This window comes from Cetorhinus maximus, chromosome 8 (assembly GCF_964194155.1).
Source record: "Cetorhinus maximus chromosome 8, sCetMax3.hap1.1, whole genome shotgun sequence".
Classification (NCBI taxonomy): Eukaryota; Metazoa; Chordata; class Chondrichthyes; order Lamniformes; family Cetorhinidae; genus Cetorhinus; species Cetorhinus maximus.
The window spans coordinates 48,357,122-48,501,300 of NC_135886.1; the positions used below are offsets into that span (position 1 = coordinate 48,357,122).

At 45.3% G+C, this 144,179-nt stretch overlaps 1 protein-coding gene across 1 annotated transcript; it reads right to left on the bottom strand.

Moving 5' to 3' along the window:
• Window positions 1-10,696: 10,696 nt before the first annotated feature.
• LOC144684087 (uncharacterized) lies at window positions 10,697-108,937 on the bottom strand. The gene is made up of 15 exons (XM_078547801.1): window positions 108,803-108,937; window positions 103,003-103,055; window positions 93,323-93,395; window positions 71,155-71,248; window positions 67,935-68,007; window positions 61,645-61,672; window positions 60,130-60,270; window positions 59,178-59,309; window positions 55,351-55,498; window positions 53,387-53,436; window positions 46,707-46,757; window positions 40,171-40,271; window positions 32,643-32,768; window positions 21,197-21,328; window positions 10,697-12,873 (listed from the first exon to the last, which is right to left on the bottom strand). The coding sequence occupies exons 1-15, from the start codon at window positions 108,935-108,937 to the stop codon at window positions 12,741-12,743; spliced, it is 1,470 nt and encodes a 489-aa protein (XP_078403927.1). The 3' UTR covers window positions 10,697-12,740.
• Window positions 108,938-144,179: the final 35,242 nt, after the last annotated feature.

The window sequence follows — 144,179 nt, forward strand, 5'->3', positions numbered from 1 at the left end:
CTTAATCAAACCTGGTATGATTAAGTACATTTGAGCATGAAGCAATAACATAAGTGTGAAAGGTTCGAGGTTGACTGTGTGGATGTCAGCAACTGTTCCTCAGTCAGTCTGTACAGATCACCAAGAGTGTCTGAGAAGTGCTGTGTTTATACTCTTGCACGTGCAACTTTGAGAGGGGCTCTGAGACATGGCACAGGGCCCCATTGGATTGCAAACCGTACTCCAGCTCCCTTGCTCCCGCCTGAGATTGGCCTGCACCACCCCAATGTCCCCAGCTGAAAATGGGGACTCACCTGTGGTGCCCTGTGTGCTCAAATACCTGTTGACACTCACTGTCTGGCCTCATGCTTGAAGGATGCCCACCTGGGCCAGTTACAGACTGGTGATCATGGAATTGTAATCCAGAGAAGAGCCACTGACTGCAAGAGCTGAGCAAGGACACTATTGGAAGGGGGAAAATACATTGTGTTGCCTGACACTTGGAGTTCAGGTGGGGGTCCCCGAAATTTGCAATTGTCTTCCGACACTTTATGACTCGTTCTATGAAGTTGCCCCCTCCAAGAATTTAACTATTATAAGGATGTACTGATAGAGGTTCAGTGAAAGGGGTTGGGAGTGGGACCATGTATAGCATAAACACCTGACAGGCTGAAGGGTCTAATTCTGTGTTGTAAATATTTTGTAACAAGCAGTGCTGTCCCACCACATTATTCTGTATTTTCTGCTGTTAGTTTATTTGAGGCAGATCAGACACTGACCCCCAGCTGAACCCATGAAGAATCATTGATAAATACCAATAACCACGACCTTCTGTCAAGTGAGTGTTCAGTGACAACTCAAACTGAGGCTTTGACAAAAAGAACACTTCCAGTGGAAGTCTCAGAGTCTGTAATAGTGGAACATCGAGATGTATCAGTGCTAGTTGGGGCAATTCAGGTTTTGCTTTTGTGGGATTGTAATTGTAGTAATTATAGTTTTGATAAATGTAGGACTGTAGCTTTAAGAATAATCCAGTGTTGTAAAATCACATGATCTGTGTAAACCAATCAGTTTGTAGCATGGGGAACCTCCAGGAGAGAGTTCTTCTGTAATCATGGAGTTTGATGTACACGTGTTGCTGCTGCTGTCTTGAACATAAAGTTCAATGTTTCCACCAAGAAAAGTTGCCTGGAAAGTCAACTCTATAACAGTAATAAAATAAAATAAAAACAAACCTCATGATTGTAATGGGCCTGTAATCATGAGGCAGTACAAATACACTTTCCTGTTTAGTGCATTTTCACTCTGCCTCTCTCCTGGAACAGGCTTGGGGTGCTAAATGGTCTAATCCCGTCCTATATTCCTCCCTTTTGTTTACAGGAGTCTAAAAGGACAATTTTCCAATTTCTCACCTGAGCATATTGGAGGTTGAATTTAACTGGGCAGATTTTTATTTCTTTATTACATATTCATTCATTCACGGGATGTGGGTGTCACTGGCTAGGCCAGCATTTATTACTAATTGCCCTTGAGAAGGTGGTGGTGAGCCACCTTCTTGAACCGCTACAGTCCATGTGGTGTAGGTACACCCACAGTGCTGTTAGGGAGGGAGTTCCAGGATTTTGACCCAGCAATAATAAAGGAATGGCGAAATATTTCCAAGTCAGGATGGTGTGTAGCGTGGAGGGGAACTTGCAAATGGTGGCGTTCCCATTCCACAGTTGGTCAAATGCAGCCTTGACGTCAAGGGCAGTCACTCTCAACTCACTTCCAGAGTTCAGCTCTTTTGTCCATGTTTGAACCAAGGCAATAATGAGGTCAGGAGCTGAGTGCCTCTGTCAGAACTCAAAGTGAGTGACTGTGAGGTTATTGTTAAGCAAGTGCTGCTTGATAACACTGTTGATGACCCCTTCCATCACTTTACTGATGATCAAGAGTAAACTGATGGTGTGGTAATTGGCCGGGTTGGATTTGTCCTGATTTTTGTGGACAGGGCATGCCTGGGAAATTTTCCACACAGCTGGGTAGCTGCCAGTGTTGTAGCTGTACTGGAACAGCTTGGCTAGGGGCGCGGCAAGTTCTGGAGTACAAGTCTTCAGCATTATTGCCAGAATATTTGCAGTATCCAGTGCCTTCAGCCATTTCTTGATATCACATGGAGTGAATCGAATTGGCTGAGGACTGGCATCTGTGATGCTGGGGACCTCCGGAGGAGGCCAAGATGGATCATCCACTCGCCACTTTTGGCCGAAGATTGTAGCAAATGCTTCAAATCTTGTCTTTTGCACTGATGTGCTGGGCTCCACCATCATTGAGGATGGGGATATTTGTGGACTCTTGTCCTCCTGTGAGTTGTTTAGTTATCCACAACCTTTCACGGCTGGATGCGGCAGGACTGCAGTGCCTAGATCTAATCCGTTGGTTTTGGGGTCACTTAGCTCGGTCCATCACTTGCTGCTTATGCTGTTTGGCATGCAAGTAATTCTGTGTTGCTTCACCAGGTTGACACTTCATTTTTTGGTATTTCTGGCGCTGCTCCTGGCATGCCCTCCCACTCCTTTGATTGAACAATGTTTGATCCTCAGGCTTGATGATAATGGTAGAGTGGGGGATATGCCGGGCCATGAGGTTACAGATTGTGTTCGAGTACAATTCTGCTGCTGCTGATGGCCCACAGTGCCTCATGGATGCCCAGTCTTGAGTTGCTAAATCTGTTCAAAATCTATCCTATTTAGCATGGTGGTAATGCCATACAACATGATGGAGGGTATCCTCAATGTGAAGCTGGGACTTCGTCTCCACGAGGACTGTGCGGTGGTCACTGCTACTGACACTGTCATGGACAGATGCATCTGCAGCAGGCAGGTTGGTGAGGATGAGGTCAAGGATGTTTTTCCCTCTTGTTGGTTCCCTCACCACCTGCCACACACCCAGTCTAGCAGCTATGTCATTTAGGACTCGGCCAGCTCGGTCAGTAGTGGTGCTACCGAGCCACTCTTGGTGATGGACATTGAAGTCCCCAACCCAGAGTATATTCTGCGCACTTACCATCCTCAGTGCTTCCTCCAAGTGGTGTTCAACATGGAGGAGCACTGATTCATCAGCTGAGGGAGGGCGGTACGTGGTAATCGGCAAGAGCTTTCCTTGCCCATGTTTGACCTGATGCCATAAGACTTCATGGGGTCTGCCATCAATGTTAATGACTCCCAGGGTAACTCCCTCCCAACTGTATATCACTGTGCCGACACCTCTCGGGGTTTGCTCTGTCGATGGGACAGGACACACTTAAGGGTGGTGATGGTGGTGTCTGGAACATTGTCTGTAATGTACAATTCAGTGAGTATGACTCTGTCAGGTTGTTGCTTGACTATTCTGTGGGACAGCTCTCCCAATTTTTGCACAAAGCCCCTGGTTAGTCAGGAGGACTTTGCAGGGTCGACAGGGCTGCGATTGCTGTTGTTGTTTCCAGTGCCTAGGTTGATGCCGGGTGGTCCATCCGGGTTCTATACTTATTGACTTTTTCATGGCAGTTTGACACAACTGAATGGCTTGCTAGGCCATTTCAGAGGGCATTTAAGAGTCAACCACATTGCTGTGGGTCTGGAGTCACATGTGGGCCAGACCAGGTAAGGATAGCAGATTTCCTTCCCTGGTCACTAGATAATCATGGGTACAGGCCTGAATCTCAGGTGGGTGCCTCCAGCAGATGAGGCTCTTGCCCAAAGGAAAATGATCCCCATAGAACAGAATCACATAATGGATGCTTGTGAATCTCCACAATTATACACGTTGGCTGTAACATCTGATACTTTCACAACTCAGCTCCTTTAATTCCAGAACCTGCACCTGGAGTTACCAGGTGGTCTGAGGACAAGGATCAAATTAACTCCTCCACAAACTGCAACGTGGTAACACCATGATATCCGTTCCCGCAAACTCACTCTGAATCACAAACAATTCAGTGCGAATTCAGATTCCTCTCTTAGTTTTCATTGAACTATGGCTGAAGAATGTAAATATTGTGATGACTTTTGACCTGGAAACAGTACCATAAGGAAAACTAGTAAATTCTTGAAAATGTCTGGAATCTGTAATCTTTTCAAGGATGTTTGAAAAGAACTCTTGAGAGTTTGCATCAGTTAGAAAGGGATTAATTAGAATTTTCTTTAATAATATGCTAGTTCATGTGGCCTGGAGATCCTTGACCTGGAAGGAGTACCAACAGGAAGGAAGATAAGATTCAGAAGCCAGGGTAGAGACAAAGAGGAACTGCAGCCGGGTAAGAACAGAGAAGGCACATTTACAAGGAGCTGTGTTTGCAATGCAGTTAGAAAAGGACAGAAAGCAGAAGAGAGCATTAGAGCAGAGATTGTGAATTGGACAATTCTACAGCTCGTTTCAGTTTTGCCAGAGTCGACCAGACCATTTTGTAGTTTAAGGGCCTGGCACTTAAAGGGTTCATGTGGGACTGAGTACAGTACCGTCCACACACTGAGGTAAGAGAACAGGTAAGAGCTGGACCTAGACGTCAGTGTAGTGTTGGACAGAGTCGTGTGTAGAAGCAAGCATGGAGACAGCTCCTAGCTTGGACCTTTCCTGTACCTAAGTATATAGTTTCTAGGAATTAATAACTACTTACTGTTCAACTACCTCAGACTACAAATACCTTAATAAGACCTACCAAATTACACCCAGCACATGGTGGCAGCAAATGAAACAATTCAAAACATCATAAAGATTGAAGAAGAAATTTAAAATCCTGGAAAACTGAAGGAAAAATCAAAGAAACATTCTGACATGAAGAAAAGCTCAAGAAACCAAGCTGCAGAAGGAAATCGCCAGAGAAAAGCATCAAAGAAAGGTGTGGAAGCTGAAGGTAGAAAGTAAATTCCTCAGTGCAGCAGAAGACTCCTTTGAATCCTATGGAAGTCCAGCTTCAATACCCACGGTGTGCAGACTGCAGAACCAGCAGGGGTGAGCTAAAAATTTTAAATTCCTGGACATAGGTTTTTTCCAACCAGAGGCATGGCAGGGCGGCTCAGTCCCGTGTTATGTACCGCCTGCAACATGTGGGAAGTCCTAGACGCTCCCTGCACTCTGACCAACCATGTGTGCAGGAAGTGCCAACAGCTGCAGCTACTTGAGTTCCGGGTTTCGGAGCTTGAGAGGCAGCTGGAGGTACTGATGTGCATCTGCGAAGCTGAGAGTTTCATGGATAGCACGTTTTTAGACGTGGTCACCAAAGTTCAGACAGAGAGGGAATGGATGACCATCAGTCAGAAGAAAGGTGTCAGACAGGTAGTCAGGAAATCCCCAGGGTGCATCTCGCTCAAGAACTGTTTTTCTGTGTTGGAAAATGGTGAGAGTGATGGTTCTTCTGGGGAGTGCAGCCACACTTGTGGCACTGTGAGTGGCTCAGTTACACAGTGGGGGAGGAAAAAGAGGGGAAGAGCAATAGTGATAGGAGACTCGATAGTAAGTGGAACAGACAGGCGTTTCTGCGGCTGTAGACGTGACTCCGGGATGGTATGTTGCCTCCCTGGTGCCAGGGTCAAAGATGTCACTGAACAGCTGCAGGGCATTCTAAAGGGAGAGAACAAACAGACAGGGATCGTGGTACATATTGGTACCAACGACATAGGTAGAAAGAGGGATGAGGTCCTGCAAGCAGAATTTAGGGTGCTAGGAAGCAGATTAAAAAACAGGACCTCAAAGGTAGTAATCTCTGGATTACTTCCGGGGCCACGTGCTACTGAGTATAGAAATAGGAGGTTAGTCCAGATGAATGCGTGGCAGGAGAGATGGTGCAGGAGGGAGGGCTTTAGATTTCAGGGACATTGGGACTGTTTCTGGGGGCAGTGGGACCTGTACAAGGTGGACAGGGTGCACCTGAACTGGAATGGGACCAACATCCTTGTGGGAAGGTTTGCTAGTGCTGTTGGGGAGGGTTTAAACTAACTTGGCAGGGGGATGGGATCCTGAGAGGAGGTTCAGCAGGGGGAGATGCACAGCCAAAATTAGAAGAGAGAGCAAGTGAGTCTGGAAGGCATAGAAATTATAGGCCAGTTAAGGCACAAGGGAGCTTGGCAAGGTTGGATGGTATTTATTTTAATGCAAGGAGTCTGAAGAATAAGGCAGATGAGTTCAGGGCACAAATTAACACATGGAAGTGTGATGTCATTGCTGTCACAGAGGCATGGCTGAGAGAGGGGCAGGATTGGCAGCTCAATATTCCAGGATATATAGGGTCTTCAGGCGAGACAGAGAAGCAGGTAAAAAAAGAGGGGGTATCGCAATATTGATCAAGGAATCAATTACAGCAGTAAGGAGGGATGACATCTTAGAAGGCTCCTCAAATGAAGCCATGTGGGTAGAACTTAAAAACAAAAAAGGAGCAATCACATTGCTGGAAGTGTACTATAGGCCGCCAAACAGTCAGAGAGAAATAGAAGAGCAGATATGTAGGCAAATTTCAGAGAAGTATAAAAATAATAGGGTAGTAAGAGTGGGGGATTTCAACTTCCCCAACATTAACTGGGTTAGGGAATGAAGCCGGGCAAGTGGTAGAGGTATCAATGGGGGACCACTTTGTAGATAGTGATCATAATTCCATTAGATTCACAGTTGTTATGGAAAAGGACAAGGGTGGGCCAGAAATCAGAGTTCTAAATTGGGGGAAGGCCGATTTTAATAAGATATGATTTGGCCAGAATGGACTGGGAGCAGCTACTTTTAGATAAATCTGCGTCAGAGCAGTGGGACTCATTCAAGATGGAAATAGGGAGAGTACAGGGCCAACGTATTCCAGTAAAGATAAAGGGTGGGACCAGCAAATTCAGGGAACCCTGGATGTCGAGGGATATACAGGATTGGATAAAGAGAAAAAGGGAGGCTTATGGCAGATACCAAGGGCTCAAAACAGTGGAAGCCCTAGAGGAGTATAGAATGTGTAGAGGGGAACTTAAAAAGAAAATTAGGAGAGCGAAAAGGGGGCATGAAAAAGCATTGGTGGGTAAAATAAAGGAAAATCCAGTTATTTTACAAGTAGGTTAAGAGTAAGAGGATAACTATAGAAATAGTAGGGCCCATTAAGGACTATAGTGGTAATTTGTGTGTGGAGCTGGGAGATATAGGTAGGGTTCTAAATGAATACTTTGTGTCGGTGTTCACAAGTGAGCGGGAAAACGTGAGTATGGGAAACAGGCAGAAGGACTGTGATATAATTAAAGAAATTAGCATAGAAAGGGAGGAGGTTCTAAGTGGTCTGGCAGGCTTAACAGTAGATAAATCTCCAGGCTCGGATGAAATGTATCCCGGGCTGTGTTGAGTGAGGCAAGGGAGGAGATACCAGAGGCACTGCCAATAATTTTCAATGCCTCTCTGGCCACAGGAGAGGTGCCAGAGGACTGGAGGACAGCCAACGTGGTACCGTTATTCAAGAAGGGAGGAAGGGATAAACCAGGGAACTACAAGCCAGTCAGTCTAACCTCAGTGGTGGGGAAACTATTGGAAGCAATTCTGAGGGACAGAATTAATCTACACTTGGAGAGGCAGGGATTAATCAAGGACAGTCAGCATGGTTTTGTTGAGGGGAGGTAATGTCTGATCAATTTGATTGAATTTTTCGAAGAGGTGACCAGGTGTGTAGATGAGGGCAATGCATTTGACGTAGTCTACTTGGACTTCAGCAAGGCTTTTGATAAGGTCCCGCATAGGACACTAATAATGAAGGTAAGAGCCGATGGGATCCAAGGCAATTTGGCAAATTGGATCCAGAATTGGCTGAGTGGCAGGAAGCAGAGGGTGATGGTCAAGGGGTGTTTTTTTGACTGATACCTGTGTCCACTGTGGTTCCACAAGGATCGGTGTTGGGTCCCTTGCTGTTTGTGGTATATATAAACAATTTAGACTTGAATGTAGGAAGGTTGATCAGTAAGTTCGTGGATGACACGAAAATTGGTGGGGTGGTAAATAGTGAGGAGCATAGCCTTAGATTACAGGAGGATATAGACGGGCTGGTCAGATGGGCTGATCAGTGGCAAATGGAATTTAATCTGGATAAGTGTTAGGTGATGCACTTGGGCAGGACAAATAAGGCACGGGAATACACAATGAATGGTAGGACTCTGGGAAGTACCGAGGATCAGCGGGATCTTGGTGTGCATGTCCACCAGTTCTTTAAGATAGTGGGACAGGTAGTTAAGGTGGTTAAGAAGGCATATGGGATACTTGCCTTTATTAGCCGAGGCATAGAATATAAGAGCAGGGCGGTTATGCTGGAACTGTATAAAATGCTGGTTAGGCCACAGCTAGAGTATTGCATGCAGTTCTGGAATCCGCATTATAGGAAGGATGTGATTGCCCTAGAGAGAGTGCAGAGGAGATTTACCAGGATGCTGCCTGGGCTGGAGAGTTTTAGTTATGAGGAGAGATTGCATAGACTGGGGTTATTTTCCCTAGAGCAGAGGAGATTGAGGGGGGACAAGATTGAGGTGTATAAAATTATGAGGGGCATAGATAGGGTAGACAGGAAGGAGCTTTTCCCCTTGGTGGAGGGATCAATAACCAGGGGACATAGATTTAAGGTAAGGGGCAGGAGGTTTAGAGGGGATGTGAGGAAGAATTTTTTCACCCAGAGGGTGGTGGAAATCTGGAACTCACTGTCTGAAAGGGTGGTAAAGGCAGAAACCCTCTTAACATTTAAAGAGTATTTGGATGTGCACTTGCGATGCCATGACATACAAGGCTATGGGCTTAGTGCTGGAAAATGGGATTAGAATAGTTAGGTACTCGTTTGACTGGCACAGACTCAATGGACCAAAGGGCCTTTTTCTGTGCTGTAGACCTCTATGACTCTATGACCATAGCTATGACATAATAAGCCCTGAAAAATGTTAAATACTGCAGGGTTCAAAAATTGCTGTTTAAATCGCAGTCCGAAAAACCCGATTCCTGAGTTGGCGCCTGAAAGCATGGCAGCCGAGCTCGCTCTGAACAAAGAAAAAAATAATAATTAATTAAAAATTAATCGCAACTGAGTAGGCAGCTTTAAACACCCAATGAAAGCTGGGACTCAACGGTTCTGAGACCAGAGAACATTGCTCTAAAGCGAGAAAAACTCTACAAGTTGATCCAGGCAGCCATTATTGAAAAAAAATTGAAAAACTGAGATTACAAACACCGCAGCTGCGAGACGCCACCAAAACCAGCAAGCACGTAACATTTACAACCCTCTGGCACCATCTCTGTATCTGAGGAGGATTGGAAGACTGTGGTCAGAACATCTATAATTTCTACTCGTAATTCCCCAATATCGTAGGATGTATCCCATTTAGACCAAATGACCTACCCACTTTAAGTATCCAGTGTTCCGAAAACCACCTAGTTTACCATAGCTTTGATCTTGGTAAACGCCAATGCAAAGTACTCATTTGACGCTTCAGTTATGCCTCTACCTCTACCAATATTTCTCCAATATTGTTTCTAATTGACCCACCATTCCTCTGACAACATTTATTAAGGATGGACAATAAATGCTAGCCTAGCCAGTGACGCCCACATCCCGTAAATGAAAAAAAATGAAATAGGACCAGGAGTAGACTATATGGTCCAACAAGCCTTCTCTGCCATTAAATAAAATTATGGCTGATATCAGGCTTCAACTCCACTTTACTGCCCGCTTCTCATATCCCTTGATTCTCTGAGAGACCAAAATTCTGTCTATCTCAGTCTTAAATGTATTAAACGATGAAGCCCCCACAACCCTTCTGTGGTAGTGAATTCCAAAGATTCACAACCCCGTGAGTGAAGAAATTTCTCTTCATCTCAGTGCTAAATGATCAGGTCCTTATCCTAAGACTGCCCCTGTGATTCCCCAGCCAGAGAAACAAACTGTGTCTACTCAGTCAAGCTATCTTCAGAATCTTGAATGTTTCAATGAGATCACCTCTTATTCTTCCAAACTCCAGTGTATATAGACCCAATTTACTCAGCTTCTCATCATAGGACAGCCCTGTCATCCCAGGGAATAATCTAAAGAACCTTCCCTGATCTGCCTCCAATGCAAGTATATCCTTCCTTGAATATGGAGATCAAAACTGCGCACAGTATTCTGGGAGTGATCTCACCAAGGCCCTATATAATTGTAGCAGGACTTCTTTAGTCTTGTACTCCAATCCCTTTGCAATAAAGACTAACATGCCATTTGCCTGCCTAATTGCTTGCTGCAGCTGCATGTTAACTTTCCGTGTTCCTTATACGAGTACATCCAAGTTCCTTTGAACATCAACATTTACAAGTTTCAAGCCTTTAAAAAAATATTTTAGAAGACCTTTGGATTCGCTTTGATGTTAACCATCAATCTATTCTCCTAATGTCCTTTGTCTCTCATTTTTCCTCTTCTCCTCTGAACTTTCTATATTCAGCTTTTATTATCAAACTGACATATCATACGCTCCTTTTTCATGCTTCATTCTATTTTCTAGCTCCTTTGTAATTCATCCAACGAGATCTGGCTTTGCTTCTCCCCACTTAGACTATACCCTCTTCAAAGGGTGCCCATCACTCAATTCTACTTTTGCCTGCTAGTTTTTCACCCCAATTTGCCAGGGTCAGATCCCTCTTGAGAAAGTGCCCTTCTCCAGTAAAGTATTTTTTAAAATTCTAGATAGCTCCTTGTTCTACTTCATAATCAATCTAAATAATATGGAAACCAGAATTATTCATAGTATTCCAAGTGTGGTTTAATCAAAATTTGATACAAGGTTAACACAGCTTCTTTGTTTTTCAATTCTATCCCTTTAGAACTTTGTTTTATAGACTTGTTAACCTGCGTCACTTCTTTTGTAATTTGTGATGTGTACGCCAGGTCCTTATTCTCCTTTATTCTTAGTCTTATTCACCAAGCAGTATGACCTCTTTATTTATCTTACCTGAGTGCAATACTTCACAATTATCTATATTGAAATTAATTTGCCAATTTACATGCCCATGTGTGGGTTTTGATCATCATAGATATGTGTAGGACTTTATCATTTTCAATATATGTATCAGACCATTATCCTGAATGATATATCCATTTCTTACATATTACAAACTTAATTAAGACCTTGGAAAGAGTTCAGGGAGGTCTTCCAGGATGTTACCTGGGATGAGGGCCTTCAGTTATGAAAAGTTAGACCTTCTCCTTGGAACAGAGAAGGTTAGGTGACCTAATAGATATTTCAGATGTTTCAGATTTCCAGCATCCGCAGTATTTTGCTTTTAGCTTTGACCTAATAGATAGATGTTTCCAAGATGATGAGAGGTTTTGATAAGAGTAGATAGAGAAAAAAATATTCCTTCTGGCCTGTGGATCAAAAACTATACATCATAGATTCAGAGATGAGGAGAATTGTGTCCACACAGAAAGTTGTCAGGATCTGGAACATTCTGCTTAAAAACCTCATATTTGTGCCATCACTAAATCCACCTCCTCAACATCGCTCTACTTCTATGCCCCATTTCAGCTCACCTGCTGCTGAAGCCCTCATTCATGCTTTTGTTACTTCCAGTTTCAACTATTCCAATGCACTCCTGGCTGACCTCCCACATTGTACCCTCCGTAAACTTGAGGTCATACAAAAGTCTGTTGCCCGTGTCTTAACTTGCACCAGGTCCCATTTCTCTATCACCCCTGTGTTCGATGACCTACATTGGCTCCCAGTCAAACAACATCTTGATTTTAAAATACCCTTCCTTGTTTTCAAATCTCCATGGCCTTCCCCTCCCTATCTCTGTAATCTCCTCCAGCCCCACAACTCTATGAGATACTCCTCTAATTCTGGCTTCTTTTGCATTCCCAATTTTAATTGCTCGACTGTTCGTGGCATTGCGTTCAGTTGTCAAGGCCCTAAGCTCTAGAATTCCCTCTGCCGCTACACCGTTCTGCCTCTGTACCTCTCTTTCCTCCTTTTAGACAAGTCTAAAACCTACATCTTTGACCACACTTTTGGTCATCTGACCTAACAGTCCCTTATGTGGCTTGATGTCATACTTTGATTGATAATGCTCTTTTGAAGCACCTTGTAAGGTTTTATTACATTAAAGGTGCAATATAAATATAAGTTGTTGTTGTAAAAAGATGATGGAAGCTGATCCCAGAAATAATTTAAAAAGGGATTTAAGCAGACACTTGAGGATGAGAAACTTACAGAATTAGTTACGAGAAACAAAAATGTAGAACTAAGTGGAACTGCTTGGACAGTCTCAGTTCTAATCTCAGTGAAAGCAGATTCACAGAACTGGTACTAACCTGGTCAGTTTAACTCAGTGACCACATTTTGACTGGGTTGGAAATCTGTTACACCAGTGCACTGCAGATGCTCTTCTAAGGAGGTTGGGCTGAAACACATTGCTGGGGCAATGAAGAGGGAGCTTTAACCCTGCTATATCAGAGCTGATTGTGTTTGATGCTATCATTAAATGCCCTAAATTTAACAGTGTTCCATAATCCCAGTATTAACATACCTCCCCTTAACAATCTCAAAATGTTCCCACTCTAAAAGTAAACCAAAACCTGATTTCATTTGGAATTTTAATGTGGGTCTGACTTGAAATTTTCGATGGACCAACATGTTCTTTAGATGTTGTGAATTAGGGAATCTGCAATCAAATTTTTTTGATGGTTTTCAGACAGGACTTCATTGGGAGCTTCTCAGAAGCATCTCTGCGGTAAGGATGATAGCGGACGTGTAGATCTGTTGACATCTTTGCACGGTGTTTCAATGCCAGACACCTAAGGAAAATGGTTGCAGCAGCCATGCAACGATGAGGGTCAATGCGACAGAGGTGAGTATCTTCTGGTAGTTCTGAAGCAAACAAGATATCCCTGATGAAGGAAGAAGCTGCTCCAACCTGAGGAAAGAAAAAGAGTTGCATTTCTATAGAACTATTCACGACGTCAGGATGTTCATACGGACTCGAAACGTTATCTCTGTCTCTCTCTCCACAGATGCTGTCAGACTTGCTGAGTTTTTCCAGCATTTTTTGTTTTTGTTTCAGATTTCCAGCGTCCGCAATATTTTGCCTTTTTTTTGTGATGTTGGTTGAGGGATAAATATTGGCCAGGACACTGGGGAGAACTCCTCTGCTCATCTTTGAAATAGCGTTCTGAGATCTTTTACAGCCATCTAAAAGAGTGAATGAGGATGTGATTAGCATCTCATTCAAAAGATGACACCTTGGGCGGAATTTTACAGCCCCCACCAGCGGGATCCTCCGTTCCTGCCAAAGTCAATGGACTTTTGAACAGCTTGCCACATTTTATGGACCCAGTGCGACAAGGTGATAAAATTCTGCCCCTTAAACAGTACAGCACTCCCTCAGTACTGCAATGGAGTGTTATCCTGGATGATGTGCCCAGATCTGTGCAAAGGGGCTTAAAATCACAATAATCTGACTCAGAGGCAGGAGTGCACTCTGAGTCATGGCTGATGAGAGAAGCAGTTACTAGCCTGACCAAGGGTGTTGGTAGCTGGGAACTCATCAATGGTAATGCCATTGAATGTCAAGGGGAGGTAGTTAGATTCTGTCATATGAATATGAAAAACAGGAGCAGGTGTTGACCATATGGCTCATCAAGCCCGCTCAATATTCAGTGCGATCATGGCTGACCTTAGGCTTCAACTTCACTTTCCCACCTGTTCCCCATACCCCTTGATTCCCTGAGAGATCAAAAATCTGTCTCTCCCAGCCTGAAATATATTCAACAATGGAGCATCCAAAACCCTCTGGAGTAGAGAATTCCAAAGATTCACAATCCTTTGAGTGAAGAAATTTCTTTTCATCTCAGGCTTAAAGGATCAGCCCCTTATCCTGAGACTGTGCCTCCATGCCTGGCATTTGTGTGGCATGAATGTTACTCATTACCTATCAGCCGCAGTCTGAATGTTGTTCAGGTTTTGCTGCATGCAGGCACAGACTCTTTTTATATCTGAGGAGCTCCGAATGGAACTGAGCACTGCAATCATCAGTGAACATAGAATCATAGAGTGGTACAACACAGAAGGCCTTTCAGCCCATCTTGTCAATGCTGGCCCTCAAGGAGCAATTTACCTAGTGCCATTGTACCACCATTTCCCTGTAGTTCTGCACATTTATCCTTTTCAGATAATAATCCGATTCTCTCTTGAATGCCTCAATTGAACCTGCCTCCATCAAACTCTCAGGCAGTGCATGCAAGATCCTAACCACTCACTGCCTGAAAAAGTTTCTCCACACGTCACCATTACTTCTTTTGCCAATTACTTTAAACCTGTGCCCTCTGTTTGCTCTCGATCCTCCCACCAATGGGAACAGTTTCTCCCTACCCTGTCCTGACCCCTCATGATTTTGAATACCTCAATCAAATCTCCTCTCAACCTTCTCTTCTCCAAGGAAAACAGTCCCAACTTCTCCAGTCTATCTACATAACTGAAGTTCCTCATCCCTGGGACCATTCTCATGAATCTTATCAGCACCCTTTCTAATGTCTTCACATCCATCCTAAAATGTCGTCTCCGCCCTTAGGGTGTTCTGCAGCTGTTCAGTGACATCCTTCACTCTAACACCAGGGAGGCAACATACCATGCTGGATTGACGTCAGCCTCCACAGAAATGCCTGTCTGTTCTCTAACTGTCAAATCCCTATCACTGTCTTCCAGTCTTCTTCATGCCCCTCCTCCTACAGTTCAGCCAGCCATGGTGCCATTTTTCCATCACTTTTTTTGAACTCAAGTGCAGCCCGGTCCACTGTCTGCTGCTGACTCTCTCTCCAGGTAAGTCATCCCCACTTCTGACCTTATGATGGAAGGAAGGTCATTGATGAAGCAGCTGAAGATGGTTGGGCCGAGGACTCTACCCTGAGGAACTCCTGCAGCCATATCCTGGGGGTTGAGATAATTGGCCACAGCCATCCAGCCAGTGGAGGGGTTTCCCACCTAATTCTCATCGATTTCAATTTTACCAGGGGTCCTTGATGCCACATTCAGTCAATTGCTGCCTTGATGTCAAGAACAATCACCTTCACCTCATCTCTTCAATTCAGCTCTTTTGAACATGTTTGGACTAGCGCCGAAATGAGGTCAGGAACTGAGTGGTCCTGACGGAACCCAAACTGAGCATCGGTGAGCAGGTTATTGCCATGCACTTGACAGCACTATTGGTGATACCTTCCATCATTTTTCAGACGTTTGAGACTAGATGATGGGGCAGTAATTGGCCAGATTGGAATGTTCTGCTTATTGTAGACAGGACATTCCTGGACCATTTTCCACATTTCTGGGCAGCTGCCAGTGCTGTAGCTGTACTGTAACAGCTTGGTAGGGGCAAGGCTAGTTCTGGAGCGCAAGTATTCAGCATGAGAGCTGGGATGTTGTCCAGCCCCAGAGCATTTGCTGCACAGCGTGTGCTCAGCCATTTCTTGATATCACGTGGAGTGATTTGAAGTGACTGAAGACTGGCATCTGTGATGCTGGGGACTTCAGGAAGAGCTGAGATGAATCATCCATTTAGCACTTCTGGCTGAAAATGGTTGCAAATGCTTCAATCTTGGGCAGAATTTTCCGAGCCCGCTGGCGGCGGGCGTGATAGGGTGGCATGCACGGAAAATATGGCGCAGCCTGCTTCACGAAGGCATGAAGGCAGACCGCAATCATCCGCTCAGCCCACCAACAGCGGGCTGCATTTCCCGCCTTTGGTTGGCAGGGAGCTAATTATAATACATTAGCATATAATTAAAAGGCGACCCCACCGGGCTCTTGCTGCCCCACTGTATTGTCCATCCACTGCCAGTGGGAAAGCATGCCAATGTGTTTCACAACCATGCAAGCGACGTGCACTTGTGGCCTTCACTTTGGAGGAACTGAGGCGAGTGAGCAACAGCGTTCTCCACGGATCGCCCATTGGTTACAGGCCTCATGGGTGCTGGGGGGGCAGGGGCAACTGATGCCTTGCCCTGGAGGCAACTGCTGAGGGGTGGGGGTGTCTGGGGGCAATTGCTGGCCAGCCTTGGAGGTGACTCCTGAGGGTGGGGGTGGGGGGAGTCAAGTGCTGCCCTGGCGCTGCATCCCGCACGCAGGCAATCGAGGTGGGGGCAGGGTAAGCGAGGGAAATGGAAAGGAAAAGGGGCACCTGTATAAACTGAGACAGATCAGGCGCAGCCATTGTTTTGATTGGGGTCTGGCTCCTAGCCTGCCCGCCCATGCAAGCAATGCGGAGGCACCAAAGGGCCACCAAGTACTACATACCTTACCACCCCCCGACACCCCCTCAACCCCCTGTACATACTTCGAGTCCACCACCACTTTATTGGACAGCGGTGCAGCTGGACTGAACACGTTGTACAATCTCCTTGCCAATGCTGGCCATGTAGCAGTCACTGCTGGAGGTGCTCACAACCCCTTGCAATCTCTGCATCCCACTTTGACCAGTGTACCCCATGTTGCAGGCTGACAGGGCAGCCATGCAGCGGACTCATCTCTGGCCATCCGAGGGGTGACCAGCACTCTCCGGGAAGTGTTAAGGGGCGGTCACACAGGGCCAGGAAAGGTGCTAAGTACAGTCATGATAACCACGTCTCTCTCTCTCTCTCTCTCTCTTTCATGCTGCAGAAGGACCACGTCAGGATCATGGATCCTGGTGACCTAGCTGTATGTGCCTGATGGCCTACAGAGACTGTAGAAGATGGAGGACAGAGCGACTGAGGCTCCTGGCTGCGTAAAGGCAGGAGCAGCAACCTCATGAAGGGGCAGCAGGGGCTCCTGCACACGCTGCCCAGGAGTGACAGCGAGCCGAGGCTGCTCAGTGCCTAGTGCCACCCAGGGTCTATAGATGCCGCCTACCATTCCTGCAGATGAGGGCGAACCAGTGTCACCGACGACTGCGCATATCTAGGGACTTGGTAGCTCACATCTGCCATTTACTGTAGGACTTGGCGCCAAGGGGACATGGAGGGCATCCACTGCCAGTGGCTGTGAAAGTGACTGCAGCACTCATTTTCTATGCCAGTGGCTCCTTTCAGGGCTCCACAGGTGACCTCTGTGGGATTTCACAATCCGCCACCCACAAATGCATCCATGAAGTCACGGATGCCATCTTCTCCATGGCACACAACTTTGTGCATTTCACCCAGGACCATGACAGCCAGGATGCAAGGGCCATTGGATTCGCCTTGATCTCGGGATTCCCATAGGTACAGGGTGCGATTGACTGCATTCATGTGGTGCTCAGGTCTCCATCGCTACACTCAGTGGACTTCATCAACTGCAAGGGCTTCCACTCACTGAACGTGCAGCTGGTACGCACATTGTTTCCAGGGAATGCGCACGACGCCTACATCCTGAGTTGCTCACAGATCTCTGTAGTCTTCCAGGGTCAACAGAGGCTGCAGGGTTGGCTCCTTGGGGACGAGGGCTACCCACAGAGGCCGTGACTGATAATACCTGGGCGGCAGCCTCAGACTGCAGCAGAGCGACGCTATAATGAGGCTCATGCTGCAACTCACAACTTGGTGGAGCAGACCATTGGGATGCTGAAGATGTGGTTCCGGTGCCTGGACCAGTCTGGCGGAGCCCAGCAATACAGAGGGTGTCACACATCATTGTTGTCTGTTGCACCCTTTACAACCTGGCGCTCCAACTAGGAGAGGAGCTGGCTGAGGAGGAGATGGAGGAGCTGCACATCTTCTCCGATGAGGAGGATGCCGACGGGGATGAGGGTGAGGGGGTCTTCAATGGTGATGATGACGGGGATCAGGCTCTTTCACAGGTTAGACGAGGCAGGCACACTCGGGAGGCTCTCATAGCTGCCAGATTTGTGGAGGATGATGATATGCAGTGAAGTGTCCCCATAGATCCTCACAGCACAGTTGTGAATGTTTGACTCCAGTCTGGCTTATGGCAGTGCCAATACCCTCTGTGAGAACGCTCCTGTCATGGAGATGCAGCGGAGGCCATAATAGTCACTCAATCACAGGAGGATGATGACAACACGCAGTGAGGACACTCCAATAGTCTTCACACAGCCTCTGAGAATGTCTGACTCCTGTCTGGCTGAGGGCATTTCGCTTGCGCTCCACGATCAGGGCCATCTCAGAGACGCAGCCATGAAACTTTCGACACATCTGATGCTGTGTCCTCAGCCCTTCAGGAGCTGGTGCATAGCATCACTGGTCACAGATGCTGGTGTGTTGGGGGCCAGCCCCACCTTTAAGGTGCTGAGAACACACAGAGACAATGAGAGAACTCTATGACGCGTGCCCACTACATTCTGGCAGCAATAACCAGTACCACCAAGATGCAGACATCAGTAACGTTTCCAGGGAGTGTGAGGCTGGACCATCACTTTGGTCTGAAGGCTGCACAAAGCAAAGGGAAGAGGCCCTGGGCTGAGACACCTGCCTTTATCTTGTGCAGAAAGGTTTCACTTCTGAGTGACAAGAACACTGCTCATCAGAACAAGGAGCCATAGGCAGGGAGACATTCTTAGGAGTTTATTGACAATAGTGTACATTATGTACAAGTGATCAACACCCGTTGCCAAGCTGTGCAACTACTTTTACCCAACTTTCCTAACGCTGCTGCTACATCATGGTGCTCCCCGGACATCAAGCAGAGGTGGAGGCAGCCTGATGACTGTGACGCCCTGTCTGTGATGACATTGGCAGGCGTCCTCTGGAGGGCTGAGACTTGGAGGGCCCCGGCCTGCTTTCAGGGTCCTGCTGTGTGGCAATGACACCCTCCTCGGTCTGTGGAGCTGGAGCTGTTGAAGTCACAGGAAGAGGGGATTCGATGGGCCGGTCACTCCCAGAGTCACCTGGTTGGATGGCCCTGGGGTGTGCACCTGCTGATCCTCCTCTCTATGGGTGCCTGAGGGCCCTTGGCTGACTCTGTGAGTGGAAGGGGTAGCTGGAGAAAGATCAAGCTGCCCAGCACCCCTCTCGCGTACACACTGTTGAAGGCCAACTATGGCATCAGCAATGGAGTTAAGCCCGCGCAGCAGTGCAGGAGTGACGTCCTGGACCAAGGTCTCCATGGCATCCACCATCCTACCAGTGTTGACCTCAGTGCGTTGGCAGGCCGGCGCTATCACCTCAGCCTGAAGACGGACAGACTCCTCCATCGTGCCTTGCAATCTGAGGAGTGCAGCGGCCATCCTTTCCTGATGTTCCCGAGCTTGCCTTTGCAGCTCCAGCAACTGTGACATAACCAAGTCCAGAGGCTCGTCATCTGACTTAGACTCAGCAATGTTCTGGCCTCCAGCAGTCCTCCGAGTGCTGGGGACCTGGGCAGTCCCTGGCTCCGCCTGCTGTGGATCAGAAAGTGTGACATGCTCACCAGATTGTGATCCCGAGGCTACTCTAAAGCTAGGTCTCACCGAGGCATGTGTCCCTGTGCTGGTGGAGGGTGTGGGTGAGCGCTGTGATGGGACTTCAAGGAGGGTGCCTTCAGATTCCTCTTCAGGGGTTCCTTCAGAGCTTGTTTGGAGGCTCTGGCTCATGGACTCTGTCGGCTGTTTGGCAGATGTGTCTGTGAAAGCAAAGGGAGATAATTAGTGCCTGGCAGTGGCCTGTGAAACAGGACACATCACTCACAGCATGGCTGTCTGATGGATGTTGCACTGCTGGATCCTCACTTGGTAGAGCAGTGCCAACCTCACCGTCAGCATAGGACCGGTCCCAGTCACTGCCGGCCAACTGATGGCTTTGTTTTCGAATTCTGTCAGAACTTTGATCTCTGGCATCCCTTCACCTGTCTGCAACCTTTCCCTCCTGTTATGTACCAGTTTGTCCTGCATGGATAGAGATGGGGACAGTGTATCAGGACTCCTGCCGGGCCAGGTGATAAGTATGCCTGGTCTGTGTGGGTGGTGAGTGGTCCCATGGACAAGATGAGGAGAATGACTGTGTGTGTGAAAGAGTGAATGGTGATGTTCCTTAAGCTGGCAGCGGGTGAGGGCCCTGTTGGTGTATGATGGGTTTGTGAGTGTGTGAGTTGGCAGTGATGAAAAGAGTGACTTACCCTGGCGGAACAGAGGAGATCATTCATCCTTTTGCGGCACTGGGTGGCTGCCCTCCTCTGCAGGGTTTTTGCGTTGACCACCGCTGCCATCGCCTCCCAAGCTGGGTTGGTGACATTACAACCCATCTTGTGGCCAGAGCAAATCCCATCCGCCTCCATTGCATCCAGCAGTCACTCGAGGGACACGTTATTGGAGCAGGGGGCTGCCTTTGCTGGCCATATCTCCCAGACAGTGGTGGTGAGCTGGTGGTGATTAGTGTTTTGTTGGCGGGTACCTTTTAAAAATGGCGGCTGGCATGGTGCAACAGCAGGATGATGGCAAGCAGGCGAATGAGAACTCATACGCCATGGAAACAGCATGTTTCCCGGGAATGCATAAATAATGAGGTGGGCTTGGGAAGATATGGCGTGAAAACCAGCCATTTTCCTTGGTGGGTGGGACTCCATTTTACCCGCCTGCTACGGCACTTAGTGCAATTCCAGGCCTAACAATGATATGCAGATGTATTACAATGAGGTTGCCGACATCCGATGGCAGGAAACGTGGCCCACCGTTGACAGGCTGAGCGGACGATCGCAAACTGGTTTCACGGCGTCATGAAACTGATCACGCCATAATGTCCGCTTACGCCACCAAACACTCCCAACACTGGAGGGCATGGAAAATCCTGGCCTTGGGTATTTTAGTACATTAAGGTGCTATGTAAATGCAAGTTTTTGCAGAAACCGAACACCAGGAACCTCTGCTAAATCACGTGGGCCTTTCTGGCACCCAGCCTTAGCAAAGCTGGCAAGTTTACATTGGCATTGCCGCTGGATGTGACGGGATCTGACCATCCTATTCCTGGCGATGCTAGTGTTCCTGTAAGGCCCAGCTGACAAAAAGCAAATAGTCTTCCCGAAAACACAAAATAAGACCCCACAGCAGAAAATTGGAAGAGTGCTTTCACGCAGTAGGAGTTGGAAATAAAAACAGAATGTGCTGGAAACATACAGAAAGACCAGCAGCATCCAAACATTAGATGGGCTAATTTCAATAGAACTTTCTCTTTCAAATGCTGATTCACTTGAAATGCACTTCCTTCATTATCTCTTCTAATTTTGGATTTCCAGTATTCCCAGTTTTCATCTAACCTCTGTCGGGAATTGCGCTTGCTGTTGCCTCAGGCTGTGTTACTCACATCAATGAGCTCTCGCTTGCTGTGTCCGAAGTGTATTCATCTCCGTCCTCAGTCTCATACTCTGTCTCTGTCTCCTCACTGTTCAATGTTTCATTCTCTGTTATAATACCTATTTTTTCTTCCAGGTTTTGCCTATAGGATATAAAATAGAAAGAGGAGAGTGTCAACTGATTCACTCCCAAGCAGCACCAAATATCCCAAACTCTAATGCCTAAAGGCCAACATCCAGGGTCAGAAATGACCTGGACCTGCGGAATTATCTTTGGAGCCACTCACTCTCCAATAGCTTTTGTTGTTCACTCATGGGATGTGGGCATCCCTGGCTAGGCCAGAATTTACTGCCCTTGTTCAGAGGGCATTTTTAAGGGTGAACTACATTGCTGTGGGTCTGGAGTCACATGTAGGCCAGACCAAGTAAGGGCATTAGTGAACTAGATGGGTTTTTACAACAATCAGCAATGGTTTCACAGTCATCAAACTCTTAATTCTAGATTTTCATTGAATTCAAATTTCGCCATCTACCATGCTGGGATTCAAACCGGGGTCCCCAGAGCATTACCCTGAGTCTCTGGAACACTAGTCCAGTGACTATGCCACTGCCTCCCCCAATAGTGGAACAGGTCCGACTGAAGACTAGTCCGAAATAACAAGTCCTTCCAGGGAGGGAAAGTGACATTGAGACACTGGCCCAGAATTTCCTGGAGACTTGTGCATCTGTGGAACTGGATTAATTTTCCTGCATAAGATGGAGGAAATTATGGTGTAAATGAGTTGTGCCATTACTTGGACTATGCCCCGTGTGTGTGTTAATAATGACGGAAAGGCACCAATCACTCATAAGAGATTGTGCAAACACGCTGAAGGTTCATTCATTATATATACACGGATAGAAAGCTTGGGGACAAGAGAGCTGTAGAGCTGTGCGTTTGTGCTCTGCTCCAGGCCAAGTGAAACTGAAGCTTGATCACATGACACGCTTCCCTTAAAGTAATGACATGCTGCTACCCCTTAAAGGCATTTTACAACATGCCCTAATTTCCTGGGTATTTTTACACCTCACTGCCAGGCCTATGAAACATTGATTTTCATATATACACCCACCTCCCTCCCCCAATTTAAGCCAACGGCGATTGTGAATTTCCTGGATTGACAGTAGTTTTCCCGCTGCAACCACTTGGACTGAATAATAATGGGACAGGTCCCTAAGTATCAGCATGATTGACATCTCTATCATGACTGTCAGCTTGGGTGGGCCATGAAATCCTTGGAGCTTCTGGTCTACAGCCTGAAATCATGTGAATGGACCTTTCTGTAGTATAATAAAAAATAGGCTTTGACATTCCATCATTAAAAATAAGTTATCGTTGTGTCCATTCTGAAGTAGAACTCGCGAGGTAGGTGCAACATGAAATTACTTTATCTATGAACCTATTTAAATACAAGTGTTTAAAATAATTGCTAAAAATATAATCACAGGTCTTTCTTGGTGTATTTAGTACCGAGCCAAGGCACATCAAAGACTCTTTGTCATTGTGTGTTTTATGCTTTGTGCATGTGGTGTTGGACATTGGAGTATCTGTACACATCATTGATAAAAGCGAGGGTTTGTTTCAGCTGAAACTTTTTAGGCAATTCAAGTTACGAATGTCATCTTTTAAATAAACGGTGAAGAAAAATCAATAAGTCTCAAACTTAGAGCGCCCCCGAGAACTGAACAAAGCAGCTGAGTGCATGCATAACTAAAACAATCATCGATAAGTGCAGCACCCTGAAAGGATTTAAAATTCCCTATTTCATAGAATCATAGAATTATTGAAACTTACAGCCCAAGAAGAGGCCATTTGGCCCATCGTGCCTGTGCTGGCTCTTTGAAAGAGCAGTCCTGCCTAGTCCAAAACCCCCATTTTTTGTCAGTCCAACTCTATTAAAATTGTTATGGAATCAACTTCCATCACCTTTTCAAGTAGAGCTGTCAGAGTAAAAAAAAATTTCCTCATCTCCCTTTACATATTTTGTGAATGCCTTTAAATGTATGACCTTTGGTTATTGGCTCACTAGCCAGAAAGACCAGCCTTTCTCTAAGTTTTCTATCAAAATTCTCAACATCTTGAAAACCTCAATTAAGTCACGTTCTACCTTCTGTGTTCCAAGGAGAGTGGTCCTAACTTGTCCAGCCATTTTTTGGGTCTTATCCATACCAACCTACCAAATTTGTTCATTGTTACAAATGGGGCTTGGCCATTGGCTGCATCACTTTGCTCCTCATTTGCTACTATGCTCCAAATACTTTAAAGGAAATCTCAGCATCATTTTGCAAAGAGAAGATTGAGGTGTGAATTGTCTTCATTTAATCTTGTTACTCATGAGAACAAAGTTTTTCAGTATCTTGAGATTCTTTTAGAATATTCAAATTCCCCCAATGATTTAGGGAGATTAGTCAGTCAGTACCTCTGGAGTCCCCCAAGGATCTACCCTAAGCTCTTTCCTCATTCCGATCTACATGCTGCCCATTGGCAACATCATCCAAACACACAACATCAGATTCCAGAGGTGCATTGATGGCATCCAGCTCTACCTTACTATTACCTCTCTCAACCCCTCCACTCGTTCTGATTTGTCTTGCTGTTTGACCGGCCAGTATTGGATGAGCAACGTGTTTGGCCAATCAAATACTTGGGAGAACAAATCCATTGTCTTTAGTCCCTGCCACAAACTTGGTTCACTATCCAACTTTATCCATTTTCATGACTATTGTCTAAGGCTAAACCAGACCATCACAACCTTGACAACCTATTTGACACTGAGCTAAATTTCTGATCCAATATTCCGTCTGGACCTAGACTGCTTATATCTCTCTCCTCAGTCATAGAGTCTTAGAGTTATACAGCACAGAAATAGGTCTTTCAGCCCATCGTGTCCATGCCGGCTTTCAAGCACCTATCTATTCTAATCCCATTTTCCAGCACTTGGCCCATAGCCCTGTATGCTATGGAGTTTCAAGTGCTCATCTAAATACTTCTTAAATGTTGTGGAGGTTCCTGCCTCTACCATCCCCTCAGGCAGTGTGTTCCAGATTTCAACAACCCTCTGGGTGAAAAAAAATTTCCTCAAATCCCCTCTAAACCTGCTGCCCCTTACCTTAAATCTATGCCCCCTGGTTACTGACACCTCCACTAAAGGGAAAGGTTTCTTCCTATCTACAATATCTATGCCCCTCATAATTTTGTATACTTCTATCAGGTCCCCCCTCAGCCTCCTCTGCTCTAAGGGAAACAACCCCAGCCTATCCAGTCTCTCTTCAAAGCTGAAACGCTCCAGCCCAGGCAACATCCTGGTGAATCTCCTCTGCACCCTCTCCAGTGCAATCACATCCTTCCTATAGTGTGGCGATCAGAACTGCACACAGTACTCCAGCTGTGGCCTAACTAGCGTTTTATACAGCTCCAACATAACCTCCTGCTCTTATATTCTATGCCTCGGCTAATAAAGGCAAGTATCCCATATAACCTTCTTATCTATTTGTGCTGCTGCCTTCAGGGATCTATGGACATGTACACCAAAGTCCGTCTGATCCTCTGTACTTCCTAGGGCCCTATCATTCATTGTGTATTCCCTTGCCATGTTAGTCCTCCCAAAATGCATCACCTCATTCTCAGGATTAAATTCCATTTGGCACTGCTCTGCCCGTCTTACCAGCCCATCTGTATCATCCTGTAATCCAAGGCTTTCCTCTTCACTATTTACAACACCACCAATTTTCGTGTTATCTGCAAACTTACTGATCATACCTCCTACATTCAGATCTAAATCATTAATGTACACTACAAACTGCAAGGGGCCCAGCACTGATCCCTGCAGTACACCACTCATCACAGGCTTCCAATCGCAATAACAACCTTTGACCATCAACCTCTGCCTCCTGCCACTAAGCCAATTTTGGATCTAATTTGCCAAATTGCCCTGGATCCCATGGGCTCTTACCTTCTTGACCACTCTCCCATGTGCGACCTTGTCAAAAGCCTTACTGAAGTCCATGTAGACTACATCAAGTGCATACCCTCATCTACACAACTAATCACCTCCTTGAAAAATTCAATCAAATTTGTTGGACATGATCTCTCCCTGACAAAGCCATGCTGACTATCCCTTATTAATCCCTGCCTCTCCAAGTGGAGATTAATCCTGTCCCTCAGAATTTTTTCCAATACTTTCCCTACCACTGATGTTAGACTCAATGGCCTGTAATTACCTACTTTATCCCTACTACCCTCCTTGAATAATTATACCACATTCGCTGTCCTCCAGTCCTCCGGCATCTTCACTGTGGCCAGAAAGGATTTGAAAATTAGTGTCATAGCCCCTGCAATCTCCTCCCTTGCCTCACATAGCAGCCTGGGATACATCTCATCTGGGCCTGTGGATTTATCCACTTTTAAACCCGCTAAAGCCGCTAATACCCCCTTCCTTTCAATACTAACTTGTTCAAGTATATCACATTCCCCTCCCTGATTTCTACACCTACATCATCCTTCTTCATAGTGAACACAGGTGAACAGTAATCATTTGAAACCTCAGCTACTTCCTCCGGCTCCACACACAGATTGCTACTTTGGTCCCTAATGGGCCCCACTCTTTCCCTGGTTATCCTCTTGCGCTTAATATATTTATAAAATGCCTTGGGATTTTCCTTTATCTTGCCCATCATTGTTTTTTCATGCCCTCTCTTAATTACTTTTTTAAGTACCCCCTATACTTTCTATACTCCTCAAGGGCTTCCGCTGTTTTCAGCCCTCTGTATCTACCATAAGCCTCCTTTTTTTTTCTTATCCAATCCTCTATATCCCTTGATATCCAGGGTTCCCTGGACTTGTTGGTCCTACCCTTCACCTTTATGGGAGCATGTTGTCCCTGAACTCTCACTATTTCCTTTTTGAATCACTCACTGGTCTGATGTAGACCTTCCTACAAGTGGCTGCTCCCAGTCCACTTTGGCCAGATCCTGTCTTGTCATATTGAAATTGGCCTTCCCCCAATTCAGGACCTTTATTTCCGGTCCATCTTTGTCCTTTTCCGTAGCTACCTTAAATCTTACAGAGTTATGGTCACTATCCCCGAAATGCTCCCCCACTTGCCCAACTTCATTCCCTAAGATTAGCTTCTGTACCCCTCTCCCCTTCTCTTGTAGGACTTTCTATGTGCTGGCTCAAAAAGGTCTCCTGGATGCACTTTAAGAATTCTGCCCCCTCTAAGCCTTTCATACTAAGACTATCCCAGTTAATATTGTGAAAGCTGAAATCCCCTACTATTATTACCCTATTATTTTTACACTTCTCTGAGATTTGCCTACATATCTGCTCCTCTATCTCCCCCTGACCATTGGAGGCCTATAGTACACTCACAGCAAAGTGACTGCCTTCTTTTTGCTTTTAAGTTCTACCCATATGGCCTAATTTGAGGAATCTTCTAAGATATCATCCCTCCTTACTGCAGTAATTGGCTCCTTGATCAATAGTGCAATGCCACCTCCTCTTTTACACCCTCCTCCCCACCCCATCTATACCATGGAATATTGAGCTGCCAGTCCTGGCCTTCCCTCAACCATGTCTCTGTGATAGCAATAATATCATATTCCCATGTGTTAATCAACGCCCTCAATTCATCTGCCTTACTTGTAAGACTCCTTGCATTAAAATAGATGCAATCCAGCCTTGCATTATTCCCTTGTGCCTTAACAGGTCTATATTTGCTCTGCCTTCCAGGCTGGCTTAGTTTCTCTTCTATGTTTGGCTGTGTATCACCCCCTACTGTACCTCCAATCTGTATCCCACCCCCCTGCCAAATTAGTTTAAACTCCCTCCCAGCAGCACTGGCAAACCTCCCCACAAAGATGTTGGTCCTGTTCCGGTTCTGGTGCAATCCGTCCGACTTGTACAGGCCCCACCTTCACCAGAAACAGACCCAGTGATCCAGGAAGCTAAAGCCCTCCCTCCTGCACCATCTCCTCAGCCCCTGTACATCTCTGGTCTTCACCTCAGCCTCAGCCCAAGTGCTGCTAAAACCCTCATCTGTTTTGTTATCTACAGACTCAACTATTCCAATGCCCCCCTGCCCAGCCTCCCACCTTCCACCCTTTGTAAACTTATGCTCATCAAAAACTCTGCTGCCCTTATCCTAACTCGCAACAAGTCCCAATCACCCGTCATTGTCAGCATTGCCCATGTGTTCAATTATCTACATTGCCTCCTAGTCTGGCAATTTTAAAATTCCCATCGTATTTTCAAATCCCTCCATGGCCTTGCTCCTCCCTATCTCTGTAACTTCCTCAAGCATTACAGTCCTCCATGGACTCTGCGTTGCTTCAATTCTATGTCTCCTGAGCACCCCCAATTTCCTTTCCATCATCTTCAGCTGCCTAGGTCCCCAGCTCTCAAATTCCCTCCCTAAACCTCATCCTTCTATCACTCCTCCTTGAAGACACCCCTTAAAAACTTGGTGCCCAGGAATAGAGACCAGGAAGGACACAGGTTCAATAAATCCCTGGTTTAGCCAATTCCCTACTTTGGTAGGTGTGCTACAACTGGCCTCAGTATCTTCTGATCTTCCACTCCTGAGTGTTGTCCAGTAACATGTGCCAAAGTACATGTTAGGCAAGGACAGGATCGGTTTTGCCTCTGATACCCTCTATGGTTCAATAGTCTGCCAAAACTGACTGTCGTGGTACCAGGAGCCAATATAGTCCACATGCAATGGAGCATCTCTGTCCATACTTAACCCGCAATCCTGTTCCAAGCCAAATAGTAACCCGGCTCTTTTCTAAAGACGGTACTTAACCGGCATTATCTGTTAGCCTCAGAACACCTCTTAGGCTAAGAGTCTTAGCAGGAGGGTCTCAGATGCCCTCGCTCCCACCCACCCACCCCTCCACCACCTAGGTTTTAATTCATAAATGTTGGCTTGGGTGGCCAATGCCTTGCTCCCATCATCTGAGGAATACATTATTGTTCCCCATGAGCTCAGGAAGTGTCTGGTTCTACCTTGTTGAGGGGCATTCTGGTTTATCTGATCCAGGTTTCCAGTTCGTTATTTCTTCCAAGCTCCTCTTGTTTCCTGATCTAGGAATTTGAAAACAATACATAAATCCAGAATTTAATGTTGGCAATATTAGCAGATACATTATTGACCACAAAAAGCAGGACAAATCCAAGGCGGCCAATTACTGCCCCATCGGTCCGCTCTCGATCATCAGCAAAATGATGCAAGGTGACAGGGACAGTGCAATGAAACAGCATTTACTAAGCAATAGCCTGCTCACTGACACTCAGTTTGGGTTCCTCCAGGGCCACTCAGCTCCTGACCTCATAACAGCCTTGGTTCAAATATGGACAAAAGAGCTGAACTCGAGAGGTGAGGTGAGAGTGACTGCCCTTGACATCAAGGCTGCATTTGACTGAATGTGGCATCAAGGAGCCCTAGCAAAACTGGAGTCAATGGGAATCAGGGGGAAACTCTCTGCTAGTTGGAGTCTTAATGAGCACAAAGGAAGATGGTTGTGGTTGTTGGAGGTCTGTCATCTCAGCTCCAGCACATCACTGCAGGAGTTCCTCAGGGTAGTGTCCTAGACCCAAACAACTTCAGCTGCTTCATCAATGACCTTCCCTCCATCATAAGGTTAGAAGTGGGGATATTCGCTGATGATTGCACAATGTTCAGCACCATTCGTGACTCCTCAGATACTGAAGCAGTCCATGTCCAAATGCAGCAAGACCTGGACAAGATCCAGGCTTCGGCTGACAAGTGGCAATAACATTTGCACCACGGAAGTGTCAGGCAATAACCATCTCCAAAAAGGGAGAATCCAACCATCGCCCCTTGACATTCAATGGCATTACCATCATTGAATCTCCCACTATCAACATCCTGGGGGTTACCATTAACCAGACACTGAACTGGACTAGCCATTTAAATACTGTGGCTACGAGAGCCAGTCAAAGGCTAGGAATCCTGCGATGAGTAACTCACCTCCTGACTCCCCAAAGCCTATCTACCATCTACAAGGCACAAGTCAGGAATGTGATGGAATACTCTCCACTTGCCTGGATGAGCGCAGCTCCATCAACACTCAAGAAGCTCAACACTATTCAGTACAAAGCAGCCTGGATGATTGGCACCCCATCTACCACCTTAGACATTCACTCCTTGCACCACCAATGCACAGTAGCAGCAGTGTGTACCATCTACAAGATGCACTGCAGCAATTCACCAAGACTTCTTTGACAGCACCTTCCAAACTCACGACTTCTACCACCTAAAAGGACAGGGGCAGCAGATAGATGAGAACATCACCACCTGCAAGTTTCCCTCCAAGTCACTCACCATTGTGACTTGGAAATATATCACCGTTCCTTTGCTGTTGCTGGGTCAAAATCCTGGAACTCCCTCCCTAACAGCACTGTGGGTGTACCTACACCTCATAGACTTCAGCAGTTTAAGAAAGCAGCTCACTACCACCTTCTCAAGGGCAAATAGGGATGGGCAATAAATGCTGGCCCAGCCAGCAATGCTCACATCCCGTGAATGAATAGTAAAAAAAATCGTTAATGCAGCTATTAACACGTAGTAAATATTGAGGAGGTTTTCCATTTTGGGCAGATTTGTAATGTCCTGGCCGATGTTCATCATTCAACAAACACCCCAGGAAACTGGGTAACTGGTTATCTAACTCATTTACTATTTGACAGAATTTGCTGGAACTACACTTCAATTTAAAAAAAAATTAATTGGCTGTGAAACATTTTGGGGTATCCCGAGGGTGTGGAAGGTGCTATAGAAATGCAGATTTTCCTTACACTGATGTGCAGTTGAGGTTTTGGATGCAGATTTAATCCTGGCTTTCAAAAGAGAATTGGATAAGCGTCTGAAGAGAAAAAAAACAGAGAGATACAGGGAAAGGGAAGGGGAGTGGAACTAACTAAAAGTGCTCTTGCAGTGAGCTGACACAGGCTCAGTGGGTCCAATGGCCTCTGTCAGTGCTGTAATCATTTCTATGATTCTATGAGATAAGGACACAGAGAAAGAAAGACAGACTGACTGAGAGAAATGTGAGAGAGTGAGTGAGAGCAAGAGAGAGAGAAAATGAGTGAAAGCATCCAGATATAAGATCTTTATTCACTGTGAGCTTCTATTGGAAATTCTGACACAGGTTGCCCATCATTTCCCATCTTTAATTTTAAGGGACAAAAAATTCTGGTGATTTGCATCTGAATTTCTGATAGGTTCTCCCAGAGGGAGACACAATTGAATAGTGATCTATCCAGTGCGAATGATTGTGAAGAGCAAGAACAAGCACATAAACTGATTTCATGAGTAGGTGACTGATTCTCTATGGAATGGGATGTGTTTATCCCCACTACAGCCCCAAAGCCTGAAACTTGATGGAATCGAGTGCTGATCCCATTCTTTTCCTCAAAATAGTGCCGTGGGATCTGTTACATCCACCTGAGAGGGCAGGTAGGCTCTCGATTTAATGTTACATCCAAAAACTAACACCTCTGACAATGCAGCACTATCAGTACCATACTGGAGTGTCTGCCTAGATTTTTGTGCTCAAGTCTCTGGAGCAGGCCTTAAACCTGCAATCTTCTGACCCAGAGGTAAGAATGCTACCAACGGAGTCACAGCTGGGGCTCTGAGGCACTATGAGGCTCTGTTCATGAGCAGTTGCTCATTTATTTTCTGCAGCCATAAACCTCTGTCCACTGGCATTAGATGATTCAATTCCAGTCACCCTTGGGATATGTTATTCCCTCTATAATCAGTGCGGAATGAGTTGAGCACATTAAATGGTGGACAGACTTAAAATCTAACCTGTACACCACTGCAGCTGCTATGTTAACAAGTTCCAGTATTGTAGATCTGACAACTCTTGATGTCGGGGATCAGGGCAGAGAATGAAATTTTCAGCCAAAACGAACCATTTGGATATCAATTATACTGTCGATTAACGTGTACAGAATGTGAGATCTACAGGAGGATCATGACTGGCTTTGTAATTCCAGGCGATCCAGTCATTGCTTGTTGGGTCACTCGCTGAAGAGCAAGCAGCTCCACTCCCACTCACTATCACAGACGTCCTATTAGTTGTAATGGTCTTTATTGTAAGGGGGAATGGAATATAAAAGTAGGGAGTGCTTGCTACAACTGTACAGGGCATTCTGAGACCACACCTTGAGTACTGTGTACAGTTTTGGTCTCCTTACTTAAGGAAGGATATATTTGCATTGAAAGCAGCTCAGAAAAGGTTCTCTAGGCTGATTCCTGGGATGAAAGGGTTGTCTTATGAGGAAAAGTTGAGCTTATACTCATTGGCATTTAGAAGAATGAGAGGGATCTTATTGAAACAGGGTAGTTGCTAAGAGGATGTTTCCTCTCATGGGACATTCTAGAACTAGGGGGTACAGTTTCAAAATAAGGGGTCTCCCATTCAAATCAGAGATGAGGAGGAATTTCTTTTCTCAAATAGTCATTAATGTTTAGAAATTCCATCCCCACCGAGCAGTGGAGGCTGTGTTATTGAATCTGTTCAACGCCCAATTAGACATGTTTTTGATGTACAAGGCAGTCAAGGGTTATGTAGGGACTGGAAGGAAAGTAGAGTTAAGGCCACAATCAGGTCAGCCATGATCATATTGAATGGTGGAGCAGGCTCGAGGGGCAGAATGGCCTACTCCTGCTCCTAATTCTTATGAACTTAGGAAAGTGTAAAACCCCAATGGTGCAATGAATCTGCACAGCCACGTGGGCTGTCAATGAGTTATTACACACTTGAGATATCAACCACTTTGAAAAAGTGAGGAGTTTTCTCTGGCTAATAGTTACCATCACATGGTAAAGTTCTCTACCCTGATATGGAATCACAGAATGATAGGCCACAGAAGGAGGCCAATTGACTCATTGTGTCTGTGCTGGCTCTTAGGTAGACCTCTCCAATTAATCCCACTTTTCTGCTCTTTCCCCACAGCTTCGTAAATGTTTTTTCCTCCAACTATTTACCTAATACTCTTTCAAATGCTTCCACCATCCTTTGAGGCAGTGCAAACCAAACACTTCCCCAAGTATAATAAATCTCCCAGAGAGGGAGGCATTGTTTAGAAGGGAACGGCTCAGGCCTTGACCAAGCAGAAATGCTCTGTAGCCATTAGAAGGAGATGGGAATCTCATGCAGTGGCAGCACTATGCACATGGCAGCTCAATGCCAAAAAATGTTCAATGACCTTGCAAGCTAGCACGGTACTAATCATGTAGGTCCTTTGCACTGACCTCCCTCATACTGTTAAAGTGTTTAAACTGTAAAAGACAACGGGAGGAAAATGTAAACATTTTTCACCAAAAGCAAAAATGAGAACCAGCCCCATCCACCACCTATATCCCTCACCAGTCACTGCCTTACCCGTATACCAAGATCTCATCATCTTCTTTCTCACTGCTTTCACAAGATAGCATATGGAGGGATAAATCAGATGATGTGCACCGAACAGGGTTCTCAGCTGAGTCCTCTTGAGGATTTTGTAGTCTGCTGCAACACAGACATATAGTCCATAACCAATGCAAAAACAATTGTTTCCTCAACTATTATAAGTTTAGCCTATATGTTCCGCCTCTGGCCTGCCTTTTTGTACTTCACCATCAGTACTTTGAGAAGATTGTATCTAATTGGCCCTGCGGTCGGCCTTGGCTTAATAGCAGTTGGGTTTGGGACAATCAGAATTTAGGGAGCTAGGTAGAAAATTAGAAAGCAGGACCTCAAATGTAGTAATCTCTGGATTACTCCCTGTGCCACGTGCCAGTGAGTACAGAAATAGGAGGATAAGGCAGATTAATGTATGGCTGGAAAGCTGGTGCAAGAGGGAGGGTTTACATTCCTGGGACAATGGGACTGGCTCTGGGGGAGATGGTACCTGTACAAGCCGGATGGGTTGCACGTGAACAGAGCCTGGACTGAGTTCCTTGCGGGCCTTTTTGCTAGTGCTGTTGGGAGGACTTTAAACTAATTCAGCAGGGGTGTGGAAACCAAGAGAAAATATTAGAGAGGAATACCAGGGTGCACAAAATACTGGGAGAGACAGATAGCAGTACTATAGGGAATAGTAAGTTAATAGGTGAAGTCGGGGTGAGGGAGAAAGTAACAAAATCTAAATCAGGGTTACTATGCATGTATGTGAATGCACGGATTATAGTAAATAAAATTGGGGAATTACAGGTGCAGATTGCCAACATGATGTTGTGGCGATAACAGAGAGCTGGCTCAAGGAAGGGCAGAACTTAATAATCCCGGGTACAAGGTGTTCAGAAAAGATTGGAAAGGAAGAAAAGGAGGAGGGGTGGTGGTATTGGTTAAGGACAGCATTGCAGTGCTGGTGAAAGAGGATGTCCCAGAGGGTTCAAGGACAGAATCAATTTGGCTAGAGCTAAGGAACAAAAAGGGTGCAATTACATTGCTCGGTGTAGCCTATAGGCCAACAACTAGTGGAAAGGATGTAGAGGAACAAATCTGCAGGGAAATTACGGAGAGATTCAAGCATTATAGGGTAGTTATAATGGGGGACTTTAATTACCGGAATGTAGACTGGGACAGTGGCAGTGTCAAGGGCGGAGAGGGGAAAAAGTTCCTACACTGTGTTCAGGAAAACTTTCTACAGCAGTATGTGTCCAATCCAACAAGAAAAGATGCACTGTTGGGCCTGGTTCTTGGAAATGAGGTAAGCCAAGTGTCAATGTAGGAACATTTAGAAGACAGTGATCATCGTATTGTACATTTTAGGATGATGATAGAAAAGGGCGATAGACAATCCAGAGTAAGAATAATTAATTGATGAGGGCCGATTTTGATGGGGCAAGAATGGAGCTGGGCCAAATAGACTGGAATGAAGGATTGGCAGGAAAAACTGTAGCTGAACAATGGGCTACCTTCAAAAAAGAATTTGATTTGGCGCAGTTAAGGTATATTCCATCGAAAGGGAAAGGTAGGCCAAACAAATCCAGAGCTCCCTGGATGAAAAAGGAGATTGAAATTAAGATAAAAAAGAAAAAGTGTGGTTATGACAGGTGTTAGGTAGAAAATACAATTGAGAACCAAGAGGAATACAGAAGGTTCAGAGGGGAGGTGAAAAAGCATATTAGAGAAACAAAGAGGGATTATGAGAAAAGACTGACAGCCAACATAAAGGGGAAACCCAAAGTCTTCTATATGCACATAAATAGTAAAAAGATGGTAAAAGGAGGAGTAGGGCTGATTACTCATGGATGAAAGGCTCATGGCTGAGGTATTAAATGAATACTTTGCATCTGTCTTTACCAAGGAGGTAGATACTACCCAGGCCATGTTGACGGACAAGGAAACTCTGTCACTAGAAGGGTTCAAAATTGATAAGGTGAAAGTGTTGAAAAGATGGTCGGTACTTAAGTTGACGAGGCACTGGAACCAGACGAGATGCATCCAAAGTTATTGAAGGAGGTAATAGTAAAAATTGCAGGGGTGCCGGCCATAATTTTTCAGTCTTCCCTAGACTCAGGGGAGATGCCAGAGGACTGGAGAATTGCAAACATTACGCCCTTGTTCAAAAAAGGTTGTAAGGATAAGCCCAGCAATTACAGACCAGTCAGTTTAACTTCAGTACAAAAACAGAATTACCTGGAAAAACTCAGCAGGTCTGGCAGCATCGGCGGAGAAGAAATCAGTTAACGTTTCGAGCCTTCATGGCCCTTCGGCAGAACTCATGAAGGCTCGAAACGTTAACTGATTTCTTCTCCGCCGATGCTGCCAGACCTGCTGAGTTTTTCCAGGTAATTCTGTTTTTGTTTTGGATTTCCAGCATCCGCAGTAGCTTTTAGCTTTTTGTTTTTATCTTTGAGTTTAACTTCAGTGGTGGGCAAGATTCTAGAAACAATTATTTGGGATAGAATTGGTAGTCATTGGAAAAATATGGGTTGATAAGGAAGAGCCAGCATGGATTTCTAAAGGGGGGATCATGTTTAGCTAACTTGCTGGAGTTTTTTGAAGAGGTAACAGAAAAGGTCAATGAGGGTAATGCTGTTGATGTGGTGTACATGGACTTCCAAAAGGCATTTGATACAATAGCACACAACAGGTTTGAGAGAAGTTATTGTTCATGGAATAAAAGGGACAGTAGCAATGTGGATATAAAATTGGCTGAAAAATGGGAAGCAGAGAGTAACGGTCAATGGATATTTTTCGGGTTGGAGGAAGGTTTGTAGTGGGGTTCCCCAGGGCTCGGTGTTGGGACCCTTGCTTTTCCTGATATTTATTAATGATTTAGATCTTGGTGTGCAGTGGACAATTTCAAAGTTTGCAGATGATACGAAGCTTGGGAGTGTTGTAAACTGTGAGGAGGACAGTGTAGAACTTCAAAAGGACATAGACAAGTTGGTGGAGTGGGCAGATGGGTGGCATATAAAGTTCAATGCGGAGAAGTGTGAGGTGAGGTATTTTGGTAGGAAGAACATGGACAGACAATATAAAATAAGGGGTGAAATTTTGAAGGATGTGCAGGAACAGAAACAGAAACAGAGTGTATATGGATCATTGAAGGTGGCAGGACAGTGGAGAGAGCAAGTTAATAAAGCATATAGTATCCTGGGCTTTATTATTGGGACATAGAGTACAAGAGCAAGGAGATAAGGTTAATTTATATTAAGGCACTCGCTAGACCTCAGCTGAAGTATTGTGTACAGTCCTGGGCGCCACACTATAGGACGGATGTGAACACATTGGAGAGAGTGCAGAAGAGGTTTACAAGAATGGTTCCAGGGATGAGAAGCCTCAGTTACAAAGATAGATTGGAGAGATTGGGACTGTTCTCCTTGGAGAGAAGAAAGCTAAGAAGGGATTTGATAGAAGTGTTCAAAATCATGAGGGGGCTGGACAGGGTAGATAGGGAGAAACTGTTCCCGCTCATAAAAGGATCAAGAACAAGAGGCACAGATTTAAAGTGGTTTGCAAAAGAAGCTAATGTGATGTGAGAAAAGACTTTTTCACACAGCGAGTGGTTCGGGTTTGGAATGCGCTGCCTGGAAGTGTGCTGGAGGCAGGCTCAATCGAGGCATTTAAGAGGGCGTTAGATGATTATTTGAATAGACACAAGGTGCAGGGGTACAGGGAAAAGGCAGGGCAATGGCACTAAGTCATAATGCTCATTTGGAGAGCCGGTGCAGTCACAATGGGCAGAATAGCCTCCCTTTGTGCCATTAAAGTTCTGTGATTCTGTGAATCTGTGATCTGAACTTTGTAGAATTATTTCCATCTCCTGGCTCACAAGAACCTTTGTCCTCTCCCTGCTTTCCATTTCTGTAACTCGATGCATAAAAGCAATGGGGCAAAATGAAGAAATTCTTAATGGAATGTCAGTTTTGATAAAGCTAGGAGTTCACACCTGGTAGCAGTAGTGAAGCAGAATCTGCAGCAAACACTGCTATCCCGCAGAACTGAATTACCCTGTTCCATTTTCAACACCAGTCACTGCCAAATTAGTCACTGATCTTTGGGTGCGAATAATAGATGAAGGCAGAGTTGATCCCTGGCTGGTTCTTCCCCAACAAAAGGATACCAATGTTCACAGTGGTGGACTCACTACCACCCCAGCAGGATTCAATTAACTCAGCACAGGCCTGAACTTGGGACCTTACTAGTCAGTAGAGAGCTTGGCAAAGCACTGGGTCATGCACGTACTCACTGAGTGATAAAGACAACAATATAATCTTTGTAAATTATAAAGATTTTCATAAGATCATAGAATGGTTACAGCACAGGAGGCAATATAGCCCCTGTGTCCATGCTGGCTCTCTGAACTCAGCTGGTTCCATCCTCCCACCCTTTCCCCTACAATTCTTTTCTCTTCAGAAAATTATCCAATTCCCTTTTGAAAGCCATAATTGAATCCTTCTCCAACTCAGGCAGTGCTTTCCAGATCCTAATCATTCACTCAGTAAAAATACTTTTCCTCGTGTTGCCCTTGATTCTTTTGATATTCACCTTGAATCATTCATCTTAAATCTGGTTCTTGATCCTTCCAGCAGTGGGAACACTTTCTCCCTTTCTATCCTGACCAGACCTCTCATGATCTCGAACACCTGTATCAAATCTCCTCTTAACCTTCTCTTCTCAAAGGAGAACAGTCCCAATCTCTCCACTTTATCCATGTAACTGAAGTCCCTCATCCCTGGAACCATTCTTGTAAATCTTTTCTGCACCCTATTGCCTTCATATCCTTCCTGAAATATAGTTTCCAGGATTGGATACAATACTCCAGTTGAGGCCAACTCACTGTTTTATACGGGTGCTATAGGTTACATTTATCAAGCCCAGGATCCTGTTTGCCTTCCAAACCACTTTCTCAGCTTAAAGTGCCACCTTCAGTGATTTGAGCACATGTACCCCCAAGTCTCTCTGTTCCTGCGCCTCCCACAATTTTGAATTTTATGCTTATATTGCATTTCCTCATTTTTCCTACCAAAATGTATCACCTCACACTTCTCAGCATAAAATTTCATCTGCCACACATGCATCCATTCCACCAGCCTGTCTCTGCCCTCTTGAATCCCATCACTATCCACTTCACAGTTCACAATACTTCCCATTTTTGTGTCATCTGTGAATTTTGAAATTGTGCCTCGTACGCCCAAATCAAGATCATTAACATAGGTCAAGAAAAGCAGTGGTCCCAATACCGAACCTTGCGAAACCCCACTATATACCTTCCTCCAAACAACCATTCATCACTACACATTGTTTCCCATCACTCAGCCAACTTTGTGTCTAGGCCCTGTTCTTTTAATTCCATTGGTTTTAACTTTGCTGACAAGCTATGTGGCACTTTATCAAATGCCTTTTGGAATGTACACAACGTACATTACATCCACCGCATTACCTTTATCAGCTTTCTCTGTTACCACATCAAAAAACTCAATCAAATTAGTTAAACATGATCTCCCCTTAACAATCGATTGCTGGTTTTGTTCATTAGTCCACATTTGTTTTATTTTCAAGGAATTGTGAGTTTTCAGAGGTTGCATCATGAGTCTGCAAGATCATCGCAAGGGTGATAATATGAAGGGGGCTGTGTGATCCATCTGTTCCCTGGAGAGGCAGGATGCAGGTTTGGGTTCCCAATCTCAGTTTTGTCATCACCAAGCGGAGGCCATCCGGAAGTTCCCTGAAGTAACTCCCTCCCTCAGGAATCACAAACAAGTGACAGGTAAAATAATGAATCTTGCAGCTGGTAATAGTTCCAAGGAGGTACATCCCATCAGAATGGGCCACACTGGATTACCAAAAGGTGAAAGAGAATACAGTGAATGTGTCAGCCAGGCTCTCATATCAGAAACATTAGTTACATGAGCCTACACATCCCAGAATTTCTCCAGCTTGGCTTGGCTTTATTCTTCATAAAGACAATGGAGTCTACTCTTTGATTAGATCATGAAACCATTCAGATTAAAGCAGTCCACATGATCCACAGCCCATCCAAGATCTAACCATCCACTGCCTCCATCGCAGGTGCACCATGAAATGTTTCTATCCACTCATCACGGCTTCTTTGACAGGACCTCCAAAACCTGTGGCCTCCAGCGCCTAGAAAGAAAAAAGTAGCAGGTGCATGGGAACACCGGCACCTCCAAACTTTCCTTCAAGGAACATACAACCTGGACATATCTCACTGTTCCTGACCCATCAGCACTGGATCAAAATCCTGAAACTACCAGCACCTTCACCACACAGACTGCAACACTTTAAGAAGGTGGCTAACCAGCACCTTATCAAGGGCAATTATCCATGGATAATAAATGCTAGGCTTGCCAGTGCAGGCATGAAGATATTACAAATTTTCTTTTTAAAATGTACACTGATGAACTGTTATAGTGTCTGCCAAGGGGTCAGGTAACCTATGCAACTTTAATACAGACAATCAAGCTTCCAGAAAACTCCAAATTGAATTATAATGGGTGGGGGTCTCCCCCTTGAATTTACTCCAAAATACAGACAATGGAGCCCTAAACTCTATGTCTCCAGGTTTGCAATGTAACAAAGGAAAGCTGACTAGGCCAGTTATCCACAGGTTAAGTGCGAAAGATCACCATTTACCTTTGACCATGTGACTGAGACCAGTCCTCTGAAACTGAAAGACCTCTATCTACCTTCTATTGTATATCAATGGCCATTATTCATGTGATTGAAACTGGTTCTTTGATACTGAAACAATTTCATCCCAAAACTCAGAGAGACCCGTGCAGTTTGAAGAATAACACCAACAAGACTACAACTGCAGTGGAAGGCTATGCTGCCTTTACCTTTCAAGAACTGCGAGACTTTAAAAGTCTTTTTAAAAGCTGCACCAACCTGTTTCCAAAAGCTCCAAGTTCACCTGTAAAGAATTGAACCTCCTGATGCAACAACCACAAGTATCTATCTACATGACCTGTTTGAACAGTTTTCACTTGTAAGGCACCTTGCAGTTAATATGGATCTGAATTCAGCCATCTGACCTCGCCTGAACTATAATTCCAGAATGGGAAAAAGCTCCTTTCCTCACCAGACTCTCAAAGACATTAAAACTGTTATCTATTCTGTTGGTTCAATACTTGCAAAGTGCAAAATCTTCTTTCATTGTGTCTTTCTTGAGTGAGTAATGTGTGACTGATGCAGCATTTAGATTTTTCTGGGCAAGTGTGGGAATAAATAACCCACAAAAGACTGCTGCTGGTGACTTTTAAATTGACCAATGGGAGTTTCAGAACACACACATCCACCTTTCAAAAATAAACCACACTGATTATAGACAGAAGTGAAGGGAATTGGAGGTTCCTGCTTATCCACTGTCCATATCACCAGCATTTGACAAATGACATGAAAATAAAAATAGGAACCTAACAATATTCTCATTAAATTCAAGCTGTGCTTTTACCTGTTGAATAGTCGCCCATTCTGCCTGGAGATCATTGAAGAGTTACAATCCATCCTGCGGTCTTCACTGTCAGCTATTTTGGAGTCTGGAATATGAAAAGTCTATTGGAACAGAAACAAGGGAGAAAAGAGAAATCAAAGGAAATGCAATGTGAGATTTAGAGTGGTATTTAAAATGTGCATTTATATAGCACCTTTCATGAACAAAGGACATCCCAAAGTACATTACAGCCAATTATGTATTTTTGAAATGTGGCCACTGTTGTATTGTGTGAAACACAGTAGTTAATTTGTGCACAGCAGGCTCCCTCAAACAGCAATGAGATAAGTAACCAGATAATATGTTTTAATGATGTTGGTTGAGGGATAAATATTGGGCAAAACACTGCTCTTCTGTGAAATAGTGCCACCTGAGAGGGAAGATGGAGCCTTAGCCAACATCTCATCCAAACGACAGCACCTCCAACACTGCCTCAGAACTGTACTGCAGTATCAGCCTAAATTATGTGCTCGGGTATTTGGGACTTGAAGCTACGACCTTTGGACTCAGAGGCATGAGCACTACCACTGAGCCACGGCGGACATCAAATCCGCAGTAAGAAACAATAAAGAAACTTGGCAATAATGTTACATGCTTTCTCACTTAACTTGGCATATATGTTGAAAACATTTTTGTTCGCCTGCTACCAGAATTGGACCAAATGTGAGAGAACTTGGAGATGGTCTGGCACCTCTAAACGATGGTGTTCAAGCAGTACTCTTAATTGAGTACTCCAAATGGAGCAGTGGTTCTCAAAGAGTGGTCCACAGATTGTTGGTGATCCTCAAGGGTCCAAAATGCAAGGCACTAATGCTCAATGCCACAGCAAAGGCCATATACTGGAACAGGCCAGAACCCTCATCCCCACCATTCGCATGATGGCGCACAACCAGACCAGTTTCCACATGTGCGGCACAAGACGTCATAAGCACAAGCAGTAACAATGTTGTTTTAGAAGCAAAGTTTATGTTACTTTTGATTTTGTTTGATAAATATTAGTTTCACAGAAGAAAATTATTGTGATGATTTCATAACAAATGTTAGAAAAGTTTCAAATAAACATTTTAAGTCATTTTAATACATTTGCATCTAACGATGTCTCATGGTATTAACGTTTATCATATGAGAATGTCTATACTTTTATTTCATGCATGAATTAATAATTAACGTCTGATATTTAATATAAAAAAATCCATGTAACTTAATACACTTAGGCTGGAATTTTCCGGCCCTATTGGCGTCAGGCATGAGCGGACAATATGGTGAGAAGGCCAAAAATCAGTTTCACACCATCATGAAACCGGTTTGTGATCATCCACTCCACCCGTCAATGGCAGGCTACGTTTCCAGCCACCGCATGTCTCGAATGCAATTTTAATACATTAGCATCTAATTATAAGCCCTGCTCGCTGGAATCATCCCACATGCTGGATCATCCGGGCACGTCGACGTTTCACAAGGCAGGCATCTGGCAAGTTGAATTTCGAGGGGAACTCAGAGGTGAGTGTACAGTAATGTTGCACAGCACTGGCAAAGGTCGCCTGTTTGACTTCAACAAAGAGGTGCCGTGCATTTAGGCGAGGGCACAGGCATGTTGCTTTTCCCGGATGGCTGACAGTGCGGTGCCGGGGCAAGGGCTATCCTGCAGTTGGGGCGATTTGGGGGTCAAGGCAGCACGGTCTGCTGGTAGTGCACAAGCACATGTGGGGTGGGGGGAGGGAAGTGGCCACACATTAGGGAATTCTTGTATAAAGTGAGCATTCTTCCGCAGCTGAGACAGTTCAGGCACAGCTGCACTGACATGCTTGGAGTCAGTCTTCTAGCTTACATACCTTACCCACTCAAGCAACGCAGAGGCATCAAAATGTCACCAAATGCTCTTGAATTTTGCACCCCTCAGGCACAGACTGCAAACTAATGAGCTTTTTAGGGGGCTGCAGAACAACTGGACAACTGGGCAAGTTGTAAAATCTCCTTGCAAAAGCTGGTCATGGAGCTGTCACTGGTAGTGGTGCTCACTGCCCTTTGCAATGTCTTCATTAAGTTTTGGACCGTCTATCCCATGGTTCAAGCTAACAGTGCAGCCTTGTAGTGTGTGTTAGGAAAATGCCTGCGCCTGAGCTGAGAGCACAGTACACAGTGCATTCGGTGAAGCTGCCACCAATCGGTCAGATGGAGTGGGGCAGAGGTGGGTGGGGTTTTGGGCAGCCATGCAGCGCAACAAACTCCCCGGCACGTGTTAAGGGGCCTTGAGACAGAGCCAGAGCCGCACACATAACCATCCAAGGTCCCGAGGAGACCAATGCTAACCCACACTCTCTTTCATCCTTCAGGAGGGGTACATCAGGAACATGGGGCAGAATTTTGCCGTTGGCGAGCAGAGTGCGGGGCCCGCTCACCGATGCGCAAAATGACATGGGATGGCATCGGGCGGAACCCCCGGCATCATCCCGCCCCATTTAAATTATCAGAAAGGCGTGGGTGCAGCAAAATCAGCTGTGCGCCCACCGACCTGTCAATGGCCAATTGAGGCCATTGACAGGATCATTTATACAATAAAAGGACCTGCCCGTCCAACCTTAAGGTTGGTGGGTAGGCCAGGAGCCCCAGCGGGAAAATAGAAAAAACATGAAACCTCATCCAGCGGCGGGATGAGGTTTCATGCAGGGTTTCAAAAATTTTAATAAAGTTATCATGTAAATTATGAACATGTCCCATCTCACATGACATTGTCACATGAGGGGGTCATGTTCAGGAATTTTTTTTTCTATTTTTAATATTTTTCAATGTGGAAGCGATCTCCCTGAGGCAGCACTTAGCCTCAGGGAGATGTGCGCTTTTTCGTGCGCATGCATGAAAGAGCGCACTCTCGCTTTTGGGGAATCCCACCCGCCCGCACAGGAAGTGCATAGTGCTTCCCGCCGGACGTCACGCTGGGTGGGGCTTAATTGGCCCGCCCACGTAAAATGGCGACGGGGCCCCGTTTCTCTGGCGGGGATCGGCTCTCCGCCCGCCGGAGATTGGGTCGGGCCCGCCCGCCCGACAGGCAGAAAATTCTGCCCATGGAGCCTGGTGACCTATCTGTATGCCTCATGGCTTACAGAGAGAGAAGATGAAGGATAAGAGAACAATGGAAGTGCCTGGAAGAGGGAGGAGCAGCACCCTCAAGAAAAAGGGGCAGCTGGGTACCTATGCATGCCACTGAAGAGCCACAGTAAGCAGTTGCTGGTTGGCACCTAGCTAGATCCAGGATCTACAGATGGAGCTTTCCATTCCTGCAGATGACCAAGAACCAGTGACGCTGAAAACTGCGCATGTCCAGGAAACTGGTTGGTCACATCTGCCTCCTGCTGCAGGATTTGGCGCCACAGGGACATGGAGGGCATCCACTGCCAGTGGCCGTGAAAGTGACAGCGGAGCTGAATTTCCACACCAGTGTCTCCTTTCAGGGCTCCACTGGTCATCCCTGAGGGATCCCGCAAGCCTCCACACACAACTGCATCCAGGAGTTCACTGTCGTCATCTTCATGAAGGCTAGTGGGAGGGGGTGCAGTGGGCGGACTTGTGAAACTTGTAAATGAAGCTGAAAGACACCATTACACATTATTCAGTGATGGCGAATATATTTCCAGATTGTGAAGTGACAAAATGTAACCATGGAACCAACTGTGATCAGAATTTCTTAACTTTGAACGCCTTAGACTTCTAGTTGCAGCCCTGACATTCGCAGCAGGAGTGGAGACAGCCTATGCAATGGTTGACCCTGTTCCCTCTGATGCCTTCAGCGTGGGTCCTCTGAAGAGCCGAGGTCATGAGGGCCCTGGCTTGCTTTGACTGTCCTCCTGTGGGCCAGCTGCTCCCTCTGCAGTGACAGAGGATAAGGTTGAAGCGATCATGGGCAAAGGGGCCTCGGATGGAGCGGACAGCCTCTGAGATTCCTGAGTGGATGACTCAAGGGCATCCAGCTGCCGCTCCTCCTCCCTTTGGGTGCCCGAGTGCTCCGACCTGACTCCTTTAGGGGAAGCAGCACCTGGAGGGACATTGAGGTGCCCAATTTCCCTCTCACTTTGCCACTGCAGGAACTCACCCATGGCTCCCAAGATAGAGTGCAGGTCTGCGCACATCTTCCTGTTCTGCTGGACCATGGGCTCCATTGCATCCGCCATCCTCCCCTCAGAGCACAGGAGCAGCGAAGGTCCGGGGTGATGGTCCAACATGACCGACCCTTACTGTGTTTGTATCTTGGAGAAACCTTAGGGAATCATCAAATGGGGGATTTGGGCTGAAAGAGGCAACGTAAGGGAATTAAGTTGAAAAATGAAAATGGTGCCAAATTGAGAAGAGCAGCAAGTGAGAGATTTACCTCTGGCTGACAGTTCTATCAACTGATTCTAAGACAGTCAAGGTGAACAGCAAAATATGAAGTTGCTGACTGACATTCAGACTATACAACTGACATAGGGGATGCAGTGTGTGACAAAGCCAAACACCTCTATGGAAAACTTTCTCTCTATATAAACTGAAACTTTTCTAACTTGTGCACCAGCCAAATGGCTCTCTGCACTCGATGCTGGAAGGATTGTGCATTTGTTATATGTTTTAGGAGACTCTAGTCAGGCATGGAGGGAACCATGACAATCACTTCTGTATGCCGTTCCGAGACCAAAAACGGACATATACCTGAATCACTGCTTGAGAGAGTTTCTCAGCACTGCTGCTTTGGGTTCCCAAGAATTCATGTTTACTTACATATGTAATAAAGTCATTCTACAGCCTGTGAGAGACAGATATTGATCCATTCATGTTTTCCCATGGGACCAACACGAGTGTAGAGTTATTAACTATATATCAACTGAGCAGATATAAAGAAACACTTACTGAAACTGAAAGCTAGATGAGTTAGGAGGTGTATGCTTACAGTATTTTGCTCTGTAAATAAACGTTAGAGTGAGTAAAGATTAGCTCCAGTCCTATCCTTCACCAGCTGGATTGCTGGATTAGAACATTGGGCTCCTCTCCAATTTCTAGAGGATCAGCCAATTTGCATACAGGTTACTGACATGCTAGATGTCAATGCCTTGGAGAGGGGTCAGAGTAGATTTAATAGAATGGTAAAAGGGGTCAGAGATAGTTATGCGCAGAAACTTGAGAAGCTGAATGCTTTGAACCTTGGAGCAGAGGAGATTTGATAGAGGTGTTCAAAATCATGATTTTGATAGAGTAAATAAGGATAAATAATTTGCAGTGGCAGAATGATCAGTTACCAGAGGACACAGATTTAAGGTGATTGGCAAAAGAAGTAGAGGTGACATGAGGAAACAATTTTAGACAGTGACTTGTAATTTGAAACGCATCGCCTGAAGGGTGGTGGATGCAGATTCAATAAAACATTCTAAAGAGAGCTGGATAAATTCTTGAAGGAAAACAAAATGACAGCTCGGGTTATGGGGAAGAGTAGATGAGTAGGATTAATAGGATAGCTCTACCAAAGGGCTGACACAGAGACAATGGGTCAAATGGTCTCCATCCATGCTGTATCATTCCATAATTCTACAATTCTATCAAATAGATAGTTCCTTCAAAATGTTATTACCAAATGGCCTCCTTCTGTGTTGTATGATTCTATGATTCCATACCAGGGTCAGGAACTTTACCACGTGGCGGTGACTATCAGCAAGAGAAGGCTCCTCACTATTCAGAGTGCTTGCCATCTCAAGTGTACAATGGTTTAGTAACTGAGCCCACATGGCCACTTTGCACCAATAGGATTACACTTTCTTGCAACTAATAGCAACAATTGTGCTAGTCTGTAGTGGGGGTGGGGCAGGGGTGCTTGCTCTTCAGTGGGTGAGCCAACAAGCACATCGCTTGATCCTCTGGAATTGAAAAGCAAGTCATGATCCCCATCTCTCCTGTAGATTCTATATATTGCACATGTATTAATCCCTACTACAATAGGTATCCAACTGGCTGCTTTCAGGGGCAAGTCTCAGTCACTGTCCTATTTCCCTCTTTCAGCAGTGTCCACAATTGAAGCTTGCAGCTGAAATTCCCCATTATTCTCCTCAACCCGAGGACCAGCATCTGAAAGAGCATCCCAATCACCACCCCCAACCACCACCCCCCACCCCACCTCCCCACCCCCTCCCCCCACCCCCACTCCCCCTCCATCCCCCACCCCTTACCACACAGTGTGCCATCTTCCATTTCACTCACAAGCTGTTCATGTGAAATGAGGGACTGGTTGAACTGCTGCGAACGCATTTCACACGTGACCTGCCCGCGAGCAGCGAGACGAAACATTCATCACATCAGCATGGGCTGCAAGTGAACCCAGGAGCCCCGAGATGAAAAACCAATGAATTAGCACACAGCAGTAGCAGGTCCCCAGAGTTTTAAAAATAAACTGTTTCAGGTAAACTATTGAAATAATCTAAAGCAACTTGATTACAGGGAAGTGAAAGGTTCTGATGCAGTTAAAAGGATTGTACACTCACCATGAGCTGTTTTGGAATGACAGCAATGCTCACCCTTCTACGAGCCGTATTCTAATAGATAAGAGTAGATAAGGGTTTATTGTTAACTGTTAGCTTCAGAATGGCTACTTCAGAACTAGCTACTTAACTCAAACACAGGGAACAATTCACTACTACCATGTTCCTTGCTACACGATTCTAAGTGTTGTAAAAGGCAGTATTGTCTTTACATGTTACTATACTATAACATATAAATCCCCAACCACCAAATCAGATCATGAAAGGAAGACCCATAAAGACTGCAGTATATTTGGCTTCCTCAGAACTAGAATACAAAGTTCAGCAACACAGACCTGAACCAACCCTTGAGATATCTTAACTGAGTTACAGTTGGTTAATGCAGATCCTGGATGATACACCTGGACAATGGACAGAAAAAGCCTGAGCCCCAAAATCATTTCCACTGGCACTTATTTATTCATGTTGGCTCATTCTTGGGTGTTTAAACCACAGCACCTCTCAGAGAGAGCAGGAGTTGAACTTATGTCTAGTGTCATGGTCCCAGCATGAGGACAGTGCGACTGGCCCCACCGTGTGGAGACAGTGCGACTGGCCCCACCGTGTGGAGACAGTGCGACTGGCCCCACCGTGTGGAGACAGTGCGACTGGCCCCACCGTGTGGAGACAGTGCGACTGGCCCCACCGTGTGGAGACAGTGCGACTGGCCCCACCGTGTGGAGACAGTGCGACTGGCCCCACCGTGTGGAGACAGTGCGACTGGCCCCACCGTGTGGCGACAGTGCGACTGGCCCCACCGTGTGGAGACAGTGCGACTGGCCCCACCGTGTGGAGACAGTGCGACTGGCCCCACCGTGTGGAGACAGTGCGACTGGCCCCACCGTGTGGAGACAGTGCGACTGGCCCCACCGTGTGGAGACAGTGCGACTGGCCCCACCGTGTGGAGACAGTGCGACTGGCCTCACCGTGTGGAGACAGTGCAACAGGCACCAGTGTGGAGACAGTGCAACAGGCACCAGTGTGGAGACAGTGCAACAGGCACCAGTGTGGAGACAGTGCAACAGGCACCAGTGTGGAGACAGTGCAACAGGCACCAGTGTGGAGACAGTGCAACAAGCCCCAGTATGGAGACAGGGCAACAAGTCCCAGTTTGGGTCCACTGTTCAGTAGTTCAGTACCATTTACAACTCCACAAGCACTGAATCAATCCCTGCCTGCATAAAGCAAGACCTGGAAATCATTCAGGCTTGAGCTGCTAAGTGGCAAGTAACATTTGTGCCACGCAAGTGCTAGGCAACGATTATCTTTAACAAGAGAGATCTCCCCTTGACATTCAACTGCTTTACCATCACTGAATCCCCCACTATCAACATCCTGGGAGTTACGATTGCCCAGAAAACTGAACTGGACTAGCCATATAAATAATGAGTTTATAAGAGCAGGTCAGAGGCTGGGAATTCTGCAGTGAGTAACTCACCTCCTGACTCACCATTCTATCCACAAGGCACAAGTCAGGAGTGTGATGGAATACTCTCCATTTGCCTGGATGAGTGCAGCTCCAGCAACATTCAAGAAATTCAACACCATTCAGGACAAAGCAGCCCACTGGATCAACATCTCATCCACCACCTTAAACATTGACTCCTCCACCACCAACTCACAGTGACAGCAGTGTGTACCATCTACAAAATGCACTGTAGCAGCTCACCAAGGCTCCTTCAACAACACCTAAATTCTCAATTAGGGATGGCCAATAAACGCTGGCTTGCCAGTAATGCCCACATCCCATGAAAATATGAAAAAATGGACTCTGGTATGTGGGCCATGCCACTGGCTCCGGTGTGTGGACACCACAACTGGCTCCAGTGTGGGGTCACCGCCACTGCCTCTGGTGCGGGGACACCATCACTGCCTCCGGTGTGGGGACCATGCCACTGCCTCCAGTGTGGGGACCATGCCACTGGCTCCGGTGTGGGGACCATGCCACTGGCTCTGGTGTGGGGACACCGCCACTGCCTCCAGTGTGTAGACACCGTCACTGGCTCCAGTGTGTGGACCATGCCACTGGCTCCAGTATGGGGACACCGCCACTGGCTCCGGTGTGGGGACACTGCCACTGGCTCCGGTGTGGGGACCCTGGCTATGATGTGGGAACCTTGCCACTGGCTCTAGTGTGGGTACCCTGCCACTGGCTCAGTGTGGGGACACCACCACTGGCTCTGGTCTGGAGAGAACTACAACTGACTGCATTGGGCTTGGGGATAGAAATTCCATTTTCTCAATTGCTATGAGATGATTCCTGTCTGGGCATCAGATGGGACTAGGCTCAGGTTTAGCTGTAAGATTTCTTCAAGCAGCTGAGCAGCCCTTAGACACTCAGTGCCCTGGTTCACATGTGAAGTGGGGTCATTGGGATGAGCACCATCAACATAATAATATGTTAACATAGGAAGGAACAGTCACAGAGAAACTAGAAGAGATAAGCAAATGGACAGTCAGAAATACAGGACCCAGATCTTTACACAGTGTTGTCACCAAATGAAGACTGTTTGAGGGTTGGGGAAATGGATGGGCAGATGGTGCTGAGGAAAGGAGAGGAGACAAAAGGGAAGAGAGTTTTCTGCTATGTTCACGTTGTGCTGTGAGTTCCCATAACGGAGTGAGCTGCAACTTTCACAGGTTAATTACTGGTTAGTTGTTATCCTATTGCTTGAGGCAGCTTTCCTGCATACAATTCAAACACGTCACCGAATACTGCCTTCCAATGGCCCAGGCGAGTGTTAAACTCCATCTGCGCCACTTTAGATGGTTTTGACCTCCAGTGCGCGGGTTGACGTCCAAGTCAGACACCATTCTGAGGTGGACAATCATCGCCGTTCCTTTATCATGGCTGGGTCAAAATCCTGGAACTCTCTGTATAACGGCAATGCGGGAATACCAATACAACATGGACTGCAATGGTTCAAAGGGAAGGCTCACCACCACCTTCTCAAGGGAAACTAGGAATGGCCAATAAATGTCGTCCTTGCCAGTGATGCCCAGATGCCAAGAATTAATTTTCAACAAGCTCCCTTCTGGAGACCAGTTGTTGCTTAGATATGCTCCCTCTATTACCATGGAGATGGCTCAATGAGTCTGGGGTTAACTTGCAGGAAGTGTTAAATCAAAGTGGGCACTAAAGATGCTGACACATAAATGAAAATCTTCCATCTTTCACAGCTCTGACCATAGATGTGGAATTAAATTTCTGCTGCTCTGCAAGCTCAGTGGACACCCTACTGCATCACCATGATACATAACCATTGTCCAGATTAGTCCCACTCTGAGTAAGATGTATAGTTTCATGGATAAGTTATGGACAGTTCTGTGTCATGCAGCCACTGACTTTGAATACCTAATTATGATCAGTGTTAGAGCAGCAAATTATATTTGGAAATATACTTATATATGTACTTAGATTTCCAGAAGGCATTTTATATGGTGCTACATCAAAAGTTAATGTGGAAAATAAAAGCTCATAATGTAGGGGGTAACATATTGGCATGGATAGAGGATTGGCTGGCTAACAGGAAGCTGAGAGTTGGCATAAAAGAGTCTTTTTTTGGTTGGCAGGATATAACGAGTGGTGTGCGCAGGGATCAGTACAGGAGCCTCAACATTTTACATGACTTGGATGAAGGGACCAAAGGAATGGTAGCTAAATTTTGATGACACAAAGATAGGTAGGAAAGTAAGTTGTGAAGAGGACATAAGGAGTCTACAAAGGGACATAGATAGGTTAAGTGAGTGGGCAAAGGTCTGGCAAATGGAGAATGATGTGGGAAAATGTGAAATTGTCCATTTTGGTAAGAACAATAAAAAAAGCATATTATCTAAATGATGAGAGATTGCAGAGCTCTGAAATGCAGAGGGATCTGTGTGTCCTGGTGCATGAATTAAAAAAGGCTAGTATGCAGGTACAGCTAATAGAATGTTATTGTTGATTTCGAGGGGAATTGAATACAAAAGTACAAAAGTAGGGAAGTTATGCTTCAGCTATATAGTGCATTGGTGAGACCACATCTGGAGTACCGTGTAGGTCTCCTTATTTAAGGATGTAAATGCATTAGAAGCAGTTCAGAGAAGGTCTACCAGACTAATACCAGGAATGGGCGGGTTGTCTTATGAGGAAAGGTTGGACAGGTTAGGCTTGTATCCACTGGAGTTTAAAAGAGTAAGAGGCAACTTGATTGAAACCTTTAAAATCCTGAGGGGTCTTGACAGGGTTGGTGTGGAGAGGATGGTTCCTCTTGTGGGAGAACCTAGAACTAGGGGTCACTGTTTAAAAATAAAGGGTTGCCCATTTAAGACAAGGATGAGATTTTTTTTTCCTCTTAGAGAGTAGTGATTCTTTGGAACTCTCTTCCTCAAAAGGCAGTGGAAGCAGAGTCTTTGAATATTTTAAAGGCAGAGCTAGATAGATTCTTGATTAACAAGGGGGTGAAAGGTTATCGGGGGTAGGTGGAAATGTGGAGTAGAGGCCACAATCAGATCAGCCATGATCTTATTGAATGGTGGAGCAGGCTTGAGGGGCCGAATGGCCTACTCCTAATTCGGTTGTTCGTATGTATGTTCCTATACAGTGAAATTACAATGAGTCATGAACTTGGATGACATGAAATACTGGTTATGTAGAATTTGTCAACCAATCCCGCAGGCAGAATAGCAAATCCCATAAATCAATGCCTATGATAAACCGAAATCCCGCACTGGTAACTCTGGACTGACTGAACTTGCCTAAGATTGTCATGTGACCACTCCAACCAATCAGAGCAGAGTTAGGCCACATAGGAGCACAAAGTCATGGAGCACCGGGCAAGCCATCATTTGACATCGAGATCTCCCTGTGAAAGGACCTGCAAAACCTGTGAGCATGGCTAAACCTGTGAGAAAATTAAAAGTGTTGTCGATTGGAAATCGTTCACATATTTCCCTAGCTGATGCCCCAAAGGCCATAGAGATACTCAGGAATATTGCACGACAGCACAAAAACATCAAAAACATGTTTGACTCCATTGACAAAATGGTGGACTGGGTCACGCATGTCCAAAATCAGCACGCTAAGCAGAAAAAGATTAGAGTTCTTCCGGAGCTAACTCCCGACATTTTTCAATGCAAAGCTCTGACCTTATACAAGATCAGACTACTGTAATGTGTGAACAAATTGAATAAAGACTTTTTCACACATTTACTGCTTTACTATGTTTTCATTAGGCACTTGAACCTGTTGTTTTTGGACATAGACCACATTTGTAGGCATATCGGGTTACACGAAGACACATTCATGTGGGAATGGGACCTCCTCGTCTATCATGAAACTCCACTTAACACAAATTTGTGAAGTGGATCCCCTGGGATTGGACTCATTGGGATTTTAGGGGTTGCAGTGGGGACGGGTGCAGGAGGAGGGAAGGTGCAGGTCAGTGAAATTTTTTCACATAGGAAAGGAGAGCCAGGAAACATTGAGGAGGTGAAAAAGCAGCATTCAAGCTTGGGCTGACTAGTGAAAAGTAACATTTGCACCACACAAGTGCCAGGCAATAACCATCTGCAACAAGAGAGAATCCATCATCTTCCCTTGACATTTGATGGCTTTACCATTGTTGAATGCCCCACTGTCAACATATTGGGGGTTGCCATTGATGAGAAATTTTACTGGGCTAGCCATATGAATAGTGTGGCTACAAGAGCAGGTCAGAGGCTAGGAACTCTGTGGTGAGTAACTCACCTCCTGACTCCCCAAAGTCTGCCCACCATCTACAAGGCACAAGTCGGGAGTGTGATGGAATACTCTCCACTTGCCAGGATGAGTGCAGCTCCCACAACGCTCAAGAAGCTCAACACCATCAGGACAAAGCAACTCGCTTGATCGACACTCCATCCACCACCACAAATATCCACTCCCTCTGCCACTGCCACACAGTAGCAGCAGTGTGTACCATCTACTAGATGCACTGCAGCAACTCACCAAGGCTTCTTTAACAGCACCTTCCAAACCTGTAACCTCTACCACCAATTAGGACAATGGCAGCAGACTCCTGGGGACAACACCATCTGCAAGTTCCCTTCCAAGCCAACACCATCCTGACTTGGAACTATATCGCCGTTCCTTCACCATCGCTGGGTCAAAATCCTGGAACTCCCTTCCTAACAGCACTGTGGGTGTACCTACACCACATGGACTGCAGCGGATCAAGGGAACGGCTCACCGCCGCCTTCTCAAGGGAAGTTAGGGATAAGCGGCCTTGTTAGTGCCGCCCATTAAAGAATTTTTTAAAAAGAAACTCCGCTAAAGCTGTTTATCAGTGATGTAAACAGGAAGCACAATGGGCGGGATGATGTAATGATACTGCAGTTAGCAGGTAATGGGGTGAGCTCATACTTTGTAATATTTTAACACATGAAAATCCTGTAAATGTCATTTGAATTAAGTCATCAACCCAGTGGATTAAAGTTTATTAGGATCACACAGCGGTATATTAACCCTAAAGAACCTTATAAAAATTATCAGGAACAAAGAACTCAAAGCTCAAATTTGCCATTATCCATTGCCTAAATCTTCATTATGAAAAAGGTGATCACTTCCCCCTAATCTACCATATTTAAAATATCTTTATGGTAATGAGTCTGCAGTACTGATTTACCTGATGTATAGTTCTCATCATTTGATGCTTCGTCTGAAAGTCGACATCATCTGTAAGAGAGTACGTTACAGCGTTTAGAAACCTCGATTTTTTTCAACGTGGCTGTGTTGCTGGTGAGTGAGGTTGATCCAGAGCGCCGGTGGTATGCAAGAATAGGGCTGGTAGTTTGAGGGATCTAGTAGAGTCATGATATTGAACAAGCCACCTAACTTTTAGAATCCCACTGCAATTAACAGGTGGTCTGGCACCAGCAAAAACTATCGGAGTAAAAGGAAGTTGGTCCATATGAGGAAAGGTGCCTGCTCAGTCTAGCCACCATGTGACTCCAGTTCTGTGCTACATGGTTGGTCTGTAATACCTTCTTTCATGGCTGACTGCATTACTTATTCAAACAGACAATTGCCACAGAAGAAAGCCCATGCAGAAATGTGACCATGCCGGCATCGCCTATATCCTGAGACAATATTTAACCAAAGAGAAAATAATTTTACCCTCCAGCCCCACCTCAGCCCTCAGTCACCCATTCCTTTGAATGATATTGGTACCAGTTCCCCCTTAAACTTTCTTCCCTCTCAGCCCCCAATGCCTTGGGAAGTTGGTTTCACACGTTCCTTCCAGCTGGTCTCCTGCCCACTTCCCCAGTGCTGCTATAAACCTGACCCAGTTTCCTGGGTTGGAGTTCATCAGGTACACGTGGTGAGCTTCCCATGGAATTGCTGCCACCTAGGTGGCCAGTAACCCGTTGCAGAATCCCAACGGTTCTGCATAGGAGCACTGTTGCTGAAGAGGAGGCTGGGCAACTAAATGGGCACAATCACCCTGAAGGTCTGCACAGCCACTGTTTGTAAGTCTTGGCAGGATCTGAAGCCTACAGAGCAAGGAAAGTGAGGGCCGGAAAGGTGGGAGAAGAAGCCACTGCAAGGTACTGTCCCTCTGCTAAGAACATAAGAACATAAGAAATAGGAACAGGAGTAGGCCATTCAGCTCCTTGAACCTGCTCTGCCATTCAGTAAGATCGTGGCTGATCTTGTTGTGTTTGGATTTCCACATTCCCATCTACCCCCGATAACCTTTGATTCCCTTGCCTAACAAGAATCTATCTACCTCTGCCTTAAAAATATTCAGTGACCCCGCCTTCACCACCGTCTGAGGCAGAGGGTTCCAAAGTTGCACAGACCCCTGAGAGAAAAAAATTCTCCTCATCTTTGTCCTAAAAGGGCAACCCCTAATTTCAAAACAGTGCCCTCTAGTCCTGGACTGACCCACAAGAGGAAACATCCTTTCGACGTCCACCTTGTCGAGGCCATTCAGGATGTTATATACTTCAATCAAATCATCCCTCACTCTTCTAAAGTCCAGTGGAAACGAGCCCGGTCTGTCCAGCCTTTCCTCATAAGACAACCCACTCATTCCAGGTAGCAATCTAGTAAACCTTCTCTGAACCACCTCCAATGCATTTACATCCTCCCTTAAATAAGGAGACCAAAATTGTACACAGTATTTGAGATGCAGTCTCACCAATGCCCTGCGCTGAGGGGACCTTAGAGTTGTTACTGTTGCATTCTTGGGTCATAACATAACTTTCCCCTGGATGGTCCTGGGAAGTGGCCGTGCCACAGGTGAGTGCAATGAAAATTAAGTGGAGACCTGTATCACATCACCCCATCGCCATTTGCATGTGGCGGGCATGGAAGGGTCGACCAGCATTTAAAGGGAAACACTGGTGGATTAGTGAGGGACTCTAGGCTGCATCAGTCAAACACTGTCGTTCTCTGACGCTGTCTCATCCGTTATCAGGAGAGGGAGGAATGGGTAAGAATCCAGCTCGATAAACATAGTGGCCCATATACATTCCCTCTTCAAACTTGGAGCCCATATCTTTTGATTTGAGAGCTTGTGGGGATTGTACTTGAATGTCTGGAATTCTGCTGATATCCATCATGTTGGTGAGAGGTGGTCCTTACCTCTCATGTCTCCAAACTGCCTATTCCTTGAGTTCTGCTGAATGATTTTCTTCATTTCCTGAAGCTCCGCATATTCCTTGGCATGCACACTTTTCAGATTCTCCACATGTTCGATCATCACCTGCACACTCCGACTCACTCGTGCTTCCTGCAAGACACATCATGTATGAGCGGGTGATTCCATGATCCTAAGTCTCCAAACGGGAGCCAGGCCACAGGGAGTATGCGGCCGAGACTCAGGGCTATAGTGTTGTAGCCGTATCTCTGATCAATGATCTGTGTAAGGGAAACTTCTCTAGAGGAAGTGTAGGACTGCCCAAGAAATGTATCCAATATCCCTCCTCCTAATTGGAATTCTTGCAATGCATGCTCCAGCAACACTGGTTCAGTATGCACTGAAACACTGAATGTTCAGACCACAGGGAATATCCGGGTATCACGTAATACAGAAAACTTTGGGACCACTCCGAATCAGGCCGGAGCTAGGCTGGGACCCACCCCCACCCCCACCCCCACCCCCTCCACACACCACCCCCCCCCCCCCCCCCCCCCCCCCACAACCTCCACCCCACCCCCCTCCCTACCAACCACGAACTCAGAGCAAGGCCTGGCCCATTTTAACTCCACAGGCGCAGGTGTGCTGAACTGCCTCCCGCCCAAAGTCTGTAGGAATTACACCGGCACTGGTGAGTGGAAGGGGAATTGGAGTAGAAGCCAGGCGCTGCTGGGGAAGCTTGGGAATGCCGTCTCCCAAGGATTGCTGGTACCTATTTAACATTTCAGTCCCCTTATTCCAAGATTTAATCAGTTCAAAGTAAGTTTGTGGGCTTAACATGGCCTCAGCTCTTGAGCTGGGAGGCAATGGGCAACACTAAAAGGGAGCAGATAAAGAACAATTCACAAGATGGCTGTCCTCAGTCATCTCCAAGAACTGGGATCAAGTTAGTGCTGAGAGAACATTTGGGTATTAAAGATTACGGGGTGATCTAATTGAGGTGTTTCAGATAATTTAAGGATTTGAATAGGGTGGATAAAGAGAAACTATTTGCTCTGGTGGGACAGTCCTGAACAAGAGGCTATAACCTTAAAATTAGAGCTAGGCTGTTCGCAGGTGTTGCACAGAGAGGTAATGGAAATCTGGAATTCTCTCCCTCAGAAAACTATTGAGGCTAGGGAAAAGCTGAACATGTTGAAGCTGGGATTGATAGATTTTTTGTTAGGCAAGGGTATTAAGAGATATGGAACCAAGACAGGTAAATAGAGCTAAGGCACAAATCAGCCACTATTTAATTGATTGGTGTAATAGGCTCAAGGTGATGAATTATCTACTTCACTCTATAACTGAGGGGTTACCAAAACCTACCAATGCTGAGAGAACGAAAGAAGGAGAGGACGGTGTTGGGGAGATCCAAGAATACCTGGCGTGGACCTCAGGAGTACTCCTGGGGAGTTGCCCACAGGCAATCCTCCCAGGTGACCTGGGTTAAACTGGGGACTGAAAAACCTGAGCTCTAAAGCAAAATCCCATTCCCCATTTACATCCATGTCTTATGATAGTTGCTTGATGTGGTTGAAGTTTTTAGACCAGAAGACCATAAGACGTAGGAGCAGAAGTAGGCCATTCGGCCCATTGAGTCTGCTCCACCATTCAATGAGATCATGGCTGATCTGATAATCCTCAACTCCACTTTCCTGCCTTTTCCTCATAACCCTTGATTCCCTTACTGATTAAAAATCTGTCTATCTCAGCCTTGAATATACTTAACGACCCAGCCTCTACAGCCCTCTGTGGTAAAGAATTCCACAGATTCACTGACCTCAGAGAGAAGAAATCCCTCCTCATCTCTGTCTTAAATGTGCGCCCCCTTACTCTGAGATTATGCTCTCTGGTCCTAGACTCTCCCACAAGGGGAAACAACCTCTCAGCATCTACCCTGTCAAGTCCCCTAAGAATCTTATATGTTTCAATAAGTCACCTCTTATTCTTCTAAACTCCAATGAATACAGGCCCAGCCTACTCAATCTCTCCTCATAAGAAAATCCCTCCCTACCCAGGATCAACCTAGTGAACCTTCTCTGGACTGCCTCCAATGCCAGTATATCCTTCTAATTAATTGCATTGCCGCAAAGTAAATATCAGTACTCAAACTATGATTCCATCTCCTGGTCTGTTCCTATTCTGCTTCCTGACTACTTTTTGGACCAGGCAAACACAAGCAACCCTGCTCAAACTGGTTCTTATTGTTCAGGACACCTAAAAGTATAAGTTCCTGCCAGCAAAGTTCAAGTACAAACAATCAAAGCTTGCATTACATTCTTATGTACCACTTTCATACGGGCATTGATCCAATTCAAATAAAATAGAATAAACTGGTTAATGCCTGAACATAAACAGCACTCATAGGAATGTAGCACATAGGTATATGAATTTTGCCACTCAGAATCTGCCTTCGTATTGTAAATGTTAATGATGTGCAATTGAGTTCTCTCCAGTGGTCTGGTTATCCCTCAACCAATATCGTTAAAACAGATTTATTGATTATTATCACATTGCTGTGTGTTGGGACATTGCTGTGTGCAAATTGATGCAAGTTCTTTCCGTCTTTCTTTCTCTCTTTCTTTCTCTCTTTCCTACATCTCCCACATTACAGTGTACAATCACAGTACACCAAGTTCTGCTCTGCTCTGCCCAAACTAAGCTTTATTCATGCACAACCCTACCACTAAAACTTCACAGCAACAAAGTAATACAAGATCTTCGGAAGGAACTAGGGAAGGAGTATCAGGCTGGGTGATCAGGAATGGGTCATGGGTGAGAATGTCACACTTGGTTCTCCTCCACAAGTGATACTGGGATTTCTACCTCCAGTTGCTGCTCCAGATCATGCACACCGTGGTACAATCTCCTGATCTCATGAGCTACGGTCACACTATCCAGGGCATTTAAATCTGGAGCAGCAACTCCACATAAGAGTTTTGGACAGGGGTTGTGGAGAAAATTCAAAAATAACACATTGCTCAATAGCAGATGGTTTGTAAGTATGTGGCATTGACAAATCTACAAATGGAAGCCTGGTTCTGGCACTGACAGTAATACTGTACAGGTCACTAATTATAGCCTGACATATAAACTGATGAAGTGCATTCCTGCAAAGGCAACAGAAGTGTTACCAAGCTGTTATTGGGACTCATGAAACTGACAGTGGTACATGCCTACAAAGGGAACCTGGTACTAGCACTGACAGGTCTAGTATTTTGGTCTCTGAGATGGGAGCATTACTGCAGATACAGTGCTGATGCTGTAATACTGCACATAAATTGAATATTGGTGAAAAAAGAGACAAGCTACCGTCTTGCACTCATCAGGACAAACACAAGAATACCAAATTTCAAAGGGAGTAACAATCTATACAGCATCAAAAAAGGGTGATGATTGGTTGGCAAGTCGACTGATTGGTTGAGGCATTGCCATGGAGAATGCACCAGGGAACATTTGCCCCCAAGTTTTTGTTGAATTCAAAGAAGGTGCAATGGCTGGACATGTTCCTTTTGCCTACAGAGTATAAATCCCTGCATATGAATATATGTAGTTTCTAGCAAGCTCAAGTGAGCCACATTGCAAGCCCAACTGATAATCTTAAATTGGTTGTTAGTATAATTTTGGCACACTCGGGATTGTTCAGCAAGTGCTGTCCAATTGCAGAATCACATCTAACATTAGATATAAACTGAGTATATATACAGATCGATGATGAATAATAATACTCATAAAGGTAATTAATTGAAACAGGGTACCCTATTTAGCGAAAACAAATCCACACACACACCTGGTGTACTGCTCCTAGTACCTCAGACTTGTTGGCCACTCGACTGATGGAGTCTTCCAGGATCTGCAGGTTCCACTCCAGCTGTTTTAGAATCTCTAGTCGCTGCCCATCGAAACAAACTGTTTTCAGTTTCTGTACAGAATCAATCACAGCTGTTAGCTTTTGAACATCCACATCTCAATGAATGTGGTCGCAGCAAACCCTCCAACGCCTGGCCCCATTCCCCCAGCATTACTTTGTATCCGCTGCAGTGCTGAATGGTTCAATTACTCTGTGTTTGATTATGTGAGTCTGGTAATGGATCTATGCTCACTGTGTTTGATTGGTTAAGCCTGAGTGTTAACTCAGAGATAAGTAAACAGACACCACAGAAGCCAAGTTAGGAGAATGGTGTAGGCATTTTAAAGTATTGTAAATTCTGCTTCTTGAGTTCTCTGCCTGAAGGCAGGTCTGACCCACAGCGCCACAAACTCCACCATGGTCAGGGCAAGGAGGCAGGTCCCAAATCCACCCCAGCTGGAAAGGATCGAACCGCACACTAATCATATCCACATACATCTAACCAACTGAGCCCACAAGGAGTCCAAGTTGTTTTGGCAACATATACTTTTACATGCATGTTGTAGCCTGGAGCTATGGATAGTGATGAGAGAGGCTCCAATTTTCTTTCCATCACGTGGCTTCTGGCTCTGAGGCAGGGACGCCACCCACTGCACTACAACACCTCCTCATGCATTGCATAAAACTCTGTAAATAAAGTTCCTGCACACTTAGAAACTAGTGTCATCTCTGCATAGACCCAAGATATAAAAAATACAATAACCTCCAGCTCCTGCCTCTATTTCCCCAGTATCTGCAGCATTATTTTAACCCCTGCAGTACCAGGATCCATCCTCCAGTATCTACAGTATTGCTTTCCAATCTCCAGCTCTTGCCTCTATTCCTCCATTACCTGCAGTATTATTTTACATCCCTCCAGCTCCTTCCGGATGTTTTCCTCAGCCGCATCCCGAGCTCGTTCCTCCACGTCAAGCCTTTGCTTCAATGTGTACATGTCAGACTTGAATGCGAGAGACAGGTGTATGAACGCAGACTTGGAGAGAAAAAGAGAGAGAATTCTGCAGTGTCAGAGTAAGGAACCTCAATGTGAATCCTACTGAGGTCACTATAGCATGTATTCAGGTTCAAATTCTTCCTGTCACACAGCTGGTCAGATGGGGCAACAGCTCAAAGCATCAAGCACAACATGTTAATGTGGGGTGGAAGTGGCTGCTCTTCCTTAATGCTTCAACCTGCCCCCCCCCCCCTCCACACACACACACACACACACACATACACTCACAGAGAGTTTCTGATGTTTGATTCAGCATTGTGGAGAAACACTGAATCAAAACCAACCAATGTCCCATGGAAAGAAAGATCTTGCATTTATATAATGCCTTTCATTTCTTTAGGATTTCCAAAAACATTTTACAATCAATACAATAATTTTGAAGTGTAGACACCATTGTAGTGTAGAGAACATGGCAACCAATTGTGCATGACAAGATCCCACAACCAGCAATGTGATAATGGCCAGATAATCTGTTTTAGATGTTGGTGAGGCCAAGTAGAACAGTCCTGCTCTTCTTTGAATAATGCCATGGATCTTACACATCAACCTGACAGGATAGATGAGGCCTCTTTTTAACATCCCTTGCCCAAAGGGGATACATATCTTTTCTTCCCATTTATTTAACACTTTACTGCGCACTCTATGTCTTAACTATTTTACCCTGGTAGTCACAACAGCAACTTGCACTTATATAACATCTTTCACTCAAAATCTCAGGACATCTTAAATAGAAATAAATAGGGTAATGGATAAAGAGCCATAGCATAAAAGTTAAGTAGAGACAGTCATAACAGGTGTGTTTTGAGAAGATAGAGAGACAAATGACGAAGGGGAGTGCCAGAGAGTATGGTTGAGATGGTGGAGAATGTGTCACTAATGTGGGGTGGAGCGAGGTGGAGATGCATAGAGTCAAAGGCCAAATGGTGCACATGGTGATACAAGATTAAAGGGAGAATGGAGAGATCATAGAGGAATTTGAATTTGAGGGCAGTGATTGTGAATAAATGTGTTAGGGAACAGTTACTTGCTAAATGTTCTGACAGTGGGTTAAACTCAATGGCTCGCCTGATGGTTCAGTTAGCAGAGGCACCATCTAACTGAGCCCTTCAAAAGAAATGGTCCCCAGTCTGTGCTAGGCTCCTTAACTCAGTTGCAGAGGCAGTTGGAGCAATTGGCCTCAGCACCTCTAGGCTGGGGCGAGGACAGTGTGGAAACCAGCCAGAGTTCCTGAACGCTATCCATTGACTCCAGCTAGAAGGTATACAGGAAGGTTAGCTGAGGGCAGGATCGAGTGCAGGCGGGTTACCCTTCACAATTGAACCTTGACAGAAAACAAAGGCATGCTGGACTTACCTCAACTTCTTTCTCAGTGTAGAACTCTCTGTAAAATAAAAATATGCATAATTTATTAAATGGACGCAGAAGCCTGTCCCTGTGCAGTTTGAGTTACAGCAAAATGCTACCCAGGCCATGGTGACAGACTAGGAAACTCTGTCACTAGAAGGGTTCAAAATTGATAAGGATGAAATGTTGAATAGACTGTCAGTACTTAAAGTTGGCAAGGCACTGGGACCTGATGTGGTGCATTCAAGGATATTGAAGGAAGTGAGAGTAGAAATTGCAGGGGCATTGGCCACAATCGTTAAGTCTTCCCTAGGCTCAGGATGGTACCAGAAGACTGGAGAATTGCAAACATTATGCTCTTGTTCAAAAAAGGTTGTAAGGATAAGCCCAGCAATTACAGACCAGTCAGTTTAACTTCAGTGGTGGGCAAGATTCTAGAAACAATTATTCAGGATAGAATTAGTAGTCACATGGAAAAATATGGGTTGATAAAGAAGCAGCATGGATTTCTAAAAGGGAAATCATGTTTAACTAACTTGTTGGAGTTTTTTGAAAAGGTAACGGAAAAGGTTGATGAGGGTAATGCTGTTGATGTGGTGTACATGGACTTTCAAAAGGCATTTGATGCAGTGCCACACGACAGACTTGAGAGATAAGTTATTGCTTATGGAATAAAAGGGACAGTAGCAATGTGGATACAAAATTGGTTGAAAAATAGGAAGCAGAGAGTAATGGTCAATGGATATTTTTCAGGCCGGAGGAAGGTTTGTAGTGGAGTTCCCTAGGGGCCGGTATTGGGACCCTTGCTTTTCCTGATATATATTAATGATCTAGATCCTGATGTGCAGTGGACAATTTCAAAGTTTGCAGATGACATGAAGCTTGGGAGTGCTGCAAACTGCGAGGAGGGTGGTGTGGAACTTCAAAAGGACATAGACATTTGGTGGAGTGGGCAGATAGGTGGCAGATTAAGTTCAATGCGGAGAAGTGTGAGGTGATGCATTTTGGTAGGAAGAACATGAAGAGGCAATGTAAAATAAGGAGTACAACTCTTAAGAGGGTGCAGGAGCATGGATCATTGAAGATGACAGGACAGGTGGGGAGAGCAGTTAATAAAGCATACAGTATCTAGGGCTTTATTAATAGTGGCATGGAGTACAAGAGCATAGAGGTTATGTCGAACTTACATAAGACACTAGTTAGATCTCAGGTGGAGTATTGTGTACAGTTCTGGACACCACACTTTAGGAAGGATGTGAACGCATTGGAGAGAGTGCAGTAGAGGTTTACAAGAATGGTTCCAGGGATGAGAAACTTCAGTTATGAAGATAGATTTGAGAATCCGGGACTGTTCTCCTTGGAGAGGAGAAAGCTAAGCGGAGAGTTGATAGAGGTGTTCAAAATCATGAGGGAGCTGGACAGAGTAGATAGGGAGAAAATTTTCCTGCTCGTAAAAGGATCGAGAACCAGAGTGTGCTGGTTTAAAGTGATTTGCAAAAGAAGCAAATGTGATGCGAGAAAAAACTTTTTCACACAGCGAGTGGTTCAAGTCTGGAATGCACTGCCTGGAAGTGTGGCGGAGGCAGGTTCAATCAAGGCATTCAAAAGGGCATTGGATGATTATTTGAATAGAAGCAATGTGCAGGGTTATGGGGAAAAGGCAGGAGAATGCCACTGAGTCATAATGCTCATTCAGAGAGCCAGTGCACACCTGATGGGCCAAAAGGCCTCTTCCTGCACCATAACAATTCTGTGATTCTGTGATTCATCTTCTACCATCCTGGTAATTGCATGATACAAAAATAATAGCAGTTGTTGACTAATTATGGTAATGAGTTGCTATCAATCAGCCTATAACAGACCCAGAGATGAGGTGGGCAAAACCCCAAGATGAAAATCTTTCGGAACCATACTGCTCCATATCCCAAGGGTAATCATACCCTGAGACTGCTGACAAGTCCAAGAAACTCCTGTCTCCCTGGACTGACCTATTCAGTTTATTTCAACTCACATACTGCAACACAGCAAAATTATAATGCAATATTTACTCAAAGATCTGCCACATTTTTATTACTGCAATATTAATGGCAAATGAAGTTCCATGCGGAGAAGTGTGAGGTGATGCATTTTGGTAGGAAGAACATGGAGAAACAATATAAAATAAGGGGTGAAATTTTGAAGGGGTGGAGGAGCAGAATGACCTGAGTGTACATGTACATATATCATTGAAGGTGGCACGGCAGGTGGAGAGGGTAGTTAATAAAGCATATAGTATCCCGGGCTTTATTAATAGGGACATAGAGTACAAGAGCAGGGAGGTCAAGCTGAATTTATACAATATACTCATTAGATCTCAGCTAGAATATTGTGTACAGTTCTAGGCGCCACACTATAGGAAGGATGTGAACACATTGGAGAGAGTGCAGAAGAGGTTTACAAGAATGGTTCCAGGGATGAGAAACTTCAGTTATGAAGACAGATTGGAGAGGTTGGGACTGTTCTCCTCGGAGAGAAGAAAGCTAAGAGGAGATTTGATGGAGATGTTCAAAATCATGAGGGGGCTGGATAGAGTAGATATGGAGAAGCTGTTCCTGCTTGTAAAAGATCAAGAACGAGAGGGCACAGATTTAAAGTGATTTACAAAAGAAGCAAGTGTGACGTAAGAAAAAACTTTTTCACACAATGAGTGGTTCAGTTCTGGAATGCACTACCTGGAAGCGTGGTGGAGGCAGGTTTAATTGAAGCATTCAAGAGGGCATTAGATGATTATTTGAATAGAAAAAATGTGCAGGGGCATGGGGAAATGGCAGGGCAATGGCACTCGGTCATAATGCTCATCTGGAGAGCCGGTGCAGACACAATGGGCCGAATGGCCTCCTTCTATGCCATTAAAATTCTGTGCTTCTGTGAGAATGGATGCAATTGTGGGTGCAACTTCAGGTGCAACTTTTGTGCTGTATTCCAGGAGGAAGAAACTCCAGGTCATTAATTTTTTTTGCATGAAATGTCCTCATGGCCATCTATCCTCTGTGTACCAGCTCCTGTCACATGTGTTCCTGGAAGGCAATGGCTTCATGCTCAAGGTTCAACTTCGTAAAATGGGCCCTGTAGTAACTGATATAATACCAGTAGTGATAACAGCTAGAGAATTGTACTTTATCCCTGGGATTTTGACAATCTGGAGAGGCCTGTGTAGGACAGAGTAGCCATCAAACAAAACACTTCCTAGGAGATGCAGTCCCATTCAAGTCTGTGGTCAACAACCCCACCAGTGAGAGCAAAGCAAGGTCTTCAGCCTGTAATTTCCACCAAGTCCACAATCTTCAGGGTTGAACTGCACACTGATTCCGTGTGCTCCATGGAGGAACAGAAACCAGAGCCCATTGCATTTGATCGATCAGTCCAGTGCACAGCTGGCCTGGAGATATCAGGCTTTCCTTTCTGTTCTTAGGGAAATGTCCCAGATCCAGCGATTGCACAATTGCCTTGGAGCAAAACAATGTGGGTTTGTACTTGAATCATGTATGTTGAGTGGAAAATACTCCCCCACCCCTCACAACATTGAAGATATAGCATAAGTTCATCAATGACTCGGGGATAGGGGTAATTTTAGCTTTGACTGACGCTGGATAACAAGTGATATGGGATCAGCTGCCCATTATACACGTCTCCCGATTTACCTTTCCATCAAAGTCAATGTGGTCCCCAATTTATGCAGAAGGATCTCTGCCAAGATGTCATAGGGAAGCTATGGTGAACGATATTACCAGTAATATTATAGAAAGGAGCAACATCATGTCATAGTACAGTGCTGCTAAATACAGAAATGATAACGCTAGACAAAGCAGCATTATCATGCTGTAATACTAGGAATATGACATAATAAGAAAGATATAACAAAGTAATATCAGTAATACATTTGGCAGAGGTTAAATATTGTGTTGTTCACTCTTCGAGATGAAGATGACCATGTACATCATCTGGGATGTTTGGTAGCGTTCTGGTGAGTACATAGGTGACTGCTAAGGCCGATCTGTGCCTGGGAGGTTCTGTTGCAACTAAGACAGGATACTGCACTCAATTGAGATTTGGACGAGTTGCTGGTTTGGGATTTTCTCTCTGCCTCTGATATGTGTTTGCTTTCAAAGGAGGCAGCAGCCTTTTTTATTTGGTTACGCCAGGTGCAGCAATCCTGTGCAAACTTCTCCCAGAACTTGGAGCCAATATCAAAACTCCTACATGAAGCCTTCAGAGTGTTCTTGTAGTACTTCCTTTAACCACCATGAGAATGCACCCCACTCAAGCTCTCAATAGAAGATTCGCTTTGGTCAGTGAGTGTCAGACATTCTGTCTTTTTGATCAGCCCAATTCAGTTGTGACTGTCTCAATATGGTGTGGATACTTGGCGTGCCAGTTTTGGTGAGCATCTCAGTGTCTGGTATTTTGGTCTGCCATCTGATCTTCAAAAACTTCTGAAGGCAGCTCAAGTGAAAGTGGTTGAGCTTCATGGCTTGACCTTCATACAGAGTTCAAGCCTCACATGTACAGAACAGAGTGGGCAGGACTATTGCTCTATAGATTTTCAGTTTGGTAAACAGACTTACCCCCCCTAAGCTCCCAGACTGATGTTCAAAACCTGCTGAAGGCTACGTTTGCTTTGGCAATTCATGCATGTGTCTCGTCATCAATATAGACAGCTTGAAAGTGTGCTGCTGAGATTCGTGAACTTATCCACTGTTGACTGGTTCTGGCCATGGACTGAAACCTTGAGCTCAAGATAGGCTTTCCAGGAGCTGGCTGGCACATTACTTCAGTGTTCGTCGTGCTGATTGTAAGGCAGAAGTTGTTGCATGCATTGGAGAACAAGTCCACACTACACTGCATATCCAGCTCTGATCTGATAACCAGTGCACAGTCATCAGCAAACAGGAAATTATGAAGAATGGCGCTAGAGACCTTGGTCTTTGCCTGGAGTTGTCTCAGACTGAGCAGCTTCCTGAAACATGTGATACCTGATTGTAATGCCAGGGTCACCATCATGGAAGGCATTAGAGAGCACGGCAGAGGAAAACATGCTGAAGAGGGTTGGGGCTAGCACACAGCTCTGTTTAATTCCATGTTTAACTGGGAATGGGTCAGGAGACTGACCATCCGAGCCACACATGAGCATGCCGTAATGGAACTGTCGAACCATTGTAATGAAGTTCTCAGGGCAGTCGAATTACCCTTTATTAGCCCTCACAGCTGACTGTGTCAAAGGCATTGGTCAGGTCAACAAAGGTGATGGTGAGGTCCATCTTCTGTTCCTGGCATTTCTCCTGTATAACTGTAAACACCATATCAGTGGTTCCTCAATCTTTTCTGAAATCGCACTGACTCTCTGGCAGCAGATCCTGATCGAGATGTTGCACTAAGTGGTTCAGAAGGATTCTGGGGAAGATTTTGCTGGCGATGGAGAGGAGTGAAATTCCTCTATAATTGTTGCATGATTGGCGAGTTCCCTTATGCTTGTATAGGTGGACAATGGACAATCTTTGTATTCCTGTGGATGGTTCCTTCCCCCCCACATAGATTGAAAGAGTTCAGCAAACTTCTTGACCAGGCATTGACCTCCAGCTTTGTCGACCTTACATGGGATAGCATCAGCTCCTGGGGCTTTGCCACTAGACAGGAATTTGATTGCATTTGTTGTTTCAAACAGCGTGGAGGTCATCAAGCGAGCAGTTGATGGCAACCTGTGGTAGCCTGTTGATTGCTCCTTCATTGAGGGATAAAGGCCAATTGAGGACGTGTTTAAAGTGCCGTGCCCATCTTAGTAGAACTTGTGCTTTTTCTGTGAACAGTGTTGACCCGCTGGCACAGAGAATTGTTGTGAACCAGCAGACTGGGGCCCGTAGATAGATTTCAGAGCATCGTAGAATCTCTTCCTATTTTTGTGCTCAGCATGTGACTGAAGTGTGCCTGCTTTCTGATTCAGCCAAGCGCCTTTCATCTCTCTGTGCTCGCATTGGACAGTGCTGCTGATGTTTCAGTAGTCATTTTGCTTGGATAGTGATGACTTGTCATTGAGGTAAGCTTGGTTTGACTAAAACAATGAGGTAATCCAGAAACTACTGGAGGAGAAACATTGCCTCTACATGGCAATATTGTAATACTACACGCAGAGTTAAAAATAAGTAAGAGATCCAATTGAGAGTTTAAGATGTCATTGGGACCTCGTGAGTAATATGAACCTGAGTTATTATTCCAGAATAAGATTATTGTCCTCAGGACCATGCATGGGGGCTATTGTTGCTTACCTTTGAAGGCCCAGCCTTTTCAAAATGGAGACCTCGTCTACAGAGCTGTTCAGTGGTTCCTCAGGAGCGCTATCTATGTGAGAGCGAGCACAGCGTGAGCAAAGCACTCATGATGTTAGAGAGGTGTCCACACTTATAATTTACACTTCAAAATAACATGGCTCACAGCATTAAATGTCAGAGATTTAATAATCATGCAATAATAATAATAATTAATAACAATAAAGCATACACTTAACAGCAGTTCTTATGACAAAACCAAGTGGGAGAGAAATTCATTCGTGTAATTCTGCTTCAAGTGATGCTTGCAGACCTACATCATTTCCCATGGGCAAATATACAGGGTGGTGGGGGCTGCTACATCTTCAGCCAGAAGTGCCGGGTGGATGGTCCATCTCAGCCTCCTCTGGAGGTCCCCAGCATCACAGACGCCAGTCTTCAGCCAATTCAATTCACTCCACATGATACCAAGAAACAGCTGAAGGTACTGGATACTGCAAATGCTATGGGCTCTGACAATATTCCGGCAGTAGTACTGAAGACTTGTGCTCCAGGGCTTACTGTGCCCCTAACCAAGCTGTTCCAGTACAGCTACAATGCTGGCATCTACCCTGCTATGTGGAAAATTGCCCAAGTATGTCCTGTACACAAAAAGCAGGACAAATCCAACCCGGCCAATTACTGCCCCATCAGTCTACTCTCAATCATCAGTAAAGTAATGGAAGGGGTCATCAACAAAGCTATCAAGCGGCACTTGCTTAGCAATAACCTGCTCACTGACACCCAGTTTGGGTTCCGCCAAGGCCACTCAGCTCCTGACCTTATTACAGCTTTGGTTCAAACATAGATAAAAGAGCTGAACTCCGAAGGTGAGGTGAGAGTGACTGCCCTTGACATCAAGGCCACATTTAATCAAATGTGACATCAAGGAGCTCTAGCAAAACTGGAGTCAATGGGAATCAGGGGGAAATTCTCTGCTGGTTGGAGTGATACCTAGCACAAAGGAAGATGGATGTGGTTGTTGGAGGTCAGTTACCTCACCTCCAGGACATCACTTCAGGAGTTCCTCAGGGTAGTGTACTTGGCCCAAACCATCTTCAGCTGCTTCATCAATAATCATCCTTCCATCATAATGTCAGAAGCGGAGATGTTCGCTGATGATTGCGCAATATTCAGCACCATTCGCGACTCATCAAATACTGAAGCAGTCCATGTTCAAATGAAGCAATACCCAGACAATATTCAGGCTTGGGCTGACAAGTGGCAAGTAACATTCATGCCACACAAGTGCCAGGCAATGACTATCTCCAACAAGAGAGAATCGAACCATCGCCCCTTGACATTCAATGGCATTACCATCACTGAATCCCCTACTATCAACATCCTGGGGGTTACCATTGACCTGAAACTGAACTGGACTAGCCATATAAATACTGTGGCTACAAAAGCAGGTCAGAGGCTAGGAATCCTGCGATGAGTAACTCACCGCCTGACTCCCCAAAGCCTGTCCACCATCTACAAGGCACAAGTCAGAAGTGTGATGGAATACTCTCCACTTGCCTGGATGAGTGCAGCTCCCACAACACTCAAGAAGTTTGACACTGTCCAGGACAAAGCAGCCCACTTGATTGGCATCACATCCGCAAACATTCACTCCCTCCACCACCGACACACAGTGGCAGCAGTGTGTACCATCTACAAGATGTACTGCAGAAACTCACCACTGCTCCTTAGGCAGTACCTTCCAAACCCATGGCCACTACCATTTAGAAGGACAAGGGGAGCAGATAGGTGGGAACGCCACCACCTGGAAGTTCCCCTCCAAGCCACTCATCATCCTGACTTGGAAATATATCACCGTTCCTTCACTGTCGCTGGGTCAAAATTCTGGAACTCCCTCCCCGACAGCACTGTGGGTGTACCTACACCACATGGGCTGCAGTGGTTCAAGAAGGCAGCTCTCCACCACCACCTTCTCAAGGGTAACTGGGGACAGGCAATAAATGCTGACCCAGCCAGCGAAGCTCACGTCCCGTGAAGGAATAAAGAAACGCATGCATGGCCTACATGGTGTTTCTCATTGGTATCATTGAAGAAAGCTCCACAGGAAGCGACTTGTGACACTGCCTGCCCTTGAGAATGCGACGAACAGCAACTCGATGCTGCATTATGCAAATGAATTTCTGCCTCCTTTGAATTTTAGCCAGATAATCCAAAAGAACATTTCTGAGGAACTCAGTGTACCCGGCTGGTCACTTTAATCAAATTCCATGATATCTGTTTTTATGCAAAAATGGAAATACCAGCAGGTCTTTTAATATTTAATTCCAACTTCTCCATGAGAAAAACTGCACTTTGCTGCATTACCTAATATTATTTCATATAAAGCACATTTTAATAAATTTCTTCCTTATCAATGACTTTAGTTTTAATGAGATTGTTGTAGATTGGTATAATTCCCCAATTCTCTTAGACAGGTGCTTACCTTCAAAGCCAACTTCCTTATAAATGAACAAAGCGATATTTACTGTCAGTCTATAAACTTTTCTTCAGAGCTCACCAACTAATTAAAGCTCTCTATTTTTAATTAGATTTATTGTCTAAACTGACCATTGCTTTCAGTTCAATCTTGGTTTAACAATTCAGTTATCACTGCCTCTAAGTTGATGTAGAAAGAAAAATCAAAAGCAGCCAAACATTAGAAGATTTCAAAGCCACCTAATTAACCATTACAGTGAACAAACCAAAATCAGGGCATTGGATTATTAGAGAAAAGGGCTGTATTAAGGAAAGGAATTGGAGATTGTAAGAAAGGGTTGAGTGCCACTTAACTGGAAGTGAAAGAGTTGCCCTGTATACTGGGATAGGGTTGGGAATTAATCTTCAAACTTAAGAGAACTGAACATTCAATGCAACAATTTTAAACAGCTAACCAAATCAGGTAAACATCCCCACCATTTTTGCAACAATCTCTAATTTTCCAATCCCTCCTTGTTAGATTGTTAACACTCAGCTTTAGTCCCAGGACATGCTGGCCAAGGCTTTGGGTGGCTGCAGAGCAAAATTGGCACCATCAATGTCTGCCCCTACTGGGCACAAAATGTCACAGAAAGAGGACTGATGGTTACAAAGACAGTCAGCTGGTGTGATACAAATAAATCAAAGGGGAAAGAGCACCCTAAGAACATCATAAGATATCCAAACATTGTAAAACACTTACCTTCTCCACTCTCGTCACTGTACCCCACTTGTTCTTCCACAGATGTTCTGGAATTGCATTGGACATTGTAATTTTCTGGGGTTATATCAGTTTCCTGGAATGGTTAATGAGAGCATGTTACTCCATACATTAATAGATGATGCAGCCTCCAGCAAGACCCCAGGCTAAGTTTTCAACTTGGTGCCCAGATATAAAACTTACATTTCCAATCTACCACCCGTTACAGAAACCATCCAATTTTCATTCTGACTGATCGAGAATGCCCCGTTTTATACCCAGGTGGCAAGTTGAAAATCTCTTCCGTTCCTTCATGTTTTTGTATATTGTGTAGGACTGGCATTTGCAGCCCTCAATCAGGCATGCTCCAACAGCTGTATGCTAACTCGTACAAAAATGACACCAATATAACTACCTCTAGCCTACCTCCTTGCCATCTAAGGCCCTTATGGGGCGACACAGCTCCATACACGCCTAAGCGCCCAAGTTGATATTTAGTGCTTCTCCTTTACTTGGCTGCCAGCAAAGGAAGATAAGAATAAGAGGTAGGTTCTCCCAGTCTCTACACAGCAAAAGAAAGAGAAAGAAAGAACTGGCATTTATATAGCACATTCATGATCTCAAAATATTCCAAAGCAATCTACAGCTAATGAAATATATTTGAAGTGTGGTCACTGTTATAATGTAGAAAACGTGGCAGCCAATTTGCACACAGCAAGCTCCCACAAACAAAAATAAGATCTTCTTTTTGAGTCCTCTTCCTGAAGGCAGGTCAGACATCACAACCTCCACCATGGATATAGTAAGGAGGCAGGTCCCAAATCCACCCCAGCCGGAACAGGGATCAAACCTCGAGCTGTTGGCACCAATCTGATCCATGCCGGCCCTCCAGCCAACTGAGTCAACCAGCCCCGCCCCCACCAAGGAGTCCGAGATGCTGTGGAAACATATACTTTTACATGCATGTTGTAGCCTGGAACTATGGATAGTGATGGTAGAGGCTTCAAATTCTTTCTATCACAAGGCTGACCAAGAATCTCTCCCGATTTTACCAGCTGCCATTGGTGTGTGTTGGAAGGGTTTACAAGTTGAGACTCAACCTGTTTGGCCACATTATGAACACAGCTGCAGTGGCCATCAAGTCCTGGAGTGGAACTTTAACCCAGAGCCTCTGGCTCAGAGGCAGAGGCAGCACCCACTGCACCACGAGACCTCCCGACAACAAGATAGTGATTAGATAATCTATTTTTAGCAATGGTAGTTGAAAGTTAAGCATTGGTCAGGGCACCAGAGTGAACCACGCTGCTGTTCTTCAAGCAGTGCCTTTGGGTCTTTGGTGTCCACCTGAGAAGGCAAACATGGCCTCAGTTTAACAACTCATCTGATATTGCAGCACTGGCATGCCAACTTAGGTTGTATGCTCAAGTCTCTGGCTGAGAGGCATGAGTGCTACTACTAAACCTTGTTGAAGGGTAAGTGTCTGGCCTCTACTTGCCAACTACCCAGATTGACACGATTGAAATCAAAAACTCCCAGTGCAAGGAATCACAGGTGCAGATCAACGCTCTGTGTTGAAGGTTTCTTAAGGGCAGTTCTAAGCAAGATATTAATTGAGGGAGCCTGACAAAAGTAAGTAACACTACTGCTTGAGGATGTGCTATACATTTCTAGTGCTGAACATAGAGGATGCTGCAGGGGTAGGGGGTAATGTAACTGAGGGCTCCTGATGCTGCTCTAAGGTACAAGCACAAAACTCCAGCACTTTGTAGTTTACTTGGACCTTGTCCTATGAGCCTCTTTAATCTTTTAGGGTAAGCCTTCTCAGATCTTTACAGGGGAATTAATGGAGGCACAGGAGGACTTTGGAAAGGGTGAATTAAAAAAGAATTAGGAAAGCAAAGAGGGGGCATGAAAAGTAATTGGCAAGTAACATCAGGAAAATCCAAAGATATTTTATAAATATATAGCTAATATAGAGATAGCTAAGAAAAGAGTAAGGCCAATTAGAAACTAAAAGGATAACGTAATTTATGGAGTTGGAAGACATGTGCATGAAAGAGGGAGCTGATAGAAACATTGTAGTTAAGAAGGAAGGGTGTGAAACATTGGATGGGATAAACACAGTAAGAGGAAATATTAAGGGATTTAGCATCTTTGAAAAGGGATAAACCACCGGGCTCAGATGAAATGCATTCCAGGCTGTTAAAAGAAACAAGGGAAGAAATAGAGAGGCCCTGATCATAACTTTCCAATCCTCTCTAGCTATAGGAATGGTGCTGGAGGACTGCTAATATTATACTGCTGTTTAAAAAGGGAGGAAGCTTGATTGAGTAAATACAGGCCAGTTAGCCTAATTTCAGTGTGTGCAAATTATTGGGAAAAAATTCTGAGGCGCACTATAAATCATCATTTAGAAAGGCACAGATTAATCAAGGACAGGCATGGATTTCTTAAGGGAAGGTCATGTCTGACTAACTTGATTAAATTATTTAAGGAGGTAACGAAGAAGTAATGTGTTTGATGGTGTTACAATTCACTCAGGGAGTCCAAGTTGCTGTGGTAACATGCATTTTTACATTCATGTTGCAGTCCAGAGAAATGAATAGTGATGGTAGAGGCTGTAACATTCTTTCCAACACTTGGCTGGCAAGGAATCTCTCTCACTCTTACCACCTAGCCATAGGCATGAGTTGAAAAGATTTGCAGGTTAACACTCAACCTGCTTGGCTGCATTATGATTGCTTCCTTGGCCATTAAATCCTGAGGTAGGACTTCACAGAATCACAAAATTACAGAATTATTATTGTACAGAAGGAGGCCGTTTGGCCCATCATGTCTGCACCGGCTCACTAATGGGCGTTATGTTATTCTCCTGCCTTTTCCCCGTAACCCTGCACATTGTTTCTAATTAAGTAATCATCTAATGTCCTCTTGAATGCCTTGATTGAACCTGCCCCCACCACACTTCCAGGTAGTGCATTCCAGACCCAAACCACTCACTGTATGAACAAGATTTTTCTCACATCACATTTGTTTCTTATGCAAATTACTTTAAATCTGTGCCCTTTCGTTCTCAATCCTTTTACGAGTGGGAGCAGTTTCTCCCTATCTACTCTATCTAGCATCCTCATGATTTTGAACATTTCTATCAAATTCCTCTTAGCCTTCTCTTCTCCAAGGAGAACAGTCCCAGCCTCTCCAATCTATCCTCATAACTGAAGTTTCTCATCCCTCGAACCATTCTTGTAAACCTCTTCTGCACTCCCTCCAACGTGTTCACATTCTTCCTATAGCATGGCGCCCAGAACTATACACAATATTCCACCTGAGGTCTAATTAGTGTCTGATATAAGTTCAGCATAGCCTCCTTGCTCCTGTGCTCTATGTCCCTATTAATAAAGCTCAGCGTACTGTATGCTTTATTAACTGCTCTCTCCACCTGCCCTGCCACCTTTAATGACTTATGCACATATAAACCCAGGTCCCTCTGCTCCTGCATATCTTTTAGAGTTGTACCCTTTATTTTATATTGTCTCTCCATGTTCTTCCAACTTAAATGGATCACCTCACACTTCTCCATATTGAACTTCATCTGCCACATATCTGCCCACTCCACCAACTTGTCTATGGGAGGAATTGTCCTAGATTTGTACTAAGTGCAGTAACGGGCATGAAAAAAGACATTTGGCTGCCAGCCACAATGGTGGGTTTTCATGCCATATCGTCCCCTTATTGGCCTCATTAATAATGCATTCACGGGAAACATACCAGATCACTGGCAGGTGGGCTCAGATTTACCTGCCACTCCGTGATCTCAGCACTTCCTCGCTCTGGGTGCCATATTTAAAGCACACCAGAGCGCAGCCTACTTCATGTCTACAGACCAGGACTGCTCCAAGCAACAGGTGGCCCCAAAAGCCAGGAAGACAGCAGGCCCCATATTTAGTGATGCCTCTCTGGGACACCTGCTGACGCTGCTGTGATGTCCTCTATCCCCACTCTGGCCACGGAAAGACCACTAGAGTCACCAATCCAGCCTTGGAGGTGGCGGCAGCAGTGGTCGGTGCCACCCAAGCACAGAGGAGATCAGCCGTCTTGTACAGGAAGAGGATGAATGTTCTCATTTGTTCTGTCAGGGTAACTCAACCACCTCATCACTCGCAACTCACACACTCGATCACACAATTGTCACAGCACAGACACATGTCCACAGCAGGAGAACTCAAGTTCAGCCGAGCTCCCCGGCACTTGGTGGACTGCTGGAGAAGAGGCATCTGTGAGGTCCGAGTCAGATGATGCGCTCTGGAATTGGCCTTCCAACTCATCGTGGAGAGTCAGCAGAAGGCAGGAGGAACATCACACAGAGCTGTTGGAAGCCCTCAACAGAGTGGTACGCGAGTCAAAGGCGTGCGTCCGGCTGCTCTCTGATGAAGTGATGCTCACATGTGCGCGTATGGAGGGCTCCATGGGAAGGATGGCGGATGCCATGGAGACCCTGGTCCAGCAGAACATGGAGAGGTGTGCAGACCTGCACTCCATCGCGGTAGCCATGGGTGAATTGCTGCAGTGGCAACATGAGAGGGAAATGGGGCACCTCGACATCACTCCAGGTACTCCTTCCGCTCAAAGAGTCAGGCTGGAAACATAGAAACATAGAAAATAAGAGCAGGAGTAGGCCATTCAGCCCTTCGAGCCTGCTCCGCCATTCATTATGATCATGGCTGATCATCCAACTCAATAGCTTGCTCCTGCTTTCTCCCCATATCTCTTGATCCCCTTCGCCCCAAGGGCCATATATAACTCCTTCTTGAAAACATACAATGTTTTGGCCTCAACTACTTTCTGTGGTAGTGAATTCCACAGGCTCACCACTCTCTGGGTGAAGAGATTTCTCCTCATCTCAGTCCTAAATGGTCTACCGTATCCTCAGACTGTGACCCCTGGTTCTGGACTCCCCCACCATCAGGAACATCCTTCCTGCATCTACCCTGTCTAGTCCAGTTAGAATTTTATAGGTTTCTATGAGATCCCCCCTCATTCTTCTGAACTTCAGCGAATATAATCCTAACGGACTCAGTCTCTCCTCGTATGTCAGTCCCGCCATCCCAGGAATCAGTCTGGTAAACCTTCGCTGCACTCCCTCTATAGCAAGAACATCCTTCCTCAGATAAGGAGACCAAAGCTGCACACAATATTCCAGGTGTGGTCTCACCAAGGACCTGTATAATTGCAGCAAGACATCCCTGCTCCTGTACTCGAATCCTCTCGCTATGAAGGCCAACATACCATTTGCCTTCTTTACTGCCTGCTGCACCTGCATGCTTACCTTCAGCAACTGGTGTACGAGGACACCCAGGTCTCGTTGCACATTCCCCTCTCTCAATTTATAGCCATTCAAATAATAATCTGCCTTCCTGTTTTTGCTACCAAAGTGGATAACCTCACATTTATCCACATTATGCGGCATCTGCCATGCATTTGCCCACTCACTCAGCTTGTCCAAATCACACTGAAGCATCTCTGCATCCTCCTCACAGCTCAACCTCCCACACACCTTTGTGTCATCTGCAAATTTGGAGTTAGTCCATTTAGTTCCCTCATCTAAATCATTAATATATATTGTGAATAACTGGGGTCCCAGCACCGATCCCTGCGGTACCCCACGAGTCACTGCCTGCCATTCAGAAAAAGACTCGTTTATTCCTACTCTTTGTTTCCTGTCAGCCAACCAGTTTTCTTTCCATCTCAGTACACTACCCCCAATCCCATGCGCCTTAATTTTACACGCTAATCTCTTATGTGGGACTTTGTCAAAAGCCTTCTGAAAGTCCAAATAAACCACATCCACTAGCTCCCCCTCATCAACTCTACTAGTTACATTCTCGATAAATTCCAGTAGATTTGTCAAACATGATTTCCCTTTCGTAAATCCATGCTGACTCTGTCCGATTCTGCCACTGTTTTCCAAGTGCTCAGCTATTAAATCTTTTATAATGAACTCTAGAATTTTCCCCACTACCAACGTCAGGTTGACTGGTCTATAATTCCCTGTTTTCTCTCTGCCTCCCTTTTTAAATAGTGGGGTTACATTAGCTACCCTCCAATCTGTAGGAACTGTTCCAGGGTCTATAGAATCTCGGAAGATGACCACCAATGCATCTACTATTTCTAGGGCCACTTCCTTAAGCACTCTGGGATGTAGATCATCAGGCCCTGGGGATTTATCGGCCTTCAATCCCATCAATTTCTCCAACACCATTTCCCTAGTAATACTGATTTCTTTCAGTTCCTCCCTCTCACGAAATCCTGTGTTCCCCAACGTTTCTGGTATGTTATTTGTGTCCTCCTTTGTGAAGACAGAACCAAAGTATGTATTTAGTTGGTCAGCCATTTCTTTGTTCCCATTATAAATTTCCCTGTTTCTGACTGTAAGGGACCTACATTTACCTTCACCAATCTTTTTCTCTTCACATACCTACAGAAACTTTTACAGTCAGTTTTTATGTTTCCCACAAGCTTACTCTTGTACTCTATTTTCCCCTTCTTAATCAATCCCTTGATCCTCCTTTGCTGAATTCTAAACTGCTCCCAATCCTCAGGTCTGTTGTTTTTTCTGGCCAATTTGTATGCCTCTTCCTTGGATCTAATATTATCTCTAATTTCCCTTGTAAGCTATGGTTTGGCCACCTTTCGTACTTTATTTTTGAGCCAGACAGGAATAAACAATTGTTGCAGTTCACCCATGTGTTCTTTAAAAGTTTGACATTGCCTATCCACCGTCATCCCTTTAAGTAACGTTTCCCAATCCATCATAGCCAACTCGTATCTCATACCATTGTAGTTTCCTTTATTAAGATTCAGGACCCTAGTCTCAGAGTCAACTACATCACTCTCCATCTTGATGAAGAGTTCTATCATATAGGGAAAGGAGGGGGAGTGGCAGCTGGACACCCCTGGGTCATCCACTCAGGAATCTCAGAGGCTGTCCTCTCCATCTGAGTCCCCTTTGCCTGTGACCCCCTCAACCTCATCCTCTGTCACCGCAGAGGGAGCAGCTGGCCCACAGGAGGGCAGACAAAACAAGCTGAGGCCCTCAAGGCCTCGGCTTTCCAGAGGACGCGCACCAAAGTCACCAGAGGCAACAAGGCCAACCATTGCACAGGCTGTCTCCACCCCTGCTGTGGATGTCAAGGCAGCACCTAGGAGAAGTGGTAGGCCTAGAAATGTTAAGAAATTCTGACCACAAGTGGTCAGTGCATGGGTGAACACATTTTGTCACTTAATAATCTGAAAATATATTTACTTTCACTGAATAACATGTAATTATGTCTTTCAGCTTCATTGACAGACTTTGTGAGTCCTTGCCCTACAACCCCGCCTCCACTAGCAGTTCAGCTGCACGCAGCAAGATGATTAATTCTGGAGGGAGAAGTGTGTGTCTGGCAGGGCCTTTCAGAGCCTCGTGCGTGCACACTCCCACGCATGAGGAGTCTTCATGCATCACACTCATCTCACTGCCCTGAGCATTTTCAGTGCTGCCTGCTGGGGTTCTCTTTCAGTTGTCAATCTGAGCTGAGCTGCATCTCCACCCACCCACTGATCACACTCCCAAGCAGCAGCTGTGCCCGTCCAACACGAGGCTCCGCTCACTTTCCATTTGAAAACCATGGTCGTGGTCAAGTTTTTGATCAGCTCCCCCATCCTTTCCCAACCCCCGCATCCTTTCCCCCATCGTTGTGGACCTTCCACCTCCCCACTGTCACCTGCTAACCAGAACCCTTGTCTTTCCAGGATGTCCAGGTGAATGTGCATATTCCCTACCTCTCGGAGAACCCCACCCCCATCCATATTGACCTCCCCGACCTCTCCCTTCCCATCCCCAGGATCCATGTCTGCCTCCGGGTCCCCACCAGCCACGCTCGCCTCACCTTCTACCGTTACCGATGCACCCTTACCTTCCCACCCTACTGGGCTCCCTCTGCTGCCTCTCACACTCACCATTCCCTCCTACCATGCCCACTCTGAGTTCACTCCCCAGGAGATAATCATTGACTCCTCAGACCCCTCCGTTGTATGTTCACCTGGACATCCCCCCTCAACCCCCGGTACCTTCATTCCCCCTTCCTAGCCTCACCCCCTGACATCTTCGATCCCCCCTCCCAACCTCACCCTCACCCCGGTACACCTCCCTCTCCCACTCACATCTAGACCTTTCTCTCCCACCCTGGCAATACATCTTCCCCTCCCACTCACAGCTAGACTTTCCTTTCCCCATCCTTGGCCTCCATGGTCAGGACCGTGATGTTCTGAAGCAGACCCAAAGCATCAATGGGGACCTCCTACTTTCCGTGAGTGGAGGAGTCATGTCCATGAGGATCCACCAAGCGTGCGATGCACATGTTTTTCCAGGGTCCAGTAGCTGTAGGGCTCTAGCATCTTCTGCTCCTCAGATGTCCGCGATCTGAGCAAGGCCCTAACGGTAAGTTCTGACTTCTGCACGACTCACTTGTCCCGACGTGTTCTGGGCCGGCATGTTTTCCCGCCGGCGTTACGATAAATTGAGCACTGGGGATGCGATTCTGGTCGGGCCTTACTTTGCATCCCATTCACGGGATGCAAATCGCCGGCCTCCAGCGGAATTCGCGTTCCGCCGTGGTGGACACCATCGATTGATCCCGCTGTGATTTCACACATGGCATGAAACTGATTTCTGCCCCTCACGCTGAATTCTCCCCCCCACCTCCACCCGTTATGACGCCCACTGCCAATAGGACCGGGCAATTCCGCCCTACGCCCTTTTGAAGTTCTACACCGTCCTCCTCACAGTTTACAATGTTTCCAAGTTTTGCATCATCCACATGCTTTGAAATTGTCCCCTGCACACCAAGATCTAGATCATTAATATGTATCAGGAAAAACAGGGGTCCCAAAACTGACCCCTGGAGGAACTCCACTACAAACCTTCTTAAAGCTGGAGCTTCTGGCTCAGAAGTAGGGTGCTACCCACTGCACCACATGACCTCTTAAGTATTTGATGTAGTCAACATCAATTGTTCTCAAACATGTTTGGTTGAAGGGCCCCTTTTCAAATTAGTAATCATGACCCCACTACCCACCTCCTCTATTTTAATGCTACATAATACTCCTAAGGCAAAAGCACTGCATGTAAAGAGTGCTTTAATGATGCCTTGACGAAAATAGATAATTATTAAAAGTGGCAATTTGAGGACAATTTCACTTATGTAGACAGTGATAAGACAGACCAGACAAACCATAGACAAAGGATAAGTGGGACTCTATTAAATTCAAGTGCATGTCAATTACACTGCTTTTAATGTGGTTAAAGACTGCCTGTTAATAGCATACATACCTAATCAGTTCACAGATCATATCCAATCTAAAGTTATTGCCAAAGTAGTATCAACAGCAATCTCACCAATTTAGACGGTTAACAGGCTCATTATTATTCTATTATAGAGTACTCTCTCACTTGAATATGACTTTCTCATGAATATTTCACAGACCTGTGAAAACCCTGCCTTGTTCCGTGGTGTTATTTAATCATTCAAAGAATTTACAGTTTTTTCAAGAGTGGAATGTTTATGTAAGCCAAAGTGATAGCTTTTTCATGATTACAAGAATTAACCCAACAAGAGATTAACATAGGCAGAAAACATTGGAAATAATCAGCAGGTGAGGCAGCACTGTGCTGACACTTGCTCACTGCATGAATCCAAATTGAATGCACCTTTGTATCACAACAATAACTGGCCTCCCAAATCCCCTCCACTCCCATGGAAAGTAAATGCAAGATTCACCGCTGAAAATCATGGCAGACGAGGCACCCATCACTACAAAAAAGGCCAAATATTTGGGATCTTCAGCAGTGCAGGACTAACACAAACTCCCTTAATTTGCACAAAGTGGATTGCTTGCTCTTTTGCTCTTCCTTCCCTTTTCTCCCCTTGTGTTTTTTGCTCAACCACAAGAGAGATTATTTCATGGACAGCCTGGGAAGTCTTCCTGACCACCAGGGATCCGCAGACCCCATTTTGAGAACCACTGGTTTAGATGGATTTTAGTACGGCTTTTAATATGGTAGACTGGTCTGAAAATGAAGAGCCCATGGTGCAAGTACAAGTGGCAAGTTGGATCCAAAATGGACTCAATGACAGGAAGCAAAGGGTAATGGCCGACAGGTGTTTTTGTGACTGGGTGGCTATTTTCAGTGGGGCTCTGCAGTGCTCAGTACTGGGTCTCTTACTTTTTGTGATAACTATCAATGATTTAGACTTAAATGTAAGGGGCGTGATTAAGAAGTTTGCAGATGACACAATAACTGATCATATGGTTGATAGTGAGCAAGAAAGCTGTAGACTGCAGGACGACATGAATGGACAGGTCAGGCAGGCAGGTGAGTGACAAATGGAATTCATTTTGGAACAGTGTGAGGTAAGGCATTTGGGGAAAGCTAACAAGGCAAGGGAATGCACAATAAATAATAGGAAACTGAGAAGTGTAGAGGGTCAGAAGGACCTTGGAGTATATGTCCACAGATCCCTGAAGGTAGCAGGAGAGGTAGAAAGGATGGTTAAGAAGCCAGACTGGATACTTTACTTTATTAGCTGAGACATAGGGAAAAATTTTTCCCCCATCGGGGGGGAAGTGCGGGAGCGGGCACGCATGCGCGTGAAAGAGTGCACAGATCTCCCTGAGGCTAAGCGCTGCCTCGGGGAGATCAGCTCCAATTTAAAACTTTCATTAATCATGTTTAAAAATTGTCCTTGCCATGTCCTCTCATGAGACACTGTTTTATTGAAACCTTTCTTAAAGATTTAAATACCCTCATGAAACCTCATCCCGCCCAAGGATGAGGTTTCATGCTTTTTCCGAAGCCCGCCAGGGCTCCCGGCCTGCCCGCCAACCTTAAGGTTGGACGGGCAAATCCATTAACAACCTTAATGATTTTTTCAATGGCCTCAATAGGCCATTGACAGGTCGGCGGGCACGCAGTTGACTCGCTGCGCCCCCGCCGACCTGAAAATAGAAATGATGTGAGGTGATGTTGGGAGTTCCATCCAACGTCATCCCGCATCATTTTACGCGTCGGCAAGCGGGCCCCACCCCTGCTCGCCGACCGGAAGATCCTGTCCATAGAATATAAGAGCAGGGGCGTTATGCTAGAACTGTACAAATCATTAGTTGGACTATAGCTAGAGTAGGCATTACAGGAAGGATGTGAAAAGGAAACAAAGGAGATTTGGGAAGGTGCTGCCAAGAATTGAGAATTTTAGCTTTGAGGAAAACTTGAATAGTTTGGAGTTGTTTGCTTTGAAACAGAGGGGGCTGGGGGGAGATTTAATTAAAGTGTATAAAATTATGAGCGACCTAGATAGAGTGGATAGGAAGGGTTGATTTCCCTTAGCAGGCAGTCAATGGATTTAAAGTAATTGGTATAATGGATTAGAGGAAAGTTGAGGGAAGCATTTTTCACCCAAAGCTGGTGGAGGTCTGGAACTCACTGTCTGAAAGAGTGGTGCAGGCAGAAACTTCCATCACATTTACAAAATATTTGGATATGCACTTGAAAAACACTTAATCTATGATCATGAACTGGGAAGATAGCTCTTTCTCAGCTGGAACAGAGACATGGGCTAAATGGCCTCCTTCTGTGCTGTAAATTTGCTATGTTTCTTTGAGATGTTAAACATATAGAAATAGTTACTGAAAAACACCACTTGAAGATACATCATGGAAGTAGGGAACGTGAGCCTATAGTTTTAAACTAGTGAAAGCAAATTTATGATGTATGTCAGGTAGGCCTGTCACAAAGTATGGTCAAAAAATGGAATGTGCTTTCAGGTAGAATAATGGAGGCAAAAACCCTGAAGATTAAGGGAGCATTGGATGTTGTGATGGTTTTCTTGGATGATAGCAAATATAGGCCAAATGGCCTTCCCGATCGTGTGATCTGTTGGTTGATATTACTGGCTAGTCCAGGATGGGTATCTGTTGAAAATAAATAATCTTAATGGCACCTGGGAGCATTTGATGATGATTGGACCCCCAAAATGTAAGGTTGGTCCATTCCCCAAAATTGACATTCTTCTTCTTGAGAGGCAATAGTTGTCAGCCTTGATTCAGTGGTAGCAATTTCACCTGAGTCAGAAGGTTATGGATTCAAGTCCCATGCCTGAAACCTGAGCATGTGATCCAGGTTGACACTTCAGTGCAGTTCTGAGACAGTGCTGCACTGTTGAAAGTGTCACCTTTTGGATGAGATATTAAACTGAGTTCATATCTGCCATCTTGGGTAGATATAAAAGTTCCCATGGCATTATTTGATGAGCAGAGGGGTTTCCTCTGTTATCCTGGCAATCATTTATCCCTCAACCTCAATCAATGCCACTAAAGCTGATCAACTAGTCATTAATTTTATTGCTATTAGTGGGATCTTGCTATATGTAAAATGGCTGCCAAATAACAGTTACAATGATACAATTCCTCATTCTTTTCCCATGCAATCACAGAAGGTGCAACACCTGCTCCTTTACCTCCTCCCTCCTCACCGTCCAAGGCACCAAACAATCCTTTCAGGTGAAGCAGTGCTTCACTTGCACCTCCTTCAATTTGGTCTACTGTATTCACTGCTCCCAATGCGGTCTCCTCTATATTGGGGAGGTAAACACAGACTCGATGACTGCTTTGCGGAACACCTTCACTAAGTCTGCAAGCATGATTCCAACCTTCCGGTCACTTGCCATTTCAACACACCATCCTGCTCTCAGGTCCTTGGCCTGCTGCAATGTTCCAGTGAAGCCCAACACAAACTGGAGGAACAGCACCTCATCTTCTGATTAGGCACTTTACAGCCTTCCGGACTTAACATTGAGTTCAACAGCTTCAGACCATGAACTCTCTCCTCGATCTTTACTCCTTTTTTAATCCGATTTTTAAATATAATTTTTCATGTATTAATTTTTTAATTTTATACATATTTTTAAAAAATATTTTTTAACCTTTTTCCCCCAACTACAGCTCCTGCCCGTGCCCACCCCCACCCACACCCCCCAACAGGATCATCTGTCATTTGTTTCTATGTTGTGCTTTCACAGAGTGCTGACCCTTGTTCTGCTATTGCCACTATCAGCACCATCACCACCACCATTAACACTCCCTTTGTCTTGTGTCCATGACATCTTTGTCAATCTCTCCTCAGCTGTCACCTATCCCTGACCTTCTATCTTGTTCCACCTGCTCTACCCCCTCTTAAACAGTATAAAATCCATCACATTTCTACTTCTCTTTAACTCTGAAGAAGAGTCATACGGACTCAAAACGTTAACTCTGTTTCTCTCTCCACAGATGCTGTCAGACCTGTTGAGTTTTTCCAGCATTTTCTGTTGTTATTTCAGATTTCCAGCATCCTCAGTATTTTGCTTTTACAATAATACAACTTAGTTGGCTGTGAAGTGCTTGGGGATATCCTGAGGTGGTATAGAAATGCAAATTCTTTCTTTCCTCTTTTGCAGAGAAGGCAAATCGCAAAAGGTTTTAGAAGATTTTTACACTGTTCCCTGTCAAAACCACCAATATTTTGACTCTTAGTTGTCTATAACCTCAGAATTGTCTATGTGGTGCAAAGAAGATAGAGGTGGGATAGTCTATTAAGGGTGAGAGTATGGGCAATGTTTTTCTATGGGTGTCGCTAAGTAGTTAGCAGGCACAGAGTACCTGTGAGGAGGCTGCAATGTTCTTCATCCTGATCACTGTTGCATGGCCCGGATGTCCTGACATAAGCCTGCTGCCCCTTGTGAGCCAGTCACCAAAAAACCCAGGCAGCAAACAGGGTCTGCGAGACTGACAGCTATATCCCTGGCCATCTGTATCAGGGCCTTCAGGCTTCTGTCAGACAGCAATGACCAGAAGATTCCTGGGGAAGTAATAGCAGGTAAGGGAGGAGTCCGTATTTGATTTCTGGCTGCGCCCAGGGCTGAGAAGGGAGGACTGAGGAAGAAGCTCTAGTTTTGAGGTCCTGGATAAGAATTTAAGAGCAGGAAACAATATGCACCTTGATTTCAACACAGGATATTCAGATGAGGAACTGCATGTCAGATGGTGTATTTAGCCCTTAGGAGTAATAAGAAAGAATAGTTGCAAGAAGGACTAAAAAATTTAAGTCAAAAAGATTGAGATGGAGAGAGTTTCAAGGCTTGAGCTGAGATGGTTGGCAGTCAAACAATGTGCTTCCTAACTTGCATGTTGTTGAACGTTTACAACTCCAATAATTCTTGTGATTGTATAAGTTTAGTAGCAATGATTGATAATGGTGCCCTCACGGTGTAAAGCTCTCGGGTGTCGGAGGGTTGTTTAAAATGGAAAATGTTTTGTTTGTACACCGAGCCCATCGATCAGAATAAGCTCCGGCTGTCTACTGCTATGTCATTCCAACTCCAGTCACTGCAGCAGACTGTTTATTCTAGTCAAAGATACAGCCCTTATTTGTACAGTCCAGCCAGTGTTCTGCAGATGAAGAAAATGTGCTTAATGAAAAGCTTGTTAAGAGCAAAAAGCTACCAAGTTTATGACCATTAAATGGCCTCTTTCTACATGGAAAGTCTTGAAGTACCACTCACAGATATGTTCGCTCAAACGTTGGATGGAATTGGTCTTCTCCTAGCGGGAACAACAACGCTGGGATTTGTATAGCATCTGCAATGTAGTAAAATTTCCCAAGGCACTTCACAGAGAGTTATCAAACAAAATTAAAGCAGGAAAGTGAGGTAAAGAGGTGGAGAGGTTTAGTGACGAAATTCTGGAGCTTAGTGCCTTGGCAGCTGAAAGCACGGCCACCAATGGTGGGGTGATTAAAATCAGGAATTTTCAAGAGGCCAGAATCAGAGGAAGACAGGTATCTCAGAGGGCTCCAGAGTTGGAGGAGGTTATAGAGATAGGGAGGGAGAGGCTGTGGTGGGATTTGAAAACAAAGACCATCTCCAACAAAGTGATAATCTAACCATCACCCCTTCGCATTCCCATTACCATTACCATTATTGAATTCCCCACCATCAAAATACTGGGGATGACCATTAACCAGAAAGTTATCTGAACCAGCCATATAAACACTGTGGCTGCAAAAGAAGGTCAGAGTCTGGGAATTCTCCACCGAGTAACGCACCTCCTGATTCCCCAAAGCCTGCCCACAATCTACAAGGCACAAGTCGGGAGTGTGATGGAATACTCTCCCCTTACCTGGATGAGTGCAGCTCCAATAACACTCAAGGAACTTGACCCCATCCAGGACAAAGCAGCCGACTTGACCCCCATCCACCACCTTAAACATTCACTCCCTCTACCACTGACACACAGTAACAGCAGTGTGTACCATCTACAAAATGCACTGCAGCAACTCACCAAATCTCCTTTGACAGCACCTTCCAAACCTACAACCACTGCCATCTAGATGGACAAGGGCAGCAGATGGATGGGAACACCACCACCTGGAAGTTTCCCTCCAAGTCACTCACCATCCTGACTTGGAAATATATCACCGTTCCTTCACTGTCTCTGGGTCAAAATCCTGGAACTCCCTCCCTAACAGCACTGTCGGTACATCTACACCACATGGACTGCAGCAGTTCAAGAAGGCGGCTCAACACCACCTTCTCAAGGGCAATTAGGGATGGGCAATAAATGCTGGCCTAGCCAGCAATGTCAATATCCAATAAATGAATAAAAAAGAGAAATAAAACAACGTTTGAAATTTTAAAATTGAACTTTTGCTGAACCGGGAGCCAACATAGGTCAGTGAGAACAGGGGTGAAGGATGGACAGGACTTGGTGCGAGTTGGGACATGGGCAGCAGAGTTTTGAGTCTATGGAGTGCGTAAGATTGGAGGCCAGCCAGGGGTGCATTGGAATAGTCAAGTCTAGAGGTAACAAAGGCATAGATAAGGGGTTCAGCAGCAGATGAGCTGAGGTGGGGAGAAGTTGGGTGATGTTATGAAGGTGGAAATAGGCAGATGACGCAGTTATGCAGTTGGACACTCTTCTCGGGTTCAAGTACAGCACCCAAGTTGTGAACAGCCTGATTCAACCTCAGACTGTTGCAGGGGAGAGGGCTGAAATCGCGAGGCAGGGTCCAGAGTTTGTGGCAGGAACCGAAGATAATGGCTTCGGTCTTCCCAATATTTATTGGAGCAAATTTCTGTTCATCCATTACTGGTTGGTGGACAAGTAGTCTGACAATTTAAAGACAGTGGAGAGATTGAGAGAGGTGGATGTTGAGGTAGAGCTGGTATTGTCAGTGTACACAAGGAACCTGATGCTATGTTTTCAGACGATATCACACGGGGCTGCATGTTGATGAGAAATAGGAGGAGGTCAAGGATAGATCTTTGGGGGGCACCAGAGATAATGGTGCAGGATCGGGAATAGAAGCCATTGCATGTCTACAACTAGAATGGAAAATGTTGAGTAGAGTCCCACCCTGCTGGATGGCTGACATAGAATGGTGTGGTCAAATGAGTTAAAGGCTGTGGACAGGTACAAAATGAGGGATGGTTTTCCATGGTTACAGCTACATAGAATGTCATTCGTGACATTGGTGGGACCCATTTCAATACTTTGGTGGAACAGAAATTTGATTGGAGGGATCCAAAAATGAAACTCTGGAAAACAGGCAACAGTGAACAGGCGGCCTATTTACATTGTGCCTGCTTTTCTTTTGTGTTGATGTCAACCGGGCACAATGTAAGTCCAGCTTCCAATTGCCATTTCTTGCTACTGGTGGAAGCTAATTTCTTCCCTCTGAGAATTTTTTGATTGTTCATTTTCAGATATCACTCCAATCTTTGCCATTCAAGGACAAAACCTGAAAAAGGATCAACCCTGTGCCTTTACTCTGACTTGGGGAGATTGATTAGTTGATTGATTAGATATCCTCTTCTACCTCCAGTAGTCTTAATATCCCTGAGGTTGTTGAGGTTTATCCTAGGCCTGATGCATGGATTTGAAAAGTCAGCCAACATTTACTCCATTAGATTTTGGAGTAGGACTTAACCTTCAGACTTCAGAGGCAGGAATGCTAACAGCTGAGCCACAGCTGGCAGCTGCTGCGAGGAAAATAAATGTAAGAAGCACGCAGGCACTGAAGCAATTCCCTACATAATCATGAAATCTTACTGAATGAGAATTTTCAATATCCTGTGGAGGAGAAATGAAAGGGGAGTAAATTCCTCAATGTTTTCTCACATGAGAATGTTTTGGCGTGAGCTATTCCTGTTCATTGGTAAATTTTAAATTTAATTCAGTTGTTGTCTGTGATTCCCACTGGTTGAAAGGTTGATGCCAGGGATCAGAATGCAACCAAATCTGTGTCTTCATGCATTCAGCCATAACCCTTCAATCTAAACTCCAGTCACTGTAACAAATAAAAGGGATGTGTCTATTAGGGGCAGAGGTTTTACCATCAGTGTGAGTTTAACATGACTCGTTCAGGTAATGCCTTCCAGTTCATTACTGTCCATTTTTTGAATGTATAAGTATTGATCGATGGATGACATACTTGTTCCTTGGAATCTCTCTTCTGATTTGTTGAAACACCATTTTTTTAAATCAATTTTTCAGCCAATGGAAACCTAGAGGTGGATTTTAATTTGTAGCAGGATTCCAAGAGAGTTAATTATATGTCCAATCCTGGTAGAAAGAGCCCTTGATGATTTTAACCACCAACTTCCAATTAACGTGCCATCTCCTGGAATAGTCAGGGAGCAGATGGCAAATGGCAGCTGGCCTCAGGTAAGAGAGGGCACAGCGATTCCGGGGACATGACCAGTTGAGAAATGGAGAGGGTAGGAGACTGAGGTAGAGGAGGTTGTGGGAGAATGCAGTGAGGAAAAGGGTGGGAGATGAGGGGTAGAGGAAAAAGTGTTAGTTTTGGACAGTGGAGGGAGTGGGTCTCTGGGGGCGGTAGATGTCTGGGTTGGAAATGGGGTGTTATGTCTGGTGTAAAGGAGAGGGTGTATGTCTGAGGTAATGGAGGGGGCGGATCTCTGAGGTAAAGGTAGTATTTTCCTGTGGAGTTCAGGTGAGGCTCCTCACCCCAGGAAAAACTTACCTTCGAGTAACATTTCTGCTTCTGGTCATGGTTCCAGCTGCCAGGAAAACCTTCACCACTCAGGCCAGAGTTAGAATTATGATTGATGTCCAATTACACCATCAAATGCTGATTGGTGATTATTGACTAATTTCCTAACCTCGCACAGCTAGTGAGAGATAACAGGGTCTCTGTTTCATACTTCCTGCTTACCAACACCATTCAAATTTGATCAGTGACTGAAGAGCCGGGAAGAAGTCAAATTACCACCCACAAAGTGTTTACAATATTTAAATTTTATTATTTTGAACATATATTTCCACACTATTCAGATTAACATTGCAGTAATAAAGGTGTGGCAGATCGTTGAGTAAATATTGCATTATAATTTTGCTGTGTTGCAGTATGTGAGTTGAAATAAACTGAATAGGTCAGTCCAGGGAGACAGGAGTTTCTTGGACTTGTCAGCAGTCTCAGGGTATGATTACCCTTGGAATATGGAACAGTATGGTTCCGAAAGATTTTCATCTTGGGGTTTTGCCCACCTCATCTCTGGGTCTGTTATAGCTAATTGATAGCAACTTATTACCATAATTAGTCAACAACTGCTATTATTTTTGTATCATGCAATTACCAGGATGGTAGAAGATGAATCACAGAATCACAGAATTGTTATGGTGCAGGAAGAGGCCTTTTGGCCCATCAGGTGTGCACTGGCTCTCTGAATGAGCATTATGACTCAGTGGCATTCTCCTGCCTTTTCCCCATAACCCTGCACATTGCTTCTATTCAAATTATCATCCAATGCCCCCTTGAATGCCTCCACCACACTTCCAGGCAGTGCATTCCAGACTTGAACCACTTGCAGTGTGAAAAAGTTTTTTCTCGTATCACGTTTGCTTCTTTAGCAAAACACTTTAAACCTGTGCCCTCTTGTTCTCGATCCTTTTATGAGTGGGAACATTTTCTCTCTATCTACTCTATCCAGCCTCCTCATGATTTTGAATAGCTCTATCAAATCTCCTCTTAGCCTTTTCCTCTCCAAGGAGAACAATCCCAACTTCTCCAATCTATCTTCAAACTGAAGTTTCTCATCCTTGGAACCATTTTTGTAAACCTCTTCTGCACTCTCTCCAATGTGTTCACATCCTTCCTATAGTGTGGTGCCCAGAACTGTACATAATACTCCACTTGAGGTCCAACGAGTGTCTTATATAAGTTCAACATAACCTCTTTGCTCTTGTACTCCATGCCACTATTAATAAAGCCCAGGATACTGCATGCTTTGTTAACTGCTCTCTACCTGTCCTGCCATCTTCAATGATCTATGCTCCTGCACCCCTTAACAACTGTACCTCTTATTTTATATTGTCTCTCCATGTTCTTCCTACCAAAATGCATCACCTCACACTTCTCCGCATTGAACTTCATCTGCCACCTATCTGCCCATTCCATCAACTTGTCCATGTCCTTTGGAAGTTCTATACTGTCCTCTTCACAGTTTACAACACTTCCAAGTTTTGTATCATCCGCAAACTTTGAAATTGTCCCCTGCACACCAAGATCTAGATCATTAACATATATCAGGAAAAGCAAGGGTCCCAATCCCGACCCCTGGGGAACTCCACTATAAACCTTCCTCCAGCCTGAAAAATATCCATTAACCATTACTCTCTGTTTCCTATTACTCTGCCAATTTTGTATCCACATTGCTGCTGTTCCTTTTATTCAATGAGCTATAACTTTTCTCATAAGTCTGTTGTGCGGCACTGCATCAAATGCCTTTTGAAAGTCTATGTACACCATATCAACAACATTACCCTCATCAACCCTCTATTTTAGCTCTTCAAAAAACTGCAGCAAGTTAGTTAACATGATTTCCCCTTTAGAAATCCATGCCGGCTCTCCCTAATCACCCCACATTTTTCCATGTGACTACTAATTCTGTCCTGAATAATTGTTTCTGGAAGCTTCCCCACCACTGAAGTTAAACTGATTGGTCTGTAATTGCTGGGCTTATCCTTACAACCTTTTTTGAACAAGGGCATAATGTTTGCAATTCTCCAATCCTCTGGCACCTCCCCTGAGTCTAGGGAAAACTGAAAAATTATGACCAGTGCCCCTGCAATTTCCACTCTCACTTCCTTCAATATCCTTGGATGCATCTCATCCGGTCAACTTTAAGTACCAACAGTTTATCCAACACTTCCTCCTTATCAATTTTGAACCCGCCTAGTGGCAGATTTTCTTCCTTTGTCTCCATGGTCTGGGTAACATCTGATCCCTCAGTAAAGACAGGTGCAAAGTATTCATTTCACATCTCAGCTATGTGTAAATCCGCTTTTTGGTCCCGAATCGGCCCTGCTCCTCCTTTTACCAACTTTTTACTATTTGTGTGCTGATAGAAGACTTTGGGATTCCTCTTTATGTTGGCTGCCAGTCTTTTCCCATAATCCCCCTTTGCTTCTCTAATTTGCTTTTTCACCTCTCCTCTGAACCTTCTGTATTCCACTTGGTTCTGAATTGTGTTTTTTACCTGACACCTGTCATAATCATGCTTATTCTTCTTTATCTTCATTTCTATCGCCTTTTTCATCCAGGGAGCACTGGACTTGTTTGCCCTACCTTTTCATTTTGAGGGAATATACCTTGACTGTACCTGAACCATTTCTTTTTGTTCAGCTACAGTTTTTCCCGCCAACCTTTGGTTCCAGTCTATCTGGCCCAGCTCCGTTCTTGCCCCATTGAAGTCGGCTCTCCCCCACTTATTTTTTCTTACTCTGAATTGCACATTGTCCTTTTCTACCGTCATCCTAATCCTTATGATACAATGATCATTGTCTCCTAAATGTTCCCTCACTGACATTTGATCTACTTGTCCCACCTCATTTCCAAGAGCCAGGCCTAGCAGTGCCTCATCGCTTGTTGGACTGGACACATACTGCTATAGAAAATTCTCCTGAACACAATCTAGGAACTCTTGCCCCTCTCTGTCCTTTACATTACCACTGTCCCAGTCTACATTCAAGTAATTAAAGTCCCCATTATAACTACCCTATAATGCTTGCATCTTTCTGTAATCTCCCTGCAGATTTTTTCCTCTACATCCTTCCCACTAGTTGGCAGTCTATAGACTACACCGAGCAATGTAATTGCACCCTTTTTGTTCCTTAGCTCTAGCCAAATTGATTCTGTCCTTGAACCCTCTGGGATATCCTCTTTTTCCAGCACTGCAATGTCCTCCTTAACCAATACCACCGCCCCTCCTCTTTTCCTTCCTTTCCTATCTCTTCTGAACACCTTGCACCCGGGAATATTTGACACTCAGTTCTGCCCTTCCTTGAGCCAGGTCTCTGTTATCGCCACAACATCATATTTCCACATGGCAATCTATGCCTGTAACTCCCCAATCTTATTTACTATATTCCATGCATTCACATACATGCACAGTAACCCTGATTTAGACTTCATGACTTTCTCCCTTACTCTGGCTCCACCTATTAACTTACTATTCTCTATTCTAGTGCTATCTGCCTCTCCCAGTATTTTATGCACCCTGGTATTTCTCTCTCATATTCTCTCCTGGTTCCCACACACTTGCCGAGTTAGTTTAAAATCCTCCCAACAGCACTAGCAAAACACCCAGTAAGGAACTCAGTCCCGGCTCTGTTCAGGTGCAACCCGTCCGGCTTGTACAGGTGCCATCTCCCCCAGAGCCAGTTCCAGTATCCTAGGAATCTAAAGCCCTCACTCCTGCACTATCTTTCCAGCCATGCATTCATCTGCCTTATCCTCCTTTTTCTGTGCTCACTTGCATATGGCACTGGAAGTAATCTGGAGATTACTACATTTGAGGTCCTGCTTGCTAATTCTCTACCTAGCTCCCTAAATTCTGACCACAGGACCACATCCCCCTTTCTACCGAAGTCATTGGTACCAATGTGGACCACGACCTCTGGCTTTTCACCCTCCCCCAGAAAAATGTCCTGCAGCTGCCCAGTTACATCCTTGACCCTGGCACCAAATATTGTAAACACGTTTCTTGCCCATAGCCAAAGGGTGAAAATGTCTTACCAGTGAAGAGGGCGGAGGCCGCACAGAGATGAGACTTTTCAGCTCCGACTGCTGCTGTTTCAGCTCTTCCTTACTGCAAAAGAAAAAAGCCACTCTATTCACCTGGGTTAGAACGTGTGTCAACTCTGCTCTAAATGTACCCCAAATACAGGCTCACAGTAATGTCCGATTAACTACTGATGACTTCAGACACACACAGTCTAGGTGTTCAGGATTTATTTAGTCCATCTGTTCAGCTGAATAATGCCTTTCATCCTATTCTTGGCTTATATCAGATTGAGGAAAAATAATGGACAGAGGACAATTTCTGACTTGACAATGCACACAACTTGGGGAGAGATATGGATGGGATTAGCAGTGTATAGATTAACATTCTGACCTTCCTTTTCTAGAACTGTGGTCCAGGTCCAGCTTAGACTGATGGGATGAACCAGTGATTTACTATTAGTGTGGTGCCATTGACTATTGAAACATGAGTCGGTAACCATCGATGACACTGCAGAATGTAAAACCCCATCCATCATTTTCTGCCAGGAGTGAACACCCATCATTTTATCAGCTTTCAGATCTCTCACCAGAACTATCTCCTCCTTTTGTGTCCAGTTGTCCTGGAGGTCAGTGTCAGAATTCAAATGTTAAAACAGGAAAGCGACACAGGAGAATTATTTTGCTGCCTCTCTCCCAAGACTTGAACTTCACCAATCACAATGAGAAAATGTCTGCCTCAGCCGGCTGTCATGGTCCAGTGTGAGGAGAGTTGGGTTCTTATTGTTAAGGGCAAACAGCAAAACTGCTTGAGTCTTCTGACATGACCAGGAATACATCATTCTAAGGCTAAGTTATCTTCCTCAGCACAGTACTGTAGAATCACAGAATTGTTACGGCACAGAAGAAGGCCATTTGGCCCATCATGTCTGCATTGGCTCTCCGAATGAGCAGCTCAACTAGTTCCATTTTCCCAACTTCTCCCCATAGCCCTTCATATTCTTCCTTTTCAGGTAAGTGTCCAATTCCCTGTTGAATGCCTCAGTTGAACCTGCCACCCCCCACAAACTCAGGCAGAGCATTCCAGACCTTAATCACTCACTCCAGGAAAAGATTTTCCTCCGATCACAATTGCTTCTTTGATTAATTACTTTAAACCTGTGCTTTCTCGTTCTCGATCCTTTCACCAGTGGGAAATTAAGATTAAGGATTCTGGATTCATTCCCATAATTATTCTCATCACTGGGTGGGATTTTTCAGCCCCGCCCACCACCAGGGTCTTCCAGTCCCGCCAAAAGTCAATGTGCTTTTGGCTGGCCTGCCATATCCCCCGTGACAGGTCCTGCCACAAAGGGGCCGGACAATCCCGGCCATTGAGTTTCTTATTTCACTCCTCCCTGAAATGGGAGATATGGAACAGAGACCATAGGGGAGTCCTAGATAATCAATCATTCTGGGCTAGCTGTGTGCCCCTACTCCGGGCAGAACTGCATTAACAACAGCTTGGGAAAAACATCCACTGCACTCTCGCAGTAAAGTATCTATCAACCCACAGCTCAGAAACTTTGGCTTTCAAGCATTTTGGGGTGTCCTAGTAAATGAAATGAATGAGTGGATAAATCTTTCTTTTTCTGTGGGGCAGCGAAGGGATTAAATCCACCAAAGCAAAGAACCTGCCCCCAACTTGAGGAGCTGCCAAATTGAAACAAGTAGGACCAGTAAGACCAGGCCTTTCTTCCTCCTGTTTACTGTGCCTCGAGGCCTAATCCTCACCAGCACTACCTACTCTTGACTTCAGCCTCTTTCTGGTCTTTTGGTGCTCAGGACCCCAACCTGCATATAACGCTTTGACCCTTCTTCCATTGTTCCAGCTCAGCTGGCTGATCTTTGCCAGTCTGTTCAGTCTTTAAAGCAACTGCAGTGTAGTATGAGGCACATAATGGGTTAATGTCAGACTGAGTAAAGTATCGCCCATACAGTGATGTAAGAGAACGTATGACTCGCGCCTGGGGGTCAATGTAGTGTTGGACAAAGCCATGTGTAGAAGCAAGCATAGAGACAGCTCCTAGCTTGGACCTTTACTGTACCTACATTTATAGTTTCTAATAGTTGATAAATACTTACTGTTGAACTGCCTAAGACTATGAATACCTTAATAAGACATACCGAACTATGCCCAGCACCTTAGAACATAGTGGCAGTGAATGGAACTACTCAACTCCTCACACAGACTGCAGAAAAAAATTTAAAGCCTAGAAAACTGAAGGAAAAATCAAAGAAGCATTCTGACCTGAAGTAAAGCTCAAGAAGTGAAAATGCAGAAGGAAATCACCAGAGAAAAGTTCCAAAGAAAGGCTTGGAAGCTGAAGGCAGAAACTAAATTCCTCACTGCAGCAGAAAATTCCTTTGAATCCCATGGAAGTCCAGCTTCAATATCCAGAGTGAGCAGAGTGAGCAGACCCAGCAGGGATGAGCTAAAAATTTAAATTCCTGGACAACACAAGTGCTGAAAAAAAGTTAAATACTGCAGTGGTCAGAAATTTCCATTTAAATCGCAGTCCAAGAAAACCAATTCCCAAGGCAGCATTTGAACAAAGAAGAAAGTTACAAATACTTAAAAATTAATCACGACTGAGTAGGTAACTTCAAAAACCCAGCAAAAGCCAGAAATTGGCACTTTCAAGACTCAAGAATATTGCATTAAAGTGGGGAAGACTCTAACCAATTGATCCACACAGCCATTGTTGAAAAAAAATGTAAACGCTGAGATTGCAAACACCATTACTGCAGAGGCCGCCAAAACCGGTAAGCTTGGGAGAACCCTTTGTGTAGAAGCGTAAGGTGGCATCATCTCAGATTTTCAGGAACCTCTTAAAGCCGAACCTGCAATTTAAAAATTTTAACCATGGATCAGAAATCCACTCTTCCCGATCAATTTGGACTTATCCAAGGTCCAGATCAATCAGATAATTGGAGACTTTGGAAAGAGGTTCCTTGGATACATGATTGCTTCAGGCCTGGATAAAAAGACAGAAGCTGAACAAGTTAACACACTGCTTTATTTGGTAGGCCTGATAGCCAATGATATAATAGCCAGACAAAGAATCAGTGAATCGTCTGCAAAATTTGATAAAGTTTTAAAATCATTCGATGCTTATTTTAACCTCAGAATTAACAAAATCCTTGAAAGGGCTAAATTTAATAAACCTGTCCAGCAGCCTATCGATTCCTTCATTAATGAGCTGTACAGCTGAAGGCTGTGATTATGGTGACCTGAAATCAGAGCTAATCAGGGATAGCGTAGTTGTAGGACTGGCGGGTACTGTACTCTCAGACATGCTTCAAGCGAAGGAAGATCTAAAACTTGAGAAAGCCATCCAGATTGTCAGGCAATCCGAAATCTGTTTACAGCACAGATCCATATGAAGGCGAGAATGCAAACTGTGGTACAAAGTAAACCTCACCAGTTCAGTCCAGTTATTGAAACAGCACAGAAACAGGGACACTCCAGGCCAAGGGAAACAATGCCCTAACTGACCAGAATAGCAACCATGCCAGTGCTGTGGAGCAAAGCGCCCCCACAGGTGTGATCAATGTCCGGCAATTTCAGCCCAATACTTTCAATGTAACCAAATAGAACACTTCGGGAAAATGTGCAAATCCAAAACATCAAGATTGTGTCCGATAACGGCCCACAATTTTCAAATGAGTACTTCACCCAATTTGCATTCACATCCTTCTTCCAGCATCGTAACAGCTCCCCAAGATACCCACAGTCAAACTGGGAAACCGAAAGAGGGGTCCGCACTATAAAAACACTCCTAAAAAAAGAACAAAGACTCCCAAACAGCACTATTACTCTCCAGGTCCACCCCTTTGAAGGCCTAGACCCATCTGAACACCTGATGGGCGGAAACCTCAGCAAACAACTTCCAATCCTGCTGAAGAAACTAATACCAGGGTTGGTAGCCAAGAATTATCAGGATATCCAAGACAGAGAGCAGTCCTATAGGCAGAAATAGACTTCCGCCTACAACAAAAGGTAGCACACCAGACACTTACCATAACTACAAAAGGACAACAAGGTCTGGATTAAAGACCTGGAGAGAGAGGGCACTATCATCCAGAAAGATAATACCAACCCCGGTCAGACCTGGTTGGCACCCTAGAGGGTACGGTCAGGAGAAACAGGAGGAGTCTCCTCCTCATCCCTCAAAGGTCTCTTCCATAGTGCAATGGAGACAATCAGATGCCAGAACAGCTTCCAATTCAACAAAGTTTACCTGCAGTGGTAGAGCCTACCACTCCTCTGACAGTAGTAAGAACAAGATATGGAAAAGTTATAAGGACTCCGGGCCACCTGAACCTATAAACTCAGAGACTTGAGGGGGGAGATTGTGTCATAGTAATGATGTAATACATGGGGCAAACTGGGATAACTTGTAGCAGAGCAAAGACAAGACAAAAGGAAACAGTATTATTACAGGAAATGAAAAGCAGACTGTGACAGAAAGGGATAGAGAGTACAAATCTAACTAAATCAACAGACAAAACTAGATGTTATAAAGAGAATAAAAGGATAAAACTAAAAGCTCTGTATCTGAATGCCCGTAGCATTCAAAACAAAACAGGTGAACTGAGAGTGCAGATAGAAATAAGTAAATACGATTTGATAGCCATTACGGAGACATGGCTGCAGGAGGACATCAATTAGGACCTGAATATTGAAGGGTACAGGGTATTTAGGAAGGACAGGAAGCGAGGAAAAGGTGGAGGGGAGGCTTTGTTAGTTAATGATGGTATCAGCACAATAGTGAGGGATGACCGAAGTTCAGGAAACCAGGATGTGGAAACAGTTTGGGTAGAGATGAGAAATGGTAAAGGCAAGAAGTTGCTTGTGGGAGTTGTGTACAGGCCCCTAACAGTAACCACATGATAGGGTTGAGTATAAAGGAAGAAATAATTGGAGCTTGTCAGAAAGGCACGGCGATAATCATAGGAGATTTTAATTTACATATAGACTGGAAAAGTCAGATGGGCAAAAATAGCCTAGATGAGGAGAACATTGAATGTTTTTGGGATAGTTTCTTAGAACAGTATGTTTTGGAGCCAACCAGATAGCAGGCAATACCAGACCTGGTATTGTGCAATGAGATGGGAGTAATTAATAATCTCATGGCGAAGGTGCCCCTAGGTAGCAGTGACCATAATATGATTGAATTTTACATTTGGTTTAAGGGAGAGAGAAATGGATCCAAGGCTAAGTTTTTAAACTTAAATAAGGGCAATTATGAGGGCATGAAAGTTGAGCTGGCTAAAGTGAATTGGCAAACTAGTTTAAGGGATAGGTCAATAGAAATGAAGTGGCTAATATTTAAGGAGATATTTCAGAATGCACAGAACAGATACATTCCAATGAGTAAGGGAAAGTCCAAGGGACAGACACACCAACCATGGTTAACAAGAAATGTTAAAGATAGTATCAAACTTAAAGAAAAAACATATAATTGTGCAAACATAGGTGGGAAGCCAAAAGATTGGACAGAATATAAGGAACAAAAAAGAACAACTAAAAGACTAATAGGGAGGGAAAAATTAGAGCTTGAGAGAAAGCTAGCCAGAAATATAAAAACATATGTTGAGTTTTTATAAATATGTAAAAAAGAGTTAACAAAGTGAGCATTGGTCCTTTAGAAAGTGAGTCTGGAGAATTGATAATGGAAAACAAGGAAATGGCAGATGAATTGAACCGGAATTTTGCATCAGTTTTCACTACAGAGGATACAACTAACATCCCAGAAGCAGCTATAACACAGGAAACGGAAGTGGGGAAGGAAGTCAGAAAAATGACAGCCACCAGAGAAGTGGTACTGAGTAAATTGTTGGAGCTGCGGGCTGACAAGAGCCAGGGTCCTGATGGATTTCATCCTAGGAAAGAAGTGTCTGGTGAGATAGTTGATTCACTGGTTTTAATTTTCCAAAACTCCCTAGATTCGGGGAAGGTCCCATTAGATTGGGAGATAGCAAATGTAACTCCATTATTGAAAATGGGAGGGAGACAGAAAGTAGCAAACTACAGGCCAGTTAGTTTAATATCTGTCGTAGGAAAATCATTAGAAGCTATTATTAAAGAAGCTATAGCAGGGCACTTGGATAAACTCAAGGTCATCAGGCAGAGTCAACATGGTTTTGTGCAATGAAAATTGTGTTTACCCAACTTATTGGAGTTCTTTGAGGAAGTAACATGGGCCATGGATAAAGGGGAACCAGTGGATGTACTGTGCTTAGATTTCCAGAAGGCATTTGATAAAGTGTCATATCAGAGGTCATTGAAGCAAATAAAAGCTCATAGTACAGGGGGTAACATATTGGCATGGATAGAAGATTGCTGGCTAACAGGAAGTAGAGAGTAGGCATTCAGGTTGGCAAGATGTAATGGGTGGCATGCCACAAAGATCAGTGCTGGGACTTCAACTGTTTACAATTTATATAAATTACTTGGGCAAAGGGATGGATGGGATGGTTGCCAAATTTGCTGATGACACAAAGATAGGTAGGAAAGTAAGTTGTGAAGAGGATATAAGGAGGCTACAAGCAGATATGGATGGGTTAAGTGAATGGGAAAAGATTTGGCAAATGGAGTATAATGTGGGTAAATGTGAAATTGTCCATTTTGACAGGAAGAATAAAAGAGAAGCATATTATCTAAATGGTGAGAGATTGTGGAGCTCTGAGGAGCAGAGGGATCTGGGTGTCCTAGTGCATGAATCACAAAAGGCTAGCCTGCAGGTACAGCAAGTAATTAGGAAAGATAACAGAATGTTATCATTTATTGCAAGGGGAATTGAATACAAAAGTTGGGAGATTATTCTTCAGTTGCACAGGGCACTAGTGAGACCACATTTGGAGTACTGTGTACAGTATTGGTCACCTTATTTAAGGATGGATGTAAGTGCATTAGAAGCAGTTCAGAGAAGGCTTACCAGACTAATACCTGGAATGGGTGGGCTGTCTTATGAGCAAAGGTTGGACAGACGAGGCTTGTATCCGCTGGATTTAGAAGAGTAAGAGGCGACTTGATTGAAACATATAAAATCCTGAGGGATCTTGACAAGTTGGATGTGGAGAGGATGTTTCCTCTTGTGGAAGAATCTAGAACTAGGGGTCACTGTTTAAAAGTAAAGGGTCGTCCATTTAAAACAGAGATGAGGCAATTTTTTTTACTCAGAGATTCATGAGTCTTTGGAACTTTCTTCCTGAAAGGCAGCAGAGCCTTTGAATATTTTTAAGGGAGAGGTAGATAGATTCTTGGCAATCAAGGGGGTGAAAGGTTATCGGGGGTAGGAGGGATGCAGACCTGAAGTTACTATCAGATCAGACATGACCTTATTAAATGGCGAAGCAGGCTTGGGGGGGTTGCTGAATAGCCTCCTCCTGCTCCTTATTCGTATGTCTGTATGTTTGTATAAAGATTTGGGGGAGGTGTAGAGTAAGAGTCTGGCACATAAGAACATAAGGAATAGAAGCAGGAGTAGGCCATTCAGCCCTTTGAGCCCACTCCGCCATTCAATGAGATACTGGCTGGTCTTCTACTTCCACACCATTTTCTTGCACTATCCCCATATCCCTTGGTGTCTTTAATATGTAGAAATCTATCGATCTCAGTCTTGAACATGCTCAATGACTGAGCCTCCACAGCCTTCTGAGGCAGAGAATTCCAAAAATTCACCACCCTCTGAGTGAAGAAATTCCCCCTCATCTCAGTCCTAAATGACCTGCCCCTTATTCTGAGAAGCCCGGGAGGGGTGGAAGCTCTGCCCCCCATCGGCTGCCAGCCAATCAGAGGCTGGAAACTCTATTGAACAGCAGCACTACTGGGGAGGCCGTGGCTGCTGCTGGTACAATACCCACCTGAGGCCTAGTATTGTTGCAGCAAGGGCAGGGAGGAGGCCCCCCCTTCTCGATGCCAGGTACCTCAATCTGGCACTGAATGCCTTTGAATGAGGGAACAGCATCACCCCGACATCCGCCACCCCCTCAACAAGCCTGCAAGCAGCCCTCCCCAGGATTGCTGGCTTGCTCCCCAGATGGCGGGTCCCCCGCCATTTAAGGCCTCAATCGGCAGTGGAGCTGGAAGGCTTTCAATTGACTGCCCATGGACATATTTGGGGTGGAGGCAGGAAGGTGGTGTGGTCCCCACCTGCCACCCTCCCAACTGATTAAATGCCCCCTGCCACCAATGTTGTCACGGGGGATTGGACAAGGTTCTGTCCTAGGAGACTTTGACCTGATGTGGCAGGGAGAAGGGAGCCCGCTGAAGTGCTGGGAAGAGATTGAAATTAAATTTTCACAGCTACATATCTGCTGGGAGTGTGAAATAAGATATTTCGGTTGAGTGAATTAGTTAATTGTGAAGTACTTTTTTATTTAATTTGGTGCATTAGTTGCCTATTAAGTAATATGTCATCTACATTGATTTTGAGTGTTGCTGAGAAAAGACACTTTGTTGAAACTTTTCGTCTTGCAGACAATCGCAAGAATACCAATGTCAGGGGAAGCAACAACTTTATACTGTATGAGAAGAGAGTGCTGATTGGTTGGCAAGTGGACTCTAATTGGTAGAGGCGTTGCCATGAAGAACGCACAGTAAATAGTAACTGACAGCTAACTGCCAAGCATTGTTTGAAATTTAAACCAGACAGCTTGACTCTGATTGGTCAAGGTATTGCCCTGAACAAGTGAATGGCTATCGCTTATTTTGTTCTGTTGAAATGAGCGCAATGTGTGTTCATGCTCATTCTGTCTGCAAAGAAAAGGGCCCTGTGCATTAATATATGTAGCTCCCAGTACACACAAATGAGCCATACTGTGAGCCTGACTGACAATCTTAAATTGGCTGTCAGTGTAATTCTTAGCACAATGAAGATTATTTAGCAAATGTTGTCTAATCACGGAATCACATCTAATGTTGGACACCATGTTTTGAGTTTTGCAAGCATGGGCTGGTTTGATACAGCCTGTACCCTGCCCATTGCAAACAGCGGCTGGGACATGCTGTTTTATGCGATCTGCCAGTCTTTGGGATGTACGGCCTACATACCTAACGTCACACTGGCACTGAAATCATACACCACATTTTAGTTTGTCTGTTACAGTAAAAGTCTTAGAATGTGAAATCTTGTGCAATTATTTCCATCGGTTGCTGGGAAATTCATATCTCTTTATCGGTCCCTACGGGGATTGTAACAACATGTTCTCTGAATCAGAATTGCACAGAAAATATTTCAAGAGCACCATAAGCACTTTAAAAGCCTATTTCCCCACTGGCAAAGACATGCAGGCAAACCCAAGGAAAAGTGACAAGAGACCATGAATGTTTTCCCCTCTCTCCTGAGGACATTGACTTAGGCTCAGTCAGAGACATTGTGGTGCCAGTGAGGATGAGGCACTGCAAATAGGGGAGGAAGACAGCCCTTTGATTCTCTCAGTTTCTGGCCGCTGTTCCAATGTAGGTCAGCTCCTCTTCCTCTTTTAAGGTCCTACCTGTTTGAATTTAGTGCTTTGGTGGATTCAATCACCCCGCTCCTCAGCTAACCCTCTGATGCTTGTTCCTGTGGGTCCCACTTTCCACTGATATGAACAATTACCTCAGGTATAAAGATAACACTGTAGGCGGAACAGAAATTCCATCTCACCTGAGTAGAACAAAACCTTCCCTCAGCCCAGGCTGCTGCTCATCGATTGTGACCTACAAGACAAAATTGAAGAGATCAAAAGAGAGGTGAAGACAACCATGAATGCCGGATACCATGAAATGGGCAGGTATAACATCAATTTTGGCTCAATGTTTTTTTTTCATTCATTCAGGGGATGTGGGCTTCGCTGGCTGGGCCAGCATTTATTGCCCATCCCTAGTTGTTCTTGAGAAGGTGGTAGTGAGCTGCTTTCTTGAACGACTGCAGTGCCTGTTGTTTACGTGCACCTACAGTGCTTTAGGGAGGGAGTTCCTGGATTTTGACCCAGCAACAGTGAAGGAACGATGATAGATTTCCAAGTCAGAATGGTGAATGACTTGGAGGGGAACTTCCAGGTGATGATGTTCCCATCTATCTGTTGCCCTTGTCCTTCTAGATGGTAGCGGTCGTAGGTTTGGAAGCTGGTGTCTAAGGAGCCTTGGTGAGTTTCTGCAGTGCATCTTGTAGATGGCACACGCTGCTGCTACTGGCATCGGTGGTGGAGGGAATGATTGTTTGTGGATGTGGTGCCAATCAAGCAGACTGCTTTGTCCTGGATGGTGTCAATTTTTTTGAGTGTTGTGGGAGCTGCACTCATCCATGCAAGTGGGGAGTATTCCATCACACTCCTGACTTGTGCCTTGTAGATGGTGGACAGGCTTTGGAGAGTCAGGAGGTGAGTTACTTGTCGCAGGATTCCTAACTTCTGACCTGCCTTTGTTGCCCAAGTGTTTATATGGCTAGTTCAGTTCAGTTTCTGGTCAATGGGAACCCCCAGGATGTTGATAGTGGGGAATTAAGTGATGGTAATACATCAAGGGGCGATGGTTAGATTCTCTCTTGTTGGAGATGTTCATTGCCTGGCACATGTGTGGCATGAATGTTACCTGGCACTTGTCAGCCCAAGCCTCAATATTGTCCAGTTCTTCCTACATTTGGACATGGACTGCTTCAGTATCTGAGGAGTCGCAAATTGTGCTGAACATTGTGCAATTATCAGCAAATATCCCCAATTCTGACCTTATGATGGAAGGAAGGTTATTGATGAAGCAACTGAAAATTGTTGGGCCAAGTACACTACACTGAGGAACTCCTGGAGTGATGTCCTGGAGCTGAGATGATTGACCTCCAACAACCACAACCATCTTCCTTTGTGCTAGGTATGACTCCAACCAATGGGGAGTTTTCCCCCTGATTCCCATTGACTCCAGTTTTGCTAGGGCTCCCTGATGCCACACTTGGCCAAACGTGGCCTTGATGTCAATGGCAGTCACTCTCATCTCATCCTGGGAGTTCAGCTCTTTTGTCCATGTTTGAACCAAGGCTATAATAAGGTCAAGAGCTGAGTGGCCCTGGTGGAACCCAAACTGGGCACCAGTGAACAGGTTATTGCTAAGCAAGTGCCGTTTGATAGCACTGTTGATAATCACTTCCATTACTTTACTGATGATCGAGGGTAGACTCCTGGGGTGGTACTTGGCTGGGGTGGATTTGTCCTGTTTTTTGTGTACAGGACATACCTGGGCAAATTTCCTCTTAGCCGGGTAGATGTCAGTTTTGTAGCCATACTGGTATAGCTTGTCTAGGAGTGCAGCAAGTTCTGGAGTGCAAGACTTCAGTACTACTGCCGGAATATTGTCAGGGCCCATAGCCTTTGCACTATCCAGTGCCTTTAGCCGTTTCTTGATATCATGTGGAGTGAATCAAATTGGCTGAAGACTGGCATCTGTGATGCTGGGGACCTCCGGAGGAGGCCGAGATGGATCATCCACTCAGCACTTCTGGCTGAAGATTGTTGCAAATGTTTCAGCCTTATCTTTTGCACTGACGTGCTGGGCTCCTCCAGCATTGAGGATGGGGATATTTGTGGAGTATCCTCCTCCAGTGAGTTGTTTAATTGTCCACCACCATTCACGACTGGATATGGAAGATCTGCAGAGCTTAGATCTGATCCGTTGGTTGTGGGATCACTTAGCCCCATCTATCACTTGTTGCTTATCCTGTTTGGCACACAAGTAGTCCTGTGTTATAGCTTCACCAGGTTGACACCTCATTTTTAGGTATGCCTGGTGTTGTTGCTGGCATGCCCTCCTGCACTCTTCATTGATCCAAGGTTAATCCCCTGGCTTGATGGTAATGGTAAAATGGGGGATATGCTGAGCCAAGAGGTTACACACTGTGTTTGAGTACAATTCTGCTGCTGCTGATGTCCCACAGCACCTCATGGATGCCCAGTCTTGAGTTTCTAGAGCTATTCAAAATCTATCCCATTTAGCAGGATGTTAGTGCCACACAACAAGAAGGAGGGTATCCTCAATGTGAAGGCAGGACTTCATCTCCACAAGGACTGTGCTATTGTCACTCCTACCGATACTGTCATGGACAGATGCATCTGTGGTAGGCAGGTTGGTGAGGATGAGGTCAAGTACGTTTTTTCCTCTTGTTAGTTTCCTCACCACCTGCCACACACCCAGTCAAACAGCTATGTCATTTAGGACTCGGCCAGCTCGGTCAGTAGTGGCGCTACCGAGCCACTCTTGGTCTGGACATTGAAGTCCCCCACCCAGAGTACATTCTGTGCCCTTGCCACCCTCAGTGCTTCCTCCAAGTGGTGTTCAATGTGGAGGAGTACTGATTCATCAGCTGCAGGAGGGCGGCATGAGGTAATCAGCAGGAAACCCTTGCCCATGTTTGACCTGATGCCATGAGACTTCATGGGGTCAGAAGTCGATGTTGAGGACTCCCAGGGCAACTCCCTCCTGACTGGATACCACTGTGCTGGTGGGACAGGACATACCCAGGGATGGAGATGGCGGTGTCTGGGACATTATCTGTAAAGTATGATTCCATGAGGATGCCTATATAAGGCTGTTGCTTGACAAGCCTTTGAGACAGCTCTCCCAATTTTGGCACTAGCCCCCAGATGTTACTAAGGAGGACTTTGCAAGGTCGACAGGGCTAAGTTTGTCGTTGTTGTTTCCAGTGCCTAGGTCAATGCCGGGCGGTCCATCCGATTTCATTCCTTTTTTGAGACATTGTAATGGTTTGTTACAACTGAGTGGCTTGCTAGGCCATTTCAGAGGGCATTTAAGAGTCAACCACATTGCTGTGGGTCTGGTGTCATATGTAGGCCAGACCAGGTAAGGACGACAGATTTCCTTCCCTAAAGGACATTAGTGAACCAGATGGGTTTTTACAACAATCAGCAATGGTTTCATGGTGATCATCAGACTTTTAATTCCAGATTTTTTTTTGTTCGTCCACCATTTTTTAAAAATTCATCCACCTGTGGCACATTAGCCAATGCAGGCACACCTATTACACAATGTGGATGGTGTGGGTCTCATACATGCGCCCATACAGAGTCAGAGTCAGAAGGTTATGGATTCAAATCCTACTCCAGAGACTTCAACACAAAAATGTAGGCTGACACTTTAGCACAGTACTGAGGAAGTGCTTAACTGTCAGAGGCATTGTCTTTCAGATGAGGCATTAAACTAAGGCCCCGTCTGTCTTAAATAAAAATAAAATATGCTGGAAAAACTCAGCAGGTCTGGGAGCATCTGTGGAGAGACAAACAGCATCCAATATGACTCTCCTTCAGAATGAGAGAGAGGTAGAACTGTGATGGGCTTTATGCTATTGAATAAAGGGGAGGGGGCAGGTGGAGGAGAATAGAAGATCAAGAATAGATTAGGGGTGGAAGAAATTAAATGACAAAGATGTCATGGAACACAAGACAAAGGGAGCAGTTATTATAACATTAAAGATTAAAGCTTTGATCCAGAGTAGGTGTTAATAGCAGGATAAAGGTCAGCACTGTCTGAAAGCAAATTAGCAGAAAATGTCAATAACAGGCAAAGGGTCAATACTGTCTGTCTTCTCAGGTGGATGTAAAAATATCCCACAGCACTATTCAAAGGAGAGCGGGGGTGGGGTGTGGTTCTCCCTGATGTCCTGGCCAATATTAATCCCTCAACCAGCATCACTAAAATAGATTATTTGGTAATTGTCAGATTGTCTGTGCACAAACTGGTTGCCTCATTTCCTGGCAACAGTGACTACACTTCAAAAAGTCTTAATTGGCTGTATAGTGCCTTTAAGTGGCCTGAGGTCAAGAAAGGTGTCATATAAATGCAAGTTCTTCCTTTCAACTCCTGGAACCATAAACCTGTACAGGGATGAGAAAGTGTGAAGGGGCTTTGGACAGCAACCTGCAGAATGGAGAAGGTACATGAAGATTAATTGAGTTCTCCCAGGTTCCTAGTGGGAAGTCCTGCTGAACAGGAGCTTGAGTTGGAGAATTGACACTGCAGTGTGGTAGCCTTGCCTCCCAGTGAAGCTTCCCACCGGGAGTGTAGGACCCATGGAGGAAAAGAGCTTTCCGAACCTGAACTTCTCCCACAGCAACCCTTCCAACCTTTGACCAAATAACTTCCTTTGCAAGTCGATTGTGGGAAACTTTCAAAGCTGTAAGGTGGGCAACAGGGCTTGGATTTCCCTTTGAAGCGGTTTCACTGTTGGAGGTGGGATTCAGTGGAACATCCCCTGCTTCTGCGATCCCCAACCCACTCCTCTTTCTCAACGTGTATCTACTTCTTTCCCTCACTGCTGATTGCATTATGGTTGCACTGATTCCATCTCTGGGACTTCAATCTTGGGGTGCGGTGGGGATTCAGTACTGATGGAGGGCAATCTCGCCGTTTAGCTCTGCTATACAGAGTGGCCCTTTGGACCAAGAATGGAGGGGGAAAGAGGCCCATGGAGGTTAAATGAGGCTGGGTGACATTATTAGACACTGGAATTTCACCCCTGCGGTCGGGTCTGAATCTGACCCATACTGATGTCTGTAGGACACTGCAAGCAATTACTTTTGGAAGGCTCAATCCAACACCTCGTGCTAAGGTGAGAATGGACACGATATACCTGGGAGAAATGATTTTATCAGTGTGTTATACAAGGGAAGACAGGTGAACCCAGAGGTAAAACTATCTTGACTCACATCAAGAATATCATGTTCTTTACACACAAACAATTCATGGCAGTTAAAGTTAAGTTAAATACAGTTTTAAGGAGCTAGAAAATAACCATGTTAAGCAGTATGAATACAACAATGAGCCTGAAAGCCTGCTCTATGAGCCCTCCTCAACACTGCAGTGACCCTGCCCTTCATGTCTCCCATCGCTGTGTGTTATCATGACCCTACCATGTAACATTCTTTGACACAAGTAATTCAGTGTTCATGCCACCACTCACCATAACCTGCAACATGATGTACCATGTAGGACCCAAATTGTGGTGATATGAGTTTTCGGTCGCCCTGAATGGTAGCATGTTACATTCTAATCATTTTAAACAGAACACTGAATCCATAGAACATACGAACAAATGAAATGGACTGGAAGGAAAAGGCCAGCTAGTCTATCAAGCCTGCCCCACACTCAGGATGACCAGAGTGTCATGACCAGGTACTTTCCAATGCCGTTCATCGCATCACCCAACCACTCAACCCCACTTCCCCCTCCTGCAGCTATGCCATCTCCTGGGAGAAGCAAAAAACAGAGACAAACAAAAAGGGCAACAATGGAAAAATACTCTGGACAGTTCCTCTCTGACACTCTTGAAACCAGTTCAAGAGATCACATGGGCCAAATATTACCTATAAAACCATTTGGTTTCTATATCCTTCAATCAAACACGAACGATACATTGAGTGGCAGAATCGGTAAGCGACTGAACTGAGCTGGATTCCCTCACTTACCTCTGAGGACAGGGCAATGTCCTTCTGTCCCCACAGATGTAGGGCATTGTCTCTGGGTGCCGTGGGCAATGAAAGAAGGGAGGAGGCAGACTGAGAGTGTTGGAGGGTGAACGACAGCTTCTGCGGAGAGCTCATCTTCCTTCACAAACCTGTCAGCAAAAAATGAGACTTTTTACCTCAGAAAGTGAAAATCAAGAAAATTTGTGAGGAAGGACGCTGAGTGGATCTTGAAAACTTTTATTTTTAAACTGATTTGCTAATTTTTGTGATTTCTTAGTGAGGCGGGTTACTCAATGTCAACACTGGATGCTCTCAGGTCAAGCACAACACAATGCAGAGAGCTGCAGAGTAAGGGTGCTTCTACCCTGGGCTCAATAGACAGAAGGTACATCCATGGCTAAATTTTCCTCTCTAAAATAATAGCACTGAGTCCAACTAAAGAATCCTTGCACAAGCTGGAATCAAATGAAATCTAGATGTTCCCTGACTTGTGATGCTAAGTACTGGATTGTGCTGTGTATTTACCCACTGAGATATTGGACAGGCTCAGATCCTTGAAAATTAAAGTGAGAGAATGGGTGTGCTTCAGAGTGACAGTGTGGGGAGTGAGAGAATGGGTGTGCTTCAGAGTGACAGTGTGGGGAGTGAGAGAATGGGTGTGCTTCAGAGTGACAGTGTGGGGAGTGAGAGAATGGGTGTGCTTCAGAGTGATGGTCAGGAGAGTGAGGGAATGGGTGTACTTCAGAGTGACAGTGTGGAGAGTGAGAGAATGGGTGTGCTTCAGAGTGACAATGTGAGGAGAGTGAGAGAATGGGCGTGCCTCAAAGTGGCATTGAGGAGAGTGAGAGAATTGCTCTGCATTCAGTGTGACGGTGACTGTTTGAGTAAAAGTGATGGTGAGGCTGGTGGTGAGGGTGCCAGTCAAGGTGAGTATGAGTGAGGGTGGAGAGGGTGAGAGTGAGTTAGAGTTTGAATGAGGGTAAGGGCATGGGCAGAGGTGAGAGTAAGGGTGAGGAGCAGGATGAAAGTGGGCCTGAGAAAAAGTGAAGGTAAATGTGAGTGTGGTGGTAGGTGACAATGGGAGGATGACCAGGCCAAGCAGTAAGATCAAGCGGCACTTGCTTAGCAAAAACCTGCTCACTGACACTCAGTTTGGGTTTTGCCTTGGTTCAAACATAGACAAGAGCTGAACTCCAGAGGTCAGGTGAGAGTGACATCAAGGCAGCATTTGACCGAGTGTGGCATCAAGGAGCCCTAGCAAAATTGGAGTCAATGGGAATCAGGGGGGAAATTCTCTGCTGTTTGGAGTCATACCTAACACAAAGGAAGATGGTTGTGGTTGTTGGAGGTCAATCATCTCAGTTCCAGGACATCACTGTAGGAGTTCCTCAGGGTAATGAGACCTGGACAAAATCCAGGCTTGGGCTAACAAGTGGCAAGTAGCATTCATATGAACATACAAAATAGGAGCAGAAGTAGGCCATTTAGCCCCTCGAGCTTGCTCTGCCATTCAGTAAGATTATGGCTGATCTGTTTGTGTTTCGAATTCCACATTCCCATCTACCCCTGATAAACTTTGATTCCCTTGCCTAACAACAATCTATCTACCTCCGCCTTAAAAATATTCAATGACCCCGCCTCCGCCGCCTTCTGAGGCAGAGAGTTCCAAAGTTGCACAATCCTCTGAGAGAAAAAGTTTTGCTTCATTTTTGCCCTAAAGGGGCAACCCCTAATTTTAAAACTGTGCCCCCTAGTTCTGGACTAACCCACAAGAGGAAACATCCTTCCCATGTCCACCTTGTCAGTATGGTTCAGGATCTTGTAATACTTCAATCAAATCACCTCTCACTCTTCTAAACTCCAGTGGAAACAAGTCCAGTCTGTCCAACCTTTCCTCATAAGACAACCCACTCATTCCAGGTATTTATCTCATAAACCTCCCCTGAAACGCCTCCTATGTATTTACATTCTTCCTTAAATAAGGAGACCAAAATTGCACACAATATTCGAGATGTGGTCTAACCAATGCCCTGTATAACTGAAGTATAACATCCTTACTTTTATGTTCAATTCCCCTCGTAATAAAGGAGAGCATTCCATTAGCCTTCTTAATTACTTGCTGTCCCGGCATGCTAACTTTTTGTGACTCGTGCATTGGAACACCTAGGCAGCCCACCTAGGCTGCCCCAATACCGTGGGCGTACCTACACCACATGGGCTGTAGTGGTTCAGGAACATGGTTCACAACCACCTTCTCAAGGGCAATTAGGAATAGGTAATAAATGCTGGCCTAGCCAGCGATGCCGCATCCAGTGAATATATAAAAAAAATGTTGCTCCCATGTCACAACGTCACTGTACCACATGACACCATAATGTGGCATCACTATACTATGTGACCCTATGACAGTGACCCTGTATCAGTTTAACCATTTTGTCCCTATACCAGTTTAACCCATGCCAAGAACCTGATCTGGAGACTGGAAGGATGCTGTCAAATAAGTTTAAAATTTTCTTTAGTGGGGACAGGAGTACTCGTGCTCCTCTGGGCCTCACAAGGAAAGAGGAGGCCTCCCCTGTCTTGGACTGCCCCAACCATGTGGCCTGAAGGTCATCTTGGAAATTCTGTCCTGCCAATTATCTTGGATCAGGAAGATGGCCTCTGAGTTTTGGGGCTGGGGTGGTAGGTTTGCCCAATCTTCCAGCACAACTTTGTTGAACGATCAACATAAACCCTGGCTAGGCACAAAATTACACACATAGGCCGGAATTGAATGTCCTTCACCAAGGCGAGTTTGGTGGTGAGCGGGCATTTAACCAGGCAGGAGGGTGGCAGGTGGATGCCCCACCAACTTCCTGCCTCTGTCATGATTAAGTCCAGGGTGGGAAGGCTGGTGGACAGCCATTTGAGGCCCTTAAATAGGTAATTAATGCAGTGTAAGTTCCTCATCCTCAAGTGCCTATCCAACTTCCTTTAAAAATTATTTATGGAATCAGCTTCCATCATCTTTTCAGGTAGAGTATTCCAAATCCCAACAACTCTTTGAATGAAAAGAATTCTCCTCATCTCCCCTCCAATGATTAGAAATCAATGACCATTGGTGGTTGGCCCACTCACCAGAGGAACCAGGTTTTCTCCATCAAAACCTCTCATCATCTTGAAAATTTCCATAAAGTCACCTCTTAATTTTCTGCTGTAAGGAGAACTTTTTATAACCGAAGCTCTTCATTCCTTGCAATATCCTGGTAAAGCTCCTCTGTGCCCTTTCTAAGGCTCTTACATCTTTCCTGAAGTGCAGTGCCCAGAATAGTCCATAATTCTCAAAATAGGGTTTAACTAGTAATTAATAGAGTTCGAGCATGATCTTTGCTTTTATAGTCCATGCATCTATTTATAAACCCAAGTTACCCATATTCTTTTTTTAACCACTTCATCAATTTGCCCTCCTGCCTTCAAAGGATTTGTCTCTATGGACATCAAGGTCTCTCAGCACATCTCTACTTTTCAAAATTGTGCCATTATAGTACTGTCTTTCCACATTACTCCTCCTGAAGTGCATCACTTCACACTTCTCCACATTGAACTCCATCTGATTTGTTTCTGCTCATTTCACCAACCTGCCCATCATTCTGAAATCTACAACTATCCTTATCACTATCTCCTACTTTGCCAAGTTTCATACCATCTGTGAACTTTATAATGCTGTCCCCCACACCTGAGTCCAGGTCATTTATAAAAATTGAAGAGAGTAATGGATCCAAAACTGATCCTTGGGAGAACACCCCTACAATCCTCCCAATCTGAAAATATCCATCCATTGCCAATCTCTGCCTCCTGTCACTGAGTCAATTCCATGTCTATAACAATAATTTCCTCTTCATTCCAAGGGCTTCCACCTTAACAAGCCACCTGTGTGGTACTGAAGCTTGAATACTTTCCAAAAGTCCATATGTACAACATCTACTAGACTCAATGTTCTCTGTTACCTCATCAAAGAATTCAATCAGGTTAGACAGACACAATTTCCCTTTAACAAATCTGAGCTGGCTCTCTTCAATTAATCAAAATGAAAGTTTCACAGGGTGCCCCCGATCGGAGGCGCGGCGCCATTTTACGTGGGTGGGCCAATTAAGGCCCACCCAGCATGACATCCACCAGGAAGTGCTACGCGCTCCCTGTGCAGGCAGGGGGGGGATGCCTAAAATCGAGAGTGCGCTCTTTTGCACATGCAGACGAAAGAGCGCACTCATCTCCCTGAGGCTAAGTGGGAGATCACCTCTACTTTCAAAAATATTAAAAATAGTAAAAAAAAAATTCCCTTACATGTCCCCTCATGTGACAATGTCACATTAATTGGTACATGTTCATAATTTCCAAAAAAACTTTATTAAAATTTTTAAAACCCTACATGAAACCTCATCCCGCCTGTGGATGAGGTTTCATGTTTTTTCTACTTCCCGCCAGGGCTCCTGGCCTTCCCACCAACCTTAAGGTTGGACGGGGAGGTCCACTAATTACTTTAATTGATCTGTCAATGGCCTCAATTGGCCATTGATAGGTCGGCGGGCCCGCAGCTAATTTTGCTGCGCCCCCGCCTTCCTGAAAATTTAAATGGGGCGCGGTGATGTCGGGAGTTCCACCTGACGTCACCACACACCATTTTATGTGTTGGCGAGCGGGCCCCACCCCGCCCACTGACTGTAAAATCTAGCCCTATGTCTTTTTGAAGTTCTACACTATCCTCCTCACAGTTCAAATGCTTCCAAGTTTTGTATCATCCGCAAAATTTGAAATTGTGCCTTTTACACCGAAGTCTATGTCATTAATATAGATCAGGAAAAGCAAGGGTCACAACACTGACCCCTGGGGAACTCCACTATAAACCTTGCCCCAGCACAAAGGAAGATGGATATGGTTGTTGGAGGTCAATCATCTCAGTTTCTGGACATCACTGCAGGAGTTTCTCAGGGTAGTGTCCTCAGCCCAACCACCTTCAGCTGCTTTATCAATGACCTTCCTTCCATCATAAGGTTAGAAGTGGGGGTGTTCACTGATGATTGCACAATGTTCAGCATCATTTGCGACTCCTTAGATACTGAAGCAGTCCATGTCCAAATGCAGCAAGACCTGGACAATATTGAGGCTTGGGCTGACAAGTGGCAAGCAACATTCGCGCCATACAAGTGCCAGGCAATGACCATCTCTAACAAGAGAGAATCTAACCATCTCCTCTTGACATTCAATGGCATTACCATTGCTGAATCCCCCACTATCAACATCCTGGGGGTTACCATTGCCCAGAAACTGAACGGGACCATCCATATAAATACTGTCGCTACAAGAACAGGTCAGAGTCTCGGAATCCTGTGGCGAGTAACTCACCTCCTGACTCCCCAAAGCCTGTCCACCATCTACAAGGCATAAGTCAGGAGTGTGATGCAATACTCTCCACTTGCCTGGATGAGTGCAGCTCCCACAATGCTCAAGAAGCTTGACACTATCCAGGACAAAGCAGCCTGCTTGATTATCACCCAATCCACCACCTTAAACATTCACTCCCTCCACCACCGATGCACATTAGCAGCAATATGTACCTTCCACAGGATGCACTGCAGGAATTCACCAAGGCTCCTTCGACAGCAGCTTCCAAACCTGCGACCTCTACCACCTAGAAGGACAAGGGCAGCAGATGTTTGGAAACACCACCGCCTGGAAGTTCCCCTTCCAGTCACTCACGATTCTGACTTGGAAATATATCACCGTTCCTTCACTGTCGCTGGGTCAAAATCCTGAAACTCCCTCCCATTACACCACTGTGAGTGTACCTACACTACATGTACTGCAGCCGTTCAAGAAGGCAACTCACTAGCACCTTCTCAAGGGCAATTAGCAATGAGCAATAAATGATGGCCTAGTCAGTGAAGCACATATCCATAAAAAAAAATCTACTTCTGTTTCCTGTCACTCAGCCAATTCTGTGTCCATGTTGCTAATGTCCCTTTTATTCCATGAGCTAGAACTTTGCTCACAAATCTGTTATGCAGTAATGTATCCTTTTAGAAGTCCATTAAAGAGCACGGAGAGAGAGGCGAGAGGCCATTAAAGAGCATGGAGAGACAGGCGAGAGGCCATTAAAGAGCATGGAGAGAGAGGCGAGAGGCCATTAAAGAGCATGGACAGAGAGGCGAGAGGCCATTAAAAAGCGCGGAGAGAGAGGCGAGAGACCACTAAAGAGCGTAGAGAGAGAGAGAGAGATGAGAGACCATTAAAGAGCATGGAGAGAGAGAGAGATGAGAGACCATTAAAGAATGCGGAGAGAGAGGCCAGAGACCATTAAAGAGCATGGAGAGAGAGAGAGATGAGAGACCATTAAAGAGCATGGAGAGAGAGAGAGATGAGAGACCATTAAAGAGTGCAAGAGGGAAAAGTGCATGGAGAGCAGCTGACTGGTGACTAGGATTAGTGAGTATTTCTAGGCTGTAAAGTAAAAGTAAGGTCATTGGTTTGTTTAGGTCTCTAGTCTTTTTTTTCCCTTTTTCTTCAAAATAGCTTGTTAAATATGGGATCAAAACTGGTGTAAAAAATAATTACAATAAAATGTAAAGAACGGGGGATTCTTCAAGTGTAAAGAGCTGAGATATTAGAGTAATTAATTAATAAATTAAATAAAATACGATAGCGATGGCAGGACGGGTGATGTGTTGCTGCTGCAGCATGTGGAAGCTGCTGGATACCGAGGTGATCCAAAGCGAACACATCTGTAGTAAGAGTTTGCAGCTCGAGGAACTTTGGATACAAGTTAAGGAGCTGGAGTCTGAGCTGCAGACATTGCGCCACATCAGGGAGGGGGAATATTACCTGGACACTTTGTTCCAGGAAGCGGTCACACCCTCAGATTAGGTCATTCCAATTTGGTCTGTGATCAGGGACAGGAGGGTGTGGCTGCAGGTGAAACAGGTATGGGGACCCAGGGGGTAGTTTTCAAGGTGCCTCAGCCCCTGCAACTGTCCAACAGCTACGAGGTTCTTGCAAGCTGTGTGGACGAGAGCAGGGACTGCAGGGAGGATGAGCAAACTGACCATGGCACCATGGTACAGGGAGCCACTCAAGTGGGGGGAGGAAATAGGAAAGTAGTAATGGTAGAGAACAGTATAATTAGGGGGGTTGATACTGTTCTTTGCAGCTGTGAGCGTGAGTCCTGAAGGCTGTGTTGCCTGCCCGGAGCCAAGGTTAAGGACATCTCCTCAGAGAACTTGGAGTGGGAGGGGAGGGATCCAGTTGTCGTCATCCACGTTGGTACCAACGACATTGATAGGACTAGAAAGGAGGTTCGCCTGAAAGAATTTGAACAGTTAGGAGCTAAATTAAAAAGCAGAACCTCCAAGGTAATAATCTCGGGATTACTACCTGAGCCATGGGCAACTGGCATAGGGTAAATAAAGTCAAGGAGCTAAATGCGTGGCTCAGACATTGGTGTGGGAGGAATGGGTTTCAGTTCATGGGGCACTGGCACCAGTACTGGGGTAGAACGGAGCTGTTCCGGTCAGACGGGCTTCACTTGAACCATGCTAGAACCGGTGTCCTGGCAAATCGAATAACTAGGGCTGTAGAAAAGCTTTATACTAAAAAGAGTGGAGGAAGGTTCTGGAGAGGTGATATGTGGGCTTACAAAGCAAAAGGATTTAGTAGCATTTCAGGGCAGCTATTTAGGTAATGATACCCAGAGTATGACAGGAAGGGACAGAGTGTACAAACATGAAATAAACAGCAGCAAATAGGGTCAAAGGGGGTAAAAATGGTAAAAAGGCAAAATTAATAGCTCTTTACTTAAATGCACATAGTATTCAAAACAAAATAAATGAATTGATGACACAAATAGAGGTTTATGGGCATGATCTTATAGCCATTATGGAGACAAGGAGATCAAAGCTGGTAAATAAATATTCAGGGGTACGTGACTTTCCAAAAGAACAGGAAGGAAAGGGTGGTAGGGTAGCTTTGTTAGTACGAGATGGAATAAGTACAATAGCAAGAAATGCTCTTGATGATATAGAATCCATATGGGTGGAGGTAAGAAATAACAAGGGGAAGAAGACACTGGTGGGAGTAGTCTCTTGGCCCCCGAACAGTAGCTATATTGTAGGACAGAGAATAAATCAGGAAGCAATGAGGGCATGTAACAAAGGCAGCACATTAATCAGGGTGACTTTAATCTTCATGTAGTTTGGGAAAATCAAATTGGCAGAGGTAGCCACAAGCAAGAACTCATAGGGCAGAATTTTACGGCACAGTTTCGGCAGGGACGGGGCCATAAAATGCGGCGAGACATTATAAACCCCATTGACTTCAGCGGGAACGTAAAATCCCACTGCTGTAAAATTCTGCCCATAGAGTGTATTCAGGACAGTTTCCTATGTTGTGGATCCAACCAGGGATCAGGCTATTTTGGATCTGGTAATGTGTAATGAGGCAGGTTTAATAAATGATCTCAGAGTAAAACATCCCCAAAGAAACAGTGACCATAACATGGTTGAATTTAGCAATCAGTTTGATGGTGAGAAACTTGGGTCGGAAGCAACTGTGATAAACTTAAATAAGGATAATTATAAAGAAATGAGGGCAGAGTTGGCTGGAGTGGACTGGGAAAGGAGTTTAGCAGAAAAGACGGCTCATGAACAATGGAAGACATTTAAGAAAATAGTTCATGACCCACAACAAAGATATATCCCAGTGAGGAAGAAGGATTCTAGGAAGGGGATAAACCAACCATGGTTAACCAAGGAAGTTAAGGATAGTATCAAATTGACAGAAAAAACATACAATGTGGCAAAGATTACCAATAAGCCAGAGGATTAGGAAAACTTTAAAAACCAACAAAAGATGACCAAAAAATAAAAGAGAGAGAAAATAAGGGTAAACTAGCAAGTAATATAAAAACAGACAGTAAGAGCTTCTTTAAATATACAAAAAGGAAGAGTGAGGCTAAAGTGAACATAGGCCCCTTAGAGAGTGAGGCTGGGAAATAATAAAGGGGAACCAGGAAATGGCAGAGGAGTTGAATAAATACTTTGCGTCAGCCTTCACAGTAGAAGACACTAATAACATTCCAGAAATACTAAATAATCAAGGGGCAAAAGTGGGGGGAGGAAATAAATACAATAACTTTCACTAGAGAAAAAGTACTAGGAAAACTAATGGGGTTAAAGGCCCATAAGTCCCCTGTTCCTGATGAGTTGCATTCTAGGATATTAAAGGAAGTAGCTACACAAATAGTGGATGCACTGGTAGTAATCTTCCAAGAATCCTTTGATTCTGGAAAAGTCCCTGAAGATTGGAAAACTGCCAATGTAACACCCCTATTCAAAAGGAGGGACAAAAAGTAGGTAACTATAGGCCAGTTAGCTTAACATCCATCATTGGGAAAATGTTAGAGCCTATTATAAAGGATTTTATAGCACAGCATTTAGAAATGCATAATATAATCAAACAGAGTCAGCATGGCTTCATGAAGGGGAAATCATGCCTGACAAACTTATTAGAATTCTTTGAGGAATTAACAAGCAGGATAGATAAAGGGGAACCAGTAGATGTAATGTATTTGGATTTCCAAAAGGCATTTGATAAGGTACCACCCATAAGGCTACTTAATAAGATAAGAGTCCATGGTGTTGGGGGTAGTATATTAACATGGATAGATGATTGGCTAACTAATAGAAGACAGAGAGTTGGGATAAGGGGGGCATTTTCAGGATGGCGACCTGTAACTAACTAGTGGAGTGCCACAGGGATCAGTGCTGGGGGCCACAATTATTTACAATATATATATTAATGGCTTTGATGAGGGAAGTGAATGTACTATCGCCAGGTTTGTGGATGACACAAAAATAGGTGGGAGGGCAAGTGGTGAGGATGACACAAAGAGTCTACAGAGGGATATAGACAGGTTAAGTGAGTGGGCAAACACTTGGCAGATGGAATATAATGTGGGAAAATGTGAGGTTATGCTCTTTGGCAGGAAGAATAGAAGAGCTAAATATTATTTAAATGGAGAAAGACTGCAGAAAACTGCAGCACAGAGGGATTTGGGAGCCCTCATGCAAGAATCCCAAAAAGTTAACAGACACGTTCAGTAGGTAATAGGGAAGGCAAATGGAATGATGGCCTTTATTTCAAAGGGAATGGAGTATAAAAATAGGGACGTCTTGCTGAAACTATACAAGGCACTCATTAGACCACACCTAGGCCCGGACTTTCTGGCCCCATCGTGGGCAGGACCCGCTGCAGGCGAGGAGGCCCCCCAGCCAGAAATCTATTGACTTGTGGTGGGACCAGAAGATCCAGGCAGCGGGTGAGTGCGGAAAATCCCGCCCCTAGAGTACTGTGAATAATTTTGGTCCCCTTTTCTAAGGAAAGATACACCGGTACTGGAGGTAGTCCAGAGAAGGTTCACTAGGTTGATCCGGGGATGGAGGGATTTTCTTATGAGGAGAGGTTGAGTAGGTTGGGCCTGTACTCATTGGAGTTTAGAAGAATGAGAGGCGACCTTATTGAAACATATAAGATTCTTAGGGGGCTTGACAGGGTAGATGCTGAGAGGTTGTTTCCCCTTGTGGGAGAGTCTAGGACCAGAGGGCATAATCTCAGTGTAAGGGGGCGCACATTTAAAACAGAGATGAGGAGGAATTTCTTCTCTCAGAGGGTAGTGAATCTGTGGAATTCTTTTACCGCAGAGAACTGAAGAGGCTGGGTGGTTAAGTATATTCAAGGCTGAGATAAACAGATTTTTAATCAGTAAGAGAATCAAGGGTTATGGGGATAAGGCAGGAAAGTGGAGTTGAGGATTATCAGATCAGCCATTATCTCATTGAATGGCAGAGCAGGTTCGATGGGCCAAATGGCCCACTTCTGCTCCCATGGCTTATGGTCTTATGGTCCACGTACACCACGACAACAGCATTGCCTTGATCCACCCTTTCTGTTACCTCTTCGAAAAACTCCAGAAAGTTAGTTAAACATGATTTTCCTTTAAGAAAATCCATGCTGGCTTTCCTTAAGTAGCCCACATTTGCCCATGCGACTAGTAAGTTTGTCTCAGCTTATTGTTTCAAGAAGTTTCCCCGCTACCAAAGTTAAACTAACTGGCCTGTAGTCACTGGGCTTATCTTTACACCCTTTCTTTGAAACAGGGTGTAAAGTTTGCAACTCTACAGTCCTCTAGGACCACTTCTGAGTCTAAGGAAGACTGAAAAATTATGGCCAGTGCCTCTGCAATTTCCTCTCTCACTTCCCTCAATATCCTTGGATGCATTTCATCCAGTCTTGATATCTTATCAACTTTAAGGCCAGGATTTTCCATTTGTCGGGCGGGCTCGGTGGGAGCGGGTGGGGCGGTCGCAGAGCTGACTGCTGCCCGCAATGGGCTCCACACCGCGATTTCACGTGGGCAGGTCAATTAAGGCCCACCCTGCGTGGATCACAACGGAGGGGGGAGGGAGAGTCGGGTCCAGTGCTTTTTCACACATGCGCATAGAAGAGCACTTCAACTTCCCTGAGACATGGAGCTGCCTCAGGGAGATTGAAGTGCTTTTTAAAAAAATAAATAAATACATTAAAAATTTAATGCAACATGCCCCCTCATGTGACCATGTCTCATGAGATGGGGCATGTTTTTATTTTTCAAAGACTGCCCTATGTATGGATAACCCATCCAATACCTCCTCCTTTTCAATTTTAAACCCACCTAGTGTATGAATTACCTCATCTTTTACCATGACCTGGGTAGCATCTTCTTTCTTTGTAAAGACAGATGCAAAGTATTTCTTTAGTACCTCAGCTATGCCCCCTGCCTCCAGGTGTAAATCCCATTTTTGGTCCCTAATAGGCCCTACTCCTCCTTTTACCACCATCTTACTATTTCTATAGAAGATTTTGGGATTCCCCTTTATGTTATCTGCTAGTTGCTTGAACCTTCTGTATTCTGAACCTTCTGTATTCAGCTTGATTCTCACCTGTATTTTCTATCTGACACCTGCCATAAGCACACTTTTTCTTCTTTATCTTAATTACTATCACCTTCATCATCCAGGGAGCTCTGGATTTGTTTGCCCTACCTTTCCCTTTCAAGGGAAATACCTTGACTGTGCCCGAATCATCTCTTCTTTGAAGGGGATCAGTTAACGTTTCTCCTGCTAACCTTTGACTCCAATTTATTCAACCCAGATCCATTCTTACCCCATTGAAGTTGGCTTTCCCCCAGTTAATTTTTCATTCTCTGGACTCATTTTTGTCCTTTTCCATTGTCAGCCGAAAACATATAACACAAAGATCACTGTCTCCTAAATGTTCTCCTTCCTCATTGGACTGGACACATACTGCTGTAGAAAATTCTCCTGAACACACTCAAGGAACCCTTGCCTCTCTCTGCCCTTTACACTACCACTGACAAGTCTACATTTGGATAATTAAAGTCCCCCATAATAAGTACTATTGTTGCACCTTTCTGTAATTTCTTTGCAAAGTTCCTCTACATCCTTCCCTCTCGTTGATGGCCTATAGACTACACTGAGCAATGTAATTGCACCTTTTTTGTTCCTTAGCTTTGTTCCATGGTTAGGGAAGGAACAAGGATTCTGTCCTTGACCTCTCTGGGACATCCTCTTTCTCCAGCATTGCAATGCTGTCCTTTATCAATTCCGCCACCCCTCCTCCTATTCTTCCTTTCCTAACTTTCTCGTACACCTTGTATCCATGGATATTTAACACCCAGTCCTACTCTTCTTTGAGCCAGGTCTCTGTTATAGCCACAACATTATGAGCAGAATTTTTCACTTGGCGGGCGGGCGTGCGCCTGACCCCCTCTAGCCTGAAATAACGCGCATTAATGTCAGCCAATATCCTCCACGATATTTCACTCGGCGGGCGCGCAAGGGAGACGGAGGCCTGCCCACCATTAATTAAGAGGCCAGTTAGGTCCCTTGACACACCAATAGTCTCCAAATTTACGTAGCCTGTGCGATTTTTCGGCCATTGCACGGGCAAAATGGGCAGGTGGGCAGGCCACAATTTGCAAAAGCTCATCCACGGGCAGGATAAGAAGGGTCAGCAGCATTGTCAATGTGAGTGGTGAGGAGTTTTGGAGATCGTGTGCTGCTGGTTGCTTATTTGAACTGGACAGCTTCATCTCGCTTCAGAGCTGCATTCTGAGCATTTCCAAGCTTCATTTCAAGACTCATTGTTGTCTTCCAGGACCCCGGAGGATTCGGACCGTGTGGGTCCTCCCAGGCATCAGACAGCCTTCCATTACCCTGGGTGGCACTCCCCTGAGGAGGAAGAGAGGGGCAGAAGGGGGAGGAGGACAGGTGTCCCTATGCAGCTTCCAGGGGAGCCACCTGTGGGAGGAGGGACACAGGCACAAGGGGCGCAGGGCCAGCAGGAAGTCCAAGGCGGAAGGGGCCGCAGAAGACATCACTATCCTGCTGCCAGGGTTTATAGGCAGCAATGCAGCTACCTCAATATGTCTGAGGTGCAGTGCCGAAAGAGGCTCCGTCTCTCAAGGGAGACAGTGACCTCCATTTGTCAGAGGATTGGGCCTGAGATCAGCTCCGACTGTGTGGGTGGACACCCCATGCCAGTGGCTCCGAAGGTCACAGTGGCCCTCAACTTCAATGCCTCTGGTTCTTTCCAGGGCTCAGTGGGTGATCTGTGGGGGGGTCTCCCAATCAGCTGTCCATAGTTGCATCAAGCTGGTGACAGACGCTCTGTTCAGGCGGGCATTGACTTTCACTCATTTCCGCATGGATGAGGCCAGCCACTCTGAGCGAGCCAGAGGCTTTGCAGTGTTTGCTGGGTTCCTCTGCGTCTACGGTGCAATAGACTGCACACACGTGACCATCAGGGCCCCAGCGGGTCAGCCGGATGCCTTTGTCAACAGGAAGGGATTCCACTCCATGAATATGCAGATAGTGTGTGATCGCAAGATGCAGATTCAGCAAGTGTGTGCAAGGTACCCAGGCAGCTCCCATGATGCTTACATCCTGAGATACTCCCAGGTGCCGAGGCCTTTCAGTGCTCCAGCCCGACTGGATGGATGGCTGCTGGATGACAAGGGCTATCCCCTGAAAAGGTGGTTTATGGCACCTCTCCGCCATCCAAGAACAAAGGTCACGCAGTGGTGCAACAGGAGCCACGCCTCCACAAGGGCAATGATAGAGAGAACTATCGGTCTTCTCAAGATGTGCTTCCGATGCCTGGACCGTTCAGGGGGTGCACCCCAATACCCCCCAGATTGTGTGTCACGAATAGTGGTTGCATGCTGCGCTCTCCACAATCTGGCACTGGCAAGGGGGGACGTAATGGAGGAAGAAGACCTTGATGCAGCTGCACAGGCAACAGATGATGAGTCCAGTAGTGAGTCCGAGGACGAGCACAGTGAGGAGAACGCTGAGGGCATAGATGCAGACCTGGATAACCTCCAGGGAGGCAGGGACACCCGGGATGCTTTGATCCAATGCTCCTTCGGCTAGCCTACCAAATAAGAACCACCATCACATGCCAGGGCTGCAGCCTCCATATTCGCTCCCAGAGAGGAACATTTCCTTGGCCACCAACATACACTCTGTGCCAGTGCAATAAAGTTTCAGGAGACACACGTCCATCATTACATAATGGCCTACCCTGCACCTACAGAACAAATGAAGCATACAGAGGCCAGTAGCACAAAATCAAATCTCATTTAATTTTGCATCTGAAACGTTGCTGAAATAAACATTAACCGGTGTTGTTTATCACACCATTAAAAAAGTTAAAGCAAAATGGAAGAACAAAATATCACCTGTGATAAGCCCGTGTTGTGCTTAAGGTGATTTACGTTTATGTTTGGGGGTGCTATGTCTAGGTGCTCCCCCCTCGCTGACACCGGCATTGGAGACAGCCTGCTGACTCTGCTGCCCTGATGGTCTTGGTGACCTTGCCAGTCGTTCTCTGGCCTGTGGAGCCTGTGCTGGCCCTGCCTGGGAGGGAGTGACCAGTGCCACAGCTGGCATCTCCCCAGTCGCCGCAGCCTCATCAGATGCCAGTCACTGGCAGAGGGGCAGAGGAGCTGCTGCTGTCATCCAGAGCACCCTGAGAGGAGCCTGCAGAGACGACAAGCAGCTCATGCACCAATGTCAGGTCACTTCGGACCTCCCTGCTCACCATTGATGGACAGGTACCTAGCTGGGATACTAGGTGCCTAATACATCTCCCACACGGACACTGACCAGCTGAGGTCAGTGCCTGTGTGAGGGCTTGCAGGTCTGAGTGCATCCCCAGGGACCCCTGATTCTGTCCATGAAGTAGCCTCCTCCATGAGAGTCGCCACTCTCTCCGTGGATGAGGCATTGCGCTTGGCCATGAAGGTCAATGCAGTGGCCATGCTCCACAAGGACTCTGCCAAAATAGACCATGGCACACAGACCCTCATGGATCTCCGCCAGATCCTCCCACACACCCTGTTGGCCTTCCAGCAGCTGCTGCCTAATGGACGACTCCAGAGGCCCATCATCAGCCTTCGACTGGGCATTGTCCTGGTCTCCAGCAGTCCCCCAACTGCCGGTGCCCTGGGCACTCTCTGCCTCCGCCTGCACCTCAAGCGAGTGTGAAGTGCCCTCACCAATGTGCACCGAGATACTAGATGGCGATCTTATGCCCACCGAGGTGCTGGTATCTGCGCCGGTGCCAGCTTGACAGAGCGGGTGTGATGCAGGTGAGTGGGGAGCATGGTGACCCTCCAGGGTCAGGGGTGGCCCTTCAGGGTCTGGAGAGCGAGCACTTGCTGGTGAACCCAAAAGGGTGAAGAAGGACATGTCATTAGTTTAAGTCACGACACTGTCACTGTGCATGCCAGGCACCCTGGTGACACAACAGAGATCTACATCATTATCCCCTCGTCTTTTGATTATCAATGGGGACTCCAGGTTCGAGGCTCACATCAATATAGAGACTATACTAGAATGGTTGCACTTTCCGACATTGTCACCTCTGTGCACTGCACTCTTACCTTCGTCTGACACCCCAGCCTCACTGTGACCAGTTGATCGAGGTGCATGCTGCCTCTCAAGCTCCAGGGCCTCCTGCTTATAGAGGGTAAGTCTGAGGAGGTGTGGGGGTATCCCACCAGTCCTCAACCTCTCAATATTGTTTGGGATGTCTTCTCCTGAAAGCTCTCTATCTGCAGTGCCATTACATCTTGGCCAACCCTACCAGAGGAACACCTTGCAGGGCACATCCGATTCGTGGCCCTCGAACCGCAAGGCACTCAGTCCAAGCAGCCAGGGTCACCCCTTTGGCCAACTCTGGCATCATTGACAGTTGTCACTCAGAGTCTAACACCCCTGAGGTCCACGGGGGGATGGCCAGCCCTTAACTGCTCTCCACATTGACCCATGCCAGCACAGTACTACCCTTCCCAATCGCAGCAGCTCATTGAAACACTTCCAGCACTGCACCCATGTGTGCTTCACCACGTTGTGGCTGCTCGCCCGGGATGCCACCTCCTCCCATGCCTTCTTATCGAGGTGCGGTGGCCTCCTCCTCCCGTCTCTGGGAACAAGGGTGTCCCTTCTGGCAGCCAACTCCTCCAGGAGGGCAGCGAGGCACTTGTTGGAGAAACGCAAGACTGCTGCGCCACCAATCTGCCCTCCCGCCCACCATGTCCAATCGCACTGGAATCCATAGCAAGGGTACAGGAGACGTCCTTCCATGGCAGCCTTCCAGGGGCTGCCTGGGCCTCTTTTGACCCGGCCGCCGTGTCACCATTGGACCCGGTGGTCATTGTGCCACCACCCAACCCTTCTCGCAGCTTCCCCAGCTGCCTTTCACACTGGACAGGCCTTAATTGGCCCACCAGCATGAAATCACCTTCCAGACCCACTCACGGGCGGCGGTCAGCTTCCCGACTGCCTCTGCCCACTCCCACCGAGCCCGCCTGACAAGGGCAAAATTCTGCCCTGTATTTCCACATGGCAATCTGCGCCTGTAATTCACCAATCTTATTTATTACACTCCGTGCATTCATATGCATGCACAGTAACCCTGATTTAGACACTTTACTCTGGCCCCACCTATTAACATTACTCCCTACTCTAGTGCTATCTATCTCTCCAAGTATTCTGTGTCCCTTGGTAATTCTGGTAATTCCTCGTTCCCACAGCCCCGCCAAGTTATTTTGTCCCTGATAATCCCAGTGTTCGGCTGTTTGGCCTGTCGTTTCCCAGTTTATCCCTCTCCCCTTTCTTGAACAGTGGCATAACATTATCAATGCTCCAGTCCTCCAACACCACTCCTGTAGTCAGCAAGGATTGAAAGATTGTGACCAATGCCTCTGCTTCTTTTAGCAATTTAGGATGCATTCCATCTAGACCAGGTGACTGATCAACTTTCAGTAATGCTAATCTTTTTAGGAAGTTTTCTCTATCTATTACTATCCTGTCTATAATTTCCCTCTCCACTTTTAGTGCAACCTTCACGAAAGACAGGTGCAAAGCATGTATTTAATACTTTACCCTTGTCCTCTGTCTCTACATGAAGATTTCCCTTTGGGTCTATAATACTTTGTCCCTAGCTGACCTCTTACACTCTATAACTTTGGAAAATATTTTAACCTGTTCTCATAGCCTCTCTGCCTCCTGTGTTAAAGTTTTTAATTCCTTCCTGTGCTGTTCATAATCTTCCTGGTTATTAACTGAATCTTGCATTTATCATAAGCCTCTTTTCTCTGTTCCATTTGAACTCTTATTTCCTTTGTCTTCCAGGGCACATTAGCTCTGAATGTTCTACCTCCTGCCCCTTAAAAGAATATGCCTAATTTGTACCTGAACTATTTCTTCCCTAAATGCTCTCCATTGTTCAGTTACTGTTTTCCTGTGCAATCACCATTTGCAATCTACTTTGTTCATGATTCACTAAAAGCTAACTGTTATGTATTGAATGTCTTGTTTAGCTTGCTGTACTTTGCAGGCTGGTGCATTATGGGATTGCAGAATCCATGTTGTTTTGTTGGTTCAGTTATTGCAGTCAATAAACGAAGCACCTTGTTCAACCACCTCTGCGCCTGCGTTAGCATTTATCAATCTCTAAAAGGTTATCGGCAATACCAATATTAAAACATAACAGATGCAGATGCAGTAAGCAATTAGGAAGGCAAATGGTATGTTGGCCTTTATCGCAAGATTATTTGAATACAGGAGTAAAGATGCCTTGCTGCAATTGTATAGAACCTTGGTTAGACTACGCCTGGTGTATCGTCTACAGTTTTGGTCCCCTTCCCTAAGGAAGGATACATTTGCCATAGAGGGAGTGCAGCAGATGTTTACCAGACTAATTCCTGGGATGGCGGGATTGAGGAGACTGAGCCTGTATTCTCTAGGTTTTAGTGGAATGAGAGGTCATCTCATTGAAACACACAAAATTCTTAAGGGGCTAGACAGAGTAAGGGGCAAGCCATTTAGGACTGAGACGAGAAGGAATTTCTTCACTCAGAGGGTAGCGAATCTTTAGAATTCTCTACCCCAGAGGGCTGTGGAAGCTCAGTAATTGAGTATGTTCAGGACAGAGATTGATAGATTTCTAGATACTAATGGCATCAAGGGGTATGGGGATAGTGCCGGAAAATGGCGTTGAGATAGATGATCAGCCATGATCTAGTTGAATGGTAGAGCAGGCTCGAGGGGCTGATTGGCCTATTCCTGTTCCTATCTTCCTATGTTTCCATGTTCCCACCCATGCTTGATCCTTCTTAAATCACTGAAATTAGCTCTTCCCCAGTTGAGCATTTTTACCTTTAATGTTTTCAGGTTTCTTTCCATGATAACTTTCTATTAAATTATGGTGTGGTCAGTTTTAGTTAGCTAAACTCCTACAGTAACAGTTGCTCTATTTCTTTTCCCAGAACCAGATCAACACTGCTTTTGGACCGGAGACATATTGATTGAGAAAATTCTCCTGTGCACATATCAGAAATTCCTCTCCTTCCTTACCTTTAGCACTATGTTTTTTCCAGTCTATATTAAGGTCATTAAAGTCTCCTAATATTACAACTCTATTTTTGTTACACGCCTTTGAAATTTGCCAACATATTTGCTCATCTATCTCCTTCACATTGTTTTGAAATGTATAAGATAGACTTCCAGCAATGCAAGAGCTCCTTCTACACCATAACAATTCTGCGATTCTGTTTCTCAACTCAGGTCAAATAGATTCAGTCCTTACAAACTGGAATTATAAAATCATCCTTAATTGATATTGCTAAGCCCCCTCTGCTTTTTCGATCTTTATCATTCCTGAATACTTGGTAACCAGGAACATTAAGAACTATTCCTGGCCTTGTTTGAGTCATGTCTCAGCTAACGTAATTGTAATCCCTTGCGCTTGCAGCTTCCCACCAACTTTAATAGTTACAATACAGGCATTGACTTACCTACATTCAATTTAATACCTCCTTCATCACTTCTGTTATTTCTCTCAATCTACTCCCTGCAGTTTTTTGGGAAATTTCTAATTTTATTGCTGTTTTTATTTTTCAGTCCTCTGATCTCATTGCTGCTCCTTTCTGTTATTTTCTGGTAATCCTCCCCCTCTCAAAAGAGGGAGGTGGTGGCGTAATGGTATTGTTGCCAGACTAGTAATCCAGAGACCCCGGGTAATGCTCTGGGGACCTGGGTTTGAATCCCACCATGGCAGATGGAGGACTTCAAAGTCTAATGATGACCATGAAACCATTGTCAATTGTTGTAAAAACCCATCTGGTTCACTAATGTCCTTTAGGGAAGGAAATCTGCCATCCTGACATGGTCTGGTCTACATGTGACTCCAGACTGACAACAATGTGGTTAAATGCCCTCTGAGATGGCCTAGTGAGCCACTCATTTCTCAAGGGCAGTTAGGGATGTCAGTAAACAACACTCACATCCCATGAATGAAAAAAAACCTCCCAACGGCACTAGTTAACCTCCTAGTGAGAATATTGTTCCTTGCTTTGTTCAAGTTCAAACTGTTCACCTTGTACAGCTGCCCCCTTCCCAATGCCCCAAGAATCTGAAAATCTCCCTCCTGCACCACTTCTCCATGTATTTACCAGTACTCTATACTCACTGGCACATGGTGCTGAGAGTAGTCCTGAGACTACTACTTTTGATGTCCTGTTTTTATAATCTTTTTCCTAGCTCCTGAAACTCTGCCTGAAGGACCTCAACACTTTTCCTGCCTCTGTCTTTAATTCCAACATGCACGATGATTTTTGACTGTTCCCTTTTTCCCTCACAGAATGTCCAGCACCAGCTCAGTGATATCCTTTACCCTGACACCAGGGAGGTAACACATCATTTAGGAATCATATTTGCTGTTACAGAAACACCTATCCATGTCCTTAACTAGAAAATCCCCAATGGCTACTGCGTTTCCACTCTTTCTTTTCCTCTTGTGTCCAGTCAAATCTCTCGTGTGTCGTAAGGTTGTTGGGTGATTCATTGAGAGGTCTGGGGGCGTGTATGGTTAAATGGTAAGTGTTTATTGATAACCTATAACTATGTATATATCCAAGGTACTGCCCTGCATGGATGCTGTCACCATGTTGGCTCCTTCTAGACTCTCCCACGCACAGGCTACCATCATGTGACTGTCTACATCACTATGTGGGCAGTACTGTTTCCCCAGTCCCACATTAACCCTTGCTGTGCTGAATGCCCATATACTACACTGTGGTGCAGGGAGTTTAATTTCTCCTCCATTACTCTTAGTTATTGCTTCAAAATTGAAAACTGCTTAATGAGAACCACTGAATTGTAATATTCCTTCTCTACCAGTATCTCCCTCCTACCCTATCTGTGGGTCACCCACTCTCTCACCTCCTGCACTTTCTGTGACATTCAGGTGACGACCTCCTGGAACTCAAGATCCAGGAAATTCTCAAACTCCCAGATGCGTTGTAGTGATTCCCGGCGTTCCACAAACTCCAAAACTTAGGCGTCAGCATGTCCTGGTGACATGTCCTACACATCGGTTGTTTATGAAGCCTGGTGCTATCTTCCTTTGAGCTCACTTTTTCCATTCTCGCTGATTCTCACAGTGTTTCTCCTCACACTTTCCTCATCTCTTTCTCTCTCTCCTCTTTCTCTCACCTTCATCCACTTCTTTCTCTTATACTCTCCTCAAATTTTTGTTCACCCTTTTATGTCCTTTTTCATGCTCTCTTTCCCAATTATTTTCTTTTTCCTGGTTTTCCCCTTCTCTTCCCCTTTCTTATTTTCTTTTTTTATTTTCTCGCTATTTATTTCTCTCCCTCTTTCTATTTCTGTCACTTTCTCTCACACTCTCAAATTTTATTTTTCTTCCTTCTTTATTTCTCTGTCTCTCTCCCTTATTTTTCTTTCCCTCTGTTTCTCCTGTTTTTCTTTTGCTTGTTTCACTCCCACTCTCTTATTTGTCTCTTTAACTCCTTACATCAGATTTGACTGTCAAACGTTTGAATACCAGCTTGTAAAATATACAGAGATCATCAACCATTTAATATTAATTCTCACACATCCCAACTCAAGTCTCAATGTTCGTGACAATTCTTTATGTAGATGCAGCAAGAGATGATACAGGAAAGTCAGTAATAAACATTTTATCTTACCTAATCACTGAACCGATAATGAATTACGATAGACACAGGACTCCAACAAAGAGAGCTCTCACCTGGTGTGTGTGAGCAGGGCTTCAGTGACTCCTGAATCCCTCTCGCTCTGCACTGGATGTGATCCTGCGCTGGCTTTCTATGATGCATGTGCCTGTGTGTGTGTGTGGTTTACCATGTGTTTATCTCCTGTCACATTCCCACAGCCTGCACTTTATCAGCAAGTATATACATCTGTCAGCATTTAAAGCGACAGAGCTTTTCCATTTAGTCTGGGCAGGCCACTTAGCCATCGGATATGTTACACTTAGAAAGATTTAACAGTTACTTTATTATTTGGAAATAGCTCTGTAAATCGACTAGTTCATAGAATCATGGACTCTTACAGCACAGGTGGAGGCCATGCGGCCCATCGTATTTGTGCCAGGTCTTTCAAGGACCTAACCAATTAGTTCCACTCCCTTGTTCTTTTCCCAAAGCCTTGCAAGGTTCTTCATTATCAAGTGTACATCCAATTCCCTTTTAAAATTTACAGTTAAATCTGCTTCCAACACCCTTCAGGCAGTGCATTTCAGATCATAACAACTTGCTAAGTCAAAAAACATTTCTCATCCCCGCTCTGGTTACTGAGCCACCCGCCAGTGGAAACCAATTCTCCTTTTTAATTCTTATCAAAATCCTTCAAATCTCTGATCATTGTCTGCTCTAAGGAGAATGATCCCAGCTTCTCCAATCCCTCCACATAACTAATATCTCTCATCCCCAGTATCATTCTGGTAAAATCTTCAATGCCGTGACATCATTCCCAAAGTGAGGTGCCAAGAATGGGACACGATGCTCTAACTGGTGGTCTAAGCCTTTTCAAGGGGACATAAAAGGTCCATGGTGCTATCTGGAGAACACTAGTTGGAGAAGAGTTTTCCCCAATGTTCTGACCAATGCCACAATCTTAACAAACATCACTGAAATAAATTATTTGATCATTATTTCAGTCCTGTTTGTGGGACCATGTTGTGTGCAAACTGACTGCTGCGTATCCTACTTCACAACAGTAATTACACTTCAGAAATTTCCTTTGTTTGTGAAGCACTTCGAGATATCCTGAGGTCACAGAAGGTGCTATAACAATGCAAGGCATTCGTTCTTTCAAATGACCCCATCAGCTGTTTAAAGTGGCACCATGAATGTTGTAAGGTGTTTCACAAAGGTACTCACCCTTTACTGCCTCCTTCAAATGGTCATTCCTCAAGGACCAGGACCATCCTGGCACTCCCCTCCACCCCCAAACCTTTCCCAATTTTCAAATGGCCGAGGAGGTGGGATCAGAGTCAGTCAGGCCAGCAACTTCCCATCACCAGATGGCATTCCAGTCTCCTGCCAGAGCCCTGGCACCAGGCCATTTTCATTCATATAGAGTTGATGACTACATACTCACAAGCCTATTATGCCAGTTACAGGGCACATTATGGCCACTCACCACACGTTGGCTTAGTGTTTCAGGTTCACATTGAGGCTGAAGCACTGCCATGTGATGGAGATGGCTCCCTTTCCCACCCACCATGGCCACCCAGGCCATAGTGGAGGCTACTGGTCATCCAGCGGAGAGGTTTCCCCACCACGGTGATGACCTGGCAGCTGTGGCCTTTTTAATTTTTAAACATTTTAAAAATCTCTCAGAGGCAGACTCAGGAACGTTACTACCCCCAGCTGAGGTTACTCCTGGACAAGCCTTATCCCAGGGTGGAACCCAGCTGATAGATCCTAACTTTTATTTCTTTGTTTATATATGCGGAGAGTAGCTACTGAATAGAGTCTCAGAAGTCAGCAGATGGACTTTTTACTAAAGAATAAAACATTTATTCAACAAGCAAAGATAAACTATATTACAATACTCCTTCACTCACAACTATACCTTTACAAGTATGTACAGATTTGTAAGGATAACACAGGTTACAAAAGCTATCTTATACTTTAATGTCCACAGCAAGTACACAGTCCATGTACCAATTGGCACCCTGTGGTCAGACACACCACACTCTGAACCAAGTAACAGGTGCCACACCAAACAGATGCTATGGATCTCTCCTCAACTCCCCCCAGACACTTGTAACACTGTGAGCCAACTAGTCTCACTTAACTCCATCCTTCACACGAGGGTTTCCAATCTCCACTCTCCAAGACCTCACCTTGGAACCTTCTCCCAAACTGACGCTTTCTCTCAGACACCTTCCGCAAGGGTTCACCGCTAGTGTTCCAAACTCTCCTTCCAATGTTCCTCTCCCCTGGGTCACCACATACATTCAAGCTGTCTTCCATGCACTCTCTCTCACTGACTCAGCCATCAACAGTACCCACTGCTTCACATACCAATAGCAAAGAGTTACAGACATTCAGCCATCTCTTTGGACCTTCTTGCTTCTTGCAAGCTATTCTCACTTTAAATCTGCTTTCTGTAGCTTTTATCTCTTTAAATCTAAAGCTTGGAGCCTTGTTCTCTGCCCCTCACTCTTAGCTTCATTAACAGGACCTTTTCCAGGTTCCTGTCCTTCCTTTGATTAGAAGGCCTTCTTGGGACTTATCCCTGTTTCTGTCTCACTCCTTTGACATTGGGACCTTTTGGTTCTTTTGGGAAATCTGCAGCTTCCTCTCCCAGTCTCTCTGAACTCCTGGCTTCAAACTGCTTAAAACTATTTCTTTAGTTTTTCTGTGTGTCTCTGTGGGAGGGACCTGCAACTCTTGACCCCTTTTGCTCAGCAACAGCCCAATTCTTCTACTCTTGTTTGCTTAACTTAAGTCGTAAAACTCTCATTAGAAATGGAGACACCTTTTTAAAGTGAAACTAAAACTCAATTTGACCTTTCCTTAACACACAGATATACAAATAAAAATCAAACTTAAACTTTAAAGCTAAAACTCATTCCTAACATGCAGAAATACAAATATAACTTACTTAAACTATCTCTATTTCCTAACAACGGACCAAATGGCCTACTCCTGCTCCTGATTCATATGTTAGTAGGACACTTACACCTTGAGTCTCTCTCTCTCTCTTACCGACCTATGATAGCAGGGCTGCCAATGTGTCATTGCTGGAGGGCCTCTAGCCTCAAGGGCCTGCCCACCATCTTTAAATGGATGGCAAGCTTGCACCCTCTCCATTGACCTGTCTGTCAAAAATCATGTCAGGCATCAGGCACTGATATGACATGGAGTCAGGACCCAGAAATTTTCCCGGACCCCAGGACAAAATTTCATCTCTCTCTGCTCTTTCACACTCCTTTAAACCTACTTCTTTGACCAAGCTTTTTGTCATCTGCCATAATTTTTCTTTATGTGGCTCACTATGAACCTTTGTCTGATGACATTCTTGTGACTTGCCTTGAGACATTTCACTATGCTGAAGGCACTATATACATGTCAGGTGTTGTGATCCATCTAGTACTTTAATTCTTCCATCACATTATACAACTGCAACCTGAACAACCTCAATGATTTCAGTTTTCCAGCATTTGCAGTATTTTGCTGTTATTTCATTGGTTTAGTATCCTGTCTGGCAAATTGGTTCCACATTTACTATCTTCTGTTAGTGAGGCTCAGTGTTCATATTCTCCTGCCTATGTCAGATGCCATGGGTTCAAAACACAGAATGGAGCAAGCAATCTCAGCAGAAACTCAGTGCAGTACCAAGGGAGTGATGTATTATTAAAGGTGCCATCTTTAGAATGAGACATTAGATTAGGCCACAATCGCACCCTTAAGTTAGGGTTGCCAACTTGTTTGACAAATTCCTGGAGATTTGGTCATGTGACATTGATCACATGGCATTTGATCATGTTGCACCCCTCATGTGATACTTAACCACATGACATTTTACCACATGACATTTGTCCATTGTTTGTAAATAATATTGCTTTTAGCCTAGTTCAGTTCCTGACTATTGCCAAGTCCTGAATATAATAATTGGCATAAATTGCCCGTATGAGTGTGGCTCCAAAAACACCCAAGAAGCTTGACACCATCCAGGATGAAGCAGCTGTTTGACTGGCACCCCATCCACCACCTTAAGCATTCACTGCCTCCATCACCGATGCACAGAGACAGTAGTGAGTTCCATCTACAAAGTGCAATGCAACAATACACCAAGGGTCCTTCGACAGCACCTTCTAAACTCGCAACTTCTACTGCCTCAAAGGACAAAAGTAGCAGATGCAAGTTCCCCTCCAAGCCACACACCATCCTGACTTGGAAATATATTGCCGTTCCTTCACTGTCGCTGGGTCAAAATCTGGGAACTCCCTCCCTAACAGCACTGTGGGTGCACCTACACCACATGGACTGCAGCCGTTCAAGAAGGCAGCTCACCACCACCTTCTCAAGGGCAATTAGGGTTGGACAATAAATGCTGGCTTGGCCAGCAATGCCTATATCCTGTTAACAAATAATTTTTTTTGATGAGTAGCTTAAATTATTAATCGAAGGAACAACACTAAAGAATATAAGGCTGGAATTCTCCGCCCCCGTTGAGGTTGGGAGAAGGCCAAAAGTTGGTTTCACACCAACGTGAAAGTGCAATGAGATCATCTAATGGTGTCCACCATGGTGGAACGCTACTTTGCATCCCACTCCTCACATCAGTTTTACCGTTACGCAGTGGGGAATTTTTTTTTTATTCATACATGGAAAGTGGGCCTTGTTCAGAGGGCATTTTGAAGAGTCTGGAGTCACATGTAGGCCATGCCAGGTAAGGATGGCAGATTTCCTTCCCTAAAGGGCACTAATGAACCAGATGGGTTTTTACAATGATTTTGTGGCCGTCATCAGACTTCTAATTCCAGATTTTTACTGAATTCAAATTTCACCACCTGCTATGGTGGGATTTGAACCCAGGGCCCCAGATCATTACCCTGGGTCTCTGGAATACTAGTTCAGTGACAATACCACCTTGCCACTGCCTCCTCATGTGTTTGTGTATTCATCTGTGCAACCACTTGTGATCAGAAATTCTTAACTTTTCTAGGCCTTCCACTTCTTCTAGGTGCTGCCCTGACATCCACAGGAGGGGTGGAGACAGCCTGTGCAACAGTTCGTCCTGTTGTCTCTGATGACTTTGGTGTGTGTCCCCTGGACAGCCGAGGCCTTGAAGGCCCCTACTTGCTTTTGCTGTCCTCCTATGGGCCAGCTGTGCCCTTTGCAGTAACAAAAGACGAGGTTGAAGGGGTCACAGGCATAGAGGCCTTGGAGGGAGAGGACAACCTCTGAGATTCCTGGGTGGTTGACCCAGGGATGTCCAGCTGTCACTCCTTCGGCCTTTGGGAGCCCGAGGGTCTGACTCCTTCAGGGGAAGGAGTACCTGGAGGAACGTCGAGGTGCCTGTTTCCCTCTCGCGTTGCCACTGCAAGAACTCACCCAGGGCCACCGCGGTGGACTGCAGGTCTGCGCGCATCTCCATGTTCTGCCGGATCAGGGTCTCCATGGCATCCGCCATCCTTCCCATGGAGACCTCCATGTGTGCACATGTAGACACCACTTCGTCAGAGAACAGGTGGGCACAATCCTCTGACTCATGTGCCACTCTGTTGAGGGCTTCCAACAGCTCTGTGTGATGTTCCCCCACCTTCTGCTGACTCTCCACGATGAGTTGGAAGGCCAAATGTAGAGGCTGGTCATCTGACTCAGACCTCACCAGTGCCTCTTTCCCAGCAGTCCTCCGAGTGCCATGTCGCTCAGTTGAACCTGCCTCCTCCTGCTGTGGACACGTGTCTCTGCAGTGACCACCAAATTGTGAACCCGAGCCTGCTGTAGATCCAGGTCCCACTGAGGTGTGTTTCTCTGTGCTGGTGCAGGGTGTGGGTAAGCGCAGTGATGGGTCCTCCAGGCTGCTTATTTCCAGCTCTTCAATGGAGGAGGTGTCCTTTTGGCTGGAGGTGAGGACCTGGATGGAGCTGAGGGAATGGCTGGCTGAGGGTGTCTGTCGCTTGGCAGAGCTCCCTGTGAACCAAAGTAGAGATAATTAGTGCATGGCAGCAGAGTCAAAAGCAGGAGAGAGAGCACTCACAGTTGTGTTGAGAGAGGAATGATGTGGTGCAGGGTCCTCATGTGGGTGTTCGCCACTGACCTCACTGTCGCCACAGGCAGGGTCCACATCCTCACCAGTCAGCACAGTGGCACACTGCTCAAAATGATTGAGGGGTCTAATGTGGACCACTGCACCCCTGGTCTGAGACCTCTTCCTGCTGTTGTGAGCAGGCTTCTTCTGCATGAAAGCAGATGGAGAGAGTGTGAGCAGGACACATGGCACTGCGTGGAATGCTTGTGTGGAGAGTGGAGCCATGGACGGGATGAGGACGCGAGCTCCAGAGGATATGGGCCTGATGGAGATGGATGCCCCAGAAATACGGCGCAAAAAGCCATTATCACGGCCAGCGTGTAAAACATCTTTCTTCACACCCGCTACCGCACTTTGTGCAAATCTGGGATGATTCCACCCTGAGACTCAAGGAAATGATGTGTAAATGTGTGATGTTTCTACAGTACTAACCACATTTTCATTGATGTCAGTAACTTCTAACTAAAGCTTTTGTACAATTTAATGACATTTTACAATACACAGCATGTTATAAAATTAATAAATAAAACCTAAACCAAATCCAATTCAATTCACTGACATCCTCACCACACTACTGAAACCTAGTTTCAGGGAGGAGAGGCTCAGTCTTCAGAGGGAAACATCAAAGCTGCCTGGCTTCCAGAATAATATATATTATACAACAGCATAAATCACAGGCTGACATAAACTCTCTCTTCTTCCAATTTGTGTTTTTCTCTTTCTCTCTCTCTAACTCTCTCTCTCTCCACCAGTTTGGTTTTCTCTCTCCCTCTATCCCATTTTGTGTTTCTCTCTCCCTCTCCCTCTCTCTCTCTCTCCCAGTTTGTTTTTTTCTCTCTCTATTCCATTTTGTGTTTCTCTCTCTCCCTCTCTCTCTCTTCCTCCCGGTTTGGTCTTCTCCCTCTCTCTCCCAGTTATGTATCTCTCTCCCTCTCTCTCCCAGTTTGGTCTTCTCCCATTCTCTACCACTTTGTGTAGCTCTCTCTCTCTCTCCCGGTTTGTGTATCTCTCTCTCCCTTCCCCTGTTGCTCTCAGGGCTCAAAAAAATTCCATTTTTGTTGGCCCCAATGTAGTCATCCTCACACTAGTAAGGAAGCAAAGTTCCCAAATAGAAGGAAGACCAGCAAGATATAGCCAATGCAGTTTGGTTGCAAGCTGTGACAGCCAGGGTTCTGCCACTTATGAACTGCCCACACAATGGGCTACCTGACCCCACAGGCCTCTTGCCCATGTTGGGACTGTCCACTGCTGCAGGAGGAGACCATCAGGAAAACCTTGGTGCCATAGTCATAGAGCCATAGAGTAATTCAGCACAGAAACAGGGCTTCCTGGTACATTCTCAGGGTGTTCCCCCTTCATAGGAACTCTATGGCCCAGAGACTATGGTCACCCCTACACCCAAGGCAGCTCTGCTGCAAAGCCACCATCCCCCAAAAATTACCAGAGCCCTCCTGCCAGACTCTGCTTTCCCGGAGATACTTACACATCTTCAAAGGTGCCTCGCCATTGAGGCACCCTCTCCCTGGTGATGCAGCTGCAGCAGTGGCCACCACTGGTGGTAGCAAGGCTGAGGCTGACGAGCTACGAGCCCCCTGATTAAACTAACAGCCCTTGGGCAGGGAGGGGCAGCCAACATCCTCAGTTGAGCAGCGACTCCCTGTTAATTGGCCAGCAGCAAAATGCCACCTAGGGTCCGCTGCCTATCGGAGCGAAGTCAGCTTTCGCTTTCATCCCCGGTGGTGCGACTTCACTGTGTACTGAAGAATTCAACCCCAATGTTTCCCGAAAGTTACCAGCAGGACCACTGGGGAGACCAGTCAAACCAATTGAACTACCATTCAAAGCAGGATGATTAGTCCCCCTATCTAAGGTGGATGTAAAGATCCCATTTCATTGGTTGAAGACGAGCAAGGAAGTTCTCCTGTGATCAATTCCTACCCTTCAAGTAACTGATTAATTGACCGTTCATCTTCTGTATGGTTTGTGGGATCTTGCTTTCTACAAAGAACAAAAATGGCTGCCTCCTTTGTCTATAAAACTGCGATTACCTTTCAAAAATAATTCAAATGCTGTGAAATGTTTTGGAATATCCTGAGGATATGAAAGACACTATGAAAGCAAATTACCTTTTCTTATTATTGTTTTGCTCGCAGGATTAGTTCTGACACCCGTGCGTTTTTATTCATTTACGGGATGTGGGTATCACTGGCTGGGCCAGCATTTATTGCCCATCCCTAATTGCCCTTAAAAAGGTGCTGCCTTGAAGTCCATGTGGTGTAGGAACACCCACAGTGCTGTTAGGATGCATATGTTCCCTCCTTGATGCACCCGTGAACAGCAAGCTAAGTGACTCCAATATTAGAGGGAATATACTTAAATTATATACATGGATTGGGCTCCTAATTTTCAAAGCACCCAGTTGCCCACCATTCCAGTGGACACAGCAACCCCATGTTGCGTTAATGTCTGAATCCCAATATCAGCCCTAATAGATTTACTCAGTGACTTTTGTGGTGTGAGATCTTGCATCTGATACGTGCTAGCTAAATCCTGTGCCATGAACATTTTAGTCACAGAAAATGGTTCATCTTCAAGGACTAAGGACGTTCTGGAATAATTTGTTTTTGAAAAGACACTATCCCTTAAAGGATTAATGCGGGATTCTGATTGCTATTCCTTGAAAAAGCATCCTTTTATAAGAAAGGGTAATTGAGCAGTTGAAAAATTCTGTGAACCTCTTGACCCCGGTGAACTGTGTACAAAAGGGGTCATATGGGTTTTATGGCTCTAGAAGAAAAAAAACATGCCTGAGACTGTGTTTTGAAAGGTGGGTTTTGGTTTTGCTTTGCGAAGAGAAGGACCAGCTGCTTGAGAAGGAAGGTAGCAGCTTTTTTGTAGTCCAGAGCCAGTCCACAGCCGGAAGTCCAAGAACTCCACCGTCTATCCTTTGTCTTTGAACAATTAACTTTTAACCTTTGGCTGAATTCCTCCACTTCTATTTTTATTTCATTGGCATCGGGTGTCATGGCGGATGCGAGCGGACAATATGGCTGGAAGGCCAAAAATCGGTTTCAGAACCGATTCGATCCAGAAATCATCGCCCAGTCTAGACTCTGCTTCGTGGAGGAGGGAGTGATGTGCTCACATTTCTTCTTCCAAAATTACACAGAGAGAGCTCTGTGATCAGTAGCCTGAAGCCTGATCAGCAGCCTGACTCGGTAAGGTCATCACCAGGGCTGGTGCAACCACTAGTCAAACTAGGCGGCTGCCTCTAGCAGAAACATTTGTCGGGGAGGTTGGGGGTGGGGGGTTGGGTGAAAAAAAACTGAAAGAACTATTCATGAAACTCAGGGATGAGAAATCTCTGATCTTCAGACCCAAAAGGCTGGTTTTTAAAAATATCGGGACTGTCAGTTTCACTTACAGCTGTTATGAGCAGGAATTGCTGCATCCGACCTTTGGGCAACTTCATGGTTTTCCGGCGACTTTTAAAAAAATTGGAACCAACAAGTCTTCCCCACTCTCAGCAACTGTCAGTTAACTCTGACAGTTGCTGAGAGCAGTAACTGACTGCAGAGCGGTGATTGGAGGAGCAGCGAGTGTGGGAAGGACAGAGCTGCTCCTCCAATCTAGATTCTGTCTCACCCAAACTGACTGCTCCAGCTCCTCCAATCACAGGTTCCCTCTCTCCTGATCTTGCTGCTCCTCCCGAGACAGAATCTATGATTTGAGGAGCAGCAAGAGCAGGAGGGTGGGAACCTGTCATTGAAGGTTGGTGAGCTATTATTCTGGCTGGTCCTGGTGTCAAGATGCAGGAATCTTTCAGCTGTGCCATCACTCATCACTTCAACCAGATGCTCAGCGACCAGTCCGACCAGTTCAACATCCTACATAACGCTGAAGACAACAAGCTAAATAAGAAAAAAAGGAGACACCCAGAGCAGTGTGGGTAGTGGGGGTAGGAGTGGGAGACTGCACTGGGCAGGGATAGGGTGACAGTCTGCATGGGGCTGGGGTGGGAGTATGTACCAGGCTGGGGTGGGGTGAGTGTCTGTACAGGGCTGGGGTGGGGTGGGTGTCTGTACAGGGCTGGGGTGGGGTGGGTGTCTGTACAGGGCTGGGGTGGGGTGGGTGTCTGTACAGGGCTGGGGTGGGGTGGGTGTCTGTACAGGGCTGGGATGGGGTGGGCGTCTGTACAGGGCTGGGGTGGGGTGGGTGTCTGTACAGGGCTGGTATGGGGTGGGCGTCTGTACAGGGCTGGGGTGGGGTGGGTGTCTGTACAGGGCTGGGATGGGGTGGGTGTCTGTACAGGGCTGGGGTGGGGTGGGTGTCTGTACAGGGCTGGGATGGGGTGGGCGTCTGTACAGGGCTGGGGTGGGGTGGGTGTCTGTACAGGGCTGGGATGGGGTGGGTGTCTGTACAGGGCTGGGATGGGATGGGCGTCTGTACAGGGCTGGGGTGGGGTGGGTGTCTGTACAGGGCTGGGATGGGGTGGGCGTCTGTACGGGGCTGGGGTGGGGTGGGTGTCTGTACAGGGCTGGGATGGGGTGGGCGTCTGTACGGGGCTGGGGTGGGGTGGGTGTCTGTACAGGGCTGGGGTGGGGTAAGAGTCTATACCAGGCTGGGGTGAGGTGGGTGTCTGGACTGGGCTGGGATGGGATGGGTGTCTGTACTGGGCTAAGGTGGAGTGGCGGCCTGAAGGGGACTGGGTTGGGGTGAGAGTCTATACTGGACTGGGGTGGGGTCGGAGTCAGTACTGGGCTGGGGTGGGATGGCAGTCTGTAGGGGGCTGGGGTGGGTTGACTGTCTGTACCGGGCTGGGCTGGGGGTGGGAGTCTCTGCCAGGCTGGGCTGGAGGTAGCAGTCTGTATGGGGCTGGGGTGGGGTCAGAGCCTGTACAGGGCTGGGTTGGAGTGGGCGTGTGTACCTGATCAGCATTTGCTCTGAACGTGCAGGGCTCTCTGTGTTCGATAGTAGGAACCCAGCCCAGGATTGTCATGGAAACACCCTGGGACCCTTCTCTTGGTTTAAGAGGATCTCATAAACAGTCTTTTGAACATGGGACTCTGATGGGCCTAGTGCCATGTAAAATAGTAAGTGAGGGATGATATCCTGTTGGGGAATGTGGCTACTCTCATTCCCACAGTGTGCATCAAGCTGAATGTGTTGATTCTTGGCTGCTGCATAGATTGCTAGGCCTTTGGGACCTTGACTGTTACCTTTATGTAAATAAACCTGTGGTGGTGATGGGTGGGCAATGAGAAATGAGAAGAAAATAATCAAAATGTAATAATTCAATTGGTCTGTAACTAGCTATCATAAACTGCTTCTTATGCCTGGTTGATTTCTGTTTCATTGCATCAAATGGTTGAAATTTGAGATGAATTTGATCTTAGTTTATTATTGTAATTTTGGAATTGTATTTAGATTCCAAATTTGAGAGAAAATACCAAGGAACTGAGGAAGAATGGTATCCTGAACTCCTCATGTTAACTGCTTTGATTGACTGGGACTGACTCACCTTGTCTTCATGGGTGATGAACAGAGAACTTTTCAGGCGACCTTAGCTCTTGGGTGGTGACACCTTGCCCCCTTACTGAAGCTTCCCTGCCTGTGATGTACATAAACCAGCAAGAACATGTTCTGTCGTTGGTATATGGACTCCATCCTGCATTACATGTACCAATGGCATGAAAAGCTAAAATGTTGAAATGCTGAGGGCACTTTGGTGATTTTACACAAACGCATTGGTCCACATTCCAGTAACAGAAGGTAAACAAAGGCAATACTAATGTTTCTACCTACTTGAAGTCTAATAATTTTGTCCATTTGAAGTGGCTAGAATTATTGACATTTCATTAAAAGTGTTTTAATTTCCGACTCTCCACGCTGCAGCGAATTTGCCATTTTGTACCTGATTCCTCATCACAAAACATTTTCAGATCTTTTTGTCTTCAGCTACTCTCACCTTTGGAAACTGCATAAGTAAATAAACAGGCTTCAGCAGTGGGAATGAAAGATCTACACCTATTGATATACGTCTACATTTTCTGAGTTGGTAGGTTTTTGACTGACAAAGGAATTAAGAGTTATGGGGGGCAGACAGGCAAGCTGAGACCACAGCCAGATCAGCTATGATCTTACTGAATGGTGGAGCAGGCTCGAAGGGCCAAGAAGGGCCTACTCCTGTTCCTAAACCCTATGTTCCTACACTGACATACATACAGATTTCCATGTGTTTACATTGCAGTCTTTCCCAAGATTTCATATTGTATTTTTCATTCTGTTTATGTGACAGTTCTACAAATTTGTACATCTACAAGACTATTCAAAAACTGTGAACCAGTAAATAATATCAAAGAACATAGTTTAATCTAACCCACGCTATCATAATGATCATTGATTGTGTAAATTGCACATAAAATCATCTAGAAACTGTTGCACGAACGCATAGAATTACATCATGTGAGGCATATTACACATTATAACGTGCATTTGTTCGAATACATATCCTGGGGAAAGTGTAGAACAATGAGAATGTACAATCAGTATCATAATATTCTCCATTTTCACGTAAAATAAATCTGAAATTATGCAGAATTTTTATTCATACTAACAGATAATATTCATTTTCAAAAGTTAATTGTGGGGCTGAAGGTTCGCCTTAGGGAGCCTAATACTCTTGCAATGGCCCTGATCATCATAGCCTGGCATACTAAGGATCAGTAAATCCTTTTATGCCAGATTGTATGACAAGGAGCCCACGGACAGCACACCTCCCAGTCCTTCCTGTCCTCTGTTACAAAGCTCTTAGATGACAGAATGTAGGAAAGTCTGGACAAACTGTGAACTCTGGGCAGGCTGACAAAGGTCCTTTGAGATGACTGAAACTCCCGGAGGCATATGGTTAATCAGCTAGATGGTATTCAAGTGGGACTGGATTAGCCCAGAGCCCCTGGAAGTGTATGAGAGCATGCTTCTGGCTGGCAGCATGTGACAATCCTTGAAAAAAGGAATCATCATCCTCATCTACAAGCAGGGAGGAAACCAAAAACTGGTGTCCCATTTCACTGCTTAACATGGACTACAAAATCTGGTCCAAGGTCAGCACCAATCAAGTCAAGTCTGCTCTGGAGGTGGTGATCCACCCTCATCAGACCTCCGCATCTGGCAGAAAGATCTCTGATAGCCTTGCACTCCTTAGGGATATGATTGCTCATGTGTGGGACAGGGGCTGGACACCCGCCCCATCATTTTGGACAAGAAGAAGGCCTTTGGTAAGATATCGCACACCTACATGGTGGATGTGCTCTCCAAAATGGGGTTTGGGGAAGGAATCTGCAGCTGGATCCAACTGCTCTACACAAACATCAGTAGCACAGTTTCAATCAATGGGTGGGAATCAGAAAGCTTTCCGATCAAATCTGCAATCACAGGGCCGTCCTCCCTCCCCTGACTCATTAGTGTGTTCTATCAAACCTTTTGCCGAGTCCATCTGGAGCTTAAGGGCTTAAGGGGGTGACAACTCCAGGCAGAGGAGGCACTCAGGTCTAAGCCTCCCTGTACATGAACAATGTCGCCATCTTCTGCTTGGGTCCACTTTCATTGTGAAAACTGATGAG

Excerpts from the sequence above, each read along its gene's own strand:
- LOC144684087 (XM_078547801.1), bottom strand. The coding sequence starts at position 108,937 with ATGAGCTCTCCGCAGAAGCTGTCGTTCACCCTCCAACACTCTCAGTCT. Across the intron at positions 103,056-108,802 it reads ACATTGCCCTGTCCTCAGAG|GTCACAATCGATGAGCAGCA; the intron begins GTAAGTGAGGGA and ends TTTGTCTTGTAG. Across the intron at positions 71,249-93,322 it reads GGCCTCCGCCCTCTTCACTG|GAAACTGATATAACCCCAGA; the intron begins GTAAGACATTTT and ends TAACCATTCCAG.